Raw genomic sequence first — 144,179 nt, forward strand, 5'->3', positions numbered from 1 at the left:
AAGACTAGTTTCTAAGACTAGGAATAGTGAGTAATACAATTGCTTCAGAAAGATTAATCTGGTGGCAACATTTAAAATGAGAGAGACTCCGGCTGAAAAACTAGCCTCTGTGGAAAGGAAAGTAGCATGAAACACCAGACCAGCAGGACTTGCCAGCTTGTTTCACTTGAGGTAATCAAAATAGGGACAAAATTCCTACTCTAGAATCCTTTTGGCCTACAGATTAGTTTTTTTTTTTTTTTTACTAGCATGAAAAGTGTTATAACACACTTAAGATAATGAAGGAAAAATTAAAACCCAAGTTCAAAACTGTCAATAACTCAGGTTTTCTGCAGGTCCTACAGAGGAAGGGCTGATAAAATGGAGTCTCCATTCATGAGAAACCATCCAACAGGCTATAAAAAAGAATTGGGAATAGCTTACAGAGGGATCTCTAGGATACGTGAATTTTTTAAAAGGGAGGCAGAAGGACATGATAGACTGAGTATTCTTGCCCAAAGAAGTCAAACCCGAGTCTGTCCAGCCTCAGAGGTTTCAAAGTACGGTGGGCGAGAGGCATAAGTGTCACCAAGACATCACGAGCTCAAAACTTTCCTTAATACGTAATACCGAGACAGTAGCTGCCAGTTTCATTCTCATCCTCTCATTCTCTTCAGTGGAGTTTTCCAACAGCTGCCATGAGGTGTGGCATTGCACTGGCTGAAAAGCAGGTATTAGGGGAACCCAAAAGACCCTGGAATTTATTTATAAAACATTGTATATTTACTTTTACATGTTTAAACTTCAGTTTCCTTCAAAGTAGTCTCCATTTGATGCAATACACCTATCCAGGCGTTTTTTCCACTGGTCAGAATGGTTTATGAACACATTGATTTTGATGCTTTTTAGTGCTTCTACCATTTTTTGGTTCACCTCTTCCATAATGGCAAAATGTTTCCTTTTGAGGATTTTTTTCTTCTGGGGAAATAATAAAAGTCACTTGCAATGAGATCAGGTGAATAGGGAGGGTGAGGCACAGAGGAGTCATGTAATTTTTGGTCAAAAACTACTGAATACAGGGTGGGGGTGGGCAGGTGAGCTCGTAAATCACCCATTCATGAAATGGGCACACGCAGTGAGTCTTCAAAAAAAAATTCACTGAAGCCAAATGCAGCCTCTCACAACACCACCAGTTGGTACAGCTCATACAGATGGGTTCCCAGAACACTAACCTAGCTGGGGAAGCCTGTACTATAAGGGGTCTGCCCTCCAGAAGATAATTGTTTTTGGGGGGTCCACCCTCCTATGCAAATCTAGCTATCCTTCAGATATTAAAGAGATTTCCAAAAAATATCAAACAAGGCTATTCTCACTACATTGTTTTGTTTTGGTAAATTATTTTTTAATTTTTTAAGTAACTTTTATTGTTAAATACAGTTGCCTCCATTTTCCCCCTACCACGATAAATTATTTTAAATGTGTATTTTTAAACAAATAGTTTTAAATTATGTTTCAGTTTCTGAAATGGGACATACCAATTTAACACAAAAATGGAAGCTTCTTTGTGCTCATAATTTTTAAGAGTGAAAAGGGGTCCTAAAAATCAAAAAGTGTGTGAACCCCGGTTCTAGAATGGGTCACTAGTAAGCTGCATATTAGAATTCCCCTAATCCAAGCATTAAAATTAAACGCTATTCCCCGGTCTTCTTTGATGGTGCAGTCCCGCCTGAGAAGCACCAGGCTAGATAGAATCACCAATTTCAATAAAAGAAGGGAGAAAGAGGAAAATGTTGAATTACGCTTTTTGGGTGCAATCGGTAAAACCAATGATGATGTGAGTAAATGACCCCTGAGAAAGAAAAGAAGCAGAAACTAAAGTGATTTCTAAGAGAAAAGTTCAGAGTAACCCTGGTAACAAATCTACATTCGGTTAATCCCACGTGGTTGGCTGACTGCTCTAGTTTGTACACTAACGATCCTTATACAAAAGAGCTCTGCCGGCTCCCTTTCTGCATCTTCCCTGCTCAGAACCCACGGGCTCTGCACCCAACCTGCACCAAGGAAAAGCCAGAGCACTGAGCTACACCCACACACCACCAAGCGGGTAGCGGTGTGCAGGGGGATCACGAGCCGGCAGTCACGTGGCCATCGCCAGGTGGCGGGAGGCGGTTGGAAGCGCATGCGCAGTTTCACGGCCCTCACGCGGTGCACTGATTTCCCAGCGTCCTCAGCGCCGCTTTCCCGCCAGGACGACGCTGAAGCGGTTTTGTGCTTCCATTCCTCGTTTCTCCGGGCTCGTTTCAACCTGCGTTTGTTGGTTTTTCACCGCTGACGTGCCACCATGCAGCTGGACCCTCCGAAGAAGAAGTCGGAGAAGAAGGTGGAAAAGCGGCTTTTTGATGCCTCGTCCTTCGGGAAGGACCTGCTGGCCGGCGGGATCGCGGCGGCGGTGTCGAAGACGGCAGTGGCTCCCATCGAGCGCGTGAAGCTGCTGCTGCAAGTGCAGGCATCGTCCAAGCAGATCAGCCCCGAGGCGCAGTACAAAGGCATGGTGGACTGCCTGGTGCGGATTCCCCGTGAGCAGGGTGCGTACGGGTGGCCTCCGCGCAGCCCTCTCCCCGGGGGGGGGGGGCGGGGGGGCGGCTAGCAGGGGCGGCTGCGGGAGCCTTGGCTGTGTCTGCCTGTGGGTGATGCGTTTGTTTCTTCACCTTTGAGAATTCAGTTAGCGGAGCCGGTCCAGGGCAAAGAGGGCCTGCACATGACCAGTCCAGGTGCGGAGGAGGCCACCACCTCCTCTTTGTCTAAATGTCTCCATCACAGCAGGATTTACAGCTCGGCGCCCCTGTGCCTGGCTCAGAAGGCAGTTGGGTGGCTCCCAGGACTAGGGGAGATGCTATTAGGCACTTTGCTGTGTTAACAAATGCTTAAGTTGCTTAAATACTTGTTTAAATAATACGTTTGAGAAATATTCCAAAGATGGGAGTTTGGAGCCCACCAGTACCCTGGTCCGTATTCAGTGAAAAGAGGTTCTCTTTCTTCCTGAGAACTGCGGAAGACCAGGGCCGAGCCTGAAGAGGCACACACCTACGCACAAAGTTGAGGGGGGAGCAAAATAATAAAGACACATAGTATTTTAATGCAGTATTTTTTTTTAATCCAAGGTGAGCAAAATAAAAATTTGAAAAAATATAGGATCGTTATTACTGTTGTTTTGTTCTTTTGTTTTGTTTTGTTTTGTTTGCTCAGACCCTGTCTTTAAAGTTTTAATTTTTTTTGTTTGTTGTGGAGGATTTTTTTCCCCATTACTATTGAAAGATGGCAAGGGATAAATAGTGAAAGTGCTTTGTTAACCACTGAGGGCTGTCCTGTTGCAGAATAGCTCCTAAGTTAGCTCAGTGGATACTGGGATAAATTTATCAGAAGCTTTCTATGATCCACCCATATAATTGGATTCGATTGAAAACTTTATATGAACTAATTGAACAACAATAAAATAATTAAAAAAAACTTTATATGGACTTTGAAAAGGAAATAGGCCTATTTGATTGTGTATTCTGAACAGGAAGGGAAGTTGCTTCCACTCCAGTGCAGTCCTTTCTTCCACTCCTAACTCTAGGGCAGGTTACTCTCCCATAAAAAAAGTGTTCTCTTCTTAGGGATGTGGTGGAAACTCTTCTTGATCTGTCGAGTGCAGTATTCGGGGTCCGAGGTAGACTCTTAAGGCATCATCTACCCTGCGAATTTAAAATGCCTTCCAAGAGCTGAGCCCAGATATTCCATAGTGAGTGGTTCACATCTCTGCACCCCATTTATTTCATCAGAGCAAGCTGCTCATTTCCCCTAACGTTTTCACAGGAAAAGTAGGAGCTTTTTTCTCCTTGGTTTATTGTAAGATCTCTTCAGAGAAGTAGGAGCTGCTTTATTATTAGCTATTCTGCTTTAACTATTTAGTCTGGTAAAATTAAATATTCTGGTCAGATTGTGTTGACCAGTGCTAATTTATTTTATATTTTAAATGTTCTTTTTAATATTTAAATCTAAACATATTCAATATGGCTCTTATTAATTGAGGTCATTCTGAATTGTTATTGCTGTTCCTGCATTCTGTACCTTCAAAGATGAGATGATAACAGCAGAATTTTAAGATGTTTCCTATTCTTACATACAGGGCCTTCTTATGAATACAGTATGACTATGGTATATATTCTATGTTCAGAGGTTAGTAATTCACAACAGGGATTATATTGCCATCTAGGGGCTTTTATGGAAACTTGTGGGAATGTTTTGTTTAGCACGAAGATAGAGGGGTGTAATCTTTCATTGCAATGATTTGAAAGGCAGAAGCCAGGGAGTCTTGCTGCTATATACGGCCAGCCCTGCACAACGCAGACTAAACCTGCAACCTAAAAGACTAAGATCTCCCACTGGGCCTTCAGGCCAAAGTGAAACCTGTGCATGATTATTAAGCCTTGAACCTAACTCTGATTTACTATAAATACAAACTATCTGGGCCTAGTTCTAGTAAACATTGATTCCAGTATGCAGCCACCATGTAAGTAGAGGGAAGATTGTACTTTGTTTTGTTCATGATTTCACTGAGAGTTGTTCTTCATTGTGAAAACTCCTGACAGCAACTCTGCTTGTGATATTGGAGCACCACTTACATCATCTGCATTTGTAGCTGTTGAATTCATGATCATTGTACATATAGATAAACACATTTGTTAAGGCCCTTTTTCAAAATTCAATGTGTACCTTAAATATAATGATTCATTATGAGTAGAAGCAAGCATCATGTCTACAGTGTGATCATCCCTCACCAATTTACTAGTTAAAATACATATTTCATTATAAATGCCTTTATTTTCTCTTTTATATAACACTGAGGGAATTATATTGATTTTTTAAAAATTGGTGAAGAGGCCACTGTCTTTGAATTCTGTTCCTAGATAGTAAAGTATTTATAATAGGTACTTATATGGAGAGGACATGAACCTGGTAGGGTTGAGAATCACCATGCTAGGCCATTTTGGAATTTAGTACACAGTCAAATTCTGAGGTGGTTATTTTCTGGAATTTACCTTTTTTCTCCTGTTTTTTGTTTGCTCTAAAGTTGCTAACTTTTCCTTTCTTTGGGCAACATGGATGAGTCTGAAACTTGAACTCAGAAGGTACAAGTAGATATTCTCTCACTGCTTCCTTACGTGTCCTTTTCTTTCTTTCCAGCCCAGGGATGAATCTCTTTATTCTTGCTCTGAAAATAGCTTTAAACATCTCTCTGGGTGTCTTTGATACTTTTTATAAGCTTTCCTTGGATTATAAAAACTTCTGGATCTATCCTGACTAATGCTGTTTTTTAAAGATTTACTCCGTGCTGTAGTTGTTTTTATGATCTTCCAACTTGTACGTACACTTTTATTTACTACTGCTTAAATCTTTATAACACACATGATGCATGTTTATTATAGAAAATTAGAAAGTATAATAGAGAAGTAAAAAGTAAAAACAAATCACTGCTAAAATTACCACAGTTAACATTTTGGTGTCTATGCTGTGATTTTTCACTGAACAAAATATGCATATGTAAATATATTCTTAATTAAAACAAGTGTTGTATTTAATATATTATAAAGTAGCCTTTTAAAGATCTGAACTATGCAGCCTCATTTTTAAGATCCCACCAGCACTCCTCATTTAGAAGTTCCTGGGCACTATTTTTAATCTGAACTTCTCCAAATTTATTTTTTTGAAAGCTGGAGCAGTGAGGTTTTTATAAAGATCTTGAAGATTATGTTTTGGGGTATGCAAATAAAACATTAGATATTCACTTTATTTAAATAAAACGGGAAAATAAAATTTACTGATATTTATGGTATGTGAATTCACACTGGCACTTATGCTTGGGACAAATGTTAGTTACTTTTCACAGAACACTGAAGCATTCTGAAAAAGAAGTAGGAGTTAGTTACATAGTGTAGAGGGGATGACAGGCACTAATCCTCAATTATTATATAATAAACATAGTTTATGTTTGCTTATTAGATGAATTTATAGAGACAAGAAGACTATTTGAGTAGTCAATAAGACTATTTGAAATATAGATTCATGTACACTATTCTTTTATTTTTTAAGATTTTATTTATTTTTAGAGAGAAGGGAAGGGAGGGGAAAAAGAGATGGAGAGAAATATCATGTGTGGTTGCCTCTCACATGCCCCCAACTGGGCACCCTGCCTGTAACCCAGGCATGTGCCCTGACTGGGAATCAAACCTGGGAACTGGCTCATATGCTTGTATGCAATCCACTGAGCCACACCAGCCAGAGCCATGTACACTATTCTTAAGAATTAATCTCGCCCTTAGGATGCCTTGAGATAATAGCAAAAAATGTTGTGAAAATGTCATGATTAGCAAGATATCTAAAAATACTGCTCAAATAAGTACTCATTTATGCTCTAATATCTTCTAGCTGGAAGTTTTCCCCTAGCCCTTTATCTAAATAGCCCTTTGTCATTCTCCATCTCTAGTTTTGTTCTTAAAACCACCTGACATATTTATATAGTTCTTATGGTCACCTGACATTTATTTGTTCATTGCCTCTTTCCTTGGCCTCTTTCCTAAAATGTAAGGCCCATAAGACCCAGAACTTCGTTCCTGGTGCTATGTAGAGCAAGTCTGCTATGCGCTAGGTACCAAATAAAAGTTTTTTAAATGAAGAATCGTTATCTCACTTTTTAATTTCTATTTTGGGTATATCTTAAAAATGTACAAAATAAGGATTGTAGCAAAGGTATATAACTTTAAAATATATGTATACATATTTATGAGTCATGCTAACTACATACTCATATATTTTTTACTAATAGGCATTCTGTCCAAACATGCTGGGGCCAGGGCCTACTAGTCAAGAATATATGTGCCCAGCACTCCCATTCTTGTCTGTAAGTTGACCAGTAAGTGGCCTGGTAATTTTTTCCTATTTTCTCACCAGTTCTGTTTTAATTTTTTATCAGAATTAGGTTCAGAGTATGTTTTTTCTTGCTCTTAAATTTTGAAGAGGTTACTTTTTTCTTAGCAGTTAAGTCAGTAACTTAGGTATTCAGCTATTATTAAAGATACCACAATTGCTATGTTTTTCTCTAACAATTTTGTGATTATATGTTAGAAAACTGTCCTTTTATTCTGTATGACTAAAGAATCAAAATACTTCTGCATTTGTACCACTCTTGCTTTTCCCTTTTTTTTTGATTCTGACCAAAAAGAAAAAAAGACTACTGTTTTTATTGAGAATGGATTTTTAGAGAGAGGCAGTAGAGATTTAAGAGCTCTAGGTCTGCAGTCAGATCTGGAATCAAGTCCCAGCCTTTCCCTTACCTTGTGACCTTGAACCATCTTTTTTTTTTTTTCTTATTAATTTAGTGACTTGAAAGAGAGGGGAAGACAGAGAGAGAGAGAGAGAGAGAAACTTCGATTTATTGTTCCTTATTCATGCATTCATTGGTTGCTTCTTGTATGTGCCCTGACCAGAGATGCAACCTGCAGCCTTGGTGTATCTGGACAATGCTTTAAGCAACTGAGCTACCAGGCCAGGCCCTGAACTGGTCTTTTTTAATCCTCACCTCAGAATATATTTATTGATTTTAGGTAGAGAGAGGGAGGGAGGGAGGAAGGAAGAAAGAAACACATTGATATGAGAGAGGTAACCAGTTTGGTTACCTCCCATACGTGCCTTGACTGCACCCAAGGTGTATACCCTGACTGGGGATCAAACCTACAACCTTTTTTGGTGAATGTGACATTGCTCCGATCAGCTGAGCTGCCAGGGCTGAATTGGTTTTATTTAACCTCTCTCAGCCTCAATTTCCTCATTTGTATGCTGCATTCCTGATGATACGGTCATTGTGAGGGTTAAACAAGATAATACCTATAAAATATTCAACCATGTGTCTATTGCATAGTTAGTGCTCAATACATTTTCACTCTTTAATCATCATGTGTGTATTCCTAAATTTGCATACATGTATTTCTGATGTTCATTTCTGATGTTCATTGTATATCTGGGATAAACTTGTGTAGGAGAGGAAAAATTTTTTATCTACCTTTCTAGGTTCTTTGGGTATTCTAATAATCAAATTAATAGAAGACAGATTAACCAGAGAAAACCAAATTTGATAGCTTACGTACAGACCACTATAGGAATCTGAGAATCACAGTCAGTCAGACAGTTGAGGATTATGCCCTTCTGAACTGAGAAAGAGGCAAAGGTCTGGGTCTTCTAGGAAGGAAGACAATTGATAGGAAGATGGGAAAAACAAATGTTTTATAAACCAATGTTTGCTGTGCTGTGCTGAGACGATGGGGCACGGAAGGAACTTTGAACAAACAGGTCCTGCCCAGCTCCCCATAGCTTATCATACCTTACCCATCCTCTTTGTAGTTATCTCTGGTGATAGTTCTCTTCCTGGACCAAGCCCTCTCTCTAAATTATCTCTAGTAGTTAAGGGGATGTTTTAAAAAAACCACATACTTCCTGAATTTTGTTTCTTAAAAACAACCCAAATAATCTATACTCCAGAGATGTATTTTGGGGTGGCCAATTTTGCACCTCTGCACTTACTTGCATTACACAGAGAGTAAACTTTTGAGATTTAAGGGAACTTATTTCTTCAGGCTTAAAATGAAGAGACTAATAGTACCTACTTCATGGGTGATTATGAGGATTAAATGAATAAAAAACAGTTCTTCTGGAGTAGAGCTTTGGAATCAAACAGGAGACTTGATTCTAAGTCCTGGCTTGGCTGTTTGGTAATCATGTCCTTCGATAGTTTTCAAATTTTTTAAAGTCCCAGTTTGTGCATGTATAAAATGGGTTCTATAGGAGAACCTATATGATAAGCATAATGTGATGACTAAATGAAATATACATATAAAGCCTTATTCAGTGAGTGGCACATATCAAATGCTTAGTAAATGGTAGCTTTTGCCATTACATGTTAAATGCACTAGTAAAGACTGAATCAGCCGTAAGTACTGAGAAGGATATTTCTTGGCTATTAAATATACTTTTTAATTGTCTTCGTGCAGCTGCTTTATATTCAGCTTAGGATTCACCAAGATTCTGGATTTTTACCCCTACTAAATGTACTTACTTATATTTAGTATGTTTTCTTTTGTAGGTTTCTTCAGTTTTTGGCGTGGCAATTTGGCAAATGTTATTCGGTATTTTCCAACACAAGCTCTAAATTTTGCTTTTAAGGACAAATACAAACAACTTTTCATGTCTGGAGTTAATAAAGAAAAACAGGCAAGTATATTTTAATATCTCTAAAAACTTTTAAGAAATAGTTAGATTTGTTTTTACCTGTGATGTTGGGAGGGTGTGCTCAAGTGGTGGAAAAAATAATAATTTAAACATAGTAACTGTTAACATATAATGTGTGTTAAGTTACAGAAATTATATACGAAAACACAATTATATTTTTACACATTTCTCTAAATCTTTTACATAGTTTTAATAATTAAGGGATATTTTGTCTCAGTCAGTATTTCTCTGAATAAGTATTATTGTAATGTAAATTATATGTCATAATCATTTTACTGCACTAGGAAAATTCAGCATTTTACCTGTTTTTGTTAAGCAAAAAAAAAAAAAAGCAGTCAACAGATATGTATTCCTACCTCTGAGGTAATTTACTGCCTGAAAAGTAAATTGTTTCTTCTTTATGACTAAGGACATAATTAATCTCACCTAATTAGCTGAGATTAGAGTGCAGTGTATAACCTAAAGAGATGACTACCTCATGTGGCCACTTTCACTAATCTGGGCTACCTTCGCTGGAGGTCATTAAAGTATTTGGGAATTTCAGCATGTCGTCATCTAAACCGCACCTCCTAGTCTGCCTGGTAAGAAACAAAGGCTACATGGACACAAAGAGAAGTGTTCTGGGTAGTATGGTATGTGATATTACAGTTGTTTACTGTAGAAAAGCTGTTTGTAAAGCTGGCCTTTTAACCTCAAGAAAAATAAGATTTTACATAGTCAGGTTCTGTAGTTTAATAACCACTTTTTAATTTAATATGTTTATTTAATTCTGTAGTTTAATAACCACTTTTTAATTTAATTTTATTTAATTTAATAGTTCTGGAGGTGGTTTTTGGCAAACCTGGTTTCTGGTGGAGCGGCTGGGGCAACATCCTTATGTGTAGTATATCCGTTAGATTTTGCCCGAACCCGATTAGGTGCTGATATTGGAAAAGGTATGGGATTTTTAGAAAGACTAACTCTTCCTTCTTTGTGTTTTGATCATGTGTTATTTATTGTAGTTATGCTGTAACGACAGTGTTCATTACCATCTAAAAATTTATTCACAACCGAATGGTAGGGTCATGGAGCCTAAAGATGACTACTGATTTCTTTTCCCTTAAAACAGAGAAGGGGAAGGCCAACGCTGTAGTAACAAAAGAGCCCAAAGACTGCTAACTTACTTCCACTTTATTCCTAGAGAGCCACCTCCTAGATCTCTCATACACTTATTTCCTGCCTCAACCATGACTCCTGTCTAGGTTCGATGTACAACTCTCATCCTAGAGGTTTCCTTTCCCTCTGTTCTTACTTATTTTATTTATCATGTCTTCTTATCTTTTTGTTATACCCTTGTTTTGGTAGATTATGTTCTTTGGTGGTTTTCTGAGTTTCATGAGAAGAATACAACAATATAAATTGAGATCTTGCTTGTTTAAAAATGTCTCTCTTTTACCCTCTTATTCTTGGCCGTATAAAAAATTTGGGTTTAAAGTTCATTTCTTTCATAATTTTAAAATACTCTAGATTCTAGTCTCTAACACTGCTTTTAAGAAGTCCCTGTTACTGCTGCTACTTTTGTACATGCCTTTTTTTTCTTTTTAATCACTTTATATCCCTGATGATCTGACATTTCACAAGATGTATTATTGTGTGAGTCTTTTTATCAGTGATAGTGGAAGTAACTCAGTTGGCCCCATTCAATCTGGAGGCTTGTGTTCAGTTCTGAGGATGGCAGAGGAGATAAGTCACTTGGCTGCTCAAGGTGGAGTTGTGCATTTTGAACATTCAGATGCTACTTTGCTTTCACCACAGAAATAGTACTTCCTCTAATTTCCAAGTTTTTTCTGAGGTTAGAGTCCAATGGCTCACTTCTCAACAATATCTCTCTCCGCGATAAAATAAGTTTCAGCCCTGGGTGATGTGGCTCAGTTGGTTGGAGTGTCATCCCATAACCGAAGGGCTATGGGTTCAATTCCCAGTCAGGGCATCTGGGTTGTGGATTTGGTCCCTGGTCCGGACACATGATTCCCAGTGTAGGCATGTTTGGGAGGCAACCAATTGATGATTTTCTCACATCAATGTTTCTCTTTCTCCCTTCCTCTCTCTCTAAAAAGTAATGAAAAATGTCCTCAGGTGAGGATAAAAAGGAAATTTAAAAAATAAAGAAAATAGCCCTGGCTGATGTGGTTCAGTGAATTGAGTGTCAGCCTGCAAACCAAAAGTTCGCCAGCTCGATTTCCAGTCAGAGCACATGCCTGGGTTGCAGGCCATGTTTCCAAGTTGGGGGTGTGCAAGAGGCAGCCTATTGATGTATCTGTCACACACTGATGTTTCTCTCCCTGTCTTTCTCCCTACTTCCCCTCTCTCTAAAAATAAATAATAAAATCTTAAAAAATAAAGAAACTAAGTTTCACCTTTCTCTGCTTAGTGAGGTTCCACTTCACCTTTTGTCTGTCTCGCTAAAATATGTGGATTTTATTCTGTGTCACATACTCTTCTTTACCTATATGGCTTTAAACCTGTTTTATTTCTTTACTTTCATTTAATAGTATGTCTTAAGGGAGCAAAGATTCATTTAATAAATATTTCTTCATTGTACACTGTGGACCAGGCCCTGCCTCAGATACAAGATGTGTGTGTGTCTCACACATACACACACACCTCATATAAAACATGGAGCTCATGGTTTGTGTACCTTATAGTCTAGTAGGGGACACAGGTAATAAAACAATGAATGAACAACAAAAATGTGCTGTCACTTAGCAATAAATGCCATGAAGAAAAATTAGGAGAAGGGAATGACATCAATTTTAATTAAGTGGTCAGAGAAAATACCTTAGAAATGATAGCAGTCTGAGAAAAAATGAAAATAGGGGTTCCATCTTATGTTTAGGTGGTAGTCCAAATTTGTTACTGCTAAGAAAGTGAAAATAACCCATACATCTTGCTTTAAGTTCAGTAGCTTTGTTTTCTCTCAAAATTGGGGGAATTTAGTTTGTATTGAAAGATTATATTCTACATACACTATTTTTAAAATATTGTCAAAGAGCTTAAGTCAAGGGACAATAAAAACAAAACCATAAACACTTGAAAAATATGACACCCCATCTACAATGTTAATGATCCGTAAGTTACTAGTTTATAGCATTTTCTTTTTGCTTTATCTGTCTTTATGCTCTTCAAATGAAACTAGTTGCGGAGTTTTTCATTCCTAATGAAAACTAAAAATTTCTACACCCCTAGTAACTATGTTTCCAGTAAATTCTGGTAATTTTATTGAAATGTTTTTAAGCCAATCATATTGCTTGAATTAGATTGCTTTTATAAGAGGTGAATATTTTAAACAATTTTAAGATACTACTTTCAACCTTAACTACTTTTTACTGAATGGGAGGATTTTGATGTGTGCTTTGTTTTGTTAGAAGTATTTCTAAGTGGCACTTCCAAATACTTTAAATCTGTAAAATGTTTAAATAAAGTATTTATCTGATATATAATGCTGCTAATAAATTTCAAATGGCTTTATTTCAGGTCCTGAAGAGCGACAATTCAAGGGCTTAGGTGACTGTATTATAAAAATAGCAAAATCAGATGGAATTGTTGGTTTGTACCAAGGGTTTGGTGTTTCAGTACAGGGCATCATTGTGTACCGAGCCTCTTATTTTGGAGCTTATGACACAGTTAAGGTAATTTGGGTCTGTAACTAGTATATATTAGACAAATGGTTTGTTTGTTTCTACTGTTCTATTAATAACATGTTCAGCAAATATATATACTTCTAATTATGTAAATCAAAATAAATGATGGAGTAAGAGACATAGAATTCTGTTTAATCACAACCTTGCCATAACCTAATCAATTATAACTCTACTGTGAATCTAACTATAGATATAAAGCATAAACTCAAATGTTAAGTTTTTGTGCTTTTTGCAATGCAAGACTCACTTGTTATATATCATATTGCAAATATGAAAAATTATATTTAGTCAAAATCTTTGATCTGTAGAAAACATCCTGACAGAATTTTCTGATTTTGTGTTTACTTTATTATCACTTTTTTTACATACAAATAATAAATTTACTCTCATCATTCTTTGGAAAGAGGCAAAGCTAATTAATTAGTTAAATGTAATAAATGGTACTATAGCTCAGTTGTCTATTATATATCATTAGATCCTTTGCTGTATTCTCCAGATTGTTTTAACAATTTGCCTTTTCATTTCAGATTTTAATAGCATTTTCAAAAGGTAGGAAAGAGAAAGATTATAATAATGACTGCCATTTTTTGAGCTATGACTTAGTTCTAGGAACTTTGTTAAATCTTTACATCCTCACAGTGTTCTAGGATGGGGGTTTTCTCTTTAGGATTTTATTTATTTATTTTCAGAGATAGGGGAAGGGAGGGAAAAAGAGAGGGAGAGAAACATTGGTATGAGAGATGTGTGAGAGAAACAGCTATCGGCTCCCTCACACACACCCCCAGCAGGGGATTGAGTGATGGCCTCTGAACTGAAAGGTCACTGGTTCGAATCCTTGTCAGAGCACACGCCTGGGTTGTGGGCCAGGCCCCCATTTGGGGGTGTACAAGAGGCAACCGATTGATGTATCTCTCTCACATGATGTTTCTCTCCCTCTCTTTCTCCCTCCCTTACCCGCTCTCTAAAGATAAATAAATAAAATCTTTTAAAAATAAAGATAACTAAACTAGAAGTGGTTAAGTAATTTATTTAAGTGGCAAGCAAAAATTTCATGCTCTTAATCACTATATCATAATGCTTCCAAAGTGAAACAGTGAAATTAATATCAGTATTATTTACTGAATAGGATTAAAAGTTGATGGAAATTTTACAATAGTTTTATAAATCATCTTGATATTCCATCAAATGTAGTTGAATGTCATTTTTATTATGGTCTAGAAATCACTTAGAGTTTGTAGTGTATTTTTTCTTATGTACATTTACTTAATCACTGAAAAATTTATATGTATTCTTTTCTCTCTTACTACATGTAGCAGTTGTGAAATTTAGGAGTATTTCTTCACTAAGTTAGAGCTTTAATGCTATTTATCAAATAAAATATTGTCTGTTGATAATAGCAGGCACTATTTCATTTTTTTCAAATCTGTGAAGAGCCATGGAAGAACTTTTTTGGTCACTGGCTGCTGTCCTCCTAGTTTTCAGTGTCATTAATGATGGACTAATTAAATATAAAATATGGTTTTCTTTTTCATATGTTTTTAAAGTATAGTCATGTATGACATTCTCCTTTCTTACTGATCTGCTAGTATTCTAATTTTTCCACATTAAATCCAACTGTTTTTAATTGCACTTTTAAGTATAATTGAGCCCTCTTTCATGTATTTCTTAGAATAATTCTTTGACTTAAGAATTTAAGATATTTTAGAAATTTAGGTGGTTACTTTATACATTGTTCTTTTGTAGGGCTTATTACCCAAACCAAAGGAAACCCCATTTCTTGTCTCCTTTTTCATTGCTCAAGTTGTGACTACATGCTCTGGAATACTCTCTTATCCCTTTGACACAGTAAGAAGGCGTATGATGATGCAGGTATTTTATATTATTATTTGAAAGTTTGAGTTTTCCACTATGATATTCAGTTATAATTTATTCAAATTTTAGAGAAATTTTGACTGAAAGGCATATGTCATTTTACTATTGTTTATGTTATAAGAGTTGGTCCCGCTTTTTCTCCCTTTTCCCACTTCACCCAATCCCACCCTTTCCTCTCCCTCAGTCAGTCCCCATATCGTTGTCCCTGTTCATGGGTCATGCATAAATGTTCTTTGGTTAGTCCCTTCACTGTTTTTCGCCCACCCACCGCCTCCAGCAGCTATCAGTCTGTTCCATACATCTGTGCTTCTGTTTGTATTTTGTTCATTAGTTTATTGTGTTCATTAGATTTCATATGTGAGTGAGGTCATTTTTCTTTCTTTGACTGGCTTATTTCACTTAGCATAATATTCTCCAGGTCCATCCATACTGTCACAAAAGGTAAGAGTTTTCTTTCTTTTTTACTCTTGTGTAGTATTCCATATGTTCATAGCAGCGCCATTTATAAAAGCCAATATCTGGAAACAGCCTGAGTTCCCATCAGTGGACAAAAAGTTGTGGTACCTTTATTTTTATTATTTATTTTTATAGAGAGGGTAAGGGAGGGAGAAAGAGAGGGAGAGAAACATCAACCGGTTACCTCTTGCACATGCTCCAACCAGGGACCAGTCCCACAAGCCAGGTATGTGCCTTGACTGGGAAGTGAACCAATTAAACTGGCAACCTTTCACTTGGCGAGATTATACTCAACCAACAGAGCCATGCTAGTCAGGGCATTGTGGTACATTTGCACAATGGAGTACTTTAAAATAGATGCATGCTGTGTTATTTTGTATTCTTCCCTATTGCTGAGCACCCACCATCCAGCAAAACTTTTTATTCGGCTACCAGAACAGAAATGCTTTTCCACTCCTGTAGCATAATTGTATGAAGGGTGTTGGGGGATTGTAGGGATTGGATGAGTATGTCTATCTTAACTGAATATCAGATCAAGTAGAATAAGCCCACTCACAAGCCACTGACATATATAGTATCATTTTTATAGTATATTTTAATAAAAGTAAATAATTTTAACTTCAAAGATGAGAATTTATTTATAATAATCTATTTTCAAAGCATAAATCCCCAAACCAAAATTTGATACATTCAGTATACATTGCTGACTTGTTATGTTCATTCAGCAAATATTTGACTACCTGATCTATGCTAAGCTGTGGTGACACAAATAAAATAAGGCAGAACCTAAGCCATAGCATAGTACTGAATGCACATAGTTAACTGTTTAAATAGAAGTGTGCATAGGTTCCGGGAGTGCCCCAGAGGAAGAGTGCCCAATTGCCTAAAGCATTCAGATGTGTCCTCTTAGAGAGAGAAATCTCAATAAATAGGCTTTTTCTCCAGTGAGCGAAGTTTCTAAGCAGAATGAAAAAAAAACCTAATACGTGGAGGACTTGAAAAGTGTGGTTCTGTATACCCAGATGATAGGTTTCATGAGGGCAAGTGAAGATGATGATGCCAGAAAGGTAGTAAAGTGCTGTATTACTTAATGTGACAGATACTGTCCTAAGCACTTTACAGTTTGACTCATTTAATTCTCAAAACAGTGCTATGAGGTGTAGTTACTATCTTTACCCTTATGTCTATGAAATGGTCCTAGAAGAACCCCCTAGGCCACCTGAAAGGGTAAAATATATATAACCTATTATCATCCTTAAAGTTATACCATCTACTTGGACCATCCTTAAAGTTACTCCATTTAAATCTGTGTTTCCTGTTGATATATATCTAGTTCTAGTTTAATACATTGAAAACTTTTTAAAATGGAAAACTAATTTGCATATAGACTTTAGTAAATGATACTGTATCAATATTAAGTTTTCTGATTTTGATAACTGTACTTTGGGTATGTTAGAAAATGTACATTGGAGTGTTTAAGGATAAGGGTCATAATATCTACAGTTTACAGGCAAAATAATTGTACTTTAGTGTATTTAGTGTGTTGCTAGGGCTGCCATAATAATGTACAACAGACTGGGCAGTTTAAACAACAGAAATTTATTCTCTTACAATCAGGGAGCGTCAACGTTCATGTCAAGGTGCCCAGCAGGGTTGGTCTCTTCTGAGGGCCTGTCTCCTTGACTTGTAGATGGCCTTCTTCTCCCTATGTCTTTTATGGTCCTTTCTGTTTCTCTTCTTCCAAGGATTGCTGTATTGGATGATGACTGCCCCTAATGAACTCATTTGACCTTGATTATGTTTATAAAGACCCTATCTCTAAATATAGTCACATTCTGGGGTATACTGGGGATATAGACTTCAATATATGAATTTTGTGGGGATACAATTCAGTAGATTTTTTTTTGCATTTTTATTTTATATCCCACAATTTTCTTAAATGCTGTTACCAACACTAATCTATAGGTATACTCTTTCAAGATTTTTTTTTTTAACACACAGGTTTATGATCTGCAAAAAATACCAGGTTCACCACCCCCTTTTTTTAAAAAATAATACTTAAACCTTTTATTTCCTTTTCTTGCATTTATGCATTAGCTGAGACCTCCGATACAGTGTTGTATTAAAGAAGTAATAACTAGCAATCTTTCTTATTTCTAATCTTATAGAAGTGCCTTCAGTGTTACATAATTTAATGTTAGCTCAGGGTTTTTTTGTAGTTATCCATTGTCAAGCTGTGGCTCTTTCTGTCTGGTTTTGGGTTACAAGTTATTAATTATGAACAGCAGTCATGTTTTTTATATCTATGGAGATGATTATATCATTTTTCTCTTTTAATTTGCTAATATCTATATTTCATTAGTCTATTTTCCAGAGCAAAACCAACCTTATATGCCAGGAATAATCCAGTTTGGTCACGATGCATTATATTTGGTGTCCCTTACTGGGTTGGATTGGCTAATTTCTGTTCAGGATTTTGGCATTCGTGTTTCAGTGATGCTGGCTTGGAATTTTTCCTTCTTGTATTGTCCTTATCTAATTTGGTATCAAGGCTATGTAAGCTTCATAAAATACGCTGGGGACTCTTCTCAATTTTCTCTTCTCTAGAATAATTTATGTAAGATTAAAGTTAAATGTTTATTGGATGACCCTGGCCAGTATGGCTCAGTTGGTTGGGCATCGTTCTGCAAAGCTAAAAGTTGCCAGTTCAGTCCCTGTCGGGGCATGTGCCTGGGTTGCAACTGATCGATGTTTCTCACCCACGTTGATATTCCCTTCTCTTTTTCCCTCCCTTACCTTCTCCCTAAAATTAAATAAATGAAATCTTTTAAAAAATGTTTGTTGGATGTTTGGTAGACCTTATATATAAAGCCATCTGGACAGGTGGTTTTCTTTATGAGAACATTTTCAACAACTTATTGAATTTCTTTAATTCTTTTATTATTCCAATTTTTTCTATTCTGGTGGTAAATAATGCTTTTAAGGAATATATTAATTACTTCTGACCATTCAAAATAATCGCCATGAATCTGTAATATCATCTTGCTTTTATCTCTAGATCATATGCAACAATTTTACCTTTGCCATTTCTAATAATTTTGGGGCCCTTTCTTTTTTAAGTGCCATTTTTGGTGCCATTTCTGATAATTTGGGAACCCTTTATTGTTTTTTTCCTCAAACAGTGTTTCTAGAAATTTGTCAGATTATTTCAAATAACTAACCTTTGGCTTTTTATGCTTTTTTTTTTTTTTCTATTTCCTTTCTTTTTTCTGGTTATTTTTTATCTCTACTTTCTTTAGGTTTATTCATTGTCTCAAAATGTTTAGGTTGCTCATTAATTTTCAGACTTTGCTTTCTCATATTTCAAGGTTATTAATTTCCTTATAAATTATCACTCAGGCAGCATCTTAAAAATTTAGTTAAGGAGTATTGTGGTTATTATTAGGTTTTAAGTATTTAAATATTTTTCTCAATATCCAAACATTTTTCTAGGTATCTTTTTTTACTATTGATTTAGCACTTACTTGCATTGTGATGAGAGGATAAATCATGGTATATGATGCCATCTTTTGAAATTTGTTAACCCTACTATCTAGTCAGTTTTCAAGTGTGTGCGTGTGAAATATGAATGTTCTCCAGTGATTACTAGATGTACAGTGTGATATGTGATCATCAACCCAACATACATACTCAACAGTGTTATTTTTATGTGTCCTTATTTGCTGAATAAAACCTATCTTAACATAAAAGCTATTAAGATAATGAGAAACTATTTGTCTTTCTTTGTATAGAGTGGTGAGGCTGAACGGCAATATAAAGGAACTTTAGACTGCTTTGTGAAGATATACCAACATGAGGGAGTCAATGCATTTTTTCGTGGTGCCTTCTCCAACATCCTTCGTGGTACAGGGGGTGCTTTAGTGTTGGTGTTATATGATAAAATTAAAGAATTCCTTAACATTGGTATTGGAGGTAGTTCATCAGGAGATTAAATTGAGAAATGCATATAGTTAACTTGTTAAACATACAACTTATATAGCTGCCATTTGTATAAATTTTGATAGTTTGTTATCACTGTCAGTATTTGTTAAGTGGTAATTCTGCAATAAAGTATATATATACTTTTTCAAAGATTTAAATACTAAAAATCCCATAAATGTGGGTTTCCTTCCCACTTAGACTCAAACTCACTTTAATGAGACATTTTACTTACAATTAGTATGTATTATTTTTATTAGTTTAAAATCCTCATATTTGTGGTAAAAAATTAAAGTGTATAATATTGAAATATAAGACATGAAAGTTCTTTTAATATTATTGTCTTCCCATCTTTTAAAATCATATAATATGACAAATATTTCTTAAAAGCTGATGAAAGATGTCATCATTGTATCTGTGGGCATAAGTAAGCTTTCTTCAACATCCTTAAGACAGCTCATTTTATTACTAAGTATAGTGTTTCAGGTAAAATAAAGCTTTTAATAAACACAGATTCTAGATCTCATAAAACACTGATAATGACTTTAATGACATTGTAAATCTGTAGTTGGAAATTAAAAGCTGTAAAATGGCATATCTGCTAACTTTTATTTTTAAAATAAACTCTTGCTAATGTGAAAATATCTTGGAACAAAAAAAGTCCCCTTGAAAATTAGTTTGTGTGTCTTTCATTGATAATAAAAGAAGTTTAAAACTTAAATATGAGCTTTTTTTCCTTGATTCTAACTTTATTAATAAGCATAGAGGAACAAATGTTTGTCAGAATTAGGAACTGGCTTAAAGACAGAAAACAGGGTTCCAAGATCTGGTACAGGAGCCTGTTTTGTTTTTTCAGAAATGTTGAAGATAGTACACTTAAAATCCCCAAGATTTTAAAGTTTTGGTAGATAAAGTAATGTTAAGCTAGTGGGGATAAACTACATACCGATTTTGTGGGGTTATGAGTGGACAAAAATGGGGTCAGTAAACTTCTTGGTGCATAGGGGCAAACAAAGTATGTTTCAAAGAAAATAATCAAAACTAAACTTTAATATACAGGGTGGAGCAACCAAATCAATTACTAGGAATAGTCACCCATATAAAGATTAACTAAAAAAATATGAAAGTTTTACATATCTTCAGAGACATGCAAAGAGGAAAGAAGTCTTTGAAATCCTGAATGGCATAGATAGAGAACAAACAGGGATTTAACTACTAAATCACTAGCCAAAAGCCTATTCTGTGAAGCCTGGAAGATACATAGATATGACAAAAAAAATGTTACTTAGTATCCTGGACTAATCCAAAACTATATTATGATTTATGGTGAGCAAAATAATAATGGAGATTACATAAGGAAATAATGTTTAAATGTTAACACAAATGTTTGAAAAATGCATATGTACACATTTAAAGGGATATTTAAATGTGTACATATTTTTTGTGTGATAAATTACTAATGCTGCATCTTCTTGGATAGGATTTTTAATTTCCTATCTAAAACTATATCCCAAATAAAAATTCATTCTTAAAGCTTCATTCTTTTAGTTTATCTTCACTCAATTCATTAAAATATATCCTCTATAAAAAGATAACCTTTTAAATTTATAGTCATTTATACTTACTGAAACTACCTTTATTTTGCTGAATTTCACATTGTTTTTTTCACAGCAGGTTTTGCTAGAGGGAGAGAGTCAAAACAAAACAGAACCAATCATGTACTAGGAGGCCAGAAGCTCCTGAAGACATTGTTACTATTTTATATTTGTACCCTGGATCCATTCTTTACAGCACAGGTGGCAAACACAAGGCCCATGGGCTGAATCCAGCCCTGCACTTTATTCTATTTGGCAGGGCACCTTGTTTCTACCCTGGGGCAGCACCAAGCTCTCGCTTAATTGTTAAGGAGTAGTTACATAATTTCCAGTCCTAAAATTCCATTCGGCCCTTTGAAGGCAACTGAGAGGCTGATGTGGCCCCCAGTGAAAATGAGTTTGACACCCCTGCTTTACAGTAATAGAACTTTGGTATGCTCAAACTCAAACTTTTGAAATAATTCCTTTGTCCATATACAAACATTGTGCTTTGAATAGTTCCTTTTTTTGTATACAAATGTGCTTGAAGTAAAACTTCTGAAATACACCTAGTTCTTTGTTCATATACAAACATTGTGTTAGCATAAGAAATGATACCTGTGTTCTTCTTCAGCTGATTAACCTAACTATAAATTCAAAGGGCTCCTTTTCTTCCACCATTATCTTAAATGTTAGGATTCCACAGGGGCTAGTCATAAGCCCTTTGGTACTTTACATGTGATCCCCAGTTCATTTCCTCGCTATACCTTTAGTTTCAGATAACTATCTATATACCAGTGAAGCTCAGATTTCTCTCTAGCCTGGCCCAGATTCCTCTTAAGAGTTTCCAAATGCAATTCGATAGTCTTTTGCACCCTTTTCTCTGTATGTATAACAGTTCTCTAACCCAGCAATTCTAAAATCTAACTCATTTTTTCAAATCAGACTTGCTTCTCTTTCCATGATCCTTATCTTGATTAACAATACATAGTGATTCTACCCAGTCACCCACAATAGAAATCTGGGAGTCATCTTTGCTTTCCTCCTACCTCAGTTCATATAGCAAATAAATCACCCACTCTTGTAAATTTTACTTACTGAAATTTCTTACAATATTTTCTTTCCATTTTGATTGCTATTGTTTTAATTTAGGACTCACTAATATGTGCTATTTTAATAAGCTCAGTGTGGGTAAAGGTTAAGCTGCTGTAAAGAGACCCAAAATACAGTGGCTTATAGCATGGATAGACATAGAGGGTATTATGCTAAGTGAGATAAGTTAAACAGCGAAAGATAAATACCATGTAATTTCACGTAGGTGTGGAACCTAAAGAACAAAATAAACAAAATAGAAACAGACTCATAGGTACAGAGAACAACTACTGGTAGCCAGAGGGGAAGGAGGTTAGGGGACTGGATGAAAAGGGTAAAGGGATTGAGAAGTACAAATTAGTATTTATAGTCACAGGGATGTAAAGCATAGCATGGGGAATATAGTCAATAATACTGTAATAACTATGTATGATGCCAGGTGGGTACTGGAAATACCAGGGGGAAAAACTGTAAAGAATATGATTATCTAACCACTATGCTGTACACCTGAAACTAATACAAAAAATAATATGAATGTAAACTAATTGAAAAATAATTTTTTAAAGATAAAATACAGTGGTTTAAGTAAGATGTGTCTCTCTTAAATAATAGTTGGGAAGTGAGCAAAGATAGCATGGTATCTCTCCATGAATTCCTTCAGAGACCTACGTACCTTAATCTTTTTGTTCTAATCTCTTAAAGCAGGCCTTCCTAACCATTTTTATGCCATGGACACCTTTCTTATTGTAGTAAAGCCCATGAACCCAGGATAATAGTCTTAAATGTCTAAAATAAAATACATAGGATTATAAAGGAAACTCTTTGAAATATTGTTATTAAAATATTAAATACAAGTTTGTGATATAATAGTAATGTGTACTTTTTAACATTTACAAGATCCAGTGTTCTAATAGCTACTATAATTTTGTATTAATAACCATCAATATGGTTTGAAATAATATGTGTAACAATTACAATGTAGTATGATAATATATGATTTCTGAGAACCTAAGGTTGCTGAGTCAGATGGGCATCTCTTCATGTATCTGAGTGGCAGTGATGCCTTACAGATGAGACCCAGAAGCCAAATGGACCCAAATGTATTTTCTTAAATTGACTCTTTTTTGAGTCAGACAGAGGCTTCCTTATCCTCAGAGACACATACTCAGTCCAGGAAAATCTAATTCCTATCATGGAAGTTTGGATGACTGGTAGAATTTATTATTTGAAAAGATTGTTACCTAAGGAAATGTGACAACTGGCTTAAAACCCAGGTGCATTATGTGTAAACCTCTGGTTGAGAACAGAGGACATAGGGCAAAGAATATATAGGAGGCAGATCAGAAGAATCAACCTTTTTGGGTTTCACACTCTGCCACTGTGAAATGGAGTGACTGGATTAGATTATGCTGAGTTACGAAATGTGTTCAAAGTAATTGAAATAATAGTCAAAATATAGAAATTTGTGAATTAGAATTGTTTCTGAAAAATAAATTAGAACAATATGCATTAAAAAAAGAAAATACATGATTTTTATTGGTGAGAAAAATCACATACTGTTAATACTACTGTGATTTGTGCCTACATTCATAGTTGAAAGAAATTTTAGTTAAAGGATAGTTTAAGATAATCCTTGTTTAAATTTATCTGTGTGATCTGAGGACCCCAGGGAAAGAACCATATACTAGAGATTGTAATATCTGCATAGTTAAAGTTGGGTATCTGGCTAATCTATATTACCATTTGCAAGTAAAGAAAAAAGAATCAGGGCAAGTGGGAGTTGCACATGTCACATATACACGTTGGTAAGACTTTAGTTACATGGCCATTCTGTAAGGTTGGAAATACAGTGTGTAGTTAGAGCAGCCACATGTACAAGGCAAAATAAGAGATTTTGAAAGACAACCAGGAGAGTGCCAGTCTCCTCAGTGGCTCTTGTGTATTCAGTCCCACTCTTACCCATTCTTAATCCTATCAAAATATTATTTAAACTCCAATCTGATTGTGTCAGTTTCTATGTATTTCAATGTCTCTAATACAGTAGTACATCCTGAATTGTAGGTCATCTGAATTGGGGATATTGGGGAGAAGTTTTTGCAACTAATTTACAAATTGATATACCCACTAAAATTGAAAATTGGATTTTAAAATTATATATATATATTATTTTTATTTATGTAAGTACAAACTTTGGGGGTTAACAAAATGCAGGTATATGAAGTGTTCTTGAACTTAATAGTAGTATGTAGATGTTATTTCAGTAAATGAATTTTTTTATTTTAAAAAAAGGGGTCCTCATTCTTGAAAGGTAAACTTCTTGCTTACAGGATAAAGACTTCTTATTCTTATCATGGCATGCATTACCTTTCCTGATCTAGCTCAACTTCGGCTGCACATCATATCTGTCCTAGGCGTTGCAGGCATATCAATAAGTTCTGATTCTTAAGTAACGTAAGGTCCTACTGCTAGTAAGGCGAGCCTGGGTCTACAAACCCAGTCTGTGTGATCCCGAAGCCTGTCATGCTTTTAGCCACTAAGTACACTCATTTCCTCCCAGTAATTGTAAAGAATGTGAGGATGATCCCTTGCTCCTGACCTTGTCTTTTTAATCCGGTATTTTAAGTGTTTTTTAATAGAAAAATCATTCTCACCTTCAAGTTTTACAGATAGAAAGCATGAGTAAATATATGGCCCTAGGAGAGTTTCAGGATATTCTGTCTGGAATAAATCTAGGTGGTGGTGGGCCGAAGAGGCAGACGGCTGGCTGCAGAGGCAACTGAAACCGGAGGGTGGAAGCCACCCACCAGTGCGTGAGGCTGGGGGCGGGGTCTGTGGGGAGCCAGGAGCCAATCCCCTTTGTACTTGCGCACTGCCTGCTGGGAGCCCCTCCACCGAGCGTGAGGGTCCCTCACTGGGGCCTTCGCCCACAGCTAGTGCTCCTCTGCGTAGCTGTGAAATGGAGGAGAGGTGTGATTCTTTAATGTAGAAAGACCAGCGTCAAAGCAATACTGTACATTGCCCTCGAATATGGACTTCATGGCCCTCACAGAAACAGCAGCAGGAGCTATAGTCACACTTGCTGCTGTTGCTGTTGCAGCACTGATAGTTGTAAAAAGCATAAATTGTTTTAAGAAGTGGACAAATAGCGACAATAAGAGTACTAAAATACCTGCTACAAAATTCTATTTCAACACGGCAACAAGTAGGAACCAGGATAAAGAATCAGTTGAGAAGGAACAGAACACATCCAAAGACTTAGTCGATCGGGAACAGAAAACATCCCAAGAACTGGGTGAGAAGGAACAGGGAACACCCCACGAACTGGAGCAGGAGGACCAGGAATCACATGGAGAATTGGGCGAGAAGGAACACGAAAGCTACCAGAAATTGTATGAGAAGGAACAGGAAAGCCGTGACGCACTGAACCAGAAGCAGGACAGGCAAACTCCGTAAGTGTAAAGTATGAGTTGGTTAATTTCAGACAGACAGACAGACATCAGGTGCTGAGCAAGCGAACGCGGCTGCTCCTAGAGCTGGGCCGCTCTAGGCTTCTACCCAGCCGACCACTGGGCAGACGCTGGAGGCATGCCCAGGCTCGTCGGGTGTCATGGTGACAGCGACCCACGTCAGGTCACTTTCCCGTAAAACCGGTTTTCAGAGGTTAGTGGAGGGGACTGCACCTTTAGAAGAGTGTGAAGGAAGTTACGTGAAGGGAAAGCTGTCAGGGTGCTGCTGGTTTCCTCCTGAGAGTTTGGGTTTGGGTACTTCAAAGCCCCGGTAAGGACATAAAACCAAAAACTGTCCAGTCGGCTCTGACCCAAGGGATTGGAACGAGAAGACCGCCTTTCCCCCCACTGGCGGGGCCGCTTGGCCAGGCCCTGCGGCCGAGCTGCACAATGGGCGCCACCTCACAGAGCCCCGCACGGCGGGGGCGGGCGCACGACCGCCGACCCTGAGAGCGCACCTGCTGGCAGCACATGGGCCCCTCGGGGCAGCGAGGCCAGCCGGTGGGCACTGGGGCTGCGGTTGGCCCCGGGGAAGCGGCGGTGGCCTGAGCACCCTACTTGGGGCAGGCCTCGGCTGCACCTTCCCGCAGAGCCAGGCGTTGCCCTGGGTGCCAACGACAACCCAAGGGCGCCCCCGAAGCCGAAGCCGCAGGCCGAGCGCCGGGCGGGTGGCCGCCTCTCCCCGAACGCAGCAGCAATCCTCCCGGCCACCAAGCGAGGGCGAGCGAGCCAGCCCCGTTTTTCCCTCCTCCCTGATCCTCCCCGCTCCGCCTTCCCAGCTCTCCCATCCCGCGGCTGGCTCGGCTGGCTCCGCCGCCTCCGTTTTCCAGATCTTTCTCGAACCCGCAGCTCCCCGGGCAGCCGTTGCCCGAGCGCTGACGGAAGCGACCGAAGCCGAGGCCCAGCGCAGCCTCGGCTGCGGAGGAGCGGCTCGCGCGCCTCCCAGGCGGCCTAGTGCGCAGACGCAGAACACGGTAACTGCCGGTTGGAGGCGGCCGAACCGCAGAGAGACCCCGGCGACGGAGGCTGCGGCGCTGTGGCTTCTACCTCTCCGCTATTGCTCGAGGCTCTGCCCTAGATTCAAAGCGTAGCGACTTCGGGTCTTCTCTCCTTTGCTTCTCGTAGGAGTCGCCTTCCTAAGAACCACAGCCCCAAAGAGAACGCGGTCCCCGCTCAGGCGGCTAAGGCACCAGCACCCCGACCATCCGGCGGCGGGATGTCTGTGGTTGGCATTGATCTCGGCTTTCTCAACTGCTACATCGCTGTAGCGAGGAGTGGCGGCATCGAGACCATCGCCAATGAGTACAGCGACAGGTGTACCCCGTAAGTGCCATTTCCGTTCCTAATCCTGGCCCTAACGTTAGGTCCCGCCGGGGGGCATCTCGAGCTGCGTGCGGATCCCTGGGATGACAGGTGCAGCCCACCCGCTGCCATCTCGAGAGCCCGCTAGTCGGCAGGCCCAGGTGGGCGTCGGATTGCAGTCTCCGCAAGGCTGCTTTTCCTTCGAGGATCAGGATCAGTAACAGTTTGCCCATTCCTCCTTTCTGTCCCCGCACCCCCCCGCCTCGTTCTCCATCGGCCTTGCTATAGTTTCCAACGAGGCGCTGGGGTGGGACCTTCTGGACTTCCCGAACATTGGAGAAAGATCTCCCGTTACTTCTAGCGGGGTTTGCGGGAAATTCTCGGCCACCGGCAGGCATCCCCTGCCAGCGGAGTGGAGAATCCTGCATTCATTCTGCCTTTCTTCCTTTCCCCGACTCTGTCTGCGTGACAGCTTTTTCGGAGAAAAGTCAAAAATGAAAGATCAGATTGCATGCATCAGAAAATGAGTTATAGGCTTACCTGGCCCAGAAAGCTTTTTCTTTTCCTTTTTTTTTTTTTTTTTCCCCCGGAGCGGTTGAGATGTGCAGGGTTTTTTACCCCAGTGTCCTTGAGAATTGGAGGTAATGGGACGGGCTTCCAGGGGCGTGCGTTAATGGTGCGTGATTAGGGAGAGAGAATCCGGGACCGGAGTCCTCGGTCAGTAGTGTGGGTGATAGACGTCCTTCAGTCGGAAGTGGGGGGGCTAGAGCCTGTCCGAAGCGTATTTGTACAGAACGAATTGTTGGAGAGTCGGCAGCGCCTGTCCTGTATAAACATGACTGTGGAGTGATTCTGTTGGGAACACTTGGCGAAAGACTTCAGACGAGTGGCATTATGTCAAGGAAACCTGTTCCCACATGTTCCATTGTTTCTCTGGTCTGAGAAGTTGTTGGCAAGGAATATAATTAAGGCAGGGAGATGAAAAATTGGCTTCTTGTTGTCGACTACTGTTACCTGTAAATTTATGAAGAAACCAAGTTTCCACTTCTTAATTTCTATGGAAAGGTAACTAAATATATTAATTTGACCCTTTGGAATGGTGCAAAGTACAATACTTTAAATATAAGACTAATCTTAACCAACATCAGTGTTAAGCTAAGCCTTTTAAGTGATTAAATTACTATAGTTCTGTGAATAATTTTTAAGTATGTCAAGATGTGGAAGAGTAGCTTACTTTAAGCAGTCTGCTTTGGTTTCTTTGAAGAATATTCTAGAAGGTTTTATATTACCTTTTCCAGAGATATGCATTGTATTTCTATTGAAGTTTTGGATCTTTATATACTGAAATATAAACGCTAATCTACATGGTACTGTTAGAACTCTTTTACATCTTTGGTTTTTATGCATGGTGAGAAGCTGAAGCAGTAATTATGAAATATTTATGACTTCATCTCTAGAAGATTTTTTTATGGTATGAATCTCGTTTATTTAAAAGAGTATTTCTCACCTTTCCCAAATTGAAGAGTGCAAAAGATAAAAGCGGAGCTTGAGTTGTCATTGACCCTGGGAACAGTGTTGCTGTGTGCCCGCACTCTGACGGTGCCTGTGGGCCCTGCTCACACATGCAGAGATGAACCAGGAAATACTGCTCGCCCTTTTTCAGCAGAGTAGAGGGTAATTGGGGGCAGCCTTTGGCTTCAGGGACTTAACCTATGGAGAAAAAATGAGAGGTAAGATTCCCCTAATCCATAAACTTTATCCTAAAAGGTCAGAAACCAGAACGGTAAGACATACTGCCTTTCCGGGCTCAGAAATCTTAGTAGTGAGTCCTGAACTCTTTCAAGATCCTGGCTAGACTTACAAAGAGAGTTCTTTAAAAATTAGGCTGCTCATTTGAGTCTTCTAGAGGTCTCTTTGTTACCGTTCTTAGGCACATTGGCTAATTCTATATGGCTGAGATTTAAGATATTTCTTGTTTGTGGGTAAGAGAGCCACTACTAATGTCTAGATTTAGTGAGCATAACAAGCTAAAAATTTCCAAGGTGGAAGGATTGTATTCTTTTTTTTATAAATCATTATAAATGATTAAATTTTTTAAGGTTTTGTTTATTTTTAGAGAGAGGAGAAGGGAGAGAGACATAGAGGTAGAGAAACACCAATATGTGGTTGCCTCTCAGATGCCCTCAACTGGAGACCTGGCCTGCAACCCAGGCATGTGCCCTGACTGGGAATTGAACCTGCAACCCTTTGGGTCTCAGGCTGGCACTCAATCCACTGAGCCACACCAACCAGGGCGGATCATATTCTTAATTAGCTTGCATCAGCAACTCTGCCTTTCTTCCCCTGGCTGTGTAGTATGATTTACCTCAGGAGTATATCTTTATTGTTAATGAATTAATACTTCCTTGTAGTCCAGTGTTCTTACACTGTATTTTATTTTTGTGGAGCTTAAATTATTGAGTGAAAATATATCCCTTACTGATCTCTGGATAGTTATTTGAATAGCTATCTTGCAAAAAGCAGTATAACTATTGGGACATGTTGCTTTTCTAATACACCACACTGCAAACTAGCTTTTCAAAAAAAATGTTTTCTATATTCCAGTTGCTGACATCAAGGTAATATGACACAGGTATTTCTAAGATGCAAATACATTATGAAAGGATCCTGTGGAAAGAGGATTTTGCTTAGTTTAGTTGGTTTCAGCATCCATACATTTTCACATTTTTTTCACTAACATACTTGATTATGTATACATGGGAGGATACTATGTATAAACCAGGGACAGTTTACTGAAACAAGTAAACAAGTTGCTTTTGCTTGTATGTTTTACTATGAGCTTATATGAACTTTGGTTTAAGGTTGAACTTTGGTTAATGCTGAAAAATTACACAAGTAAATCTCCCAATTTGTCCCTTTTTAACAACCACCTAAACTTAAATGTACATTCCTAGTTTTATGCAAGTATGTGAGTATATGTACATAATGGGATGTTTTTCTATTTTTTTAACAAAGTAGAATTACATTAACATACTTTGCAATTGCTTTTTCAAAATATATTGCTAACATCTCAAACTTGTACATATGGCTCTAATTTACCTCATTCTTTTGAAGGGCAGTACAGTATACCATTGATGGATACACTGCTGTTAGTGGAAAATTTAAAATATTATTTTGCTGCTGAGAAACAAAAATTCATTGAACACTTTTCACTTTTTATTAAATCAAAATTACACTGAGATGGGTGGAAGGGCAGATGTCTCACACTTTAGCATGCCAAAGCTAGGACTATAAAATCTGAATATTATCTACAACAAAGCAAAATGCACAACAAAACAAAATGAATCTACAGTCATTGCCTTGAACTTGTGAGAGAGAAATTCTAAAAGGTTTCTAGAAGGCAGGGAATGATAAGTACAAATTACATAATATCTGAGTTTAAGGTATTGAAAATGCCCTTGGTAGTGTTTTTGGTATTTGGTCACTTCAGTATAAATTCATAAGCATAGCTGTGCTCTGATAAAACTTTATTTATAAAAATAGGTGGCCAATGATAATTGCAAAACACTGATTTAGAATTTTCAATTTATTGGGCACTGCTAATTTTCTTTGAACTGGTGGATTTTAAGTAAGATAAATCAGCTTTTCAAATAATATTTTTAATAGTTAATATATCTAATTATCTAATCAGCTTTTAAATCATTGTGTCTACCTATATAAATATTTGTGATTTCTGTTAATGGTTTCGAGTTATGAACTAATTTATTTATGAATTATACTTACTAAAAGCATAACAATAAGTCCTTTGAAAACATTCTTCCCCCACCTCCTCCTAGAGCAACTTTTTTCCAGAGAGTTAAGTTTGGAAAATGATAACCAGATGTTTATTTTGTTCGTTTTTTGTTTCTGTTTTTTTTACTTCAGAACTTCTCTTAGATCCCTTAATTTACTTAGAGCCATTGAAACACTCCAGGAATGTTTTTCCCAACTTATTTGAATGTCTGAGGAATTATATTCCACAGAACAATATTTGGAAAATGATGCTATAGGTCAGTGGCTCTCAACTGGAAGAGATTTGCCCCTGCCCCTACCCCCAAGGCACATCTGACACTATCTGAAGATATTTTTGGTTGTCACACTGGAGCTGAAGAGGGGGAAAATGCTCCTGGCATCCAGCAGGCAGCGGCCAGGGATGTTTCTAAAATCCTGCACTGCACAGGATAGCCCCACTGTGCCAACAAAGAATTGTCTGGCTCAGAATGGCACTAGTGCCAAGGCTGAGAAACCCTGCTTTGTGGACATCTTGGCAACCATAGCTGAAACCGGCAGTGTAAGGAGCTGACCCCTTAATTTGAACCAATTGATTGATGGCCCTCTTAACTTGCATCATTATTAATTGAGCTATTGTGTTTCTTAGAGTCTACTCAATGATAGCAGAAGGGACTATAAATAATAATTGCGATCCTACAGAAAGTGGCAAGGGAAAGCCAGAATTTTTTAAATAAGTCTATTTTTAATGTGTAAATGGTAAATTCAAGGGGTTTTGTATCCTTAGTGGAGACTGACAAAGAAGCAAACAGACTTAGAGGGCTGACCTCTTCGGTGAGAAGTCTTTAGTCTCCTGGCAGTGTGTTTTCTCTAAACTAATCATGCTTGGCCTTAGAAAAACAGGCTGTACGAGAGAGACAGAAAATTCATCTTAAATGTTAAGGGAAAATATAAATATAACTTTCTTAAAGTAGAAAAAATCATACTGTCATTTGATTTTATGCCCCTCCTCTTCTAAAAATGACACAGAACATTGAGGAGTTTGTTTAGAGCTCTGTGGCATTCTCTCAGAATCTGTGACTGCCACTACAATGGCAACATTAGATTGAATATTTTAGATTTAAGCTGCTTTGTGAACACTCCTTTTTTTTAGGTATAAAATGGAATTTCTGAGTAGTAGTTGAAATAATCCATAAAAGTGTAATATAAATAAATTATGTACATTTGGATAAACAGTTGAATATCCTTTCCTATAAGAATTTTTATATCTGCCTAATATGTGGCATAAAGTGTCTATTTCCCTGGATATTACTAAAGTTAAGTGAAAGTTTTGAGAGAGGATAGGTATTTAACTTACTTTGATTTTTCTGAAAATCCTTGGCAGATATTTATTTAATTTTAAACTAAAAATTGAAGAAAGGAGTTTGAAGACCTTTAGCTGTGTGAGGAGGATGGCTTTCTACATATTGAAATTGGATATTTACAACCTACAAACATTAAATTATTTAAACTTTGTATGTCTACTCCTAACTAAAGAGAAAACCTGATAATGGTAACTACTTACTTTCTCTGTGAAGTGATATATGTGTAAAGCATATTTCAAAGAACCTAGTACTTAATTATAGTACTTAATTAACAAATAAATGATCCAATCTTGTTTGGATCTAGTGTTCAAACAGAAGTTAAACGCTTGAGAAGCAACCTAAGAATGAGATTTTCTGTTCACTCAAGTGATGGTAGACAAGTATTGAAAAAGCATTCAGGGGTGTGTCCAAATAATGGAGTAGATAGAAAGACAGGTTACAAAGTAGGCTAAGAAATGGGAAATTCATATCTTCTCTGATGAGTCAACCAGCCATGTGGATTGCCATATTGGGTATGTAGCACTAATCTGGCAGAGGATATGTTGAATCCTGGATTTATTCACAAGAGATAATGAAGATGTCACCTGAACCACTGATTTCTGCTATGTCCTTATTTTCCTGTTTTCAACAGCTCACAATTAGAGAACAGTGACTTTCATTCCTTCCTACATCTGTCCATTTCTTTCAACATTTTAGTTCTAACTATATGTCTTAGATGTCTCAAAGGTTCCTCAATCTCAACATGTACAAAATAGCACTTGGGACAGACCCTCCTCAAACCTGTCCCTCTTACAGTGTTTTCTGTCTCATTGAATGATACCACTATTTACCCTTTTAGGCAAACTGGAAGCTTGGGTATTATTCTTGACACTCCTCCTCTAATATCTATTCTAGCACTGTTCAATAAAAATATAATGTGAGCCACATACATAATTTTAAATGTTTTACTGGCTACATTAAAAATATAAGAAACAGATGAAATTAATTTTAATATGTCTGATTTAACTCAGTATATCTAAAATCTTATTTCAACATGTAATCAGTATTTTTTAATTAATGAGATATTTTACAATCCTTTTTAAGTGCTAAATCTTCAGCCCTAACCGGTATGGCTCAGTTAGTTCAGCACCGTCTGGAAAGGCAAAAGGTCTCTGGTTCAATTCCTGGCTGGGGCATATGCCTGCGTTGCAAGCCTGGTCTCTGGTTGGGGCGTGTGTGAGAGGCAAGTGATCGATGTTTCTCTCCCTTTCTTTCTCTCTCCTTCCCCTCTCTTTAAAAATAAATAAATAAAATATTTTAAGAAATAAATACTAAATTTTCAAAGTCCAGAGTATGTTTCACACTTAAAAAAAGTACATCTCTATTCAGGCTAGCATATTTCATGTGCTTAATAGCCACACGTGTCTTGTGGCTACTGTTTTTGACATTGAAGATCTAATCTATCACCAAGTCCTTCTAAATATCTTAATCCCTTCTTCTGTCTCAGCTGACACCATCCTGATATAGATCACTGATAAGTGCTAGCCCTCCTCCCATCTGCTCACACCTGTAGTCAAAATGATCTTCACCAAATGCTCCCCTACTTCTCATCATCATTTACTCTTCCTCCAAATGTCACCACTTCCTCCGGTAAGCTTTTCCTGATCCTCCTCCTCTTGATTGATGCCTGCTGTTAACCTATTCTTATAGCACTATTTGTACCCTCTGTTGTAGCAGCACCTAGTTTATTTCATGTGTGTGGCATTGTACAATAAATCCCAAGAAAACCAAAATCATGCTGTTTTTTCCCCCTCTGTTATACCTCTAGTAACTAACAGAGTAGGTAGTCAGTAAATATCTGTTGAATTGACTAAATGAACTTAACTGCTTGACTGCTCTGAAAATCCATTGGTCCCCAATATAACAGTGTTTTGTTCAGCCCTTGAAAAGCACTGTTCTGGGATCTTTCCTCATCAGTTGGTATTATATGAAAGCATGGAGTGTTCTCTCCATTATTCAAGATCCTTTAATGAAAACTCCCATTACCTATTGAAATAAATTTCAAATTTATAATCTGTCATTTGAGACCTTGTATAATTTGGCCCTGATACTATCTATATCTATCAAAATGTTCTGTGAAATTAACCAAGTTATTCTTCCTAGTCTCCAAATAAGTATCAGCCTTAGGAGCCATCTTTCTATTCATTCAGTAACTACCTTTATTATGTAGCAGATAATGTTCTAGGCCAGTTCTATCCAGTAGAACTTTGTATTCTAATGTATTTCTGCTCTGTTCTGTGTGTGGTCTGTTCTCTCTGGCCTAGAAAAAGGTGGCTGTTGAGTGCTTGAAATACAACTAATGTTGAAGAACTGATTTTTTAATTTTAACTAACTTAAATTTTACTAGCCACATATGGCTAGTGGCTACCACATTGGACACTACAGATCAAGGCAGTGGGCATACATTCTTACCATCATGGAGTTCATACCTAGTATGGTGATACAGTCAGTAAATAAATAAATTATATCAGATGGTGACACATTATGGAGAAAAATAAAATTGGTTAAACAGTAGGAAATAATATATGTGTTGGAGAGGAGTAGGAATGCTGTTTATATAAGACAGAAAAGGTGTCCCTGATAAGTTGACATTTGAACAGAGGTGTGAAAGAAGTGAGAGCAGAAGGCCGTATGAATATGTTTAAAAGTGTTGCAGAAAGAGAACAGTAGGTACAAATGCCCTGAGGCAGAAGTGTGCTTTCCCTGTTCTAGAAATAGCAAGGAGACCAGTGTTCCTAGGTTGAAGTTACAGGGTAGAGTAAGAGCTGCTGGGGGACTTAAGTTTTTACTCTGTGAGACAGGATATCATTGGAGGATATTGAGCAGAGAAATTTTATGACCTTAGTCTTTAAGTATTACTCTGGCTGAATATCATATTGAGAATAGACATATACGTACATATCAGAAATATTCTCAACAAAATAATTACATATTAAAATGCTTTCTCTTCTTTCAAGTCTTAATTCTGAAATCACCTCTATTACTTGCTTTTTCTAAACCTTAATATCTAGAAGTGATTAGTCTCTTTGTTTTTTTGCTACTATCATTCATAACCCTATTCTGATTTTTTTCAGTAGACTATAAATTCTCCAGAGAGAGTGATTGTAGTTAGTATATACACAATGCCTATAATTATTTGTTGATTGAATGAATAGTTACCTGCAGTTACAATGGAAATCATGGGAATACTTTCTTGAATCATTACATGAAGTGGTATTTTGATGATAATGTTACTCTATACTTGCTTTTATAAGCAGGGTTACATATAAATGCAGAAATAAAAATGGCACTCGTACTGCCATTTGAAAGCATTTACCTATATTCACTCGTCTAATCCTCACACAACCCTATGGGCAGGTGTTATCATTACTACCTGCCAGATGGGAAACTGAAGAAATCATGGCTAAGTAATTTCCACAAGGTTATTTAGCTGTTACGTGGCAGAGCCATGATTTAAATCCAAGCAGCCTGTCCTTACTGAATACAATTAATTTTATTAGTAGGTCATAGACCAATAGAATTTGAAAAACATTTTGGGGATCAACATAGTGCTGTTCCCTATTAGCAAGTTTTTAAAAATTATAACATTTATTCTAACCAGTATTCCATTACTTATGAAAGTTTATAAATATGTAAAATTCTGATTTTAGGTAACCTCTTTTTAATATAGTGCATGATTACATTAATCCTTTTAATTTATTTTTGTATAAAGTGAAGCAGAATAATAGTACATTGATAAAAACACCATGGGAACAAACTCTGTTTTTCCCCTGTTTAGGGCCTGTATATCTTTGGGATCAAGAACTCGAGCCATTGGAAATGCAGCTAAGAGCCAGGTAAATTGTTAATGTTTTGATTTATAGGAAAAATTAACTGACTCTTGGTAACTAAGCTCCAATTTTATGTAATAAGAGTGAAAAAAGAGAGTGTGGAAAATATGACAGGTCCTGAATCTTTGTATTTTAGATATATTTTGCTTTGGTTTGTAAAATATTTTTCAAATGTTATTTATTAAAAATCCTTAATTGTAAAGTTAGGATATGCTATCGTATGGCATCAGTTCCTTCCTGTATGCTCACTTTCTATCTACAACATGCACTTCCACAACAAGGGAGCGATGTCTTGGTAGAAGAAGGTGGGGAAAAATGGCGGAACTAATTTCCAGAGTAATTAGTGGCTACCAGTACTTTACATGGAATCTGTTTAAGTATTCATATTTTTGGACTTCTGAAATGTTTATGGTAGCACATTTACTTTTAATGTTCTGGGCTGTAGGTTCATTTTCCTTGGACTTTGTTTATTGCTTGAACCAAAAGCCCTTAACAATTAAATTTTAATATATATCTGGGTTTTCTTTTCTTCATTACAGGATAACTTTGTTCAGTGGGGCTTGTATCTTCTTCATGACATTGTAGGAGTAATTGACTCATTTATCCAGGAATTTTGCTTACAGTTTTTTTTATCAAGGTTGTCTTATAATTTGTTTATCTATGAATATACTTATATCTTCTTCTACTTTCATTTGTACATAAACAAATGTTGAGTTGGTGCCAAAATGAGCCCTTCACTAAAGTTTACATCTCATATTCTGGCTGATCTTCTAAACATATCATAAGATGTCAGAGTCTCTGAAGAAAAGCAAACTATAAAGTTATTTCTTCTGAAGAGCTAAAGACCAACATAGTAATTCAGTATTCTTGCAGGTTTCATTTCATAATTGAAGATAAGGTCTGTTTGGCTTTTAAAGGGCACTAAGGGCAACAAATGGATCTTACGAATATTCTGTAGTTATAACTACATGTTCTAGTTGAAGAAAAAATTACTTTGCCAAAATACAAGCTACAATGGAGGGAGTTTTAATTTACTAGTCTAGGAGCAATTCTTAGCAATGGAAGCAACACAGTAGTACATGAGAAATTTCAGAAAGAATTAGGTATTCAGAAAAAAATAAAAATAGGATAATAAAAACAGTTTAAATAAAAACACAAATGAAAGTGGAAAGAAAGAAGAGAAATCAAAGATACTAATTTACTAGAGCAGCAATTTTCAATCTTTTCCATCTAATGGCACCCATAAACTACTAAAATTCTGGAGCACACCACAAAAATAAATGTTTTGCCAATCTGACAAAAACAGGTGTGATTTTGATTGACTTACAAAAAAATAGTAATAGTAATAACCTACCCTTTTTCCTCCAAAGTGACTTTTTAGAAAATCAGGAACCTATACTTGTGTATAAGAATTTGTGGTACCGAGAATTAACCAATCGACTCAACCTTAATATATGATGTGACCAATAAGATGCAACTCTTATTATATGACCTATATATTTACAGTTCAAAACAGAGCACTTACACCAGGCAGTTGTTGGTGGTTTGGCTGTTGTCATTTTTTTTATTTGACAATCTAAGGGAAAACAGGTCAGTGCCCCTGACTAAGTATTCAGGTATTGCATGTTTTAAAAATTCTTGCCACACACTGGTTGAAAATTACTGTAATAGAGCAAAAGTTTGAGGAAAACCAAAGGCACAAGTTGTAGATAGGTTTTTATTTGAAAATTTTTAAGTTTTGTTATTTATTTTTTGAAGGCATTAAATTTGAATCTAATATTCCTAGAAAGGAGAATTGGGGGGCAATAGTTAAGATGTATACATTCTCATTGTATAATTTTACTATTTGTTGGGCACCAGAAAATGAATGCTTGTGTGTAATTCTGAGCTTGGATGTGGAGGATACAGAGATTTGGTTCTCAAGTATTGACATGGTGTTTCTTTTGCATTCATTAAGTAATTGTTTACTGCCAACAGATAGTCACAAATGTAAGAAATACAATTCATGGCTTCAAAAAGCTTCATGGACGATCATTTGATGATCCTATTGTGCAAACTGAAAGAATCAGGCTTCCCTATGAGCTGCAGAAGATGCCTAATGGAAGTGCAGGAGTTAAGGTAAGCTTTACGTTCCCAGAGTGCAAGCATATATTTAAATTAAAAACCAAATATGATAATGTTGCCTGCTTGTAATTTAACTTTTTTCTTCTGGAAGTGGTTCAAATATGGCAAGATACAGGCAGTTTTTTTAGTAAGCTTTAGTAAGTACAAAAAAATTATAATTTAGATAATGATCTTTTTAATCCAAACAATAATTTTCTTTTTTTTTAATAATTTTATTTTCAAGGAAAAAATTATTACTATTGGGTGAACTTTTAAGGGTGAACTGTTTTTAATTGGTGAAGACAGAAGTGGCACATGTGATTTAGAAAATTGGCCCCAAATTATGTTAATTGCCATAATGAGTTTTCGCTCATTTAGAGAATCTTATAACATATTAGAAGTATTAAAGCAAACTCTACTTCCAAGTAAAAGATGAACTCTGGATTTTTTCAATTATGGATTCTGGAAATTTTCTGAAATTTTGAATTTTGAATTTTGAATCTGATATGTAGATTCTACATATAAGAGATGAATTCCAGATGAATTCTGGATTTTAATTATACATCCTGAGATAGTAAATTATATATTCATTAACAAAAACAGGTTTCTGTTGATTTTTTAAAAACTAACAGAACACCTCAAAGCACATAGTTACATGACCCAGCAATTCCACTCTCAAATGCATACACAAGAGATTTGAACCATATGTGCACACAAACCTAGTACACAAATGTTCATAGTAGCATTATGCCAATAATAGCCAAAAAGTAGAAACAACTCAAGTGTCTGTCAGCTGATGAGTAGATGAACAAAATGTCGTAACCCTATACAGTGGACTGTTATTAGGTCATAAAAAGGAATGAAGTACTGATAGACACTACAGCACAGTGAACCTTCACATGCTAAGGGAAAGAAGCCACATACAAAAGACCACATATTATATGATTTCATTTATATGGATATCCATAACCAGGCAAATCAAATAGACACGGAAAGTGGTTGGGTAAAGAGAAAGGAGGAAAGGGGAGTAACTGGGAAAATGGATACAGAACTTTTTTTAGGGTGATGAAAATACACTAGTTAGTGGTAATCAGTGTACAACTTTGTGAATATTCTAAAAACCATTGTACTGTACACTGTAAGTATGAACTTTATGCTATATAAATTACATCTCAAAGCTACTTTAATAACTAATTTTAAACTTAACATATGTGTTTCAAGACTGTGCACATATTTTCATTTTTATAAGAAGGTTCTAAGTACAAAATGGATGATGAATTATATGGTAAGACCTGAGGCTGTTGAAGGGGGAGGGGAATAAGATGGAAAGAAGGGGAAGGGACTGGGCAAGGAACCTGTATGAATGACCCACGGACACGGACTACAGTGTGGGGACTGACTGTGGGAGCAGGGAGTGGGGTGGGGTGGGCGGGGCAGAGGAGAGGGCAGTGGGGGAAAAATTGGGTCAACTGTAATAGAATAACAATAAAATATTCAATAAAAGTTGAAAATAAATAAAAGAAAATAATTTAAAGAAGACACCACGAGAGGTTAAGGACAAAGACAAAATGTGAAGCCAATATTTTAGGTGACATTTGTGAGTCAAGGGATGATGACCAGGAAGTTGGGTGGGTTATGATAGCAACAATTGAGGTAAAGAATAATATTCAGATATTTCTGGTTATTGACCATATGAAGCAGTTTTATTTGAAACAACTTCTTTTGCCTTTTTTCTTTAAAAGGAAAATTAAAAATTGTGCTTTGTAGTTTGAGAAAAACAGAGTAAGACGTTTTTTTAAAAAGGCCAAACCTAATTTTTGAGTGATATAATTTTTATGCCGTCATAGTGACTGCATGTAAGAGGCTTTGAAAACATCAATCAGTCCTGTGCCAAACAGTTTCCTCATCTTTTGAGGATTGCAGATCTTTAGAATTTGAATCCTTAATCATTTTATCCATTTTTTTGACATTTGTTTGGGTATACTTTGGTGTGTATTTCATCCAAGTTTATATTCTTATAAAAAAATACAGTATTATCCTGCCTCCTATAATTTGATTGTCTTCCCTGATATTGATATCTTCCCACATTTAGTAATTTTAATAAATTATACTATATTATTATACTATAATTTAACATATTATACTATATATACTTAGTGTTCAATTTACTTTTAAATTGATTAAATGGATATCAATTTTCGGCCTTTTTCAAAGTTAGTTTTATATCATTATATACACATTTATACACATTTATAAACATATATCATGCTGCTTGCGAGAGAAGTTCTTTAAAGCACCTCGAGATTTTAGTGTCATAGAAAAAAATTTATTCACTCCACTAGAATTACAAAGGTAAAAAGACATTGCCTTTTCATCAGTAAATTAAATGTGTAGTCATTATACGGGTTCTAAGGTAACTTTGTATTGCTTACAAATTTCGTAGTTGTCATTATAAAAGGGTTTGATTACTTGAGTAAGCACAGGTCCTCTGCTGTTCCTTGGCTGAGAAGCACTGTAAAGTTTTATTTTATGGGCTAAAATGCAACCCAGTCTTAAACCTGTGTATAAGGTGAAATAGTTATTTGGTTAAAAATAATTTTTAAATTTAATCTCTACATCTGTAATGTTTAGTACATAATTATCTCCAGAAACTTTGGAGTAATGCATATTTTTAATGGAAATTTTCTTTTCTTTTCCCTTAATGTTCTTACTACCTTTCTCAAAACCATATGACTAAAACTTTCATTTTAAACCCAGGAATAGTTATAATTTTCAAAAGAAAAATTATTTGATCTTTTTTCTTTGTTGTTAGCTAAGGAACTGAATTATAAAAAATTGCCTTTGTGGGAGGTGGAGGTCTGGAGCAGGTAAAGACACTTTTGCAAATAATTTGGTTGTAGCACTGTGTGTTAGACACTGAAACTTCAGAACTAAGACGTTGCAATACTAAAACAGTCTTTTGGGGCTGTAACTTCCTTGAGCAAGGACTTTGCCTTTTTCACTGCTGTTTATCTATCACGTATAGAGTAGATTTTCACAGAATATTTGTTGGATGAATAAATGATTCAATAAAAGTCTTAACTCTTGGCCCTGGCTGGTGTGGCTGGGTGGACTGAGCACTGGCCTACATACAGAAAGGCCACAGGTTTGATTCCCAGGTAGGGCACTTGCTGATCTCACACATCGGTGTTTGTCTCCCTCTCTTTTGCCCTCCCTTCCCCCGTCTCTAAAAATAAATAAGTAAAATCTTTTTTAAAAATCTCAATGTTTGGTTTTAGGTGCGGTACCTAGAAGAAGAGAGACCTTTTGCTATTGAGCAAGTTACTGGAATGCTGTTGGCCAAGCTTAAAGAGACTTCAGAAAATGCTTTGAAGAAACCAGTAGCTGACTGTGTGATTTCAGTAAGTTTTACTTCAGTAATGAATACTCTCGGATCATATTTTTCAGTGCACAGTAGTCCTTTCTTACCTACATGTGTTGAGTTCCAAATCCCCCAGTGGATGCCTGAAACCATGATAGTACTAAACCCTATACTTACACTATGTTTTTTCCTATGTATTCATACCTTTAAGTCTTGAAGGAGGCACTTCACAGCTTCTTTTTGGCATGTTGAAATTGCCAGGCATCACTACTTTTGCACTTTGGGGCCATTATTAAGGAAAGTAAGGGGGACTTGAGTACAAGCACTGTGACACCAACCACAACAGTAGATCTGATAACTGAGGTAGCTTACTAAGTGGTCCACAGATGGGTAGTGCATAGAGTGCAGGTACTCAGAACAAAGGGATGATCCCCCCCCTCACCGAGGCAGGACAGAGCAGGATAATGCTAGATTGCATCACCCTACTCAGAATAGCCTACAGTTTAAAACTTATGAATTGTTTATATGTGGAATTTTTCTATTTACTATTTTTCAGACCTCAGTTGACTATAGGTAACTGAAACTGTGGAAAGCAAAACCGTGGATCAGGGAGGCCTACAAGTATTAATGTTACATTAAAATATTTTTCTTCCCTTCTCTTTACTCATTCTGACCTTATCCAATAAAGATAACCTAAATTAGGGGAGTGGTGGGAGGAAAATGGAGACAACTGTACTTGAACAACAATAAAAACAATGTGAAAAAAATAGAAAAATTTAAGAAAGATAACCTAAATCAATTTTTACTTTTCATGAAAAACAGATTACCTTCTTTGATAAAATTCAGGATAACCACCAAAAGTTGATTGTGATCATCAGAGAATCTTCCAAAAATGTATGTGGTTAGTGACTGCCACTTACCCCTAAGAAACTTTCCAGGTAGCACTGAACTTCCCAGCTCTACTTTTAACATTTTATGGCAAAGTTGAACATTCCCATCTGGGACTTTGAGATTGTGTTTATTACGTATCAGATGGAAAAGATCTTTCTTTTGAAAATGAATTGGATATATTTAACATATCCAGTACTTTCAGAGGGTTTGACATATGCATACACCCATGAAACTATAATTACTATCAATGTAATAAAACATTCATCACCACCCAAAATTCCCTTATGCCTTTTAAAAGTAAAAATTGTATATAAAGTATACAATGTGATGCTTTGATATACATATACATAGTGAAATGATTAGTGTAGTCAAGCTAATTAATATAGCCATCTCCTCATATACTTACCTTTTTATTTATTTACTTATTTGTGATTAGAGCACCTGACACCTACTTTCTTACAGAATTTTCAGGATACAATATTAACTATAAACTCCATGCTGTACCTTAGATTTCTAGAACTTATTCATCTGATATAACTGAAACTTGGTACCCATTGGCCGATATCTTCCCATTTCCTCACCTCCCTGCCCCTGGTAACCACCATTCTACTCTCTGCTTCTATGAATTCAACTTTTGTAGATTCTACATATAAATGATACCACGCAGTATTTTCAGGAAGAAAAGATATTTCTTTAAGGAAACATTTCTTTAACAAAACATTTAATTATTTATCCTATCTCCTGAGATCCCATTATATATTGATAACTAGTTTTTAAGTTATGTGTTGTCACCTAAATGTGAATATATTTCTAATACTATTAAACTTGACTATGTAAATTCAAGAGTTTTATGTCCTCAGAAAAATAGAATCAGATTATGAACTCTTTGGTGAATTTAGTAATTAGATTTTTTTCATAGATATTTGGAATTTTTTAAATTAGAAATACTAAACCTTAATAGTTTGTTTTCTAGACATTTAGTAATAGTACATAAGAGTTTACCATTGGCCAGGCACTATTACAGGCATTTAATATATATTGACCCACTTGATTCTCAGAACCTCACTACAAGGTAAGATATTATTAACTCAAGTTTTATAGATCAAAAGCCTGAGGCACAGAGAAGTTCAATAACTTGTCCAAAATTTACACAGTTGTAAAAACAGAAGTCAAACCCTGATAGTTCTTTCCCAGATGAGCTTACAAGTCTCCCATCATACTGCCGCTAGAAACTATATGTCAGAATGGTAAATTTTAAAATCCTATTTAAATTCAAATCCCAATTTATTTAGTTATACTTGATTTACTTTCATGTCAGAAATTAGTGCTAGCAGAGAGCATTATAAATTTCTTGGCCATTATTAACTTTGTAGTTAGTGCAGTAGACACATTGTGAGCTATACAAGGGTAAGTATTTTTTCTGTTTTATTCATTACTATATTCCTAGTGGCTATAAAAAAGTACCTGATACATAAGTTCTCAATGAGTATTAAACCATATATATAGTTTAGTATTTATTAGAAGGATAATACCAAAATCAGGATAAACAAGCTTATCAAAAATCAAGTTCTTTCTGGTTTATAACATCTGTTAAATGAAATTTCTAAATTCAAAAAGCAATAAATTTTAGAGGAGTATATTTACTTAAAACTGAAAATTGGGAGAGCCTTAAGTCATTTTGTACATAAATATACTTAATTAGCTTTGTAGTAAGCTGTTTGTAGACCAAATCATAGTGCTTCTTATTTTAATAGAACCAAGTGTATGTAAATCTTAATTGTAAGTTTAAGCCTGAATTTTGCTTTTAATAGAAATATATTTAATGTTTTTTGGTGATCTTAAAAGAAACATGTTCATCCTAAGTCCCCTGAAATGTAATTCCCCTCTCCCTTTGAAATACGACATTTGGCATTATATTATTCTGGTAGCGTATACATACACACCAAAAAATTCATGTTATACATGCTTTTTTTCCAAAAGTATTAGAGATACTATTCCATTACAATTCAGATCTACTTGATTCTTTCTGAAAGCTACATATGGTTCCATTAAATAGATATGCCATAATATATTTAATCTCATTTTAACATATCCTTTGGTTTTTACTTTTTCATTATTAAAGATGAACATAAATATATTTTTTCATAGGTCCAACCAGCATAAGAAGGATTTAGACTAATATATTTTGGAAATACTGCAATATTATTCTATTTTTTTAAGTATATTATTGATTATGCTAATACAGTTGTCTGATTTTTTCCTCCCCTTTATCCCCTTCTGCCCTGTATCCCCCTTCCCTCCAGCATTGCCCCCACCTTAGTTCATGTCCATGGGTTGTGCATAGAAGTTCTTTGGCTTCTCCATTTCATATAGTGTTCTTAACCACCCCCTGTCTATTTTGTACTTACCAATTATGCTTCTTGTTCCCTGGAACGTTTCCCCCATTCTGCCCTACACCCTCCCTGCTGTTAACTCTCCATGTGATCTCCATTTCTGTGATTCCTTTCCTGTTGTAGTTTTTGAGTTTTTGGTTTTGTATTTTAGGTTCAGTTGTTCATAGTTGTGAGTTTGTTGTCATTTTACTGTTCATAGTTCCTGATCTTCTATTTCTTAGATAAGTCCCTTTAACGTTTCATATAATAAGGGCTTGGTAATGATCAACTCCTTTAACTTGACCTTATCTGGAAAGCACTTTATTTGCTCTTCCATTCTAAATGATAGCTTTACTGGATAGGGTAATCTTGGATGTAGGTCCTTGCCTTTCATGACTTCGAGTACTTCTTTCCAGCCCCTTCTTGCCGGTAAGGTTTCTTTTTTGAAATCAGCTGATAGTCTAATGGGAACTCCTTTGTAGGTAACTGTCTCCTTTTTTCTTGCTGCTTTTAAATTCTCTCCTTATCTTTAATCTTGCATAATTTAATTATGATGTGTCTTTGTGTGTTTCTTCTTGGATTCAACTTCTTTGGGACTCTCTGAGTGTCCTGGACTTGCATGTCTAGTTCCTTTGCCAGATTGGGGAAGAAATGAAGGAGATTGGGGTTCTCCTTCATTATGTTTTCAAGTAAGTTTTCAAGTTCTTGCTCTTCTTGTTGTCCTTCTGGCATCCCTATGATTCAGATGTTGGAACATTTAAAGTTGTCCCAGAGGTTCCTAAGCCTCTCCTCGTTTTTTGGAATTCTTGTTTCTTCATTCTGTTCTAGTTCAATGTTTATTTCTTCCTTTTGTTCCAAATCATTGATTTGAGTCCCAGTTTCCTTCCCTTCATTGTTGGTTCCCTGTATATTTTTATTTCACTTTGCATAGCCTTCACTTTTTCCTCTATTTTACGGCCATATTCAGTCATTTCTGTGAGCATCCTGATTACCAGTGTTTTGAACTCTGCATCTGATACATTGGCTATCTCTTCATGGCTTAGTTGTATTTTTTCTAGAGCTTTGATCTGTTCTTCCATTTAGGCCATATTTTTTTGTCTTGGTGTGCCTGTTACTTAGTAAGTGGCAGAGCCTTAGATATTTGCCAGGGTGGGGCAACCCAGTTGTGGAGCCGCATGTGGGGGAGGGGTCCAAGAGGGAACAATGCCACTTGCTCAGCTCTCAGCCATCTTTCAGTCACTTCCCCTGATACCCAAACACAAATTAGGCCCTTCTGGCACTTAGTCCCTCGTGCATGGGCTTGTATACATTCTAGGACACTATGGATCCCTCCAAAGGACTCTCCTGTGAGGCTGGGAGTTTCTCTCACTGCCACAACCCCCACAGGTTTTTACAGCCAGAGGTTTTGAGGCTTTATTTCCCCATGCTAGAACCCTGCGTTGCGTGGTTTGTTCCTTCTGGTTTATCCACATCCAAATATGTGACAACTGGGTCCACCAGCCGCCTCCTCATGCCTCGTTGCCCACCCAGGTCCCTTGCCTTGCCCTGTCCTCTCTGCTTGGCTGCCTGTCTCTGCCCCTCCTACCAGTGTAAATGAATGTTTCTTCTTTAACTCCCTGGTTATCAGACTTCCATACAGTTCTATTTTCTGGCTGTTCTGGTTGTTTTTGGTTGTTTTTTGTTTTTAAATTGGTGGTTGTCCTCCTCTGGGTTGGGCTAGGAAGCAAAGCATATGTACCTACACCTCCATCTAGGCCGGAAGTCCTTATTCCATATCATTAATTGCTTTAAATTTGTGTTTTTACTTTACGTCAACTTTTATAATAGGTAAACATTTTATGGTATAGAATTGACAAACTTAAAAAAAAGAGTGTATTTTCTTATTTATTTAATTTAAACACCATTCTTTGCCTTAAGCTGCACACAAGTTTTAGTGTAATTTTTCATTTTTCGGCTGATGAAACATTTAAGGAAAATATATTAAATCAAATTAATAAACTAATTGTTCTTAAATACCAGATTCCAAGCTTTTTCACTGATGCCGAGAGAAGATCTGTCATGGCTGCAGCCCAGGTTGCAGGTTTAAATTGTTTAAGATTAATGAATGAAACTACTGCAGGTGAGCACTTTGCAGTTTGAAATCACTGTTAGAAAAATACTGTTATAGTATTTTTATAATAAATGCAAAACATTTATTTTTTAACTATTATGTACTGGTTCTTATAAGCTTATCATTTTGTAGTACATCATTTTGCAGAAGTTAAACATGTCTTACATTGGCTATAAAAATCACTAATATAGAGTTACAGATAGGTACTGAAAAAATTAAATTAAAAACATTAAGCAGGTTATGAAAAGGTAGATTACTTTGAAATTAATAATTTGTATTCTGTGTATTATTTTTTCTTTTTAATTAAATTTATTGGGATGATACTGATAAATAGGAAAATATAAGTTTTAAGTGTACATTTTTATGATACATGAGCTGTACATGTACACTACTGTGTATTAAAGTGTTCAGTATTAATGTGATTTATCTGTTTTCCACATGATTGCCATGCTGGAATTAACCTAAATTTTTTGTTCTTACACAGTTGCGCTAGCATATGGAATTTATAAACAGGATCTTCCCCCGTTAGATGAGAAACCAAGAAATGTAGCATTTATTGATATGGGACATTCTGCTTACCAAGTCTCAGTTTGTGCTTTTAACAAAGGAAAACTTAAAGTAAGTAAACAAATGATTTGCAGTATTTTACTTTTATGGTTCAGAGCATATAAGGCTATATAGAAGACCATAATGCCTGTGTTTAAATCCTGGCTGTGCTACATAAAAACTGTGACCTTGAACAAGTTACTTAACCTCCCTACACCTTAAGTTTCTCATCTGAGGCTAATGTAAGAAATGATCTCAGAACTTTTGAGGACAAAATGAGTTAACATATATAAAATGCTTAGAATGCCACATAGTAGATACTAAAATATGTGTTAGCTATTTATATTGTTGGTGTTACATCAGCTATCATGGAGTATAAATTCATATATTTATATCTAAATATACTTAGGAAACATTTTATAGAATGATTCTGTTGTTTTTAGAAACATTTGCATCTGGGAGTCCTAATCAAAAAGTTCTACAATGTGATATCATTTACTTCTATGTGCTTATCTTCTTGTAGTTGGTATTTGGTTTTATATTCATTTTTACATTGATTATCTTATCCAGAGGAACACATTCTCTCTCTCCATTGTGCACATGGGTAGAATTTACATAGAAGATGAATTGTTTTGGGTGATCCAACACCTTTTAGAGCCTTTTGTCTTACAGTTTATATTACTATAATGTTCTTGTAATCAGAAAAGTAAACGGAGATGACTCACATGAATGTGGAGTAGTTTTTGGTAAATTGGTTTAATCCTTGGTAGTTAGTCTTGCATTTTAATTTAACGAAAATTAAAAGAACATTTAACATTTAATGTTCTTTTAATTTTCCTTAAATGTTCTTTTAAGTGGGGGAGGTGGAGCTCAGGTGAGCTTGCTGCTGGTTCCTAACTGGTACCTGTCCACAGCCTGGGAGTTGGGGACCCCTGCTTTAGAGTGATCTGTAATTTTTAGATCATAGAAACATTAGAACGTTTGGTAAAAGCTATGGTCCTCTCTCCAAAAGGATGCACATTTGCACTAATTGCATACAAGCACAATTTTGCATTTAATTTTGAATAATACTGGACCTTGTGAGAAGTCTCTGGGAAGACATCCGATCAGATTGTACTCACATACAACCATCATGTTTACCACCATTCCACCACCCATTCTTGTGGGGAAAAAAGCAGACAAAACACACAAACAGTGGGAGTTTTTTAGTAGTCACTTTTTTTTTTTTTTTTTTTTAGTAGTCACTTTTGTAAGTAGTCATTTCTGGCCTGTACCCTGGAGAGAGAGATTAGATGTCTTGGTACTATGATTTCTAGAGCTCTAGTGTTGAAGTTCTGTGACATCTATTCCTGTTGCACCCACTTGCTAGCTAGGGTTTATTGCTCAAAAAGCTTATCATATCTAGTTCTTGTCTCTCTTCTTCACACTTTGCTATTTTTTTCTTTTTGGCCTCTCATGTATTCTTTAGTTTGTTCTGTATTTTTATAAAAATAGCTTAGTTTTTTTTTTTAATAATTGAAGGCCTAATCCCTGGTCTATAAATTGACCAATTATACTATAGTATTTTAGATTTAATCCTTGGATTAGGTTTTTGGGCTGCCTTGTTTTTGGTTACATGCTTAGGACTATTTCTTTGTTCTGTTAAACTTGTTTTTTGGCCTACCTGTTCAGTGCTATTGTAGAATCAGAGGATGTGTAGTGGTAAAGTTTTAAGGTATAACTCAATCATTTTAGAACTAGAATTATTCTTAAATTATATGTTGATCTGTAACCTAAAGCAGAGTAATTCAGAGTGGGTAAATATGTTGGCTAATATAAATTATAATAAATATAAGTGATTTCAAAATTGGCACCCGTGTGATTTTTGAGAAGTTGACTTTATTTTGATTTTAAGAGCTTTGTTTGTTTGAAAGCATCTATTTTTCTGAAAATTCATTTCTGGTTTTTCAATTAAACAGGTCTTGGCTACTACCTTTGATCCATATTTAGGTGGCAGGAACTTTGATGAGGCTTTAGTAGACTACTTCTGTGATGAGTTCAAGACCAAATATAAGATAAATGTGAAAGAAAACTCTCGGGCCTTGTTGCGTTTATATCAGGAATGTGAGAAACTAAAGAAGCTAATGAGTGCCAATGCATCAGACCTTCCACTGAACATTGAGTGTTTCATGAATGACCTTGATGTTTCTAGTAAAATGAACAGGTACCATGTATGTTTTCAGTTGGAAAAGTGTTTGCTCATATTTATAATGTTAGATTCTGTTATTTGAGAAGATGTACTCAATTTTGAGATCTCAAAATGATGAATTTTATTTCATTTTGCCACAGGGCTCAGTTTGAACAATTATGTGCTGCCCTCTTTGCCAGAGTTGAACCACCATTAAAAGCAGTAATGGAACAAGCTAGTAAGTGGAGATTATCAGACTAACTATCAAAACTGTAGCATAGCGTTATTCAAGTGAATGATATAGGACAGTGATTTTTTCTCTTTCATTATTTTTTTGAATTTATTGGGATGATACTGGCTAACAAAACTCTACAGGTGTCAGGTGCACAGTTCCACAACACATCACCTGTACACTGTATTGTGTGTTCCCCATCCCAGGTCAAGTCTCCGTCCATCACCATTATTCCTCCATACCCTCCCCCACCTCCCCCACCTCAGTCACCATGCTGTTGTCCGAGGACAGCGATTTTCAGTCATTGTGCCTCAAGAGTTTTCAACACATGCAATACTGACTATTTTGTCAAAGGCACCTCTTTTCCCTTAGATTGTCGAAGAAAAAATGACAACAGCCAACATAACAATAGCTTTCTGGTATATAATTTTTTTCTTAGACTAGCAAAAAAAAAAAGAAAGGTATTTTTTGGTGTGCCACAGCATTTTAGTAATTTTGTATGTGCCATGAGATGAAAAATGTTGAAAATTGCTGGTGTCGGAAATGGTAAAAGCTATAAAACTTAATGTGTTTTTTTAAGATTTGTATCTCTCATTTTAGAGGAGGGGATTATAACTCATTCTTTATTGTTAAAAGTAGGGTGCTAGAAATCTAGGCTTTTAAGAACTACTGGTTTATTGTTTACATCATAAAACTAATGCTGGTAAAATCTGAGGTATTTAGAAGATTCTAAGAATGAAAATAAAGTAGAAATGGAGACATGATTGCTTTTTGTTAAAGTTTTTGGTAACTAATGAAAAGTAGCTTCTATGGAAAAAAATGTTAAAATTGAAAACTATTTCCAAGGAAAGAAGTGTATTTTGTCCTTTAAAAAAATTATTTTCTGTAGGGATTTTTGAGGTGAAAGTTAAAACATTGAAGGGCTCTGGAGAGTCACTGTAGAGCCTATGAGGTGCTTGTCTTTATTGCCACTCCGTCATCTGGACCAAGTGCAGTGCCCAGCACGTAATTGGTATTTATTAAATTTCACCTTTTATTCTTACTTTGAGCAAATGAAAAAACCCACTTTGTAAAAAAGTACTTTGCAAGTTCAACTTTTCACATTGTTATGAAAGATTACCTTATTTTTCTCAATTGAAAACATTTTGCTTTCCAGACTTAGAACGTGAAGACATAAGTAGTATAGAAATTGTAGGGGGAGCAACGCGAATTCCTGCAGTGAAAGAACAAATTACTAAATTCTTCCTTAAAGACATAAGTACCACATTAAATGCTGATGAAGCTGTTGCAAGAGGATGTGCATTACAGGTATGGTTATTAGTCTTTTTTTAATTGTATATTTTACTGGCAACATGGTGATAGGCCTAAAAGGAGTTTAAGTATTATCTGTTCTAACCATTTGTCAAAAGGCTAAAAGTAAATTGAAATTATTCCTGAAAAGTAAGTCTTAGGTCTTTCCTATTTATATTTTTAAGCTATCATAAGACACTATGTCTCTATAACTCTACTGAAAGAACATTTTTATTTTACCAGTCTGTGTAATTATTCCCCTTTAAAACTCTTTTTTTGATATTTTAAAATACATTAATTTTTGTAAGGTCACAGAAAGAGTACTCTGACACTTTTAAATTTTAACTAGTTACTATTAAACAGTAATTTTTAAAATGTAACAACTTTATTATAGGGACTTTATGAAGCAATTTAATCGAGGGTAACCTAGGGTGTATTTTGTGTTTGTTGATTTTAATATTGTGTACATCTTATTTGCAGTGTGCAATTCTCTCACCAGCATTTAAAGTGCGTGAGTTTTCCATAACGGACATTGTTCCCTATTCAATCACATTAAGATGGAAGACTTCTTTTGAAGATGGAACTGGGTAAGTTACTTTTTAAAGCTTTGGTTAGAGTTTGTCATAAATAACCAATTGAATCTACTTTCGTAAATTAAAGGAATTTACACTTCTTAAAGTTCTCAAACACATTACATGAAATCTAAGAAAAAATATAAAAATGATATATGATTTGTAAATCATGATGGTATATTTTATAAAAGTAAAACATTCTCATTTTCTAATAAAAATCACAGCATAGAAATAAGAAAAATTTAAAAAACTGCATTTGCCACACCCCATCTTTTCCTTAGCCCATTTACAAGGTAACCATTGTTAACAGCTAAGTGTTATCTATCCAGTATTTTTTTAATATCAAAGAATAAAAGCATGCACTTTTTAATGCATACATTGATCATCTGTGTATCTCCAGTGCAACTTGCTTTCTAAAATATGTTCTATTTTACTTTTCCTCACCAACAGACAGTAACTGTTTTTTCAACAACATATGTGCCATAATTAATTTCACCAATACATTTCAAAGCCATATTCTTCCTGTTTTGAGCAGTGCTTTTAGAAACATCCTTGTTTAGTTATATTTGGTATATCTATAAGATAATTGTGTAGGAGTGGAATTGAGCCAGAGTGTGATGTTATCTTAACTAATACTGCCAGATTATTCACTAAAATGGTTTATCAGTTTATATTCCTATTAACAGTGCCTTAGATTACCCGTTTTAGCTTATTTTCTCGTATACTTTTCAGTTTAACATTTAATAGTAAAACTGTAGTACTGTGTCATTATATTTGTATTTCTAACTATTGTAAACTATAATCCTTTTAAACTTTTATTGACATTTCTATTTTCTTCTCCATGAACTACCCAGGATTTAAATAGCTTGCTTCACTATAAAAATAATTTGTTTTAAATACTATATTTTATTTTACTCTTTTTCAGAAATATAGCTTATACAGTAAAGTAGTTTACTTCATTTAGGTTTTGACATTGCATTTACAATTTTGTTCTGTATAATATACTATATACTCATGTATCCACACCCCTAAGAAATAGAAATGTTTGCACAATTTTCAAAAATATGGATTATCAGTTTGATATGAATGTTTTGCAGAACATTTAAATGGCATGTCTTTTATGTCAATATTGAGGCAAGAAATACTTTCTGTAAAGCTAATTTCAGTTAAAGGTATAAGTGATCCAGAAAAAAATAATTACAAGAAGACATAGGGAAGTTAAATTGAAAATTAAATATATTGTAATGACTACAATAAGAAAATAGAAAGTAATGATGGTAGACTCTTGAATACTTGGGCAGAGAAAAAAGGGTCCATGAATATGAAATTTTCAAATCTTGCATAATTAATAGGATGGTGCTATGTATTAAAGAGTGAGTTTCTGGGACACTATAAACAATAGTTACAAACCTGTTACACTATTTAAGGATTAGGAATTGCTTTGTAGGTTTTAAAATTTGTTGTACTGGAAAGAAGAAAATAGTACAAATGATATTATTAATTATATCAACTGAAAAAATTGAAATTTGGATTATAGATTAAAGTATCAGTGTAAATTTATAGAGTTGACAGTTGCACTGTGGTTATATTGGAGAATATCTCTATTAGGAAATACACATTGAAGTATTTAGGGGTGAAGAACCATAAATGTATTTAACACCTTCAGTTCTTTCAGGAAAACAGTGTACACACAGACAGACAGTGTGGGTGCACTCAGATGATAAAAAAAAAGGGGATGCAGTGTTAACAGTAGCAGATCTGGGTCAAAGATATATACAGGTGTTACTTGTCCTGTATTTCTTTTTGTACCTTTCTGTGAATTTGAAATTATTTCCAAATAAAAGTTCCTTTTTAAAGAAGTTAGAATAAAAAGGGTTAGATATGATGCGTATTTTGGAAACCAGTGGATAGGATTTGGCCTCAGATAGAAGCAAAAAATAATCACTGTATGTATAGGCCTTAAGGATATACCTAATCTCAGGTATCAATAATTCTTTACTTTTTTGTAGAATTATTACTGTAACAGACATTCTAAAAACATTGAGCCATAAACCTATCAGGTTTGTAGTACAATCAGTTTCTTTTTCTATACATTTGTACATAGAGGAAGTCTTTATCATTGCTGCTTATGAATTAATAATGAGATGGAGTCTGTAATTATTTTCGTAAGCAACTTTCTCTTTGTTTTGAACTGAGTTTTCCCCACTCTACTTTAGGGAATGTGAAGTATTCTGTAAGAATCATCCTGCCCCATTCTCAAAAGTCATTACTTTCCACAAGAAGGAACCATTTGAACTAGAAGCATTCTATACTAATATACATGAAGTGCCTTATCCTGATCCAAGAATTGGTAAGAGAATTCAAGAAAAAAATTTCATAAATTTTTTATTTTTGTAAATAACATGTTAATATTTGAATCAAGGAAAAAAATAAGTTGATATTTAAGCTAAGCCAGCACTGGATTTTAAAAGAAAGCTATTCATACCTTTTCCTAAACATGTACTTTTTAGCGCTCAGAGTTTATTTCTGGTATAGCAGCAAGTTTGTGTATTTTAAATTCATTTTGACATCTGTATTTAAAATGTTCTGTAACTGACCTGAAAGGTTTGGGTAAGGATTATTTTTTATCAGTAAGTTGAAATCATGCTGCCACACTGATTACATATTCTGATTTTAAACTTAACCTCATTGTCAACAAGTAAAATGAGTATCATTGAATTAATATGAAAGTGAGAATGGGAGACTGTAGTTGAGTAATCCTTTTAGTAGATACAAAACAAGCATGATTTTCTATCATTTAAAAGAGAAAGAATTATTTTTAAGTTGTAAGATTCTCTAGGTACTTCTTTTATTGGCAGGCTAGAAAGTAGACTATAAATATTTCGAGTACATTATTTATTTATTTTAAATTTAATAACACCTTTTTTCTTCTTTAAAAGATTTTATTAATTTACTTTTAGAGAGAGGGGCAGGGAGGGAGAAAGGGAGAGAAACATCCATCATTTGCCTCTCACACATCCCTAACTGAGGAACTGGCCCACAACCCAGGCATATGCCCTGACTGAGAATTGAACCCATGGCCTTTTGGTTTGCAGGCTGGCATTCAGTCTACTGAGCCACACCAGCCAAAGCTCAAGTACATTATTTAAATCAGTAGATACAAATTACTGAAGGAGGCATTAGCTTGTTAGGGTTTCTGTAACAAAGTACACAAACTGAGTGGCTTAAACAATAAAATTTGTCTTACATTCTGGAGGGTGGAAGTCTGAAATCAAGGAGCTGGAAGGATTGCTTCCTTCTGAGGGCTGTGAGGGAAGGATCCATTCGTCTCTCCTTGGCATGTAATAGATGGCCATCTCATGTTCACATGACATTCTCACTGTGTATGTATCTGTCTCCAAGTAAACGTACCAGTCACTGGATTAGAGCCCAGCCTGATAACCTCATTTAACTGGATTGACCTTTGTAGAAGACCCTATCTTTAAATCACCTTCTGAGGTACTGGACAGTAGGACTTCAGTGTATAAATGGGGTGGGGGTGGTGGAGGGTCACAATTCAGTCCACACACAGATCAGCTAGATTGTTTACTACTCAGTTTCTCTGCCTAGTATTCTCTCTCTACTGTGGATATCATTATATATTTGAGATTTTTTAAAAATAAAACATTAGATTTCTTGAAGTGAAAAATTAATATGACCTCCGTAGGTATTAGTGACTGGATAACAGCAATTTTGCTATAGGAAAATTCCAGAAAAGTTTAAAATTGCTTTATTTATGAAATATCAAGATGATTTTTCAAAGCTTGTAGCAAAAAGGAGTAATTTTATATTTGGTTTTCAAACCCAGAAATTGAATTTTGTTATAAAACAATACTACAAAACGTACTTATAAGTTATGTTGCTCTGAGTCAAATTGTTCTGGTTAAAATCCCAACTAGCATTTTTCTTAGCATTGATGATTGATTTGGAGCAGGTTGCTTAACCTTCCTGAGTATTAATACCAAGCTTATTAAGGTATGAAAATGGTGATCTGGGGAAAATGCTTGTCCCACAACAATTAATCTGGATGTGGTAATAATTTGACAGTTATTTGCCAGCATTGGAAAGATGATAGTCAAATTATTGATTTTTAACAAGTTGAATGAGTTAATCTGAGGCCCCTGTACTAATCAAAGCTCTTTTTTCTTTAAGGGAGCTTCACTATTCAGAATGTTTTTCCACAGTCTGATGGTGATAGCTCCAAAGTGAAGGTTAAAGTTCGCATTAACATCCACGGGATCTTCAGTGTGGCTAGTGCGTCAGTAATTGAGAAGCAGAGTATAGAAGGGGATCACAATGATGCTCCTATGGAGACAGAAGCTTCATTTAAGGATGAAAGCAAAGATGATGTGGTATGTAGAAATTCTCTTTCAAGTTCCTCTAATAAAATATGCAGTATTCTAATCATTACTAGTACTTTAATAGTTGAAAACATTAATCACTAAGATTTTGCTCTGAAGTTCTGTTGTGAGAATCAGTATAAACTTGTTAATAAAAGCACTGAAGAATATTTCTATATGAAATGCTGTACTCTTTCACATTGTAACAGACTTCATAGGCTCTGCATCTTTCATAGTGTTAATATGGAGCACATGCATTTGTGTGTTTAGTCATCTTTCTTCACTCCTCCTTCATTTCCATTAAAACCATGTACTGTGGCTCGCTTTTTCAGTTTACAAATAAAACCAATTCAGAGTGATAAGTTTTGAAATGTACATACACGTATTTTTAAATCCAAGATACATGCTTAGTAAAGAATTTTTCAGAGCTCAGGGGGTGTCTGTGGCTGTTGAGCAGAAAAATGTGCTGTACATTCAGTAACACTAAAATACATGTTTTTGACAGTTTATTTCTTTATGAAAAAGTTTGTGATCCTAACACTGTGTTTACTTTTGGTGTACTATAGATGGAGGAATCTCAGGAGAACATGATTATGTTCCATTACACAAAGTTTTTGTCTTTTAATGTGTACTCTTTGTGAGATTTTTTTCCAATCTCAATTGGCGATCCCTGAATTTTTCATGTATTTGTGCATATTAAGAATGGGTTTTTGGTGTTAAATGGGTGCTAGACTCACCAGGGGGATCACTTTGTGAGTTATATCAATGTTTCATCACTATGTTATACACTTGAAAATATAATACTGTATGTCAACTGTAAACAATGTAATGGATTTTTAAAAATAAATTTCAAGACAATTTCATCCTTATAAAGGTTGTCTTTTGTCTGTTTTCATTAATAGTTACTGTATAATCTTCCAGATTAGATCAGATTTCTGCCACGACTCTTTAAAAGCACTGCATTTAAGGACCATGGCATTTTCTTTCATTCTTCCTGTGTTATTTTGCTGTTATGTCCTTCCTTCCTTGAATTGAGAAGGAAGTGCTCTAATGTGTTATGGAGATACAGTTTTTCATAAATTAACATAAGAATAATGGGTAAAAAGTTAATTTTCTTATAGTTCACAATTTTGGGCAGACATGTAAATTTATCCATTAAGATTAATTTTTACCAAAATTGAGAGCACACTGTATACCTTCTAGAATGAGCTCTTTATAACCATTTTACTTCCTTTACTTTTTCTGCTTAGACTTTAGTTTTCTCTGTATAAAGTTAGTGAATTCTGGGCACTAAAAACAAGAATAGTATGGCACCCATTTTGTGCTTCCCTAGCATTTCTGATTCGCTGTTTCTTTTTAATGTACTTGAAATATGGACAGGTCTTGCAAATGATGACAATATATATTACTGATGCTAATGGCAATAATAATGACACTTGTCATCACCTGTACAGGGTGAACTTAGTTGTTACTCCTAATGGCAGGAGTAGACAATTGCAACCCCTTGACATTTTAGTCAAGTGGTGGAGGTACTGACAGTTCAAGGAAGGAATACAAGTTCTGGTTGTTGTGTGAAAGCATCTATGACTCCTGGTAAGGTAAAGAAAACACCATCGTAAAACTTGCAGAATAGCTGTCAGTAGTTCATAAGAAAATTAAATGAGGGACCCATACTGGAGCAATTTTTAAAGCAAATGGTCTTTATGGCACAAAGGACATTATTATATAGAAAAATCAGACATTAACAACTGAACTGACTGATTTAGAAACAATGGATTCTGAATGTGAAGTTTTAGAATTACCTTAACCACTTTATTTGGTTAATTTTCCTTTAGATATATAAATATGCACACAATAGAAAAGCTCTTTGAATAAGTATAAAGTAAAAATGCTAAGTGATGAAGCATTTTGGCCATTTAATTGGCAGCATTTTTTTTCTTAGTATTACATGAAATAAAATTAAAAATGTATTTGTATCTTCCTACATTACTTCAGCTCACTCTTGTCACTTTTTTCTCCTCAGTCACAGGGTTGGAGAAACTGTAGAGTTGGAAGGGGTGAGGGAAGTTAGAATATTGGAAGTAATTGACCTTTTACTATATCTGGCACAAAGAATACTTCCAATGTGTTTTTCTCTTTGGCACAAATAAGCATTTATTCAAGATAGCCTTCTGAGTATTCTACATGTGCTTAACTCTAGACATATTAGAAGGGCTAAATTATGCTGATTCCCAAATTCCAAGCTTTCTTCTCTTTGGGAAGATGGTTGAGGATAAGATTAAGAAAACCCAGAAAAATCTAATACTTAGGGTTGTTTGCTAGATGGAGAGTCCATTTTGGCAGTCTTACCTGGTTGAAAGTTTCTTTTAGACACTGAAACCATTTTTAAGTTTATGTTGTAATAATTCAGAGACAAATACTTTGACAATTTTGATGTATTTCCTTGAGTATTTTTCTTCATTTGTAAGATATAGTTGAATTTATGTGATACATAAAACATGTAGCTTTTTCCCACATTATTCATTAACATTTTCTTTTTTAAATCTTTTGTGCTTTCACATTTTTATTTCTTCTTTAAACATTTTTATTTTTCCATTACCACTTATGCCCCTTATATCCCCTCCCCCCATTGTCCATGCCCATGAGTCCTTTTTCCTTTTTGCTTAATCCTTCCATCCCTTTGCCCCCCACAATAGCTGTCAGCCTGCTCTTTATCTATTTGTCTGTTCTTAGCTTTATTTACTTTCTTCATGTCATGTTTAATGGGGTTTTTTAATTGTAAGTTTGCTTTTGTGAATTTGACTTGAAAATTTTCCATTTATTTTGCAGAGGGGTATTTTGGCCACAGATAAATGAAACAAGATTTTTTTCCACAGCACCAAATAGGTCTTTTCATTTTGATTACCTGTTATTTGTAGTTATTCTCATTGGAAAAATGAGCTCTCTTTTACTGTGTTCACACAGTTCAAAACAAGCTTGAACTCTAAGATGCTGTTTATTAAAATGTAAAGACAATACAGATACTATTATCAATTACATATTTTCTTTTCAGGATAAAATGCAGGTTGACCAAGAAGAAGGTCATCAAAAATGTCATGCGGAACATACCCCAGAAGAGGAAATTGATCATACAGGAACCAAAACAAAGGTTTGTTTTACTGTTTTATGGTTGTATCTTTTTGAGATTGATAATTCCAGTTAATCTATTTACTTTATAATTCATGCTTTTAATACATTTGATATTTTTATTCTTACTACTGTATAACTGTATAGAAAGCACATGCACAAGAATAAATACATTTCAAAGATTTATATTATAGAGGATATTTTAAAGAATGAACTCTGATAATACTATAAGTAAAATTAACTTTCTGGTCAGAAAAAAAATGTGTTTTTTGATAATTTCTTTTCTCATTAAAAATCATACAGTCTTGCCCTGGATGGTGTGGCTCAGTGGATTGAGTGCTGGCTTGGGAACCAAAGGGTCACCAGTTCAATTCCCAGTTGCACATGCCTGGGTTGTGGACCAAGTCTCCAGTAGGCGGCACAGGAGAGGCAACCACACATTGATGTTTCTGTCCCTCTCTTTCTCCCTCTCTTCCCCTCTGTCTAAAAATAAATAAATAACATGTTAAAAAAATCATACAATCTCAGAGAAAACAGAAAATGGAGTAAGCCAAATGAAGAAAACTTAAATTAGCAATAACCCTGCATCTCAAAGTTAACTACTGTAAGCATTTGGCTACATGATATAAGATATTTTTCTTTGTAATTGAATAACAATAAAAATTAAAAGAAAAAAAGATATTTTTCTTTGTGCAAAACCAAATATTTTTGAAAGTAAAAATTTAAAGGATGAATAACTCTAACAAAGGATGTTATTGAGAGTCATTGTTTTACTAAGACATTCTTGCCCTTCTCGTCCTAAGCGACATAAGCAGACAGAAAAAGTAAAAAACCTTATGATTTCACTCATATGTGGGATATAAAACTGAAAGCAACAAATGAATAAATAAGACAAACAAAAACTCACAGACACAGACAATAGAGGGAGGGCTATGGGTAGGAAGAAAAGGATAAAGGGAGTGAAATATATGGTGATGGGAGATGTGACTTTGGGTGGCGGGCACACCATGCAATATACAGATTATGTATCACAGAAATGTGTACTTGAAGCTTATATAATCTAATTAACCAGTGTCATCCCAATAAATTTAATTTAAAAAATGACATCATTGCCAATGAAAGGAGAGAGACCTTACCCCAATCACCTAGATAAATATGGCTACCGCTCTAAACTATCATCTTCAACAAATTTTCCTGAACAGAATTTTTTCTGTGTGGGTTAGCCATATAGATTCTTTTTCCAGAGGTTATAAAGGTTCAGTTATAAATCTTAGGGTCTTAAGTAATTTAAAACCTGAAACTCACTTTTCTAAATTTTTAATTTTACCCACTATTTTTTGCTTTTAACAGCTTTATTAAGATGCAGTTTACATACCATACAATTCACTCATTTGATTCAATTCAGTCATTTTTAATATACTCACACTTTTGTGTCCATCATCACAATCAATTCTACACATTTTTATCACCCCAGAAAGAAGCCCTGTGCCTATTAGCAGTCACTGTTTTCCCCCAGCCGTCTCCCTGCCAGCCTCAGCAGCCACTGATCTTTCTCTCTCTCCAGACTTGCCCATGCTGGACACTTTGTGTAGATACAGTCATACAGTATGTGATTCTTTGTGAACGGCTTCTTTCACTAATGTGTTCAAGGTTCATCCAGGTTGTAGGGTGTATCAGTACTTCATTCCCATTTGTAGCTGAATAATTTTGCATCGTATAGATGCATACCACATTTTATCTATCTGTTCATGAGCTAATGGACATTTATGTTGTTACCACTTTTTGACTATTAGAGTAATTCTATTATGAACAATCATGTACAAGTTTTTGTGTGGATGTATGCTTTCGTTTTTCTTGGGCATGTACCTAGGACTGGAATTGCTGGATTATATGGTACGCCTGTATTTAATAATTTGAGGAACTGTTTCCCAAAATGGCTCAATATTTTACAGTCTTGTCAGCAGTGAATGAGGGTTCTAGTTTCTCCACATCCTCACCAACTCTTGTCATTTTTCATTTTTTACATTATAGCCATCTTAGTGGGTATGAAGTAGCATCTAATTGTGGTTTTTATATGTATTTCCAGCCCAATACTTTTTATGTAGAAAGACTTAGTTGTATACACATAGTACAAACTACCATCAGCATTTAAGTAGTATTTTTAAAGATTTTAACTGTTTTTAGAGAGAAGGGGAGAGAGGGAGAGAAACGTGGGTCAGTTGCTTCTCATACGCCTCCCACCCAGGGACTGCACCGCAGTCCAGGCTTGTGCCCACCAGGAGTCGCACCAGTGACCTCTGCTTTGTGGGATGCCCAGCCAGCTGAGCCACATCGGTCAGGGCTAAAGTAGTACTTTTAAGTAAAGTGTAATAGATGAAAAGCTTTGTTTGTTTTACTTTTTTGCTTTATCTGAAATTAGTTTTGAATCTATTTTTACTTTTCTTTTACTTTTTTATTGTTGTTCAAGTACAGTTGTCTGCATTTTCCCCCCAGCACTCCCTCTAACCCCAGCCATCCCACCTCCCTCCCCTGATCCCACCCCCCTTGGTTTTCTCCATGTTTCCTTTATAGTTGTTCCTCTAGTTTTAGAAATTTACATTATTATTCTCTTGCATTTCTTTTGCAGTCAGCGCCCTCAGACAAACAAGACCGATTAAACCAGACCATTAAAAAAGGAAGAATCAAGAGTATTGATCTCCCTATCCAGAGTAGCCTGTGTAGACAATTGGGCCAAGATCTTCTGAATAGCTACATTGAAAATGAGGTATGTAAATCTGAGTTGATGTTGAAATAGGTGGTAGAATATTCTGAGAGTTTTGTAGAAGTCAGTGATTATCCCTCATATGGGGGAACTAGCCTATATGCCTAAAGAATTAAGTAAATCATTGAACCACTTTGTGTTGGGCATAATATCGCGCTGTATTAATGTCATGTACAATTTAGTTTTCATCTAGTTATATGAAAAACACGATTATCTCCACTATAGAGGAAGACCATTCCAACAGTAACGATTCTTACCCCTTTCTACTGTCTTTAGCAGTGACACCCAGCTGACATCACCCAGGGAAGTATTAGCAGCTCCCCTCTTCTAATGTATTGTCCTAAAAGATGGAGGGTCCACTCAGATGCTTTCTGACTTTCATTTAGTACTTTTTAACATCTGTTGTCATTCTTGAAATTTTCTTTACATCTCTAAATGTTGAATTTTAGACTCTTGAAGAAGAGAGTTTCATTTCTTTACCAGAAGTTAAGAGGTAATTTATTTTTATTTTTAAAATGTACATTTAAGTAATGGTTCCTAGTTTCTACAGGCGTGGCTGGCATTAAAGAAGGTCAGTTTTCTTTGAGGTGCCCTAATATTCTTCTATCTGCTGCACATTATTCTAAGAATTGACATTAGTATTTGCTCTTTTTAGTACCTACCTATATCACAGTGATTCATTAATTATTGAAGGCTGCATTTAATGTGAATAAAGGATTCCTGAAGACCCTGATAAATTCAGAATTTGTATGTTTTGAGATTAATTTTCCCAAAGGAATGATTTTGGGGAAGCACAATTACAGCAAATTTTGAGTATAAAATTATTTCTTAAGTTTTTAAGTATCTCACTATTTTAAATTCACAAATGTAAGTTCACTGAAGTCTTGTGTTTAAAATACTGCTTTTGTTAAAGTAAAAATTTTGTTCTTTAAGCATTACAATTCCCAGACTATTTTTTTGGCTTTTGATTATAACCAGTAATTTTTGCTACATCTTAAACACTTTGATGGCTTATTTAATCCTCAGAACAACCCTATGACGTTTATGTACTGCTAGAGATTTAACTTTACAGATGAGGAAACTGGAATAGGTAGACTGAATCACCCAAGGTCAGAGAGTAGCCTGTCATTTGAATCCAGATAGTCTCTCTCCAAAGCTCAAAATCACAACCACTATATTGTAGTCCCTCCCAGGGCTAACATTTTTTTCAGCACACCTGGACTAAATATTATCCGTGCGCTATGTCAATTTGATTGATATCCCTATGACCTAGTTACAATTATGTTCTCTATTTTAGGATAAGAAAACTGAGGCTGACTATGTGACTTTGCTAAGATTTCATAGCTAATAAATGGGGAGCTGAGGATTTGAGCCTCAGTATGTACAATGACATAACATAGTCTGTGTGGGTTTTTTAATAAACTCTAATCCACTTCCTGTTTCTATGAATTGGCCTATTTTAGATGAATGTAATTATACAATATTTATTATATAATGTCCTTTTGTGTCTGACTTAATGTACTTTGCAAATGTTTTCAAGGTTTATCCATGTTGTAACATTTGTCAGACCTTTTATAATAGAATAATACTCCACTGTGTGTACACACATTTTATGTATCCATTCATTCTGTTATGTGCAATTCATTTGCTTCCACCTCTTGGCTGTTATGCATAATGCTGCAATGAACATTGGCATACACATACCTGCTCCAATTCCTGCTTTCAGTTCTTTTGGATGTATGGCAGTAGTGAAATTGCTGGGTCATACTGTAATTCTTTGTTTAGCTTTTTGAGGAACCTCAAAACTGTTTTCTGTCACAGAAGCCGCATTTTACTTTCTGAACAGCAATGTACAAACATTTCAAATTCTCCACCTTCTCATCAACACTTACATTTTATTTTTTGATTTAGTCATCCTAGTAGGTATACAGTGATATTTCATTGTGGTTTTGGCTTGCATTACCCTAACTCCCTAACATTCTTGATGGCAACTAATTTGAAACTTTTTGAATAGGGGAAAATGATAATGCAAGATAAGTTGGAGAAAGAAAGAAATGATGCTAAGAATGCTGTCGAAGAATATGTATATGATTTTAGAGACAAGCTGGGCACTGTCTATGAAAAATTTATCACTCAAGAAGTAAGTCTAAATTTTACAATTTTAGAACTACTTAAGCATTGCCTTGAGACTGCTAATACAAATTATGTAAATGTATTAAATGCATTATTGGCAGTCTTGTTCAATACATTTAGGAATGCTTCTTAGTTTTTTTTCCAATGTGCAGAAGTATGATAAACATGTTTATGAATAAAAAGTCAAGAAAATATGAAATTTAATTTTTATACTTGAAAACATTGTGTTCTTCACTGATGTCTTTTATTTCTAAGGAGAGGATTTTTCATCAATGTCTCTTAAATATATATCTAGGACTTGAAAAAACTGTCTGCAATGTTGGAAGACACAGAAAATTGGCTTTATGAAGAAGGAGAGGACCAACCTAAACAAATTTACGTAGATAAGCTTCAAGAACTAAAGGTAAATTTTTCCAAGTCTATGTTAATGTTAAATAGAACATTAAGTTTTGCTAAAGATTGGTTTAAGAGCACACTGTATTTTTTTCATAAATATGTAAGAAATTTCTAAGGCAGATATGTGTTAAGAGGAAATATTCTTTCTCATTTTAAAAGCATTTTGAGAGATGAGTAGTGCTACATGTAATTGAAATCAAATAGTGTATAATGATATCTGTCATGATACCCAGATATACGTATTTATAAGATAACCAGAGTGTTAGTATTACTTTAACAAGCCGTATATTTTTTTTCTTTTTTTTTTAAGATTTTATTTATTTATTTAGAGAGAGAGGGGACAGGAGAGAGAAAGAGAGGGAGAGAAATGTCAGTGTGTGGTTGCCTCTTATGTGGCCCCCACTGGGGACCTGGCCCACAACCCAGGCCTGTGCCCTGACGGGGAATTGAATCGGCACCCCTTTGGTTCACAGGCTGGCACTCAGTCTACTGAGCCACACCAGCCAGGGCACAAGCCATATATTTCTGAGATGTCATTAAGAAGTGATTTGTCACTGTGGAGGGATGGGGAGAAGAGGCATACAACTGTAATTGAATAACAATAAGTCACAAGAAGTGATTTTGTCAGCCTTACCCCTTCTTCTTATCAGAGGAGTAACGCTTCCGCAGCCCCTCTCCTCCTTCACTGCTCTGGTTTTGAAGGGTAATACAATGCCTGCCCTTCTTTATTTTCACGTTGCAACTGATAAGGACACCTGGCCAGCAAAATAAGTACAAAAGTAGGACTCCTGCTCTTTAATACTGTAAAGAGATTAGGAGAAGTGGTCACCAGGTTCCCTTTTTTAGGTCAGTGGCATAATTTTCAGAAAAGACCACTTATTAATCCTTACTTCCTGCTTACTACCCAGCCCTCCCCCTACCCTGAAAAAAACAGTTTGACTAAAAGTTCAGACAGGCAGGATGACGGAATTTTAGTTTTTCCTTCGTAGTGTGGACCATAGCAGTGCTTTAATGTGCACATGAATTACCTGGGGCTCTTAGTGAAATGCAGATTATGATTCAGTTGCAGAGGTGGATCCATGATTCTGCAGTTTTAACAAGCTTCTAAGAAATTCTGGCACTGCTGGTCCCTGAGCCATTCTTTGAGTAGCAAGGGAATACATACATGCTAAGTAATGACATTAATCAGGATTTCTAGAGTATGGGAAAAAGCAACCCTTTAGCTGGAGAAGAGAAGGGCTGCAAAGAAGTTTATTAAAAGCAAAGGAGTTAATATCTTACAACAATAACTTTCATGCTAATAAATTACTTCCAAATTAAAAAGTAACTAAAAAAACTAAGCTTATGATAGTAATGCTAGGGTTTATCATATTTTATCTTCATGGTGGTTTTACTCCCCATCTCCCTAAGAGAATGTATGTGTTATGGGCCATAGGAACAACCAGTCAACTAAAGCCAATAGAAATAACTGGAAAAGCCTAGAAGCACCCAAAATGGAAATTTTGTCTCAAATATATAAGTAACCATTAAAAAATGAGTGTTAGAGAATTTTTTATAGGCTCTACTATTGTTTTGAGATGGCTTTTAGAAATTAAGAATGCAGTACTTGCTTTTCATTCAAAAACATTTATAATGAAAAGTATGATGTAAACAGACAAGATGCAGTAGGGTATCCTGGAATGGAAAAGATGAAGTCGGAATAAAGTCTGGAGTTCAGTTAATAGTAAAGCACCAGGGTTGGTTTCTCAGTTTTGACAGACATGCCATACGGGTATAACATGTTAGCGTCAGAGAAAAGCAGTGAGAAGTGCTCGGCCTCTCATACTGTTTCCTTTGTAGCTTTTCTGAAAATCTAAAATAAGCTGATTTTTATTTAAGTGTGTAAAGAATTCGAGAGAAAATAATTATTCATTATTCTATTGCATCCCCCTCCTCAAAGTTATAGAGGTTGTTTTAACATTAGGAAAACTCCCCATTCCAGGGCCCAAAGGTTTATTTTTTAAAGCTCTACATTTATAGTACAGTACACATTTTAATGTAATGAATAAATATAATATACATAATATTCAATGTCTTGTGTTAAAAAGTTTTTATATGTTAGTAACCTTTTCTTTAAAAAAAATCATTATGTTAACAGAAATATGGCCAGCCTATTCAGATGAGATACATGGAACATGAAGAGAGACCAAAAGCTTTAAACGACTTGGGGAAAAAGATCCAACTTGTCATGAAAGTGATAGAAGCATACAGAAACAAGGTATTGAACTCAGAAAGCCACCTGATGATGGTGGCCTTGTGGTACGTGGTGAGCGTGAGGCAAATCTGGAAGTGCTCGGCCACAAAGCTATAGCAGCAGTTGTTACCCGGTTTTAGAGACACTGTGCATCAAACTTCAAACTTGTTTTTCTATTGGATAATTATCCAGTTACAATACTAATACATTTAAAATACAGTGCAGGTATATGGCTTTAATTGTTTTTAATTCCCTAAAACCACATTATAAATTAATCCAGTGACCAAATCCATTATTAATACAGCGAGAGAGGTTTTCTTGGACCTTTTGTATTACAGGCCTCTTTGAGACTGGACTCTGCTAGCTTTTGTTTTGTCCTATGGCCTCTTTTTCTTTTGGTTCATCTTGTCTTCCAGTCCATTAGTTATTTGTAATTCCCTGTAGCCATAGTTCTTTTATATCCATGCCAAATCTATATTACTACCCTTGACCTTTCCACTGATTTTTAAAAATTTTTATTTATTGATTTTAGGGAAAGAAAGGAGAGAGAGAAACACTGATGTGTTGTTACATTGATGTACGCATTCATTGGTTGACTCTCGTGTGTGCCCTGAGGGGGATGGAACCGACAGTTTTGGTGTATCAGGACAGTGCTCTAACCGGGCCAGGGCACACTTTCCACGGATTTTAAGCTTTGAAAATTTAGCTGTGTAAATGATATCTTATCTCCATTTGGATATAAGTAACAGTAAGATTTAACAAAATTAAGCTTATCATTTTATTTCTCTAAACCAGAGGATAGCCAGCTTTTTCTGTAAATGAACAAATATTTTAGGCATTGCAGGCATTATCTCTATACAGCTATTCAGCTCGGCATTGTAGTGCAAAAGAAACCATATATTCATGTAAGTGAATGGTGATGGCAGCGTTCCAAAGTAACTTTGTTAAAAAACAGAGGTGGCAGGTTGAGTTTGGCCTGCAGGACAAGTTTGTTGACTTCTACTTTAAATAGTCGCTGTAATTCTTGATGTCATCGCCATGACATTGAATTTAAATTGCAGTTAAATCCACATCAGTGGGCAGGAGAGGCTAGTTCCAAAAAGAATCAGAGTATTGTAATAATAGCTTATACTGATCAAGCACTTAGTGAATTTGGAGTATTTTTATATGGATTATCTCACTTCATTCTCACAAAAATGTGTAAGAAAACTGCAGTGCTTACGCAACTTGTCAAGGATTACACAGGGTGTGAATGGTGGGGTCAGGATTAAAACCTTAACGGTCTGAAGATAACATACAAACTTTTAACTGTAGCACTTTTCACTGTACAATGTGGAAAGAGGTTACTAATAATATAAAAAGATTTGTAAGACTCATAAAATAAGATTGCTGAAGAAGACTCCAGGTACTGATTGTGAATGTTCCCGCCAATGTCAGCATCCAAATTGTCCTTACAAGTACAAATAGGATATAAAAATGATGGAAAGGTAAGGAGGAATAAGCAGACAAATGAAAACACCAACACTGTTTCAAATGTGGCATTGGAGAGTCCCATACAAGTACTATGGCCCAGTGTTCCCAGGCTTTTAACAGTCTTCTTGAATGTGCAGATTTAAGGTATCATCCAAAGCAAGGGAGACTCCACTTACGTTCAAGGATTTCAAGGTTTTACTATGTGCCAGCCTCCCGTCAAGGTGCTGGAACTACAGCATCAAACAAAACACTGACCCTTACACTTCAGTAGGGAAAGGTAGATAAAGTTGCTGTGGAGTAGTCAGGTGGTGATGAAGGGCTGTGAAAGAAGTAAGGGGCTGCCGGAGGGGAGATTTGTCAGAGGGCAGACTGCTAATACAAGGACATGCACGTGAGGGAAGAACTGATGGAAGTGAGGGCTCAAGCAAGATGCATGATAACTGTAAAAAGTAAGTTCTAGAAAAAGGGAATAGCAGTTGCAAAACCTCAAGGGGAGAACATGTTGAAGGAACATCAAGGAGGCCAATGCAGCTTAGAACAGGTGGGAGCGGGCTTAGCAGTTGCCAGATCATAAAGGGCCTACTAGGGTAGGCCATTAGAAAAGTTTGACTTTTCCTCTGCAAAGAAATCCTTTGCAGGTTTTGAGCATAAAGGTAATATGATTTAACTTAGTTTTTGTAGAATCTGGGAACAGACTAGTGAAGGCATTATTAGAATCATACAGGCCAGAAATGATGGGAGGTTTGAACCCGGATAGTGGAGGGGAAGAAGTGGTTGTATTTTTGCTGCCTATATTTTGAAGGCAGAGTAAATAAGATCTGATGGACTTTATATAAATAGAACGGAAAGAATAGGAGTCCAAAATAACTCAAAGGATTTTGGTCTGGAAGGATGAAGTTACCATTTCCTGAGATGGGGAAAACTAGAAAGAGTAGGTAGGGAGGTAATTAGGTGTTTGAAACATAGATCATCATTTCAAACTTTGCAAATAGAAATTCAAGTTGGAAATTGAATATACAGTTCAAATTTAATGGCAGAGGTTCAAGGCCAAGGATTTTTTTTAAGCATGTTGGAGCATGAATGGTGAGGAACTTAAGAAATGATCCATGAAGTTAGAAGGAATTCAAGAAAATGGGGGCACCCAGAAACTAACTCAAAGATAATGGATGCATAATTTGTAATCATACAAGTGGAAAGACAAGTCAAGTATCCGATGAAGCTTTATGGTTTTAAACATTAGCATCACCATCCTCTCAGTTCTTTGGCTTTGGAGTGTTTTTCTTTCTCTTTCCTTTTATTTTTCATGTCCCATCAATAATCTCTTTTATATGTTGCTTTTCCTTTTTTTTTCCCCTGAATCTGTGGCTAACAATCTAAACCATGACTTATTAAATTGTCTTCTGTGTGTGGCAGCTGCATTTCTCTTTTTCACACAGAATTTCATTATATAATCCCTTTTATCAGCAATTTACTATATTATTTTGTTTATATTTACAATTTTCTGTTTAATTCTGTATGCTTACTTCCCTTATTTCTCTCTAAACTCTAACAAATTCAATTCCATGAGCTTCTTGGCTAATTACCTTTCCTTGAATATTCACCACTAGTCATTCTTTTCCAAATCTGAATCCTTCAGAAAGCCTTTTCTTTTAAGAACCCTCACTGATTTTTTCTCTCTCTCCCAGTCTCTTCAGTTTTATGTAATCTGTATGTGTCTTCTTCACATGGGTACGTGCAAGGTAAAGATTCAGTAAGAGTCTGAATCTTTTAAGTAAAAATTACTAATATAATGTACTTACTAAAAAATTCTTTTCCATTAAGTAAAGTTTTTTTTTTTTAACAGGATGAAAGATACGATCATTTAGATCCTGCTGAAATGGAAAAAGTTGAAAAGTATATCAGTGAAGCAATGATTTGGCTGAACAGTAAGATGAATGCACAGAATAAACTAAGTCTTACTCAAGATCCAGTGGTGAAAGTTTCAGAAATAGTTGCAAAGTCAAAGGTAAGAGACCATACAATTTTCTTTTTAAAGGGGTTCAAGCATGAAAATTTTTTTAATTGGAGACATAAGTTTTTATTTTAGAAAAAAGAAGCTACTGGGTGGGACATCTCTGTTCCTTGACTTCATTAGTCACATGCACACAGCCGGTTTTTAAATGCTAAGTGTAACACAGAATGAAATAAAATAGCTTGACAACTTTTGACTGTCAAATATGTCAGACTTTTCTAGATTGGGTAAGATTTCTAAGTCTCCATTGTAAAACTGGGCAGTACATGTCTAGGTCTGTCTTTGACATAATTCAAAATGTGTTTAATTCTATGGTAAAATCTTATTTCTGATAGTTTCCAGTCTAAAAATATGGCTAATGAAAATGTCAAAGCTTGTCATAGAAAACATGAAAAACATGGGGACAAACTTTTTAATAAACATCAACATAAAAGTAGGAGTATGAATAAAGACATTGGATAAGCAGCTGACAAAAAAAGAAATACATCTTTGATATACATAGAAAATACAAAAGTAGTATTCATCCTCATCACTAAATCTACAAAACGCAATTCTCTTTGCACCCATCTAATGTGTTTACATTTATAATCTTGGCCATAGTTGGCAAGGGTGTGAAGAAATAGATGCTCTTCCTGAGCAACTTGGTTAAATTTGCTACAACTTTTCTGAGATATTGTTTCAGAATATGTATAGAAATTTTAAGTGAGTAGGCCCTTTAACTCAGAAATCACATTTCTAGGAATTCATCCTAAATTGATCATTGCACAGGTATATGCAGATTAAATACCTTTGTTTATAATAGCAAAAAATTGGAAAACACCTAAAATACCTATCAGAAGGCAACTGGAATAAATTGATACATCCACATAACACATTATAGTTATTAAATATTTAAGATATAGAGAAATATCTATTTAGACATAAAAATGTGTATAACATATCAAGTGAAAAACAAAAGATTACAGAATCTAAAGTTATCTCACTATATAAAAAATAGTGTGTTCATAGATTTATATATTTGTGTATGTCTGTATGCCTGGACACACATCTAGAGGGATTCTCACCAAAATGTTAATATCTGTAGGATATGGAGTTTCAAGTGATTTTTAAAATTTAGTTCAATATGTTTTTAGGTGTCTGATTTTTTTAAAAACAGAAACAGGCAGTTTTTAAAAATCAGAGCACTAAAAATAATTTCCTATTGAGAAAGTTTTGCAAAGTAGCTGTAATAATGTACTCTTAATGAAGTGCAAAGTGTGATGAGAGCTATTTGCCATTAAAACATCCCTGTCTTCCCATCCCTGTCCCAGTCTTTGTGACACGGGTCTTGAGAAGACTTTAATGGCCTTTTTTTTCTATGAATGATATAGGAATACATTGTATTTCTTCTAAATTAATAAGTTGCATTTACTTTTATGGCTTTATTCTTCAACAAAAAAGGCTACTCACATATTTTCAAAAAGTAAAGTTGATATGTTTTCTTGTAAATGTTGAGAAATATCAATTTATGAAGTAGATATTATTTGATATAATTCTCATAACAGAGTATTAGGCAAATTTAAAGGAATTAAAAATTATTTCCAACAGTAGTTTGAAAAGATAAATTCTTCTCTATGTTCATAGCAGCATTTTTACAATAGCTAAGCTAGGGAAGCAACATACGTGTCTATTGAGAGATGAATGGATAATGAAGATGTGTGGTTTATATACATAGTGGAATATTACTCAGCCATAAAAAAGAATGAAAATTGCCATTTGCAACAACATGGGTGGACTTGAGGGTTTTATGCTAAGTGAAATAAGTCAGACAGAGAAAGACAAATATCATATGATTTCACTTATATGTGGAATCTAAAAAAAACAAGACAAAATAGAAACAGACTCATGAGTACAGAGAACAAAACTGATGGTTGCCAAAGGGAGGGGGTGCACAGGTGTAAAAAGTGAAGAAGAGGAATGAGAGGTACAGACTTCAGTTACAAAATAAAGAAGTCATGGAGATGTACTATATAGCATAGAGAATGTAATCTGTGAAACCACAATGTATGATGACAGATAATTAATGCATTTATTGTGGTGATCACATTATAAGGTATATAAATGTTGAATCAATGTTGTACACCTGAAATTAACACAATATTGTATGTCAACTATAATAAAAATAAATTTTTAAAAAAATGTTTAAAAATACATACAAATTATTACTGGTGAAGTAAACTGGAATAATTTTTAGGAAAATTAGATATAAAAATCATTGAATAATTTCTTGTCATCACTGACATGCATTAGCCCAAAAGGTAAATCCTTCATTGAGGTGCTTGAAAAACCAGTCGGTTATCGAATTGAGCTAACATAAATTCAAGAATGTGAATATTGAATTACATGAACATTTAGAAAGTCAACATGGAATTTAACAGTAAGATTTTTAATGTAATCAAAATTCTTCATGTCTTTAGGAACTGGATAATTTCTGTAACCCCATCATTTACAAACCCAAACCAAAAGTAGAGGTTGCAGAAGACAACACCAAAGCTAATTGTGAACACAACGGACAAACGGATGGACAGAGTGGGACTGAAACTAAACCAGACACAACAAAAGACAGCTCACAGCATACTAAATCTTCGGGACAGATGGAAGTGGACTAAGTCTTAATTTTACCTTCACGCAATGTAAACAGTGCAAGTAACCACGGGGTCCATTCTTCTTTTACATCTGGTACACACAACAGATGTTCAGTTGTTCTTAACCACTTTTGTCATTTGTTTTTTGGAGTAGTTTTGAAAAGTGTTTTATACTGAGTATACATCTGTTCATTTCTGCTGCTGCTTATGCGAAGCTTTAGCTGAATATAGATTTACAAGTCAGTTTAAGCTTTCCTAATATATTTCATATCACATGCAAGATTGATACGTAGTTGGCAACAATCTACCTTATTTAAAGCTTCTACTTGGATAAACTTCAGCTCCTCATTCAGGAAAGGATACTGTATTGCACTATTGTTGCAGAAGTATAGATATAACTAACAGATCATTATTTTGAAAGAGAAAAACTGAAATTGATGTATGAAGTCACTGAGGCACTGACCTTTTTCTAGTGATTGTATTGTTCTAACTTAAATATTAAAACAAATATGAGGTTCCTCAACAAATTAGTCCATCTCATTGGTGTGCCATGAGAACTCCAAAACTTTGCTGTTAATCACATAAATGAACAACAAATCACATGCTGAAAGGCAAAACGCACTATGTTATGCTAAGGTGACGCCAGCAGTTTCCCTCTTTTATAATGTGGATTGATGTTTTCTTAGAGTAGTTCAGTGTCATTTCTACTTGAAACTTCTGATCTAGTTTTCCAGAAGACCTGCTATGTAATAGTAGCCTAAAGAAAAGAAAGCCTTTTTGGTGAAAAATCTTAAGCAGGAAACACTGTTGACTTACTCAGACATGTATCTATGACGTTGATAGCCTTGTTTCAGTTTCAATAGTTCTTTTAGTTTTATTAATTGATTTTGTTCATATCTTAACATAGGGTAGGGGAAGATGGCACAGCGTATTGTATAAATGTACACTTATCACTGAAGTACTTAATGTTAAGATACAGATAAACACTATTAAATAAGCAGTAATACTTGAAGCACTTACACCCTAAGTCTTAGGAAATAATGCTTGTAATAAACTTAACTGTGTTACATACTAACAGGCAAAATATAGAATGTTACATAGTATAATATCATATGGTGTGATTGAATTATAGTTCCTGCTGTTATATTACCTGTTCAGACCTTGGCTCCAGTTTTGGTGCTTCTTACATAAATGATATGGGACACGGGACTGTAAAATTAAGATATTTTAAGGACTTACTCTGTGTTTCATCACCAGGCTTGGTCACATTGTTCAGTTCTGTCCACAGGCTTGAAACTCACTGGGAGCAGACTGAAAGGATCTTTAAACCCAGAGGACAAAGAAGCATAGACAATGCATGGGCTCCTGTGCTTAATGCCAGTCAGCTAGATTGACCTAGTTTTGAAATTGTGAAATGCACACTTTTTCCCAAAGCTAAATCTTTATATTGCGAAGAATTAATACTGACTTTACTTAAGTAGTAAAAATTGAGAGTTTAATATCTTTAGGGATAGTCATTATTTCTCACAACTAGTTCTCTAAGAGAGATTTCGTTTCTACAATGTAGTCTGCACTGAAAGGGGAGTATGGAGGAGGAATGCATTTACCAGGGATTTTTATTCATCCTTTTTCAGGGAGATGTCCCTTTTTTGCATTAAAAAAATCATATATCTCCAATACATTTTAATGTTTAATAGCCTTTAAATGGTCCTTGTAATACTCTTAAGAAGAAGTATTCGTAATTATATCCATTAGTAATAAGTGATGAAATACATTATGTTAAAAAGCATGTATCAGTTATTTTTCACTTGTATGTTGAATAAATAGGTTCATTATATAGGTTCATGAATATATAGGGAGAAAAAAGGTTTTAAAGGGAATTCATAACAGTACAAGTAAAGTATAAAGAGTTTATAGCTTTTTCTTGAGTTGACAAGAAGACCTATCCACGTTTTTTAGGAGCTGTATCCTCAAAACCTACTTGGGGATAAATGTGGGAACATCCGCCTTTCTTCATCTGAGTTGTCTCACATTTCCTGCCATTTTCCATTTCTCTTCTTAACTCAGTTCATGTAGTTCTGTATTTTGGTTAGACATGTAACATTCCATTTTTTGCAGTTATGTAACACTTAATAAGTTAAATACAAAGGTAATATGTATACTTTTTACCTATTCATTCAACGTAAATGATATTTTCAAAGCTCTTTAACCTTATAATGGAATTCTTTATTGACTACATAATAAAAGAGAATGTTCTCCTTAATATAGTTTCGGTTAGGTGGTATGTTAGTTTAATTTAATGACTGAAAAAAATTTAAGATTTTTTTCAAAATCAGAAACCACTATTGCCTGGACTGGCTGGCTGGCTTAGTTGGTTGGAGCTTGGTCCTGTACACCAGAAGGTTCTGAGTTTAATCCCCAGTCAGGGTATGTACCTCAGTTGTAGGTTCAATCCCTGGTCAGTGTGTATATAGGGGGCAATCAGTCAATTGTTTCATGTCGACGTTTCTCTCTCAGTCTCCCTCACTCTCCCCTGTCCCCTTTGTCTCTCTCTAAAATTGATAAACCATATTCTCGAGTGAGGATTAAAAACAATAAAGCCACTATTTTAGAAGTTATTTTAAAAGATACATAGCAAAATAGACTTTTCCTATAGTAAGCCAATAAAAACTAAGTATGTACAGATATCTGGGATGATTAATAAATATTAGTACACTTCAACTCTACAGAAAAGTGTAAATTATTTGGTTTGAAAAACCAACTCCCAGTAGTTTATTGTACTGTAATTATAAAAACAAAAACTGCTAAAAATATATAACGGATTTTAATTCCTTAGCAGTAGACAGAATTCTTAAGTTTTAAAACAACTAGAAACAGCACACCAAAGGATGAGGCTATTGGAATAACAGATAATCTCAGTTTTAAAAGGGTAATAGACTTTTATTAAGAAGATATAAAAATTTCTTAGACTTTTGGGGGGGGTCAGTTTTAGTATGGTCATGATTATTTCCTTGATACAATTCTTAATTTAAAGTGAATTTGGGAATTACTCGGGTGGCCTAGTGGTTAAAGTGAATTTGGCGACTCAGTAATCAATGTAATAAAATGGTGATGTTAAAGCATTATATCCAAATTAGTAAATTTTTAACTATTTAAAAAAATTATTCATATTTAAAGGCAATAGACATTTGCATATAGTAATCAAATTAGCTGACTTCAGTTTGACCCAAAATAGATCTAACCTATAGATCAGATCAAACCCATCCATTTTCATAAATTTGAGTTGTAATAATAAGCCTAGAAACATTCCCATTAAGATTTTGTTTCACTTTCCACATTAATTTTTTAAAATTTGCTCTTTGTATGTGCTCTGACTGAGGATTGAACCCACAACCCTGGCATATCGGGATGATGCTCTAACCAACTGAGCTACCCAGCCAGGGCAATACTGATTTTTATTTTATTAAGTAATATGCAAACGAACGGTATGAGATTGGTTGAGAGAGAACCTGAAATGACTTTCTTTTTAATAGTTGGTATTTGGTGGTCCACAACAATTAAAGCCTTAGCATTAATTCTATGTATCAGATTTATAAGTGATTCTTCACTGAACAGGAAAATAGAGCTTCCTCTTTCTCACCTTTTCAAATTTCATCACAAAAGAAACTTCAATTCTAAAGTAAATGTTATTTTGTGGTTAAACTTTGGAAGTTTTGAGTTTTAGTGGATTTTGGTTTTGTGATATTTGATCAGAGACATATCTATTTGTATTGCTCTATCAATATTTAAAATCTGGCAGCATTAATTAAATAGCCACTGATGACTTTTCAAATGACATAGGTAGGGATACCTATAAAGTTGGATTTTAATATTTTATTTTCCTCTTAACATGTTTTCTAACCATCAGTGATTCTTAAAACAGTCATTCAATTTCAGAAGATACAGACTTTTTATGAAAAAAAGAAAAACAGGTTTAAAATTACCTTTTGGGTTTTTTTTTTGTCAAGATCTAATTCAAAGTATCATTTAAAAATAATTCCCAGGAAGCACATAATCGTTTCTTTTGATAAAGGTAACAAATTGAATGTAGATCAAAGACTAATACTTTCAATCAAAATGACCAAAAAAGAAACTTCAGCTATTTTACTTTCACATTTACAATTTAAAATACACCAGAATTAATATTCTTCCATGTACTCATATGTTGCCCAAGAAAACAGCTTTGGGTTTACAATATGACCAGAGCTCTAAGTTTTTTTTCTTACTAAATTCAAGGGTAGTTCTTTCATACAATAAATGGGCACCTGGAATTTTTAGAATAACAAACTAAAACTGTTAGAAGAGAAGAAGAAAACCGAAATCTACAGCAGCAGTCAGTACCTATAGGTAGTAATGGCTCTTTCATCTTTCAGATCCCGAAGAATACCTCTAGCATATTGTTAGAGTAAGGATTGAGAGAAAAAGCATGTGAGTTAAAATACATTATTAAATGACCTGGAGCTTTCAAGTCAAAGAAAAAAAATGAAAATCAAATCATGAACATTGTATTCAGTCTGTCAAATAGGCCACCGTCCACAACGACAACAGAATCAATAGTGTGATCTTCGCTTTGGAAATTCTAACTTCCTGTCACATTCTGAGTCACAGGACGATTAGGGTAATGCACTAATACCTGAAGATGACCCATCCTAGAAAGAGATGAGTGAAATTCAGCATGTCTTAGATAGTTTAATTATATTATAGTGTGTAAACTATGAATGAAAATGGTCTTCAGTCTTTTCTGTCTTGTTTCATTTATCCTCACATCATTTCTAGACTTTTAAATGATCATTACATTTTTCTCAAGTCTATTTTGCTTTTTTTTATTTTGGATTATTATTTTATTTCATGGATTTTTTAAATTTTAAATCATTTTTTAAATTTTTCATTTATAGTTAACATACAATATTATATTAGTTTCTTATACATATCCCAGTTATTAGGTATTGTATAACTTACTAAGTGATCATCCTGATAAATCTAGTACCCATCTGACACCATGCATAAGTATTAGAACATTATTGACTGTATTCCCTCCCTATGCTGCACTCCATGTCCCCATGACTATTCCGTAACCAGTTTGTACTTCTCAATCCCTTCACCTTTTTCACCACCCCACCTCCCCTCCCATCTGGCAGCCATTGAAATGTTCTCTATATCTATGAGTATGTTTCTGTTTTCCTTGTTTGTTTATTTTTTGTTAGATTCATTTATTGATAGATACTACTTATTGCCATTTTATTGTTCACATTGTTGATATTTTTTTCTTCTACTTGAAGAAGACCCTTTAACTTTCACATAATACTGGTTTGGTGGTGATGAACTCCTTTAGCTATGGGAAGTTCTTTACATGTCCCTTTGATTCTACATGACAGCTTTGCTGGGTAATCTTCCTTGTGGTCTTGCTTTTCATCACTTTGAATATTTCTTGCCAGGCCCTTCTGGCCTGCAAAGTTTTCATTGAGAAATCAACTGACAATCTTATGGGAGCTTTCTTGTAGGTAGCTGCTTTTCTTTTGCAGCTTTTAAGATTTTCTTTGTCTTTAACCATTTGCATTTTAATTAAGATGTATCTTGGTGTGGGCCTCCTTGGGTTCATCTTGTTTGGGACTCTGCACTTCCTGGACTTGAATGTCTATTTCCTTTACCAGGTTAGGGAAGTTTTTTGTCATTTTTTCAAATAGGTTTCCAATTCCTTGCCGTCATTGCTCCTGTGATGGCACCCCCATGATGCGAGTGTTGGTGTGCTTGAAATTGTCCTAGAACTCCTTACACTGTCTTCATTTTTTTTTTATTTTCTCTTTTTGCTGTTCTAATTGGGCATCTTTTGCTTCTGTATATTCCAAATCGCTGATTTGATTCTCAACTTCATCCACTCTACTGTTGATACCCTATAAATTATTCTCTGTTAGTGTACTCTTCATTTCTGACTGGTTCTTTTTTATGGGTTTCATGTCCCTTTTTTTGCTGTTGAAGTTCTCTCTAAATTCAGCTACTCTTCCCCTAAGTTCATTGAACATCGTTATAACCAGTGTTTTGAACTCTGCATCTAGGAGATTGCTTGTCTCTATTTTGTTTAGTTCTTTTGTCTGGAGTTTTGTTCTTCCCTTTCATTTAGGACATGTTTCTTTGTCTCCTCATTTTGGCAGCCTCCCTGTGTTTGTTTCTTTGCAATGCATTGAGCTGCTGTCTCTCTGGCTGGGTAGAGTGACCTAATATAGTTGGTATTCTGTAGGGTACAGTGGTACAGCCTCCCTGGTCATTCCATTTGGGCACTCCAGGTACACTCCCCCACCCATGTGTGGGCTGCGTACACCCTCCCCGTTGTATGTGATGCTTGATTGCTACTGGCACCTCAATGGGAGGGATTTACCCTCAGGCCAATTGGCTGTAGGAACTGGCCGCAACCACTGAGCACTGTGGAGGATCAGCTGGGCGGGGCCCTCCCCACAGAACAGGACTTAATTCAAAAGGGCTCTGGTGCCCGCTGAGTCTGCCCCTTGAGTGTGTTGCTGTGCAGGTGGTTGGGTGGTGCTTTGATGTGGTCTGAAATTATCCACTGGGTGTGCTGACTCTGGCCTCCTGGGAGCTGCAAGCCCAGCTCAGCTGCTGCTGCCTGTGTTCTGCCTGGGGCCACCTACCCAACTTGAATTACAAAGTAATCTGCAGATGGCTGCAACTTGTGCTGGGCTTGGAGGTGCCCAGGAGGAGGCCAAGCTGCGAACCACAGCTGGCTGCTCCTAGTGCTGGGCCTGGGACCATTAGTGAGAGGTAAAGGGGCACTCTGAGGCAAGATGCTGCTTGTTTGAGGGATTGTAGGAAAGTCTGAAGTGTGAGCCACAATAGGCCACTCATATGGATAAGCCAGTGCAAACAGCTTTGGTGGGCCCACAAGTTTGGTAGGGCATGGTCTCAGGGAAGCCCCAGGGTGGGGTGAACAGTGTGGGCCAGGCTGATGGAGACTCAGATATGGTGCCCCACCTGCAGTCCTTGATGAGGGGGAAGGGGGGGTCATCAAAGGAAGAATAGTCTCTGCCAGCACTTTTGTCTGGGAGAAAGCTGCTGCCCTACCAGATGCCAAACAATTCAGTTTGACCCCGAATGACCCTGCTGCCATCCCCATGCTGGAGCTCAAAGTGAGTTAGAGTAAGTCTGTGTGCAGGCCCTTTAAAAGGAACTGCCTGGGACTCCAGAAGTGCTCCGTCTCCCTCAGCCCTAATCCCCACTTGTTTTTACAGCCAGAATTTACAGGGACTTCTCTTCCCAGCACTGGAACCCTGGGCTACAGGGCCTAGTTTGGGGCTGGGACCCCTCACTCTTCAGGGAGCATCTCCACAGCCAAGATACCTCTCCTGAATTTTATCTACCACATGTGGGTGTGGGGCCAGCCTGTTCTGTGTCTCCACCCCTCCTACCAGTCTCAATATGGCTTCTTGTTTAAATCTCTAGTTGTAGGACTCCCACTCAGCTAGATTTCAGGCAGTTTCTGAATGATGGTGGTTCTGTAGTTTAGTTATAATTTTGATGTGGTTGTGGGGGGATGCCAGTCCCATGTTTACCTACATTTCCATCTTGACTGTAAGTCTCTATTTTATGGATTTTAAAAGTAGTTTCATTGCTGTCATATCATTTTGATAGCTAATTTGATTACCTTTGTCTTTTTATTTTAATACCAAATCTTACTATTAAGAATTTTTATCTTAAATTATTTGAAAAGTCATGTTACAAATTTCCATATATAGTATCTTTAAAATTTAATAATGGCTTGATCAATAGATTTTTCACATTGACCTTAGAATAGTTTTAAGCAGTTCTGGACTAAAAGAAGTCAATTTTGCGAGTATTAAGCAAGCAATGTCCCTCATTTTTAATCCAGATATCAATGTGACAAAATAAGAAGGGTCAGAAATTCAAACTGGTTGTTACAGATCAAAGTCAATTCTTTCCTGCTTTCTGATTACATACATGTGTTGTGCATCTTCCTTGTTTTAAAATTTCCTAAATTTTTGGCTCCCAAGAACTTGAATTAAAATAAAGTGATAGTGAAATCATTATCAACCCACCCAGAATTCTGATGCTAAATATGTAATTAGAGGTGGAAATCTAGGTAATGGAAGCTTTAAAGTATTTTTGCTTTTTCCCCTGAAATAAGCTTTTTTAGCTTTAGTGTCTTGGAAGGAGACTCACATTAAAAGCAGTTACTTTTTATATTTGGTAGGATGAAGACATTGTTACCTAATACCACACACAGTTTATAGAAGCAATATTTAATGACGTTGCCAAATTGGTTAGTACTAACAATATGGCATCGACGTCATTTTTTCTTTTCTCCATTATTAAAATAATTTATGTACATAGTGACTTTGACTGTAGTTATTAATGTAAACTAAATTCAGGCAGTTTAATAGTTACTAGATTATAATAATCTTTAAGAAAACTACATTTGATTTCTCCATTTCCTGATTTGTTTTCAATACAAAGGGTGACTAGTGCAATGCAGAAAGTCATAATCACGTGTGCTGTGTCTATAAAAATGACCGAGTCTTGCGTGTAAAAGGCTCTGGCTTTAATGAGTGGATGTGAGAATGGTTTGTGATGTTACATTGGTAACATCCTAGGAATATATATTTGGCATACAATTTTGGTTCACAAACATATCCATAAAAATGCTTTCATATGGCAGTATCAGAGTAAATGAAACATTTTCTATGTATGTAAATTGGCATCTTAATGCTAGTGAGCAAATGACAATTGATAATAAATGCAATTCATTTTGGATGGTAGTGCACATTGTCAAGAAGCTATGTAATGATAATAAATATATCTCGACTTACTCATTTAACCATAAGTTGCACAGCTGAGGTTTAATTTTTACATACTGAATTTCATTAACCTGATGGTGGTTTGTGGACAGGTCATCAGAGTCATTTATAGAAATTTGCTTGGCAATGATGGTTTTTTTTTTTAAGTAAATTGTCAAAATTTTCAAACCCTCAGATGTTATTGATTCTTAAATTGAAAACACAGTTGACTCTTACACACCACAAGAATTAGGGGCACCAACCCCCTAGCATATCTGAGAATCTACATATGATTTTTGACTTCCCCCAAAACCTAACCACAGTCGTCCCTCAGTATCCACAGGGGATTGTTTCCAGGACCCCCGTGCATACCAACACCCATGGATGCTCCAGTCCCTTATATAAAATGGCATAGAACAAAGTGTACAGTTGGCGCTCTGCATCTGAAGATTCCCAAGCGCAAATGGAAAATTGTTTTTAATCCCCAGTTGGTTGATTCTGAGGATGCAAAACCCAAGGACAGAGGGCCCACTATATATTTACTGAAAAAAAGTCCGTATTTTTCAAGGGTCAACTGTAGTAGTTAGCTAATTTTGGAACTGTTAGAGAATATCTTAGCTTTATATTGGCAGACATATAGGAATAAATGAATTTGAAGACTTGAAATTACAGTAGGCAGGGGAGCTCCTTCCCCAGAGTGTCTCATAACAGCTCTTCTGTTTGAGAATTGCTGTTCCTGACAAAAACGTGTCACATCGCTTAGAATGTGGGGCTAAGAAAATGATTGCGAACTCCTGGTCTAAATTAGAGCATTCGGTGCTTAATCTTCTAGGGGTTGAGCAATGCATGAGAACTTGACAGATAATGGACCGTCAATCCAGAAATAAGTTTATGCCCCATGCACCTGAAACTTTCCAATGAAATGCAATTAAATAGTTATACCTTGGTACTCATCAACTTCATAACTCATCAAACCCTGTACTTGTCTAATTTTGATGAGAAAAAGATGTTTTAGCACTCGATATTTGCTAGGGACTCTTCAGACTTGCTAGAATTTCAGAGTCACAAAACTGCCCCACAAGAGAAAATGCTTCATCTTTCAGTACTTGGTTTTGGCACTCATCTCGAGTTCCAGAACGAATTAACAAGTACCCAGGCACCACTGTATTTCTAAAGTCTAGGAGGCTAAGCGGCAGTTCATTCCTAATCATCTTATCCTGTGTTTGGAAAATTGGAGAGGATTCTACATGTTTTTTTTTTAAACCTGAGTCCTTAATAATTAAACAGCAAAGAGGTAACATTCCAGAGGTGAAGAAGGAATGTTTGTTCAGTGTTACTCCCAGGACTTTCTCAAAAGTCCCCCCTTTTTAAAGGTAGAAAATGGTTCACATAGCCTGCAGATGCCAGAAGGCAAGTTGAACTGTTTGTGTCCAGCAACCTTGCCTGCCTTTTTGCATGATTACATTTGGTCTGTTTAACCTGACTGTTAGAGATAGCAAGGTTCGGGTTAAATTAAAATAGGAAAGAAACAATTTGCATAAAGAAAACCCTGTTGAAGGCAAAGAATAAAGAAATCACACACAAGAGATCCAAATATCAGTTTAAGTAAATCTAAGTATCTTAAACTTGCCAGTTTAAAAACTGTATGTGGTTTCTACAGACACTTCTTGAACATAATGATGTGATAGTTTAAAGTAAATTGATGAGGAAAATATATAAAGAAGATGCCAATGGAAAGAGAATTGTGAAACTTAATCAGATAAAATTGACTTTAAAGTGCAAAAAAGGAAGTATTGGATAAAAAGTGAACTTTAATAATGATAATAGAGCAGTTCACAAGGCAGATAACTGAAACAACAGCCTCTAACTATATAAAGCTATTAACATTTACAAAGAGAAGTTAAGGTGCCCAACAACAGTGATAATTGATAATACACAATAAATATATAAAAGAATTGAATGCAGTTTTAAAGTTAGACCTAATAGACTTACATAAACTGTCAGTCAACGGTTAGGTAAAAAAAAATTTAAGTACACATGGGATATTTACAAAAACTGATATATCGTAGACCACAAAGCAAATGTCAATAAATAACAAAGACTGTCATACATATTGACAAAATTAACTTCCAGAAATGTCAAATCATGTAAAAAATGACCCTAATACCAAAACCATACAAAGACATTATAAGAAAACTACAGACCAATGTTGCTCATGAACATAGATCCAAAAAATCCTCAATAAATTAACCAAACAATATCTAAAAAGCATTATACACCACAGCCAACTTGAGGTTTATTGCAGATATGTAAGTATACTGTGTTCCTGGGCCCAGTTTCCTGGGAGGGGGTAGGAGTGCTTCTTTACACATCCATGCCATAGTCTGATACCACAACTTGACTCCATTCTAACACTCGTCCTGGAGACAGCATCATATTCTGCAGGTTGAGGGCTCAGTCCCACTTCAGATGCCATTTGCAAACCAAGCTCACAACCTGTGCTTCCCACTGACTGGTTATGAAGTGGAGGTTCTAACGACCCCCTCCTTGGACTTTTGTAGAAAGTTCAGGTCTACCTACACTTCTTACCAACTGGCTATAAATTCAGAGGTTCCCACAACTCCCTCTTTTGGCCTAATTAATTTGCTAGAGCAGCTCACAGAACAGCCAGATGGAAGAAATGCATAAGGCAAGACATGAAAGGGGGTGCAGCTGCCATGCCCTGTCCAGGCATACCACTCTCCCCAAATGTCCACGTGTTCACCAACCCAGGAGCTCTCTGAACCCCACCCTTCTGGGTTTTTATGGAGACTTCGTTATATAGGTATGATCGATACAATCATTAGCCACTGTCAACTGATTCAACCTTCATCTCCTGTGTCCTCCCAGGAGCTCTGAGGGTAAGACTAAAAGTTCCAACCCTCTAATTGCATGGTTAGTTCTGGCAGTCAACCCCCATGCTTAGGTGTGGTCCAAAAGTCTCTTATAAACAGACACTTTTAAGCTCCTATCACTGAGAAAATTCCAAGGGTTTTGGGAGCTGTGAGCCAGGAACTGTGGACAAAGACCAAATGTATCTGAGAAATTTGAATATATCTTCGTCATCTGAATGACTCAATATATATTCCTTATAAATCACATCTCCTGATCTTCAAACACAGATTCCCTTACAGCATAACAATCACCTAGGTCAAAAGAACTGGCATACTAGTAGAGTCTCATTCCATCTTTAATAACTAACCAGTCCGTCTTATGGAAATGCCTCCCAGGGTGACACCACTGAGGTTTGAAGGCTTCCATTTGATCTTGTCGGGTTCCAAAAGCAGGAGTGGTCTCAGCAATATATGGCTTCGCCCTTTCAGGCATCTGGTGTAATTGAACTAAGAGACAATATCACCCCTTCCTCCGAGCCTCTTCCCAGGTGTTAATACTGGATTTCCCTCATTATATAACCCATTTACTCATCCTCTTACCCCCAGCTGTTCCGCCTCTCTCCAAACTTTCACCTTTGGAAGGGACGTTAGGTTCAGCCACGGTGGTCTCGATTGCTGGCAGCAATACGAATCTAGCAAGTTCCCCGCCTCGGTCCATTCCTTTTCACATAGGGTAAGGTTACCTAGATGCAGAACTAGTGGGCTGTATAACCATCGGCACAGCTGATACTAATGGAATAAAGGATAAACAATCCCCCACTCCAAATCCCACAGTGGTGGTGAGTTCAGGTATTTCTGAAAAAATAGCAAAAGCAAGTCTAATTGGAAGACTGGACTTTGGAACCCACTGCTCCATCATTATTATAACATAAGCTTTTCGGAATGATTTCAGAAATGAAAGGGAAAAGTTGCCTTTTCTCTGGACAGAGTTTTTGTTTTACAGCTTGTCGGCAGACAATAATAAGTGAACAATGTTTAGAAAGAGAAGATCTAGGTGTGTGTTGTAATTCTCCGTTTGTTATGTAGGGTGAGCATCACACTTTTCCCAAGGCACCAAGCGGCTCAGCCCACCCTCACAGAGGTCCCTCTCCAGCAAAACGGATCGTTACACGTGTGACAGCTCAACTTGTTGCACAAATGACATTATTACACCTAAGAAGAATATACCAAAATAAAAGAACACATTCATTAGTTATGAAAACTGTGGGGTAACAGAGGTGTAAAGGGCGTTTAAGCCAGGGAATGTTTCCCCCACCACCCACAGGCTGTCAACTTTAAACATTTAAAAATTTCAAATCGTTTTAAGCCCCTTACAGAATTGGACGTAGTTTTTCAGACCCTCAGGTGAGTAACGGGTGGAAACATCAGGTTAGCGCTTCCCCGAGTCGCACACGGTCTCCCCGGAGCAAGAGTGTCCACACTCGCCCGTCCACACCCGCCCGCCCCTAAGCTCAGAAACCCGCGGGGAAGCCAAGGAGACCCCACTGCGCATGCGCGCCCGGGCGCAGCCTCTCAGAAGCCACCCGCGTCGTTACGTCACCGCCGGCCTCGCTAAGGCTGCAACCGGCGGGAGTTTTTCAAAATGGGAGCGCGGAGGCGCCGCCCAGGCCTCGGAAGGTGCCCGGGAGACCTTTCGGTGGCTGTGCTGTCGTCGCCAGGAGCGGCGGCCTAGAGAGCCGAACCTGATGGGCGCCAAGAACTGCTGGCTGCTTGGAGCCTTGCCTCGAAGGGACTGCGTGAAGGGAGCTGATCCCGGGAGCCCAGGCCGGGGCCCGGAAACATGGCGACCTGCATCGGGGAGAGGATCGAGGTGAAAAGACTCCGCGGTCCTCAGCCGGGCGGGTGGGAGTCAGAGTGGTGGGACTCCACACAGGCAGGGGCCCCTGCGCAGCTAACGGCTGCGGAGTAGGCGTCGCTGCGGTGCTTTGGGAGGGTCCCAACGGCCTGGGGCTCTGCTGTTTGGGGGCGGAGCGGCCCGCCCCTCTGAGCCAGGGGTTCTCCGTACAGGTGAGTCGCTCACGGCCCCGCCCTTCCGTCTTTCCACTCTGGCTTCGTGTCAGCGATCCCGCCAGAGCTGCCGCGCTGGAGCGGGGCATCTCCAGGGGGATGGCGGTTACCTCTGGCGGGAGCTGCGGCGTGATCCCCGCCAAGCCGCCGGCTCGTAGAGGGTGGCTGGCAGGGGGAGGAGGGTCCTGAGGCTGCATTGAGGTTGAGGAGCCAGATCACTAGAGCATTCGATCTGGAGTCCAGCCTGGAAGCTCAGGGATCCCCGCGAGGTGTCAGCATGTTTTCCACCCCAGACATCTGCTGTATCGAGGTGTAATACCTGCTTAAATTGTGAATGCAAATTCCCTTCTCGACCCATTTCATCTTCTTTTTCAGCCTCTCCCTATCCTTCTTCCTTTTCCATGAGTCATCACACATATTCTTTAACTTTTAAGGATTTTAAGGTTGGAAATCTGCTTGGTAAAGGATCATTTGCTGGTGTCTACAGAGCTGAGTCCATTCACACTGGTTTGGAAGTTGCAATCAAAATGGTAAGAACCTATTTATCAACTCCTCACCTCTCCTAGGGAAGTACACCACTTACGTTGTCAGAAACTCCTTACGCACCAGCCTTTTCTTTGACTACGGTGTAAAGAACCCGTTGCTTAGGCAGAAGAAAATAGTTCCAACTCCAGCAACTGCACTTACGGCTGGATATCTTAGGAGATCGTTGATCATGATTAAATAAGTTTTATCTTCATTAATGTTTGGTAGAACTGGCATCTGTTCTAGTTTTACATACTTGGAGTCATTGGTAGAAATCAAAGAACAAATAATGATTTGTTTTTAATAATATACTTGTGCATAGTTCTGTAGTACACTGTAACAATATTTTAGATTGTTAGACGTCAGTCTAATTGGAGTAATATGAGCAATTAGGAATCACTTATCTAAACCTCTAGGGGAAGGGACAGGAAATTTTGTTTTAAAATTTGGCAACATTTTTGTTATTGTAGACGTAATAGTTGTGCTATTAAATTCTGTAAGTTGGAAAAGTGTACTAGAATTCACTGGACAAACTTTTCTGAGCAACCAATCTGCCACGCAATCTGCTAGGTGTGAGGGGCAAATAGACAACCGTAAATTGATTATAAAGAAGATAAAAAGACTTCAGAATAAAGTGCATGTTCTCTTTTCAAAGTTAGCTTTTGACAACTTCACAGCTGAAAGTTTATCATCAACATTTAAAACCCTCATGTTATTTTTAGATAGATAAGAAAGCCATGTACAAAGCTGGAATGGTGCAGAGAGTCCAAAATGAGGTGAAAATACATTGCCAATTGAAACATCCTTCTATCTTGGAGGTAAAATACAAATTTCATAAAAGTTGCCAGGGATGTTGAATTTGTACATTATAATTTATTCTGTCCTTTTACATTTCAGCTGTATAACTATTTTGAAGATAGCAATTATGTTTACCTAGTATTAGAAATGTGCCATAATGGAGAAATGAACAGGTATCTAAAGAACAGAAGGAAACCATTCTCAGAAAACGAAGGTAGGCTGCTTCTCTTTTTTTTCTTTTTCTTTCTTTTGGGGTTTTTTGTTTTTTGTTTTTTTTTTTGGTAGATATATATTATACTTTTTGTAGTTTTGAAGAATGTGCTATTTTGTAATATTTAATAAAACTTTTAATTATTACTTTGGGCTACAAAAGGAGATGCCCCACATTATAGGTGCCATGAATTCCTAGAAAATATGCAGGCATTATAGGAGTAAAGTTAAAGGAGAAATTTGTTATTTTCCTAAAATTACATTTTAAATTAAATTGGTAACAACTTAGGATGTATCCTTTCAAATCTAGAAGAAGCTCTTAAGAATGCTGTTGATGACTAAAATAGTTTCTGCCCTGGCCTGTGTGGCTTAGTGGATTGAGTGCCGGCCTGCGAACCAAAGGATTGCGGGTTTGATTCCCAGTGAGGGCACAGGCTTGGGTTGTGGGCCAGGTCCCCAGTGGGGGGAGGCGCATGAGAGGCAACCACAGATTCATATTTCTCTCCCTCTCTTTCTCCCTTCCCCTCTATCTAAAAATAAATAAATAAATAAAATCTTTAAAAAATAAAAAAGTCAAGCACAAATAACTATTGAAATGACTTATAATAGAAAATGTCAACCATAAATAGATAAAGTAGTATAATGAGCCCCTATGAAGTTAAACCACTCAGTTTTCAAAACTATCAGTTCATGGTCAAATTGTTTCATTTGTATCCTTATTCCCCCAGCAGAGTATTTTGAAGTTAAATAATAGACTCCTTTTTACATATAGGTATTTTGGCATATATCTTTAAAAGGTAACGGCCTTTAAAAAAATTAACCACAAAGTTATTACCACACCTAATAATTCCTTATTATCAAATACATAATCAGTTCCGACTTCCCCGGTTTCTTATAAATAACTTTTTTTCAGTTCAGTTCAGGCTCAAGTGTAAGGTCCATAGAACATCTCACAAAAGATTGTTTTCAGGTTATCTTGTCCTGGACTTCTAGCTAACCTCGCTACTCTATTTACTTCCAAATGCTGGTAAAATTAAGCTTCACTTAAGTGTATATAGAAAACTCATCAGTTAGAAAGGACAAGGATTAATTAAAAGGAGTGCTTAGTTGTCTTAAAGGGAATTAAAGAATATTGTGAACTTATCAGTGTTAATTTTGGTTGGTCAAACCAAGCTACAAGCCAGTGTTCTAATTTTAATACTGTGGCATGTGTACTAGGTTTCATAATATATTCTAAATACTAGATTTTCCAGATTTTCTGAACTATAGGTTTTATGTTTTGCCTTCTAACAGCTCGGCATTTCTGAACCATAGGTTTTATGTTTTGCCTTCTAACAGCTCGGCACTTCATGCACCAGATCATCACAGGAATGCTGTATCTCCATTCTCATGGTATACTTCACCGGGACCTCACACTTTCTAACCTCTTACTTACACGTAATATGAACATCAAGATTGCCGACTTTGGGCTGGCAACGCAACTGAAAATGCCACATGAAAAGCACTATACGTTATGTGGAACTCCTAATTACATTTCACCAGAAATTGCAACTCGAAGTGCACATGGACTTGAATCTGACATTTGGTCCTTGGGGTGTATGTTTTATACATTACTTATTGGGAGACCACCTTTTGACACTGACACAGTCAAGAACACATTAAATAAAGTAGTGTTGGCAGATTATGAAATGCCAACTTTTTTGTCAAGAGAAGCCAAGGACCTTATTCACCAGTTACTTCGTAGAAATCCGGCAGATCGCTTAAGTCTGTCTTCAGTATTAGACCATCCTTTTATGTCCCGAAATTCTTCAACAAAAAGTAAGGATGTAGGAACTGTAGAAGATTCAATCGATAGTGGACATGCCACAATTTCTACTGCAATGACAGCTTCTTCCAGTACCAGTATAAGTGGTAGTTTGTTTGACAGAAGAAGACTATTGATTGGTCAGCCACTCCCAAATAAAATGACTGTATTTCCAAAGAATAAGAATTCAAGTGATTTTTCTTCTTCAGGAGATGGAAGCGGTTTTTATACCCAGTGGGGAAATGAAGAACAAGAAACCAATAATAGTGGAAAGGGAAGAGTAATCCAAGATGTGGAAGAAAGGCCACATTCTCGATACCTTCGCAGAGCCCATTCCTCTGATAGATCTGCCACTTCTAATAGTCAATCTCGAGCAAACACATATACAATGGAACGATGTCACTCAGCAGAAATGCTGTCAAAATCCAAAAGATCCGGAGTAGATGAAAACGAAGAAAGATACTCACCCATAAACAGCAATGTCAATAATTTTCACTTCTTTAAAGAAAAGACATCCTGTAGTTCTGGGTCTTTGGATAGACCTGATAACGATCAAGCACTGTAAGAATAATTCTATCAAAAGCATTTTACTTTTTCAATAAACATTATTAGTATCAGTAATGAAGCTGCCTCTAACTAAGGGGGTTTACCTTTTTCTAACATTGTCAGATATTCCTGGGGCACTTCTTTACTATGATTTACATTAGTAAGGAGAATCAGAATGATGATTTTGAATTGTGGTTAAGAATCTCTTTTAATATGAGTGTATGTGCCCATGAATGTGTTTGTAGAATGTTTAATACTTGGGAATTTTTAGTTCATTTTTTATATTAAAGCAGGTCTCCAGTGCAAATATCATCTTATTAAACATGTTTGGTCTCTAAAGTACCGTAATAGTAACTATAAACACACAAACATACATACAGAAAGAGGGAAGCTGAGCCTAAGTGATAAGTATTTGCATTATTGACTGCTTCTTACATAAAGACTAGTTTTGTAGTAACTACAGTGTTTTATTTTTTCTTTTTCTGATTTTTGATTTTTACCCTTAAATTCTAAGAGGGCAATAGCCATATAGAAACATTGTCACAATGCCATGTGGATTTTGGAATGGGAGGTAAGCTTCTTAGAGACAATATAGTTAGACAAATATTGGTTTCTACAGTTACTTTAAATTTTCAGATATTCAAATAAGAGATCTCCCTTTTTTTAAATCTTAAAAAGTTAGTACCTGATATTTTATTAGTTTATGTGAATATTTTTATATTTGTTTAGTTCCAGTCATCCTTGTCCAGGAAAAACTCCTTTTCCATTTCCAGACCAGCCGTCTCAGCCTGAAATAGTGCAACAGTGGTTTGGAAATCTCCAAAAAAATGGTGAGTTTTTAATAAACTATTCAATAAAAAATTAGTGACGTGGACACTTAGTAAGCATTGTCCATTTCAATTTGGGTTTTCTTTAAAATGTAATGCGTTTTCAATAAACTGTTGTAATCATAGTTAATAATAACTGTTAACATGTTTTTGAGTATTTACTGTGTCAGCCACTATTCTTAGTGCTCACCATATATTATTAACTTCTTACAAAATACGTAAGGATGGTATGATTATTAGCCCTGTCTTAGGAAGGATGAGGAAATCGTGCACAGGAAATAATTTGCTGAACTACACTGCCCATAGGAGCAGGGCAGAAGGGTAGGAGAAGGGTTCCCACCCAAGCATTCTGGCTGAGACACTTTACTGTTAACCCGTCTGTCCTTGTAGCCTCTCTGCAATAAGCACCTGCTATCAGTGGTTGTAAAATAATCAGCAGATGGTTGGCCGTATTTTGAAGTGGAAGCTGATGACATCATGGTTTACCCATGGGACCTCACATACGCCCAATTACACACCTACTAAAAAACCTAAACAGCTGTCATCCAAGTCATTATTTCACTTAGAGAGCGAGTCTGAAAGTTAAACATTTCTCCTTAATGAACTTGACAGATGCACAGATGATAGGTTGGAAAATAATGATGCAAATAAGAGGATAGAAGTGAAACATATGGAAAGGAGGAAATTATTTTTTACTAAGTATTTTATTACCTCACACAAAGAGTGCACAATATGGCTGTAATTTAAGCAGAGAGTTGTGTTACCTGAAGAGTCTATTTTTTTTTTCTTTATTTTTAAATGTATGGTAGTTTCAAGAGCCCAAGAGAATTAACTTTTTTATGTGTACTTGTTGAAGATAATAATTCAAGTTTATGTTTTTTAAACTATAAAAGTGCAAATACTTAATCTTTCAGTTAACTTCTTATTGCACTTATAGATACTTTAATTTGGTAGCATGGACATATCTGAGATGACCTATCTGAGATTGTTATTATATTTATAATAATCTAGTAGTGCTGCTGCAATTTTAAAGTACAGTATTTGTTATAAAGTATTTCTGTTAATGGGAGTAGAGGGCAAAAGAGCACTAAAAAGTAATTTAAGGGAGAAATTGCCAAATTTTTAGAGCTTAGCATTTGAAAAATTGTCTTACTGAGTTTTATATTGTCCAATCATTTTTAGAGCTTTAAAAAATATTTTTATGTGAATGTTAAAACTATATAGAATATAAATGAGTAAGGTTCAGAAGAACTTTTAAAAAATGGATGCAAATACATTTGTGATATTAAATATTAATTTTAAAGTTATTTTATATATTGTTTTGCTTCTAATAAGGATGGAATAGAGATCTTAGCTTAAAGAGAATACATTTGCATATTATATAGAATGATTACCTGGGAAATCCTCCCATTTCTGTATTTATTGCAGCATTGGCAGGTGCTTGTTTCAGAATTAGTAGGTGATTGATTCTAGAATGACTAGTTTTTACTTTGAAAAATTAATTTCATAGTAATATATTTCCATCTTAGTGTTAAGAATACTAAAGGTATTATTCCTTTGCAGTATGGCTTAAAATATCCTTTAAAGTTGCTATTTCATTATGTCATATCTTAAACTGCTTATTTCTTAGAGAAATTGTGTACTGTTTTTTCTTTTTGCTAGATTTCTTTTGTTCCTCAAAAAAAAAAAATGTACTATAAGCAACAGGACATTGTTTTGTGGAGGCTTGGCTTTTTCATTATCCCATTCATTTTTTCTGCGTATATTACAGCTCATTTAAGGGAAATTACTGAGCACAACAGCATTACCCGAAACAGAAATTTCCAGGGCCGTCCAGATTTGCAGGACACATCAAGAAATGCCTGGACTGGTACAAGAGCCAAAAAGAGCCCTGATGCTTCTGACAATGCGCATTCTGCACAACAGCCAAAGACCATGAAATACATGACTGCGTTTCAAAATAAACCTGAGATAATTCAACAAGAACCTATTTTTGACGTAGAACCTGTTTCCGAACAAAGCAAGACAAGGGTTTTGGAGCCACCATTGGGTTGTCAGAAACGTACCTTACGAAGCATTACGTCTCCTTTGACAGCTTACAGGTTAAAACCAATCAGACAGAAAACCAAAAAGGCTGTGGTATGTCTATTATTTTTCAAAATCACTACGTGATGTTTCCTTGTGTTAATTGGTTACTGGTATCAAATATGATCTTTTATTATTCCCTATAATGTTCCTGTACTTTTGATGAGTAATAAGCTCATTTAAAAGAAAATAGGCTGAGTGTTTATGGAATAATGGCTCTTGTTTCCTTCTGACTACTTTAAAAGAGATGACTTGATACTGATACATTTTGGATTTTAAATTATTGATAAAAAAAAAATATTTGCAAAAAGTACTGGTCAATTACTGTTAAATATTTTTTCACAATTCCAGTCACTAAAAGTGATAATTAATAATTACCTTTTGCTTTTGTTTTTACTGTTTTAACGTATAATCCAGATGCAAAAAGGTAAACTAGAGAAATATACCTTTTTTAAACATCTGAAACTATTGAAAAGGAGTATGCACAAAAATTAAGTTTAGAGTTTAAATAAATGTCATGTGTGATTTGAGAATGGTGATTTTTATTTGTTAATTTTACCCTCATCCTGTTTTCTTGTTTTCCATTTCACCCAGTCTTGCCTTTGTCTGGCATACTATTGTCTTTTCAAAGTCCTTTTTCTCCACCCTGCCTTCTGCTTCCTTTCTGCTCACTGGTTATCATTTCACACTTCATTATGCCTCCTCACCTTCACTCACTCCTCATGTTTCACAGTTGAGCTCAAATACACCTGTGGTCCAGACTGTTGCAGTGAAGCAGCTATTTTATTTTAACTTTGATTTGTATTTCTGCCATGGTTAAGTACTTTTCTCTTAAGTATTATATATGTCAGTGGTATTCTAGTAAATAAGAGAATTCTCATTGATTTTGGATTTGTTTTTAGGTGAGCATACTTGATTCAGAGGAGGTGTGTGTGGAGCTTCTAAAGGAGCATTCATCTCAAGAATATGTGAAAGAAGTTCTTCATATATCGAGTGACGGAAATATGGTAATGTGGATCTGTTACTATCTTGTACCTTTATCACCCAAGCATTTAGCCTTTCAATTCATTCTATAATGATGGCTTAAATATTTTTAAATCAGTTTTTCTGATAGTGGTAGTGTTTTTGGAATTCAAAACCTGAAATAGGATACTACACATATTTAGATAAATTTGTGAGGATTTAAAAATAATTATAACTAGTAACAAATCTAAACTTTAGGCTTAAGGTTAAAAAGAAAAAACCTTACTTTTAGAGCATATTTAGCATTTTCTATAAAATAATATTTAATATTATGTGAACTCTTCATAATTGTAGTAACAAAATATAGTATTCTAATTTAATGGCACATAATTAGAATTCTTAAAAATTTTCTTGACAGATCACTATTTATTATCCATATGATGGAAGAGGTTTTCCTCTTGCCGATAGACCTCCTTCACCTACTGAGGACATCAGTAGGTACAGCTTTGACAATTTACCAGGTATGTAAATTTACCAGGGGACAAATTTAGATAACGGACTTCCTACGTATAAACTCTATATATGTGATTATCATAGGTTGTAAATATCTGGTGAAATGCCGTGTACCTTACTACTCCAGTAGTTATTCCTGTTCTGTGTTGTAATGGTAAAAACTAACTCTGGAATATTTGTCTTCGGTGTTAAAATTCAATATGTAGTATCTAGTTTTTGACTTTTGAAATCATGACTGTGCTATATAAATGATCATTTATATTTGCAAATTTGACTTCCAGTTCAGGTCCTAGGTGTGCACTGGGGAATTAATTACTGAATAGCAAGACTTCACTGAGGTGACAATTAGAAACAAACAGGAAAACCTGTGTCATTTATCACTATTAGGCATCAAAACAGCCCTGGTTCGTGTGGCTCAGTGGATTGAGTACTGGCGTGTGAACCAAAGGGTCATGGGTTTGATTCCCAGTCAGGGCACATGCCTGGGTTGTAGGCCAGGTCCCCAGTGGGGGCCACGTGAGAGGCAACCACACGTTGATGTTTCTCTCCCTCTCTTTTCCCCTCCCTTCCCCTCTCTAAAAAATAAGTAGGTAAAACCTTTTAAAAAAATCAAAACAGGTAGATAAATGACAACAGTTACAAAGAACTGCAAAAATTTACTTGCGTAAGGTAGGACCATAAAACTATGTTTTATTAACATAAAAAGAGCTATATTTGTTTTTCTGAAAGTCATTTGGTTCTGATATCTCAGGTAGAAAAGTCTTTTCATTTCACTTATAAAACTCTCCTGGAATTTTTACCTTAGTTATTATAAGGAGGTGAGTCAAAGAGATTTTTTTAAGTAATCATAATACTACTCATCAGATTTTGTTACATATATTTCTTGGAAATTTTATTATATTATCTTTAGTTTTCATTGAAATAATAGAATTATGTCTCTAAAATTGGTATTTTTCTTGGTCCTTGGATTACACACCTATCAACTTGAATTTTTGAGGCACAATAGAAATATTAAATTTTTATGTAATTTATATGTCAAGTCAGTATTTTATTCTCTTATGATATGTAATTTCTTTTCTAGAAAAGTACTGGCGAAAATATCAATATGCTTCCAGATTTGTACAGCTTGTAAGATCTAAATCTCCGAAAATTACTTACTTTACAAGATATGCTAAATGTGTCTTGATGGAGAATTCCCCTGGTGCTGATTTTGAAGTTTGGTTTTATGATGGTAAGAACCATTTTAAAATGGTAATTTTTTTTCTCTTTAGTTTATAATTTAATAGTTATGGATTTTTAAAATTCAAGGCAGCAAGATTTTAAGAGAGATATACACACATACATATTATATATGTGAGTTGAGAAACTCAAATGGACACATACAAAATTATGAGACTTACAAATGTTTAAAAGGATAGGATTGAACCAGAGAATCTTATTTTTGAAATCTATGTTATAAAAATGACTTACTGTTTAATACGTAAAGCTCCCTCCTTTAAGGGACGCTTGCACATAAACTTACACAATGCACATAATTGTAGCTGTCCTTCAGTCGTGTTTTTGTGTGAGAGTAGTGGTTTTTTTAAAATACTGTGTTTCAGACTTAAGCCAGCTATATGCAGAAAAGAAAAATGGATGACCTATATTTACTGAATACTTTGAGAGCCTCATTTTATTAATGGTCAGTAAATGAATATAAATGATACTGTGATCTAGAAGCCATTATGTACTAGTATAGTAATGAATGTAAACCTAGGAATATTTTTAAAAATGAGAATAGTTTTCTTCTTTTTTAAGGAGCAAAGATACACAAAACAGAAGCTTTGATTCATGTGATAGAAAAGACTGGGAAATCTTACACCTTAAAAGGTGAAAGTGAAATTAATAGCTTGAAAGAGGAAATAAAAATGTATATGGACCATGCTAATGAGGTATGTACCTACTTACAGGGTTTCTTACCAAATAACAGTGATGACAAATGACAGGGGAAGTAATGACAGAAGGCACTCTTCTTTCCAAATAGGGCCATCGTATTTGTTTAGCGCTGGAATCCGTAATTTCAGAAGAGGAAAAGAAAGGTGGAAGTGCTTCCTTTTTCCCAATAATCATAGGAAGGTAAATGAAAATTTTTTAAATATGGCAAAAATATATAGGAAATGTTTTAAAAAACAGTTTGGTGTTTACAATACAATATGAACCTTCTTTACCTTACTGTAAACTAAGCTTTAAGGGAATATGCTTGGACATTTCTTCCTCCTGCAGAAAACCTAGCAGCACCAGCTCGCCTCAGTCCTTGTCACCTCCTCCTCCTCCTAAGGATCCAAACTACCCGACAAGTAGAATGATGGTCAGTGATGCTGCTTCTCCGAAACAGGTACCAGCACTTAATCCTTCTGTAAGTGTTACAAATATATGTCCCTTCTGTCCTACAACCCTTCAGTGGTTGCCTGATGCCCTTGATGTAAAATTGAAACTCCTTTATTATACACCTTGCATACTGTATTATCACCTACCTACGTTTCCAGCCTCATACTGCTCTACTTTACCACACACTTTCTGTGTCTGAGCCTCAGAAGCCTTCTTTTGATTTGATGTGTCAAATTCTCAGGACCTTTTCACATGCTGTTCACGTGACTGGGAACTCTTCTGTGACCCCTCAATGGCTGCTCCTTTATCATCGTTCAGGTCTTACTTTAAATGTTACCTCAAACAGCCTAACCTGTTTTCCCCTTGGGAAAAAGCTAAATATATGAAATTAGATATTATTGTTTTATTTTTACTTGTAAAGTATCATTAACTACCTTTAAATCCATAATAGGATCATGGTTAAATAGATGCTTGTGTGTATATATATATGTGTGTACTCACACACACATGCATATATACATACTGTAGTTGCAGCTGTGAAAAATTATACCTTGAGGAAAAGGAAAAGATTCCTACCAAAATGAAAACAGCAATTGTGTGATTTTTTTCTCTGTATTTATTTTTCTTATCTGTTCTTTTCTGATTTTCCATAATATGGTCACGCTTTAATTTTAAAATGTTGTTGTTTAAAAACCTTATTTAAGCTAATAAAAAAACCGATCATTTGTCCTGGCTGGCGTGGCTCAGTGGATTGAGTGCCAGCCTGTGAACCAAAGGGTCGCTGGTTCAGTTCCCAGTCAGGTCCCCAGTAGCAGGGAGCGGCGCTCCAGAGGCAACCACACATTGATATTTCTTTCCCTCTCTTTCTCCATCTGCTCTCCTCTTTCTAAAAATAAATAAATAAAAAATATATAAAAATTTTAAAAAGTAATCATTTTCTACTTTTATAAGCTAAAGTTGGCTTATAAAAATGCTTTGGTATCATATCTTCCTGTCTTCTACTATTTGTAGATGGTTACAAATGAAGGACTTGGCCTTACTGCTGCAGCTTCTGGAACAAACATCCCTTCTAGTAGTAGTCTAAAAGATTGTCTTCCTAAATCAGCACAACTTTTGAAATCTGTTTTTGTGAAGAATGTTGGTTGGGCGACACAGGTGAGAAATTAATAGGAAAGTGAATTTTCTCATGAATTTCTTTGGTTTCCACAGTGATTAGACAATTACCCAAAAATATAAATTACTTTAAAGATTTCTCTTTGCAAGAAAGTCTTTACACCTTTTTTTTTTTTTTTGTATTGGTTGTATCATTAAAAATTGAAACATTTTTAATTTATAGACAGTTGGAAAACTCTAGATATTATTGATAACAAATTGCCTGCCAGGGCCTGGGTGGCCTGTTTTTGCCTTTGCTTTTTAAAGTACAGGTCATGATAATGGCTAATTGTTAGGACTTTAGAATGATGTTCGGGCATTTTAAATTTTAGAAACATTGTAATCTTTATTACTAGAATAACATTTATTTGGCCAAAAAAGATTTCTGCATTTAAAAGTTAACTCCACCTTGAGTTTCAAACTTAAAGAATTTTAGTCAGGTGTGAAAGTGTATGTGTATACTATCTAAAAGTTTGAAGCTTGGAGACTTTTGAGCATAGTGCATGTAATTTTTACTTACCAGTGAAGTAAATGCAGCCTAGTCCTTCATGGGAATAGGAAATAAAAGGAGGGGAACTCAACATTTGTTGAGTACTTGCAATGTATTGTCTCATTATTCTTCCAAATAAAACCTAACATTGATGTCATACACAGTTAAAGTATGGCTCACAGTGGCTGATTGGCTTGTGCTGTCCTACTTAGGCAGAGTATGGGTTTAAACCCAGGTCTCTCCGGAGTCCGTGTCGCCTTCTCTGTACTCTGTTTGGAGGGCACATCATAAATATCAGTGACTAGAGGAACAGGTTTCAAACCTAAGATAGGAGATCCTCCAGCAGAAGAGAACATCTTGTCACCTAAGAACAAAGAATAGAGGGAAATCCTAATTTAAGAAAGTGTTGCTTTTGTTATTTCCTAAATCTTTTCTTGGTTAGCAATACTATTGGAAAACAACAACAATAAAAAAACTACTCCTATGTCCTAATGGAAACAAATGGGAAACAGGATTCATTTAGAATAATTTTAATATTCTAAAACCCTGACTATTAATAGTCTGAAAAAGACGTGCATTTTTTCAATGCTACTACCAACACAGCTCCTGAGAGAAGCGCTGTTTTCTTTTTTTAAACTATAGGTAAAACCTGTTAAACATGAGTACCTTTTAAGAACCTAAAATCCTCTATAGTGATTTCTGACACTTACTGTTTTTCTAGTTAACTAGTGGAGCTGTGTGGGTTCAGTTTAATGATGGGTCCCAGCTGGTCGTGCAGGCAGGAGTGTCTTCTATCAGTTACACGTCACCGAGTGGTCAAACAACTAGGTAAGTCCTTAAAGCACTGGTTGAGATCCAGTCCTTTGCTCTAAGTTTCTCTATACATTGAAATAATGATTTACTAGACTTACTGTTTTCACTTTGATAATGTTAATGTTGTTTAAACTGCTAATTATTCTTAGGAATATTTTAATAGTCTATTAATGCAGTCTATAACCTACATGAATGCAGAGTAATTGGTATGGAAAATCCATTCCAAGTGGTTAAGATTCCTTGTAGCCTTATTCTACAACCTTATCAGGTTGGTTGGCCCTTTTTAGAAATAAACAGACTTCTAAGTTCAAAGTAATATACCTAAATGATTTATGTCAAAAACCATAGAAGCTAGATTTTTTTTAAAGAGATAACCGGTTTTTTTTCCCTCAAATGAAAGGCTGTATTCTGATCTAATATAATTAATGTTTGAAACATGTTTTTGAATATACATGTTCATTCTGTATGAAAATTTGTGCCAGACATCGTGCAAAAAAATGAGGAGGCAGGCAATAGCAAAATTAAGCCATGATATGGTTTCCACATTTCAAACAGTAACTTCCTAGAAAAGGTAGGGTGATGATGGTGCTATTACAACATGATCCTTTATGAGAAGTGCCTATTGTGAAGGAGTTACTTAAGACAAATATAACTTACAGATATCTACCAATTGCTTTTTTTGTTAAATATACACATGTGCAGTAACATCATTTAAAGAACTACTCATGAAATTGGGGGCTTTCTTTAGTAAGCTCTTTCAGATGCTCCAGAAAGTGGAAGAATGCAGATATAAGAGGGGGGAACCCAAAAAAAATAGAATTATCTTCTACAGGGTGGGCCCCTTGTAGTATAGTCTTACCCTGCTAGGGGAGTGTTCTAGGAACCCATCTGTAGCAGTGTACCAGCTGGTGGTGTTGTGAGAGGCTGCATTCAACTTCAGTGAATTTCTTTTGAAGACTCTTCAACGCTTTTGCCTATTTCATGATGGGTGATTTACCAGCGCATCTGCCCACACCCTGCTGAGTGATCAGCATGACCTCATGCCCCACCCTCCCATTTCACCCTGTCTTGCCCCGAGCGACCTTTTTGTTTCCCCTGATGAAAAAAGTCTTCAAACAAAAACATTTTGCCGATGTGGAAGAGGTGAAACCAAAAACGGCAGGAGCACAAAAAGGCATCAAAATCAGCAAATTCTAAAACCATTTTGAGCAGTGGAAGAAATGTCTTGACAGGGGTACTGCATCAAATGGAGAGTGCTTTGAAGGTGACTGGGGTTTAAACAATAAAGAATAAATACAGAGCTTTGTTTAAGTAAATTCTACGTTTGTGGGGGGTCCCCCCGTGTTCCAAAGATAAAAGTTCAGATTTACTTGATACAGTCATTTGGAAGTTCTTTAAAATTTGAATAGAAATGTATTCATACCTGTTTAGCCTACTATTTTTTTTTAAGACCTGCAATTTAATGAGGAATTCAGATCTTCAAGTTGATTTAGAAATTATAAAGCCAGTTTAAGTTTTTCAATCAATTTTCTTTTTATTATTTAAATACATTTTAGTCTATTTTGAAAGGAAACAAATTGGTTATGCATAACTTGATTTAGGTATGAAATAAATAATTTTGTATGATTTTCTGAGATACCTCTGCCTGTTGAAGAATTTCTGAAAAGTATAATGTGACTTTTGGTACTCTCATATGAACTAAGTAATTAAGTAATGTTTTTGTCTTTTTTTTCTTTTGCTTCACTTAGATATGGAGAAAATGAAATATTACCAGAATACATCAAGCAGAAATTACAGTGTCTTTCTTCCATCCTTTTGATGTTTTCTAATCCAACTTCTAGTTTTCACTGATTAAAGCTCCTTTTAGATATCTGTTTAATAAATTATGTTTTTGTTGGCTTTCAAGGAAAGTGACTTTTTCTTACTTAAAATAACTTCTTCAGAAAGCCTCTCTATATAAGAGAATTTTATCTGTACCATAGTGGATGTATTCCAATAAGAGAACAAAGCAGAATGAAACTTAGGCCACTTCCAAAATGTAGTGGTCATAGATTAAAATAGGACACCTAACTTTCCTCTTAACACATATATCCCCAAACTTACTGTGTTCATATATTTTGTATTGAACAGTCTTTTAAAAGCAAAAATATAAATGGTGTGTGGTATATTTGTGCTTTTGTTGTTTTCCCTACTTCTCAGACATGTTGAATCATGAAGAAAACATGGAATTTTTGAATTTTTGAACATGTAAATAATGTGTATTTATGTTATAAGTAACATATGTAAACATGTATATTTGTTTTATATTTATTTTTGTAGTACCAGTTTCTGGTGAAGCATTTCTGCCAATGCATTTTATAAAAAAGTGATAATAATAAATACTGTGATAAGTTACTTCATCTTTTGATTTATTTAATTACTTATGGTAAAATAAGTTACTAGTAAACTTGTTTTTAAATTTTGTTAACCTGTTTGTTTAGGAGCAGCCAATTAAATTTTAAAAATTAACTTTGCAGATGATAAATACAGTTTTTCTACCCTTATCTGAACATGTGTGTATTTTAACACTGAAGAACTTAATGCAGTTAATTAACAAGGAATGCTTGATAGTGGGACAGTCGTGCCTAAATATGATACAGACTGTTCAATGTTTCCTGCTGGTTTTTATAACCAGGGAAATTGTGGAGGCAATTCCATTAAGTTGATAGGAATACCCAATGACCCATTTATTCAACATTGTTTTGAAGCTTTTGCCTAAGGCAATGAGAAAAATAGTTTGCAACATAAATTGCAAAGTTAACATTAATAAGATAAAGACAAATAGCCCAGCAGAAATCTGGACAAACGATATGAACAGAAGATTCACAAAGGAAATCCATATAGTGACTCCAAAGGGTATATGCTCAACAACATTTACAGTTAAAGAAATGCAAAATTAAAACAAAATTATTTCCTTTTATCGGAGATAGATTAAAAATAATAATTGAGCAGGGCATTCTCATATGTTGATTAGAGTGTAAATGATAATCTAATAGATATTTGGCAGTATCTATTACAATTAACATGTTAATACATTGCTAACCCAATGTTGGTGAAGAAAATTATATAGGCCATTCTCTTAGGGAAAAAAAATAGCAGAAATAAGAGTTTCCCTTTAAAAATGGAAATAATTAAAAGAATTCCAAGCTAAATCTTGGAGGCTAAAAACTCAAATATTTTGCTTTGACAGAATTTAACTAGGTATATATTTTACAATATCTTTTGTCCTTAATGTGCCTTTATGTTTCAGGTATTTCTCTAATACATAACATACAGCTAAATTTTGTTTTTTTAATTCAATCTAATAACCTCGTTTGTTCACATTGTCACTTTTTATTTTACTGTTTGACATTGCATTTCTATTACATTGATATTTACCAACTTATTTTGTGCTTTCTACCTCCGTTTTCTTTTTTTTCTTTCCTGCCTTTAATCCCCTTGATTCTTTTTACTGACTTTCTTCAGGAGAGGGGTATGGTGGTAGTTTATCAACAGGTAGTGTTTACAGGAGTATGACTATGACAATATTCACAACTGAATATATCCGTGTGCTTCATGCTGCATCAACCTGGAGCCACGGGATGCTTACCCAGTTTTAATTCTAAGAATGCTCAGGGGGTTCAGGTGTTATCAGTCTCATCCCTCCTCTAGAAAGTTCCTCACTCATTTTTCACCTAGCTTTGGCATTCATTGATGATTGCTTGCCCAAAGCTGCTATTTCAGTAGGGGTTGCTAAATAGATATTTGCCTAATTCTATTATTCCATTTGTATTTATTAGCTTGGATTATTCTCTAAAAAGTAACTCGTCAATATCTGACTACCCTGAAGTTTAGGTACAGGAAAGGCAGAATAGACGCTTGAGTCTTTATTTTCTAGTTTTCAGAATAAAGAATTAAAGCTCTAGCAACCACCAAAAGTGACCAAGGAGTTTATTTTTAGTATCATTATGAACTCAGATTTTTACACACTTGATGTGTTTAAATAAATGGTACATATTATTGTCAGTGCTTTAATTGCTCTATTTTGGGCCAGTAGCAGTCCCTTTATTTGACTGTCCTTTGGCAAGACTCTAGGCTTTGATAGCGAGCGCCCTTGCTTTCTGGCCCATGATGTCTCATTTCTACAAGGAGCCCAGGATTCTTCTTAAAGACTGTGTTACCTTAAATGCTTTCCCATTTCTCTTAAATAAAGTCCAAAATATTTAACATGGTGTAGTACCCTGCTTCCTGATATGATTTCACAAACGCATTATCCCTTAAGTGGGAAACTGATCCCTTCAGTGCTTGAGTTATTAGTAGGGCCTGTGTTGGCTGAAGAAACTGGGTACAAGCTGCTTCGTCTTGTTTCCCACGATGGTACATGCAATGCTTTCTAAGTTGCAGTGATATGATAACAGCTGAGAGATGTAGGTGTAATGGATAAATAGTGTATTTGTCAGCTCAGCAAACCTTTCTTTGGTGAAACATCCCCTTTTCCTTCTAGTTATAAGTCTGTTTCGTCCGTGTAATTGAGATGGGCCTCATAGGGTTCTTCCCCTTCTCCCTCCCCCACACAGACAATGAATGCATGTTCCAGGCCCGGGTTTGTAGAGGATTCCATCCTCTGCCCATCTGGTCAGTTCCGGGATGGGTATGCAAGCTAACCTTGGCTACTTGGAGCCTCTTCTGATCCTTCTGCCCTAGCCATTTTTCTCTGAAATTGTGAGCTATCCAGACAGATTCCTTTGACTTTCCTGCTCAGGACAGATACCCTGTTATTCACCCTGAAAGCTCCGTACACTGCTCTTTCATCGTCCTTCCTTCAGCAGAATCATCTGTATAACTGTTTGACTGATGTCGGACTGTCTGATGTCGCACCAGGGTCTTGTGTTTTGTTTACTGCTCTACTCCCAACAATGTCATGGTGATTAAATATGTATTGAAAGTGTGAATAAGTAACATTTTAAGGCTTATGGTAGATATATAATAATCTTTTTGTTAGAAAATGTACATTCACAAGGTAAAATACATTAAATTAGAAATAAATCTGCAATAGTCAAAAATACCCAAAATATCCTCTTAAAATAATTTATTCTTGAGCAGATAGTTTAAAAACAAAACAACAAATTACATAAAGATTTATTTTACTTATGCAAGAGAAAAGTTTTATATGATCTGGAGTGTATTTATTGGTTTTTAACTGGAGTTTATTTTAAATGTAGCCAAACTTAGGAAGGTAGCATGAAGAAGTTTTGTGAAATTATAAATCCCTACAAAATATAACAATCACTCTTAACAAGTTTAGGTTTTTAAAACATCTTTTCTTAATTATATAGTACTTTTAGAAGTTTTTCATACCTTTGGGTTTCCTATCATCTTTTTCAGTTTATATTCAACTTGTCCCACTTAATACCTCACCTAGGTGATTTTTTTCCTCAAACTTTACCTTCCTGCTCTCTCGTCAACCCCATGTTACTTCCTTGTCTTTTGTGCCAGGGTATGCACTGGTATTATCCCCCAGAGAAGACAGTGTTCTCAATAAAAACATGGTAGTCATTTTTGTGAGGGTATAATTTAACAGCAATATTATAAATTTTTAGAAGTTGGGAAGCTTTTCTATGTCATATTCTTGCATGGAAACAGGCTAATCATTGAGCTAAGATAAAAGCCTCTCAATGGGCATCAAATTATATTTGTCAAACACTTCTGCTAATCAGAGTCACTGGTACAGGTATCTTAATTTACTCTAGAATTAGCAATTAATTACCTGTTACTGCCAACTGGGCTGTTTTCCTCACTATGAAAAACAGTGGTTAAGAGTGTGGGCTCTGAAGACAGACTGTTACTTAGACAAGTACTTTAGCTTTTCTGTGCCTCTATTCCTTCACCTGTAAAATGGAAATCATAATACCTTTAACCTATAGAACTGAGAATTAAACTGTACATTACACATTACCTGGGATATGAACTCTATAAATCTTCACTGTTACCATTTTTTACCATCATCATTATCATTATTTCTACCATGCACGGCACCTAAACCAAGGGAGGATTACAGCGCCCCAAAAAAGTAAGACAGGAGGAGCTGTGAAACATCAGGGGAAAGGGATCCCAGGACGTGACCAAACAGCCAGAAAACTGGCTAGCATTCCAATAAATCTAGCTGAAACAAGGTCTTGCTACGGGAGGTGGAGAGGAGTGAAAATCTCTAAAACGTAATCATAGGATTTCTGCCAGGTTCAGCCTTCTATTACAGCTGAAGAAGTTGGATTTAAGAGACAGCAAACCTCCATAGCAAAAACAAAACCAATTAGAAAATGGGCAGAGGATCTGAAAAAGCATTTGTCAAAAGGAGACACACAAATGGCCAACAGGTACGTTACAAAGATGCTCCACATCACTAATCCTCGTGGAAATCAAATCAAAACCATGATGAAATATCACCTCACACCTGTTTCTTTGTGTGAATGTGTGTCTGTAAATACACATACATATTAATACATAATGGAACATCATTCCATTAAGAAAGCAGATCCATCTGTGATGACATGGATGGACCCTTGAGGGCATTATGCTAGGTATAATATCACTTGTATGTGGAGTCTAAAAGCTGAACGGTGAGAGGCAGAGAATCATTTGATGGTTGCCGGGGTGTGGGGATGGAGGAAATGTGGAGGTGCTGGTCAAAGAGGACAGGCTTGCTATTATAAAATGACTAAGTTCTGGGGATCTCAGGAACAGCCTGGAGATTACAGCTAATAATACTGTATTATACAACTTAAAAGTTGCTAAGACAGTAGATATTATATGTTCTCACCACAAAAAGGAAATGGTAATTATGTGATGTGATGGAGGTATTAGCTAATGCTATGATAATCATTTTACAGTCTATAAGTGTATCAAATCAACATGTACACCTTAGACTTACACAATGCTGTATGTCAATTGTATCTCAATAAAGCTGGAAACAAACGAACAGAAGACACAGGGAGAATATACCCATCTACAAGCTGAGGAGAGAGGCCTCAGAACCAACCCTGCCGATACTCGATCTTGGACATCCTACCTCCAGAACTGTGAGAAATAAATTTCTGTTTTCCAAGCCAAAAACAAAACAGAACACAACACAGTACCATAAACTTAGTATAAAGTGCAGATCATAGTGTTTACTCTCAGATTTGAATGTATTTATAACTTACAGTAGAAAACATTTATAAAAATACTTAGAAACATCTTTACTTTTTTTTGGTAGTGCTGATTATGCATACACATATTTCTATACTAGTTCCTTTTATCAGCACCCAACTTACGTAGTAATAGAGATGTGCACACACCACCTTGTTCTTAAGCACTCTCAGTAAACCGTAAGATTAAAGCCGTCTTGCCTTGAGTATTTGCTAGCCTGACTGTACTGGGACTGCCATGGGCCGTCCAAGTGTGAAGTTCTGTGGGTCTGAACAGCTGTGCAGACAGAGACGAAAACTGCCATGTCTGCCCTGCCATGGCTAAGCGATGGGAAAAATAAATAAAGTGATTATTTTTCTCCAGAATTCAGGGAGTTGAAAATGCCAATAATTATAATAAACAGTTTGCTGTTCAGTATGTGTATACAATAACATATCTGGCTTATGTTTCTAAAGTGAATTACTTATTAGCACTTGAAAGAAAAAAGTAACCCTACTAAAGGCAGTGAAATCCGTCTTGATCTCTTCATCCTCTTTATTGCTTAAATATTAGATACACTCTTACTCATCTACTAAATTTAGGGGTTACTTAGTGAGATAAGACAAGGTATATTAAAAATAACTTAAAGAAGGTAAGGTAGGATGTCAGTCAAGGTATTTGTTTCATAAGGAAACTTGATAGAATAGAAAATACATTTTTAAATAAAAAGTAGCTATCTTTGAATAAAAGTACCTCTATTTAGGTAAAGAATTTCTATAATTTCATCATGTTATAGGTAATTCTTTCAAAACTCTAGTATGGTTTCACTGCATAGATATTCTCTCATTATTTTAAATGATACCTCTGCAGTTTGAATTAAAAATACAATTTCACATTTGTAGGCCATTGTTCATTCATTCACTCATGAGTTCATGGAACCCCCAAAAAGGTGTTGAATGAAGAATATTTCTTTTTTGAGAAAAAGAAATTATGATCCAGAATGTTTTTTATCTTACTATTCACAATTACTCATAGAGTTCCCTGTGTTATTCAACATATGTTCTTGCTATTCAAAATATACAATACCCTAAGCCAGACTTTTGAAACTGACTCATAGCCTTGTCCAGCAGAGCCTTAGTGAAGGAAGTCCCTCGCAGCAAGCACTTTCCATGCCAGTGTTAGTTAGCTAGGTGACTCTTGAATATTTCCATGCCTTACAGAAAAAGCAACAAGTCTTCTGTAAACCGCTCCCAGGAGTGTGATGGTCAGTACCACTATTCCACAAACAAGGCTGAACGCCCATCGTGGGCCCCAGGAAGTGTACACTTGGCTGATATACACAGGCCCAAGAATCCGCGCTGCACTTCCAGAAGCTGTTAACCAGCCCATGTACACACCCTGCGGAGGTGGGAAGGAGAAGAAGCAGATTGATACTTGGGTTTAGTTATATTAAAAACAAAGGTGATGCTGTGGGAAACTCGCAGGAATCACTTTCTCCATCTTTTATTTGTGAATTGAATATAAAATGCCTTGCTATAAATAGAGCAAATAATGAACAATAAACTTATCTGATAGAGTCAGGTTAGGAGAAATAAAAGTAGTGGAAAGGAACAAACAATATCTGCTGAAGCCCTGGGAACAACAGAATTTATTAATTTGCCTTTTAAGGCATTTATTTTATACTTGCTGTCTTCCAAACACTGTGTGTTAGGTGCTTTACATACGTTGTTTCCAATGTTCACAAATGCCTATGGGCATTACCCCATTTAACAAATGAGGAAGCTGAAGCTCAGAAAATTCAAGTAACTCTGACAAGAGGTTTGAAGCCATGTCTGCGTGACCCCACTGTACCACCTTCCACTACCCCACGTGCTGCTCCTCCAATTACCAAACCCGAAACTGTAACCCACCCAGGCTACCAAGGAGTGTGCACTGCAGCATTACTCTCAATTGTGGTTTCCCAACTGTGGCCTAGTTTAAGAAAGAGTTTCAGAGCTTATGCTGCAGATATTTTTTTCTGTGAAAATGATTTTGAGCTCATAATCTCTGAGTTTAAGAGATCTTTAAGTTCTTAGAGTACTTTTTGTTCAGTTTCAGCATACAAGTCCTATAAGTACTTTTAAAAAGTTGTGGGATTTTTAAAAATTCAAAATGCTAAATATGATTTTAAAAAATTACCCAATCAGTTTGTATGAACACAGAGAATGATAGCACACAATGTGAGTGCTTACAAGCATATTTCACATAACTGCAATGCCAGGGTAACTGACTCACCTGAGGCTGTGGTCCCAGAAGTTTTGAATATAATGTATAGGACATAACATTGCAGGATGGATAGCCTATTCCAATAAGCACAGCTGACGTGAAGAACTGGGCCAAATGAATCATGGGGGTGTAGAGGCACCAGGCTTGTTCAATTGGGCAGCCAGTTGGTTCTTCACTGTGATCTCTTGGAGACTTCCAAAGAGTAATAACAATTTCCCCAAATGTGGTATTAGGGATTGAATTATTATGTAAATCTGTAAAAACAAATTTAGTACAGTGTATTAATTGTTAATTTTAGGTGAATAACAGAGGCCAACATTAAAGAATTATGTATGGCTGTACCTTCCCACTGTATTTTGGGTAACTGATTTCCCCAAGGTAACAAGATGAAGAAGCCAACCCATACAACGATAAGTCCTCCCAGGAGAATGGCACGCTCGCCAATCCTGTTAAAAAACAGAAACTCTAATTTAAAAACGAAACATTACATATTATAACATAGTTCATTACTTTTATCATTTAAAAACTATAAATAAATGATTTTGATACTTTTTGTGATATGCCAATTAATATGAATGCTAAATATAATTTCTTCTCACTAAAAGGAACCAGTACTCTACAAACTGGTCCATTTCAGGTCTGGGACAGAAAATATGTAAAATGAGCCTGGGGCATCAGTGACTACTAGGCCGTGATAAAAGGACTCAGAGCCAGCCCAAAACGTGACAGAGTGAACACCAGAAACGAGAGTAAAGACAATGGGCCGAAACACACAAAAATGTGGTCACCTACGAATTCATGCTTACTAACGTAAAATACATTTGGTCACTTTTAGAGGATGTTAGGGAACCAACACTTTATGTTAAAAGTCAGTTACTAAGATAAAAAGGAAAGAATCACCCTGTCTTTCCTGTAAGACTATACCTCAGGATAACCAAAGATTTGGTGACAGGAATGCTCTGTTTATAGAAAATGTTATGGGAAATAAATAAATAGAATTAAAATTTCAGCATTTTGCAATGACCTATTAATGAATTAATAGGACGTAACAAATGTCATTGGCCACTAACATGATTAAAAGATAAATAAAACATAACATTTCTCCTGATATAAGCATATAATACCACCTATAGAGTATTCCTGCCAAAAAAAAAAAAATTGAACTCAAATCTTATTAAGCTTTTAGATCTAAGTACCAATTTTGGGGAAATATATTAGATTCAGGAAAATGTTTTTTTAAAAAAATATCACAGGGATTCAGTCAGTGAGATCCGCAATGTGGAAAACTACAAACATCCTGGATTCTTCCATTTGCAAAGGAAAAAGAGCTCAGTGGAAAAGAAACAGATGAAAAGGGACTTAAGATACTCAAGAGCCTCAGTCAAGTGAGTAAGCTGGGAAACCAAAAAAAAAAAAAGTTGAAACAGTAGAGAAAATTTGCATACTCGTGGATATTTGATTATATTTAAAGTCACATAATTTTTTACATGTGATACTGTCATCATTAACTTTTAGAGATACACACTGAAATATTTATGGAAGACATGAAATGAAGCTGGAATGGACTTCAAAGGATTCCAGGTGTAGGGGATGGGGAATGTGGAGTAGGTGGAGGTATAGATGAACTGAGATTATCCAAGTGCTTATCATTGTTGAAGCTGGGTAATGGATATTAGAGATTCAGCACATGATGCTCTCTACACCTCTGTAAATGTTAGAAATTCTTCATAATAAAAGTGAAATACACAAACTAGACCAAAGGCTTCTTAAAACAAACCCAACCCTGGCCAGGTGACTCAGTTGGAGCATCATCCCATACACCAAAAAGGTTGTGGGTTCAATCCCCTGTTGGAGCGGATAAAGGAGGCAACCTATCAATGTGTCTTTCTTTCTCTCTGCCACCTCCCCCTTCCCAACCCCTACACAAATCAATGAACCATATACTCAGGTGAGGATTAAGAAAAAAAGAAACCAAACACTTCCCATCATGCTCAGAATACCTCCAAGGCTTCACATCTTTCCAACCTGATCTACTGTATTTCTCTCACTCCACTCTGGCAAAACTGGCCCTCCTGCTTGTCCCTGAAACACACAAAGCTCAGTCTTCTCAGGGAGGAGAGTTCTAGGCCACTGCAAGGCTGCTCTCTGACTTCACCGAGGTCTCCTCAAGCATTCCTGCCTCGAGCGCTCTGTCAAAAGGCCACCTCCCCTCTCTCCTAGCCCTGCCCTGCCACTCTAGTCTCTTCCTCTGTTCTGCTCCTCTGCACAGTACTTAGCACTACCTGACTTCCCCTTTGTACTGGCTTTCCCCCCAATGGAATCCAAGCTCTCTGAAGGTATGGAATTGGACAGTCGGTAAGAATGCCAACCAGCAGGACCACTCTACCTCTGTAGCAAGATGTACGCATCCATTACCTGCAACTCTGAACATGAGTCTGTGTCTGTCTACATCTACCTCTTGGCCCTCCGCTTGGCTCAGTAAGAATCTCCATGGCACCCCCCACAGCACCTAACCCTACACACTACCTCAGCATTCGTTCATGGGTTTTAAAACTATATTAGAGTTCTAAAGTATTAAAGTATTTTAGGGATAATTAAGTTGTTAGAACTGTCTAAATTCATCTACTAATTCTGACCCCAGATTATATGAATGAACTAAATTTTATACAAGTGTTTCCCCCAAAATGTGTTCTTTACAGTTGTACTTTGACAAAATGCTTCTTTAGAAAAAGCGTTCTGTGGTCAAAGTTACAAATAACTTTTAGAAATGCTACATGCCATATTTGTCATGATGGTGATAGAATATGTATATACTGAAGAGTTAGAAGTTTTAGAGTAAAGAAGTTCAGTAATTTTAACCAGAATTTTCCAATTTAACCATTGAATCTTTGTTATATAACATAAGCAGAACAATGTTTTATGAAATAGTTCTAGAATATTTTAAGTAAAATTACAAATGCTACAGAAGACAATCATTCACTTTGTAAATATTTTGCTTTACTAAATATGCCATATGGTATAGATATATGCTCTCTTAATGAACCTTAAATCTGTTTTCAAATGTTCAAGAACTAAAAATAGAAAAGCTTTCAATTATTTTACTAACACATTCATTTACATTGTCAAATGTTTCATGTTTCATTTTTAAAGTACAGATTGGAACAAAACCTAAGATGTATAACTTACTTTTTGGAAAGTAATTTAATCCCCATGAAAATAACTATGGCCTCAACTCCAAGAGCAGCAAGAATTATCCCATCATATAACACAGCTTGTTCTCGAGTCCAGGCATACATATCCATTGTTAATGGAGTAAGGATGCTGAGAAAAACATAAAAGAAGTTATTTCATTTAAATCATAGTCATTGTTACTTAAAGTTGATACAGAAGCTTTAATAATGCTATTGATACATTTAAGAATTTGTATCCCTTTTAACAATAACACCAGATTACATAAACAAAAATTTTTACACATTTTCAGCATTTTTTTTTAAATCCTCACCCGAGGAGATGTTTATTGATTTTAGAGAGAGGGAATGGAGAGTGAGCGAGAGAAACATCCATCAGTTGACTTCCATACGCGCCCTGACCAAGGATCGAACCCACAGCCCTTTGGTGTTCGGATGACACCCTAACCAACTGAGCTGCCCAGACAGGGCTTTTGGCACATTTTGATGTTACATGCACAAGCTACTAATTTTGAGTGTTAGTGTTTTTATTTTTTTAACATTTAATTATAAAGTAATATATCTACATTACAAAAAGTTTGATAAACAAAAAAATAAAACCAACCAAAACTACCACTCTACTGTAACTAAATAATTCTGGTTATATTTTGGTTTAAATTGGTCCCTTTTCAATGAAATTATGTTACTATTATTAGGTTATTAGAATTGTCGGGATTTGTTCTCCTCTGTCTCTTTCATCCCTATCTTTGTATATATTTTTCACCCTACCTCTGAATGTCTCTCTTCCTTGACTGTCTCCTTCCTTGCCAATCTTCTTTTCCTACTTTGTCTCCTTTTGTTAACTAGCTACAAAATGGAATTGAAATGTATTTAAATATCATTCTTTTTTTTTTAAAGAATATTACCATTTTTTAATTTTAAAGTAAGATGAACGATGTGGAACATAGTTTTGCTGTTTCCCAATGAGTTAATCACAAAATTACCATATGATCCAGCAGTTCCACTTCTGGATAAACACCTAAAAGAACTGAGAGAAGGGGCTCAAACAGACACATGTACACCAATGTACATTGCAGCATTATTCGCAATAACCAAAAGGTAGACATAACCCAAATGTCTGTTGACAGAGGAGTGGATAAACAAAACTGGTATGTAATACGATGGAGTATTATTCAGCCATAGAAATTCTGACACAGGCAACAATGTGGACGAACCCTGTAAAGATCGTAATAAGTGAAATAAGCAAGACACTAAAGGACAAGTGTCATACCATTCCACTTACATGAGGTACCTAACACAGGCCAATTCATAGAGAAAAAGTAGAATACAGGTTACCAGGGGCTAGGTGAGGGGGAGTGGAGACTGATTGTTTCATGGGTGCAGAGCTTCTGTTTATAATCCTGAGAAGGTTCTGGAAATGGATAGTGGTGATGGTTGCACAACACTATGAATACACTTAATGCCATTGAACTGTACAATTAAAAATAGTTAAGATGGTAAATTTTGTTATATATTCTACAATTTTTAATGCCCCAAAAGTCAGATGAGCTGAAACTTTCATATATAATTTTGAAAATTAAAAAATATCAAGCAAATCCACATGGACTAGCATAAAAATGTGACAGAGTATTGATAAGGGAATAACCAAGTTGTCAAAAGATAATATCACATATTCTATGTTGGTTTAATATACATTAATACCCCCCAATGTTTATAGAAAAAGTGTTCGGGAAAAAAAAAACATACTGAAGTATTAGCGGTGATTACCTCCAGGGAAAGGAGTAAGGGTTGAAATATAGTTACAATGTTTGGGATATTTACAAGAATGTACTGTATTTTATAATAGAAAGGCATTTTTTTAAAAAAGCCATATGATAACTAAGGGCAAGAAAGCCTACACAAGGCAGAGATTTTGTGATGCACTCATTTTTCCAGGATCAGGGATTAGAGTTAAAATTGCCAGAGTGAAACCCATATCCATATGTAGGAAGTTATGTAGCTTGAAGTTTAATCATGACAAATTAGAGTTTTATAATTGTATTTATCATAAAATTCAGAAGAAAGGGGGAAGGACTAATGAAACATTCCTTTAAAAGGAAGATTACAGACAGAATTAACTACATTTAAATTAAAAAACATAAAACACTTTTTACATCATGACAAGAAAAATATATCTTTATACATAAAGTTCTTGAGAACATCTATGTGCCTGAGTAATATTGCATCAAGAAATACAAGTGTTTACATAATCTGATTTAGATGAAGACAGAATAAAACTTACGTTTCAAAAAGGGCAAAGATAAATAGGACCACGAAAAACAGAACATTGGTAGTCACAACAGCAACTTGGTCAATATTTCCTTGGGGAACCTGAACTTCATCTGTACTTGCTATGGTGAACAGGAGAAAAATTGTATTACCTACGTGTGTTATTTTTATTATGACACAAAGTAGAAATTATATGTAGCAAATTATATGACTAAACATTTCAAATCATTTTTAGGCTTCAAAACAGTTTAAAAGTAACAGAATTTTTATGACAAATAACTTCTAAAGATTTTTATTTATTTACTTTTTAGAGAGAGGGGAATGGAGGGAGAAAACGAGGGAGAGAAACATCAATAATGTGAGAGATACATCAATGGATTCCCTCTCACATGCCCCCAACTGGGGACCTGGCCCACAACTCAGACACATGTCCTCACTGGGAATCAAACCGGTGACCTTTCGGTTTGCAGCCTGGAGCTCAATCCACTGAGCCATACCAGCCAGGGAGAAGTAACTTTTAAATGGTATTTAAAAGTAAAGTAACTTCTCCCAGGAAATACACTTCAATTCCGTTACCTATAGGAGATGCTCTGATTGTCTATTTGATGTCTCTCAATCCCAAAGAGGAATGTATTTAACAGAATTCTATAAAATGATCTCATACTAAATACATTTACTTTAAATTTCTGTTGCATGGTTTTTTCTTTTTTTTAATCTTACCTAAATCTTAAATTTATGAGGATTTCATGAAGACCTGAAATAGTTTATTAAATCAGTTCTCAGTTCTATGATTCACTTCAATGAATATATATTTTATTTTGAATTTCAACGGTATGTGAAATTAGTAAATATCCTTACGTTATTAACACAATTTTTAAAGTCCTTATGTTATTTATATTTTTGCAAAGAAATGTATTTTGCAGAGAACCACCAAGTTAGGATGGTTATTCTAAATTAGGAAGACAAAAATGAGAGTATTGACTTATCTTGAACAATCTGGTTAAGCTACACACTCAGTACAAACTGTTCCTGATATAATTGGAGAAGCATGAAGCCAAACTATTGGAGAGCTCCTTCTCCAATAATAACTAAGAATTGGAAATAGTCTGCTATACTTGGGGGCACATAAGCAAGCACCTTGGACACTCAACTAGGGTTATGACCTCCCCTTCTAATCACACAAAGAAAACTGTAGGAGATTGGCTCTTTGAAAACAAGACAAAGTGATTTTTAACAATGGTTTTAACTGTGCCGATCGTGAACACCTAATAGCTGATATGAGTCTGCCTTTTTTTAAAAAATCATTTTAGGTAACTTTGAACTTCGAAGATCTGTCCTCAATCACTGTATTGTCCTCAGAAGCAAAAGCCAAGTAAATACCAAATAGGATCATTACAAACACTCCAGTAACGTTATAATAATTTAGTCAAACAGGTTAGTAGTACCTTCTTCAAAATTAATATTTTTACACTGTCGTCCTGAGTCATCCACACGATGTTCTCTTAAAAAGAAAAAACAAAAATATTGTATCCATGGTAGTGTGATAGAAAAATGGCTTAAATTTATTATAGGCATCTATTTTTTCATATTCTGACACAGTTTCTTTTACTGGCTTCTAAGTAATGAAATTATTCGCAATGAGATATAATGAATAAAATTTAAAAGATGCAAGTCATGAATCTTGTTATCACATTAAAAAAATTCATCCAAAAGTATATGTGATCTACTTTAATTAGTATGTGAAGCTTTATAGTGATTTTAAACATTAGTTATAAATGTTCTTGGACTCTTGGAAAAAGCACCCCGAATAAATATAAAGTAATCACATTTTTGTAGTTTTATTAAATTTCTTGTAATAGATAAAAGAGATACAGGGGAGGGGTGGGGAGAAAATGCAGACAACTGTAATTGAACAACAATAAAATAATTTAAAAAATAAATAAAGAATATAAAATCTGAAAAAAAAAGGATAGAGATACATTCAAGTCAACTTCTGTGTTTAAGGTTGACACTCATCATTACTTAAAATGTTGCTTTCATGCCATTTCCCTACTTAGAATCCTGTCAGAGTTAGTCAAGAACAAACCTTGACTCTTCAAAGATCTCATACTCTGTTCGCATTTACCAGATTGTCTATTATTTAGTTACGAATATGTGTATTAGCTAATCAAAAACTACGAACACAACTAGACATGAAATACCACAGGAATAATTATCCCCAGGAATAATTATCTGTACAGATGTGCATACAGTACATAAACAATGACAGTGCTTATTTAATTTCACAATCTGCAAAAGCAGTTTTGTCATTTCTATCTACCTACCTTAATATAATGAGGATGAGAATAATATTTAAAACTCCCAGGAAGGCACCAAGTAAAACTGGTGCTGTATACATGTTTATCTGCAGGTGTATAGTCTCCCATGTCACGCCCTTTTCTCCAATGAGTGCAAAACAGGTCTGAAAAACTTATTAAAATAAAATGTACACAGGTTAATTATTATATGGAAGACACAGACTAAAAAAATGGGAAAGATGTTTACCACAGAATTGGAAGTCACATCATGAAATCACTCATCTACATCATGCCTCTCAAAAGAGGGAAGAAAATTGGTTCTGGAAGTGGGGGCAAAAAATTTACTTTTTATTAAAGCACAGATAAGCATACGGTACATAAACAATATACAGTACATCTGTGGTATTAAAATTTTATGGCATAGAGTGATTAAGGAAAAAATATCCCAAAAGGCTCCTTAGGGGGTCAATAATGAAAAAAAGATTGAGAAACATTGATGTATATAAATTCACAAAGGACTGTATCTTGTCAGTAACTTCGGTTTTTTTCCCAATCTCCATAAGGAATATAAATGAAACAATTTCTTCCATAAATCAATTATGAAAGTTTAATCAATTTCATTATAAATATCACATTTTAAGTAAATATTCTGATATATTACTGTGTATATCATTAAAATTACATACATTTAATATTTTAAATCTGGTTTTGCAGTAAAAATCAGGTTGGAAGAGTACTATTTTGCTCTCTTGATTCAGATTCTGTAATCTTGCTCTTCAAAAAATTTAAATGTAATTTTAAGGTGAGGATAAGTAAGATACTGTACCTAAAGCATTTAGAACGGCATCTAGTCATACCCAGTAAATGTTAGTGCTTGCTGATGTGGTTATTTTGGAGAAACTCATCTAATCTTTTCAGGCTTACATTTACTCATGTATAATATAAAACATTTAAATGAAGTAATCTTGAAAATACTTTTTAAGTGGTCAAAATATTTACTGAGAACTAAGTGTATACCAGGTACTGTGCTAGATGCTGAGGGAGAGTAGTAAATTACCAAGGCCCAGACTATGTCTATGGATTTCATATTATGGCAGTAGATCCAATTCTACATTTGTATTTATATTTTACTTCAGAATACTAAAATGAAACATTAGATATTGATGAATGAATTAGATTCAAATCTGTTCAGCTTTTTCTTGGTTAAATAGAAAGTAGTAACGGAAATTGGGGTGATGGTGCCATGTTGTGAAGTAATGAAGTGATGATATTCATAGCTTCAATTTTCTTTTTTTTAAGAATTTTTATTCATTTATTTTTAGACAGAGGGGAAAGGAGAAAGAGAGGGAGAGAAATATCAATGTGTGATTCTCTCGTGCACCCCTTGCTGAGGACCTGGACCACAACCTAGGCATGTGCCCTGACTGGGAATTGAACCTGCAACCCTTTGGTTCGCAGGCCAGCACTCAATCCACTCAGCCATACCAGCCAGGGCATAGCTTCAATTTTCAATGCATGAGCCAATTATATGGTTTCAATGTTATTGTAGGTATAAAAATTACTAATTTTTCAATTCAGCAAAAAATAAAATTGATTGGCCTTGGGGAAGTATTAAATATCATTACTATTTTTTTATACTCAGCTAAAGGATGAAAGCTTTGGAAGAGGAAGAAAATACTAAGTCTTTTAAAAATGCTCTAATTTTCTTCAACCTTAGAAAAGTCTTAAAGGTACAGGCAAAGAGCAAAAGGGTAAAGAATCTCCTATAACCTTCCTTAAATTCTTCAGTCAAAAAAATTTGTGTGTAATAAATGGAAAAAGAGAGCAAGCTCTAGCAGGTAGGTCAAACTAAATGATTATTTCACAGAACGTATATTTTGGAGTCAGATAGTGTTAGATTTGAACCTTAGATTTCCTGTTAATTATCTGGCTGACACTGGAAATTTACTTAGATTGTCTGTGCCTTGGTGCCCTAATTGTGAAAAGGGACTAGTATCACTTAACCTAGAGGACAGGAGTTAACATACACACAAGGTGGGGCAAATGGAGGTTTACAGTTGTTCGTATAGAAAGTAATTAATAAATAATAACACAAGAATAAACCTTTGTGTTTATTCTATGTGAAACTCTCTGTTTCACATACAACGGTAAACCATCTTTGCCCCTCCCTGTAAAGAGCCTGGCTTCACTGCTGGATCCAAAAGTACCAATTTCCCTCCTTTTCTCTTCAGCTGTGAGGTTTTATACTTGGATTTTATTTAACATTTGAACCTCAAAAATGTTCCCAACTCAAATTCGAGTAATGAATTTGAAAAACACCTACCTGGACCTAGAATAAAACCTAACGCTTGGCATGCACTTATGTTTGCCATGGAACTTGTTCTTTCCTGAAGAGAAGTAGCACCAGCAACATATGATCTAATAACTGCTACATTTCCTAAGAAAAGACACAATGAAAGAAAATATCCTTCAGTTGATAAAAGTCAACTTAATTTGCCTTTATACAGAGGAAATATTTATAGTATAGTCATGCTTCCTCTTTATGTTCATACAAGACATGCTTATTAAGGAAGTACATCAATTAATAGAAAATACTATTTGTAGTAATATGAAAACACAGTTAAATATTTAAATGATTAAAAATGGCGTTTTAAGAATGTTAAGCTATTTTTCATCATTAAATACTGAGGGAGCACTGAGTGAATGGCATACTACTGATTGCTACAACTGTTTTGAAAAGATGTCACAAACTGCCTGTTTAGACCTGTAGTATAAGAAACAGAGTAAGAAATCCATTAATAACTCAAAAATGTACTGAGCACTTACTATGTGCAAGAGACTTTGCTAGGGGCCACAGAGTACTATGAATAAGTCAAATTGTCTCGAATTACAAACTTTTACTTTCTGATTGGTGATACAAGATAAAAAATTAAAAAAAAAAAACATAGCAACAGTACAAAACAGCTTATAAGGGGCAGGGTGGCCTAAGAAAGTCCATGGAAGATGTGAAACAAGCTAAATCTTGAAGGATGAAGAATGATGGGAATACAAGAGAGAAATTATATGTAAGGGGAACCTCATGAGCAGAGGCAAAATGACAGGAAGATATCTTCATGTTGACAATCACAGATCTACAGGTGGAACCACGGGCTATGAGACTGAGAAGGGGTGACATCAGGTGAGATTCGGCCATATACGTCAGGATGAATATGAATCTGACACAACCGAACATATACATACATACAAACATATTACCTGCTCCAAACCCCACCAATCCACGAGCAGCCAACATGTAGTATTTATTGTGGGAAGCTGGGGCGTGCACATATGCATAGAGGCAGTTGGCTACCACCGAAATGAAGATGGAGACAATGAGAGGTTCTTTTCTTGGTCTATAATTAGACCACAGACCAAATATAGGTGAAGCTACCATTTGGCCAAGACTAAATGAAGCAATAACCCAGCCCAAAAAACTTGCATTAGCTGTCTGATCAATCTGCAGAAAAAAGTACAGTGCTTTAAGAATTATCATCCAAGGAAAGTCAAGTTTAAAACATTAATACATTTTTCTGACCATGAAATATTTCCTATTTAAAAAAATAAAACAATTCTACAAGTTTTTAACACTGTTGTTTATAGTGATTTAGATTTCTGACATTACAATCAAATATGCTAACAATTCACTATACACAAGGAAAAATGCTTGTAAAGATTTCACCTTTTGGAATGATTATCGAAATACTTGGCTCATAAAAATATTGTTGAAAAAATAAATCACATTAACATTATAAAAATAATATGCCACTCTTAATTCTTATAAATTCTTATAATAGTTTTATCATATGGTTTTCAAGATAAAGTCTAACTTAGAAGTTAGCCACCCTCTCCCTAACTTCTTCCCTCTGCACACTTACCTACCCCCCAACTCTAATTTCTAGCCAAGTAGAACTCTTTAAAGTTCCCAAAACGAGCCAACCTCTTTGTCTCTGGGCCTTTGCACAAGCTCCTCTCCTGCCCTTTCCACCAGCAATACCTTCCACTTCCTGGCCACCACCTTGCCTTCAGGGAACCAATATCTTAGACTTAGCCCAGGTGTAACTGATTTTGGAAAGTCTTCCAGGTTCTCTTTAGTTTGGACTAGCAGTATCCCCCCATCTCCCATGTCTGTCTGTGTCTGTATGCATGTCCATGTCTGTCTCCTCTCTCTCTAGCTCTCACTCCCTCACCCCCACACACATACTTTTAGACCTTTACCCATGTATATTGTATGGTTATCATTTCTAAATCTGTTTAGCACATTTCAGTGCAAGTTGGATCTATATCTCCTCTAAAAAACAAACAAAAAAATGCATGCCCTGGTCAGTGTGGCTTGGTTGGAGCATCATACCCTAACCGAAAGGTTGCAGGTTCAATTCCGGTCAGGGCACGTACCTAGCTTTTGGGTTCAATCCCCAGTGTGGGTGTGTTCAGGAGACAACCAATTAGTGCTTCTCTCTCTCTTCCTCTCTCTAAAAGCAATGAAAAAAATGTCCTAGGGTGAGGATTAAGAAAAAAAATTTTTTTAAAGAGTGTGGTATCACTGTATTTCAAAACATTCTTCTTTAAACAGGTTAGTCAACAAAGTCAAAGTTCTAGAAATCTTAATGCTTTTCTATGGGAGCTGAGATATGAATAGAGTGTTCCAAGCCTCCTCAACTGTTTACTTATAGATTATTGCTTATTCATTCAATTACTGGTCACTGAGGCCTTCACTGTGACAGCAGTGAACAGCTGCTGGCGTCAAGGAGTCCCCAAACCACACTCTACTTATCTGGTTCTGAAAAGCCCTGTATCTGAGTAGCTGGGATTTAAAAAATAGTAGGCTTTACTTTATCTGTCAAAGGAGGATAACTTGGGGGACTTGTTAGTTATTTGAGGCTATACATGTACAGTGCTGAGGGGCCATGGCAGCATATATTGTATTTTTCAAACTATAAGACACACATTTCCCCCCCCCCAAATTTGGGAGGAAAATAGGGGTCCACCTTATAGTCCAAATGTAGCTTACCTGGCTTGTCCGGGGCAGTAGGGCGGGGGGAAGGGGCAGCGGTAGAGCAGGATTTTTTTTCTTCCTATTTTCCTCCTCTAAAACCTAGGCACATCTTATGGTCCGGTGCGTCTTATAGTCCAAAAAATACAGTAATACACCCTAAATGGGTGTTACCTAGACCAAATAAAACCCAGTATTTCTTAGCATATTGTTTCTACTAATATGCCACTTTTATTATGTTTTATTATAACTCATGCATGAATATTCCCACTGTCCCCCTGGGCCTATAATCTATCATTCCAATTCAAAATTTGGGTTTCAGTCCCACCTCTGGATAACAGAGCCTAAAGAATCACTTGCTAATGGCTATCAAATTCCTTTGACAGACAATTTACTCAGTATTGTTTGTTTTCTGCAGGTTTTTGGCCTAGCTTTTTATCCTTCTCAACAGATGGATAGCTAAGCTAAGTAATATGGTAGCATACTATCCTCAAAAAGATAGTAGCCTTAAAATTAAGAATTAAAAATTTTAAAGTAGTAGGTAACATAGTACTGTAGTTAAAAGTCAAATTTTGGTTTCAGATAGGCTTGGCTCTGCCATTTTGTAGCTGTGTGACCTTGGGCAAGCTACCTAACTTCTCTAAATTTCTTCACCTGTCAAACAGGAGTGATAACTACTTCCCAGGGTTATTATGGAGATCAAAAGATAATTTAGGTGAAAAGTTTAGTATTGTACCTGGTACCCAGTGAACTCTCAATATTATTATGAAATAACTTGAGAAAATTGTTTTTTTATTTTTATTTATTGATTGATTTGAGAGAGAGAAACGAGAGCGAGAGCGAGAGCGAGAGAGAGAGAGAGAGAGAGAGAGAGAGGCATCGATTTGTTGTTCCACTTATTTGTGCATTCATTGGTTGATTCTTGCATGAGGCCTGACTGGGGATGGAACCTGCGACCTTGGTGTATCAGGACAATGCTCTCACCAACTGAGCTACCCAACCAGGATGAGAAAATCAATCAAGGTTTTTGGTGAAAATGTTTTTTTGTATTACTAAAGAACTAGTTATAAGTTCATGTACTCACTACATTTACCTTTGAAGAGCTTTCAAGTGTCTGGAGAAAGGAGTGAACCTTTTCAAAATTTACATATTGGACTGAGTTGATCTACTACAAATACCTTCTTTTGAGAAGTCTGAGGTTAATTAGACTAGATACAGGGACCATACAAATCAAGAATTGTGATACATGGGAATATCTTTTCATCAAAGTAGATATTACTCTAGAATTGTCAAATATTGTTTCAATTCCAATAACTGTCAGTATGGAAAGAATTTTTAGTGTCATGAGTAATAATTTTTAAATTAATTTTCAAAATAGCAATGGAAATGTGACACTAAATCTGATTTTGCTTTTTTTCTTTAATTGGGGAAGTGGTATTGATGGGCTGTAAAAGTATCTAATAAGTAGGTGTCCACACATGTGCATTTGCCTGGGACGCTCCAGGCGCAGCCCTGGTTTCCTGGTGCAGCGCTGCTTTCCCTTCGAGAGTGTTCTGGTTCGCAGAATAAAGCATACAGTCACCTTACTTATAAGCCTCTTTTGAGGAATTATTATCTTGAGTTATTCTAGTAAAGATTAAATCATAGAATATCAGAGATTCTAGAAAGCTCTTAACTACATGAGGATAATACTACCAAAGCTACTGAAGAGAAGAATAGATTGAAGTGTACAAACCTTTTGGAGATATGGCCATATTGACATTATCACAATAGAAAATCCTGTAAGAGGCAAACTCTGTTATTCTTTCAATGATTTCATTACTATTTATAGATACAATTTTTTAAACTATAGCATGGATTTCAAAATATAATTCTGAAATTCCAAATTTATGCCCCAAAATGTGTACTTTATCAAAGTTGTTGTATGTTTGAAAAGAATATATAAGCATAGTCCCTAGCCATAATTAATATAAGCCGAGTACCTATTTTTTCTTACTCACAAGCCTTTACTATAAATGGAAATTACTGACAGCTTTAGGTCTTTATAGCAGAATCTGTGTTGTTTGGGAGAAATAATTAACTGTAGGAAAGACTGGGGAGAAATAAACGATTATCTAAAGGGGACAGTGGTTATAAAGAACCAGGACACTTCAAAGATCCTTAAAAAAAAAAATGATTTCTGTTAGTCTTTATTGATTGAGAACTATAATGATAAACTCTAATCCTATTTGTCAATTTTAAGCGTTAGGCACATCCAGTCAAAATTTTAAAAAGTTTCTTTTTAAAAAGAAGCTTTATTAAGGTAAAATTTGCACATACTGTACAATTTCCACATTTAAAGTATACAATTAAGTGATTTTTAGTATAATCACAAATACGTGAAACCATCACCAAAGTTGATTTTAAAACATTTTAGTGACCTCAAAAAGAAACCCTGAGCCCTTTAGCTATTACTCTGCCACCCTCTGGAATAGTCGAATTCAGACACTGAAAGGAGAATGGCAGTTCCCAGGGGCTAGGAGGAGGGGGAAATGAGTTGTTCAATGGGCAGAGTTTCAGTTTTGCAAGACAAAAATACTCTGGATATAGATTACACAAACATAGATACACTTAATACTTCTGATCTTAGATACAGTTAAAGATGGTAAATATTACGTTATGTGGTTTTTACCACAATAAAAATAGTTTTTTTAATTTAAATATTATAATGTATTTAATATGAAATTTTAAAATTATGTATTTTGTAATACTTACCTACACTGCTGAGAAACATAGTAAGATACAGAATTCTAATAGATCTCCATCGGCTCTTATAATGCTCTTCAGTTTCTATAATATCCCATTCTCTAAGTGTAAAGAAGAAAGAAATAGTACAAAGCTATCTCATTATATGCAGATTTTTCTGTGACACATTTTTATCTTCTCTCTCCTAAAGTCAGGAAAAATGGTATGATAGAGGTATAATTTACAAATAATTGGTTTTTGCTATTAGTAATCCTTCTATGAATAAGCTTTATTTCTTTGAATTTCCATGAGTTGTATTTATGCATCATTGTACAAATTATTCAAAAGAATGTTGAAATTTGTTAAACTGACAAAATGAATAAAAGTTTATCAAAATAAACAAACTAGCTTCAACAATTATATCTCCCACAGGTGGGACATGAAACTACTAAGTATTTAAAGATAATCACTGCCATCATAATGACGTGCGCTACTTGACGACAGCAAATTAACTTTGCTGCAGGAGGCTGTTCTGACTGGTAACCATGTAGAATGATACTGGAAGGCCTGATGTGACCTACGACATTCCAAGCCTGTGATTCAGTTAGTGAGACCAGACTCCTCCAGACTGGGCTGATCTTTCACACAGGCCTGTGATCTGGACTGAAGGGCATGCATGTTAACCAGACACCCTGCCTCTGCCAGGTGACATACATGAGTGTGTGTACTCATTACCTTTTCACACATGCACAAACAGTTAGCAAGTTTACCTTAATATGAGAATTATGTTTTCAAATAATTAAGACAAGCAAAACAGACAAAATACGTTCTTATGCTCCAAGATTATTTTCAAAAATAGACTTTAGACTCAAAGTACTCTTCAAAAAAGAAACTTTTTTCCTCAAATGTGTGTGACTAGGAGTGGTAGAGACAGAAGGAAAAACATAACATTTATTAGATCTACTATGTGCCAGGTGTATTAAGTCATTTCCTGATACAATATATCTGTATGAAGTTCTTAACACTATATATGCCATTACATAAAAAAGAAGAGATCTTTAGGCCTTATTCAAAATTCCATGTTCCAACTTCACACAATTCTATTGAACTTATATATGATTTTCAAGCCAGCACCAAAGTAAAAGTCCCCCCCAAAAAAGTTGGCAGAATTTGCTGATAGTAACAAAAACAGGGGCTGCAAACAGATAACAAAAACACGATGATGAGGGACAGTCTGCCAGGAACAGAGTAGGCAAAGAACTAAAATAGCAGACATAAAACTGTAAAAGTACAGCAGTGTATAATAAATATCAAAGCAAATAGTCTAAAATGCCTCAATAGGCCAAGAACATCACTCTTTTACATTACTTTAGGACTGATACCGTAATCTCAAGATAAAATTTCATCACATATATTTTTTAGCAAATCAGGGACCAGAGAAGTACATTTTCCTACGAATTTCAAAGTGGTTAAAATAAGGTTTGCTGCTTAAGAGGGACAAATGAGCGAAAATTAACGTAGATAGCTTAAATTTAACTGTGTACTAGTTCATTGATAAATGTTTCAGATAAAATGATACTTAACTACAATTTCCTAAAGGCAAAAATACATACTTGAACAGTAAGAGACAATTCTGAATTACTGTCCATAAAGGGGCAAAACAATCAGAATTATAAGGATCAAAATATACACTTCATCTCTTAAATGCTAAAAATAAATTGCTCTTCTATTTATGTATTTGGCACAGGACAAAGATGAATCCATTTCAGACAGGTTTACTTGGTACAAAGAATCGGGTAATTAGGTCAATACTAAGGGGCTGCGTATTCAAGTAACAATTAAAACCATCATTTCGGAATTTTTGTGAATGTGAGAAGTGCTTAGCTCTGTAAGGGGCCAAATGCAGAACGGCTTGGCGACTGCACTTGCAGACTCAACGTCCAAGAGACAGACCGAGGGTCTCCAACACCTTCAGCAGTATCCGCGGGCTCACGCACAGCCTTCCGCTCTTTCTCAGCGGTGGGAGATCAACTTCCGGTCTGGCGCCGCCGACCGCCGGCTCCTGCCGCCCAGGCACAGCCTTGTTCTGCCCGGTAGGGAGCCAGTCCCGATAGCTCAAGAAGGTTAGGGTGCTCCCCCCCACATCCGCTCACCTGCTTCCGGGTGTGCGGTCGCCTAAGAGCGGCTCCTGCTCAGACTGGGTCCCCAGGCCCGCCATAGTTGCAGCACCCACAGAAGCTTTGAGACTAACTCTCGCGACATCTACTGCTCCACATCCCGCTCAGCCAAAGCTGTCAAAACAACCCAGCCAAGTGCGCTTGCGCGCCCCGCTGCCCAAAGTGGGCGGAGAGCCCCGTGTCCGAGATGGGATCACGCGGGACTCGGGGTGGGGCTCTGTGTCCTAGTCCTCCTTGGGTCCGCGTGGTCCCGCTCCGGTGACAGTGTCTAGGAGAGCGGGGGCGGGCTTAGGGGCGTGCCCAAACGGGCACCCCGCCCAGGTTCTTGGGTTTCCTTGGGCTCCTATCTCGGACACGAGCTTCTACATTCCTGGAAAGGCTGCTGTGCCCACGGTGGGAGGTCGGACTGAAGGAGGGTTCCGGGAGGCACGGCCGCGGCGGTGCTGGGCAACTCGGCCGGCTGTACCGCAGGCACCCGCCGACCGGCCGGTGAGTAAGTCGCGGGTGCGGGCGGCGCTCCCCGAGCCTCTCGACGCGCCGCGTACGTGCCATTTGTCAGGGACTGGGGTCACACGGCCGCGGGCTGGAGACCCAGGGGGCTGGCGTGCGGGGCTAGGCCGGTGTCCGGGGCGCTGTCTGGCCGGCCCGGGTGAGGTGGGTTGGTGCGCTGTCCTTTAGCCTCCTAGAAGGTGGAAGTGGCTGAGCGCTCTTTTTCTTGGCTAACTACAAAGGCAGCGCACCTGCAGTGCCTAGTTAGGGCCTGGATGGAGCCCTGAAGATGGGGTCCAGCCCCTGTTAATCTCCTGATCCCTAAATCCGTACCCCACCGCCGCCTGCGCGGACTGGGGTCTTCCTCAAAGCCTGCTGCTGTAACCTGGGGTTAGAAAGGCACAGCAAAAAAAAAAAAAAAAAAAGAAAAAGAAAAAGAAAAGGCACAGCAGCAGCTTGGCAATGGCCTGCTCTTTTCATCACAAGAAAAATGACATTTTTAAAAAATATGTTCTGGGCGCCCCCTCACCCCTCGCCCCAGTATATCTTGATGCTGTGTCTTTCCTGGTGTTTACATATTAACACCTTGCCCTTGCAAGTAGGCTTGTGAGCTAATTGGTAGTTGTGGTCATGTGTGTCAATTACTGTGTTGTTAGCACTGTTATAGTACATTCTCATGTGATTTCATTTGATCACAGCTGTCCTATGCCACTTTTCTATTTTACACAGAAGTAAGGTCCAGAGAAGTTAGTAACTTATCCAGAGCCACTCGGTGTGGTAGCGGCAGAGCTGGACCCAAATTCAGTTCTTTTCGATCCATATTTCTGAGCACTTACCTTATGCCGGGCCCTGTGCTAGTAATACGTTGCGTGGTGTGTGCCATCAGTTCTGGTCTTTGTCTTATCTGTGACCTTTGCTTATTCTATCAGACACATTCCGCTGGTGAATAGTGAAACTTGACAAGAACTGACATTTTGTACTTGGATTCAGTCTTGCAAAAATAGCTCACAAAGACAGGTCAGATTCCTGATTGGTTCCAAAAAAGTACATAGGTTAAAAAAATTATGTTTTTGCTGTTATGTTGCTTTACTGTACTGTCAGCTTCTTTTTTAATCCCTGGAGTCTTACAGTGTATGGCGTGTGTGTGTGTGTGTGTGTGTGTGTGTGTTTACAAAGGGATTTTTAACCTGTATTGCACCAAGAGAAATGGTTGTTGCTCATTGAATGAATACTTACAGAGTTGCCTCATTTCATCCCTATAACAATCCTTGGAGTAGGGTTGTCTCAAACACACAAGGAATTTGAAAGCATGGAGATTAAATAATATACTTAGGGTTACACAGCTAATAAGCAGCTAATAAGCAACAGAGGTAGAACCCAAGAAATAGAGGACTTCTGACTGTAAAGCCTGTACTTTTCACCACCAGCCATTCTGCAAAAAGAATGTGAAGAATCTTTTCCATTATCTCTTAAATTATATCAGAACAGGTATAAAATCAATGATATATAAGCGAAATAATTTGCTATTTTGTATCCGGGCGGGTATTATTCCCCTTTTATAGTTTAAGGTGGCTTACTCAAGGTCACATAGCTAGTGGAAGAACCCAGGCCTTCTGACAGTACTATTTTCCATTGCTGCCTCCAAGTGATGACTTTGGATCACAAAACCACGTGGAATGGAGCGCACGTAAACCTGGTGAAATCTAATCTGTGTATTGTACCAATTTTTTTTAAATGCAAGAAGAAATAATTTCCTAGGAACACACATAGCACCCAAACAAGGTAACCACTTTTAGAAACCTTTTTAAAAATGTATTTTTAAAAGCCCATGGAAAAGAGGAGCTAAGTTTGAAAAGAGATTAGATTATTTGCTGAATGTTTCCCATAGGATCTGAGACAACCCACCCAGTGGGTTTCCTTAGATGACTGCCTAAAATAGACATTCACCCCTCTAAACAAATGAACAAATAAACTGCCAATTTTCCTACTCTTCTCCTGTATAAGACTGAAACAATTAAATTTGTTGAGGTAGGCTAGTAGATTTTAATAGTGGATATCTGGGGTACCTAGACTCTTTTTTTGCTACTTAAACTTATATTGAAAATAAATAATTTAAAAGTAAAGATAAGATAAAATTAGGTCTCTATTTTTGTAGAGTAAAATTGTACATGGTGGTCTTTTTCTAAAAACTCATGTATGATTTTGAGATATGTATCAACTATATGAAGATAAAAAGTCCAGAAAAAATTAGGGTTGCATTGTTTAAATGCTTAAGTACCAAAGTGATAGGAGATAAAAGTACTAGATGGTGTAGGAACTGCTGAGTGCCACTAGCAATAGAGCTCATTTTTAGGAAAGACTTTTCATTCTTTGGCACTGTGCAAGAATTTCTATTTTTGTTTCACCTGCTTTTTCCCTGTCTCATTGGCTCTCTAAATGTATAGGCAACAGGTATGTTGGTCTGTCTTAATAATACTTCAAAAGTGGGTCCTGTTTCTGTGGAAGCTCACTAGTGTCAGACTAGCCTGATGCAGGGCCTTTGAGGACCTGGTGTGGCTCCAGATGGTGCCTCCTAAGGTAAATTGGAGTTTTCTTTACCCTGGGCTTGGATTATTATCTCTTCATGGTGGCACTGGATAGCAGCTAGCCCTGCCCAGAAAGATCTACATATTTAGAGCGTCCCAGAAAACCTGGTCTTTATACATTATTCTTAGCACTGAAATGGTATTTAAGAAGATCTGTGGAAGTGAAGTGTGTATTTGATTTGCTTTCTGTTCCTCTTGGTCAGTTGTTTGCTGGCATGTAAATACAGCAAGGGATGTGCTGGCTCGTGATTTGGACCGCTGAGTCTGATGACCTATATTACATGGAACTAAAGTGATTGGGAAAGCCTTTCTAGTATAGGGATGAAAGTTAGAAATGACTAAACAATTTTCTAGTAGTTTACAAAACATTTGAAGAGTTCCTTGTTCTCAGGTTCTTTCCTATTCCCCTTATAACCTCCTACTTTTAAGTTTGTCTTACTTGTTTTTATCCCTTACCAACCTAGATGAATATTGTCTAGAAAAATGGGGTGTATCACCACCAGTTTAGTACTTCTTACTGTAAAATATAAGTGTCGCAATTTGCAGGGTTTTTTTTTTTAACACTAATGTGGAATCTGCTTATTGCCATTGATGCTGTGGATGTTGCAAAGGAAGACATTGGCCCCCTTCCTTTTCCTGACACTGTAGAGAAAATAAGTGGCCTATAGTACTTCCAAAAGACAATGAAGTCCTGTATTCTAATGACATGCCACTGTTCTACTGCAGTTTAGTAAATGTACACAAAATGTATCAGTGATATTTTTTAACAATTCCAGGATGACTCAAGGAGTGAAATAATTAAAAGCTCCATTCATGTTTCAGAATTCTTAACTTATGCTATATAAACCCTCCTGAATAGAGTTACATACCTGAATTTGTTTTTTGAAAAAGGGGGGGTTGGCCCCCTAATTGCAATGTGGAGCACTCATACATAATTTTGGTAGTTGGGTAAAGAGTAAACTGTTCCCTTTTCACCCAGCACGCTTCAGTTCAACTCTGGCACTGACCACTACCAGATCACTCTACAGGAGGTAGTGCAGATCCCACAAGCTAAGGGCTCAGTCCTCCAGGGTCCATTACTTCTGATACCAGCCATGCTCTGACTTGGCTACAAATTTGGGGGTTCCTGTGTCTCCTGTGGATTGATAATTTGCTGGAACACTCAAAGAACTCAGGGAACCACTATGCATATGATTACAGCTTTATTACAAAGGATACAACTTAGGAGTTCACTACACTTTGTTGTAGTTGTTGCTGTTTAAGTAAAAATTTTTAAAAAGTGAAGTATAACTTAAAAGTGTACAAGTCATAAGTATAACTTGGTTCATTTTCACAAAATGAACAACCCGTGTTTTATATGATAAGGATTACAGTTAAAGGTGCTAGCAAGGAGCAGGAAAGGCCACATTTTTAAAAAATGAAAAATTTTACGGTCTTCAGAGATTAATCAGACAGGTAGAAGATATGCAGACACAAAAGGGAGTTGTGAAAAAAATGTAACATGCTGAAATAATGTAGGGGGCTCTGGAGAACTTGCAAGCTACATATGTACCCTGACTGGGAATCAAACCCGCAAGCCTTTGGTGCAGGGGACAGCGCTCCAACCAACCGAGCCACCCTGCCGGGGCAATAGATAAGTATTCTTAAAGCTCACTGATGGAAGTGCAAGTTTCCATTTTTCATTTTTTGATTAGAATAAACCCTGAACCTGAATCAGGTTTTTCCCCCAAATCAAAACTACACCATTCAATTTGAAAAGACAGAGGTAAATATTAAAAAACAAAACAAACAAAAACTTTGAAACTACTTGGGAAAGGTGGATAAGTGGTGCACAGGCAGTAGCACTGATTAATCATCACATTTCCTGCACTGGAGTGTAACAGTGTTTACAGTAGTTAGGTCTCGAGCTGTGTGCCTGGGACCCAGTCTCAGTTCTGCCTCCCAGGTGCTGTATGACCGTAGGTAAATCACCTATCCTCTCTGTGCCTCCGTTTCCTCATCTAAAGGTAAAATTGATCCTTTACAAAGTTGTTGGAGGGTTTAAATGAGAATGTGTGTAGTTTTCTGAATGGTTCCTGGCAAGTAAGACAGTACTGTATAACTGTTAGCCACTACATTTTTGTTTGTTCTTTTTCTTTTTTTTCTTCTAGCCATTACTATTATTATCCAACAAATATTGAGTGTTTCTGTCAGTCACTGTGCTGAGGATGGGAAGGTCCTGCCCTCGAGGAATTCACAGTTTAATGAAGCTGAGGGCTCTATTTCATCTTGTCTCCTTTCATCCCAGTTCTTCTATTCTGTATCTCATGTCTTATTTCCAAAGGAATAAATTCAGGGTTCATAATTCAATCTCAATATTTAATTATTCTTCCCAGCTTCATTGACATATGATTGATATATACCATTGTATTAGTTTAAGGTATGTAAAATGATGATTTCATTCATATATATATATATATATATATATATAGTGAAATGATTACTACAGTAAGTTTAGTTAAACTAAACTTGAAACTTTTCTTTGTGATGAGTACTATTAGGATCTATAAGATAAATAAGTGCTGGGGATGTAATTTGTAACATGGTCACTATAATTAGTGGTACTGTATTATATATTTAAAAGTTGCTAAGAGAGTGGATCAATCTTTAATTTTTACCTGATATTTAAAGAGAAGGTTAGAAAACCGACCTGCATAAAATAAAATATTTTAAAGTAATTTCAATTCTATTTCATAGATGCCTGTTTACTACTGATGGGTGTGAGCAAGTTAGATGTTCTATACCGGAGACTTCTCCTCACAAAACTTTTTATCAGAGGATGGGGAAGGCCAGAGGATCTTAAAAGGTAAGCATTTTTTCTGAATGCTTGTTCTGACTTTGTTTTAGTAAACTTTTAAACTTTTATTTCAGCCGTGGCCGGGTATCTCGGTTAGAGTGTTGTTCCAATACATCAGGGTTGGAGGTTTGATCCCCAGGCAGGGCACATACAAGAATCAATGAATATGCAAACAAGTGGAACAATAAATAAGTGTTTTTCTCTCTTTTTCTTTCCCCTTCCCCCTCTCTCTCTTCCTCTCTGACTTTCCCTTCCTCTCTGTCTCTCTCAAATCAATTTTTAAAAAGAACAAAAATAAATAAAATTTTATTTCACTTTTAAAGTCCTTTGCTTATATATATACAGTGATTGGAAAATTAAACATTTAACTATATAAAAAATGAAATTATTTCTTTTTCTCTCTTTACTTATTTCTCTTATTTTAACCCATATAAATTGAACTATTTAAAAAGTAATTTGGTTGTAAAAAAAATAAAGAGCTCTTAGAAACACAAACTAGAGTTTTAACTTTAAAATTTTTTTAAAATGATTTTATTTATTTATTTTTAGAGAGAGGGGAAGGGAGGGAGAAAGAGGAGAGAAACATCAGTGTGAGGTTGCCTCTTGGGTGCCCCCTACTGGGGACCTGGCCTACTACCCAGGCATGTGTCCTAACTGGGAATGGAACCTACCACCCTTTGGTTCACAGGCTGGCACCCAATCCACTGAGTCACACCAGCCAGGACCTTAACTTTAATAATTTTTAAGTTGATTACAGTTTCCAGGGACTGAGCATTCTTGGGTAATTCGAATTTGTAATGACTAAAAAGCTGGGATATACTGTAGCTCATGGGAATATCTGGACTTAAGAATATAAATTTTTAAATCCTGTGCCTTTAATTTTGAGTCTCTGAATGATGATATTTCTCATATTTTTTTCTGAGATAAAATATCCAGCTTTCAAAAAGTCAAGAGACTAGTATTTTCTTTGATGACTAAAACCAAATTTTAACCTGTTTTATGAACTGGATTTGCTAATTTTTACTCATATTCATTAGTCTCAACATATGGCTGTACTGAATTTTTTCCTTTTTTCCCCTTACCATAACAGACTCTTTGAATTCAGAAAGATAATTGGAAATCGAGAAAAATGTCAGAATCTGGTTTCAAGTGATTACCCAGTATATATCGATAAGGTATGCAAAAAAAATAAATGCAATTATAGAAATTCTGGTTTAACATACATATGTGGCAAGAATAGATTGAATATTAAGAGTGTAATAACAGTAAACATTAAAACATGAGTACGGTATAGATTTTTCATTTAATATTTTTAAAATGCTATATGTGTTCTAACAGGATGCTTATAATAGCTATATTCATTTATATCTGGGAACATATACTTGCCTAAATATAAGAGAGAAAACATTTAGTGCTGGATCTTTTTGAGCCTCATTTTTTATCTTTAAGTTTGTGAGGGTTATAGTAAATTATTCAACATTTCAGAAGAAGTGGAAGTAACACAGGGAAGTACTCTAGTTGGAGAATTACTACATGAGAAATTATTAGTAAAAATAACTTAAATAAAGTCAAGAAATGGCATGGGGTTTAGTTAATTGCTGAGAAAATGGTAGAAAGAAAAATACTATAAAATTAGAGCAGATGAGAAAATATACAGCAGGTCTTTGAATAATGTCATTTTGTAATAATGTTATGAGATTGTAGGAACTTAACTCTTGTTTATATCAATTAGCCTGTGGTAAAAGTGGTTTCCTTATACATTGTTTTGCTTAAAGTCACAGAACCTATCTACGACATTAAGTGAGGGCCTACTGTATTTGAAATGGTTTTGCTTTTAAGCAACCACATGCTTTTCTATAAAATCTTTCTAGGTTTATGTACTTGGATACTACTGGGGAAGTGTCACAAGTGGGCGGGCTTCACATCCCTCACTGCCCTCAGCCAGAGTAGCTCTACTTTCATCTCTTTTATATACTGAATATGTTTAGAAGATTTTAGTTTTTATATCTGGCTTATTTCACTTAGCAAAGTTTCATGATTCATTGAAGCATATACCAATATTTAATTTTTTTTATGGCTGAATCATATGTATATATGACATTTTACTTATCTATTTATCATTTGATGGACATTTGAGATGTTTCTGCTTTGTTGACTATTATGAATAATAATGTATGAATAATCTTGTACAAATGTTTTTCGTGGATATATGCTTTTAATTCTTTGGATATATATTTGGATATATAATTTAGATATATTTTTAGATATATAATTCTTTGGATATATATTGAGGCATGAAGTTGTTGGCTGATATGGTAACTCTGTTGAACCTTTTAATGAATGGCAGCTGTTTTTCCAAAGTGCACCACTTTACATTCTTGCTAGCATTGTTTAGTGGTTCTAATTTCTCCACATTCTCATTAATTTTGTACATCTCCTGGCTGTCCTAATGTGTGTAAAGTGTATTTTTTGGTGTGGTTTTGTTATGTTTTTCCCTACTGACCAGTGCTGAGCATTTTATATGCTTATTGGCCATTGTGTATCTTTTGGGGGGAAATATTTTTGAAATACCAGGCCTGTTTTTAATTGGGTTATTCGTCTTTTTACCAATGAGTTGTAGCTTGCTTACTTTTTAAATCTATATTATGTATGGCTCTAAAATTACTTTGTTTTCTTACCAAGTTCCCAATCATCTCAACACAGTTTGAGATCATTGGGAACTTGGTAAGATCCCAGTTTAAGGAAGACCTTAAAAGTTTCCCTTTACATTAGTTTGTACTGCGTCCTTTAACAAATAATTTGTTTTTCCAGAATACATAAGAAGAAAACTTTAAAGCTATACTTGCAGGCACAATGATGACTAAAATGTAAAGATTTCTTGGATTAAATTTTCATATTACACACATCTTAGATCTTCTTACCATTTTCAAAAAATGCAGTACAATCCCAATTAAAACATTAAATTTAACTTTAGACCTTAGGTCCATAAACACTCCTAAAATAATTTGGGATGAGCCATTACAGTACTATCAGATCAGGAATACCTGGAAAAGAAGAATAATAAGTAAAAACTGGTTCAGTCATATATCAATGGGTATTATAAACCTGCAGCATAATCAACACAGCATGATATTGGTTCAGAAGTAAAGAGCTAGTAAGAGCTCACAAAGGATTGAAAATAATATATCAAAATTTATGAAAAATTAATTCAGAGTAAACTAGCATTTTATGTCACTTGCAAAAAATGTGGATTATTTAATAAATGAAGTTGTCACAAAGGATACATACTAGGCCTTGGAAAAGTTTTTAATTGAATGGAAATTTTTTATAGAAAAACACCTATCTGCCCTGGCTGGTGTGGCTCAGTGGATTGAGTGCTGGCCTATGAACCAAAAGGTCCCGGGTTCAGTTCCCAGTCAGGTTATATGCCTGGGTTGTGGGCCAGGTCCCTCCCTGGTTGAGGGCATGTGAGAGGCAACCGATCAATGTATCTCTCACACGTCAATATTTCTCTCCCTCTCTTTCTCCTTCCCTTCCTCTCTTTAAAAAATAAAATAAAATCTTTTTTTAAAAAAGAAGGAAAAACATGTATCTACTGTAGGCAAAGATATCTGAGTTTACATGTGTACATCTTGGTTTTGCTGTTCTTCCAGATTGAAGAGCAGTCAGACTGTAAGATCCTGGATGGACACTTTGTCTCCCCTATGGCCCACTATGTGCCTGATATCATGCCAATTGAATCTGTCATTGCAAGGTAAGAATTTTTATTCAGAGTTAAAGTACTAATTTGTTTACATCCATTGAAATTATAAAAAATATCAGTGCCATGTTATTTGAAATTACTTAGCATTAATTACAACAATTATTTAGCATTATTCCCATTAAACATGGGGGGGGAGGGAGATTGAAATATAGGGCTTTGGTAAGAAGATTTTTAAAAATAACTTGAGACAAATGAAAATGAAAATAGAACACACCAAAGCTTATGGAATGTAGCAAAAGCAGTTCTAAGACCAAAGGTCATAGGGATAAACACCCAAATTAAGAAAAAAGAAAGATTTCAAGTAAACAACCTAAGTTTACACCCCAAGAAAATAGAAAAAGAACAACAAACTAAGCCCAAAGTTAGTAGAAGAGAGGAAATAGTATAGATCACAGCAGAAATAAATGAAATAAAGACCATAAATGTAATATAGAAGATCAGTGAAACTAAGAGCTGGCTTTTTGAAAAGACAAAGGAGACAAACTTTTAGCCAGACTTGCCAAGAAAAGAAAGAGAAAAAGACAAATACCATATAATCTCATTTATATGTGGAGTCTTAAAAAAAAAATGACCTCAAACTCATAGGTAGAACAGACTGGCAGTTGACAGAGGTGGGGTATGGGGAGGTTGGCCAAATGGGTGAAGGTGGTCAAAATGTACATACTTTCAGGTATAAAATAAGTCTTTGGGGTGTAATATAAACAGCATGGTGGGCTATAGTTAATAATTCTGTATTATATTTTTGAACATTGCTAAGAAAGTAATTGTTAGCCCTGGCTCATGTAGCTCAGTAGATTGAGTGTGGGCTGTGATCCAAAGGATCGCCGGTTCGATTCCCAGTCAGGGCACATGCCTGGGTTATGGGCCTGGGGGCCACGTGAGAAACAACCACACACTGTTGTTTCTCACCCTGTCTTCCTCCCTGCCTTCCCCACTCTCTAAAAATAAATAAAATCTTTTTAAAAAGGTATTTCTTAAAAGTTCTCATTAAGAAAAAAGAGAACAAGAAAAAAATTTTATAACTATGTGTGTTGATAAATGTTAACTAGACTTGTGATCATATTATAATATACACATATATTGAATCATTATGTTGTACTCCTGAAATCAATAATATCTTAAATGTCAATTATGTTTTTAAAAAAAAGATTTTAAAAGCTGGAAATGGGAAGCCAAAGATCTACATACAAAGGGGGACCCACAAAAACCCTGAATTTATTTATTAAAAAATTGTGTATTTATTCTTATATGTTTGAACTTCAGTCACCTTCAAAGTACTCAATACACCTGTCAAGACATTTTTCTCCGCTGCTCAAAACAGTTTTCAAACTTATCAATTTTGATGCCTTTTAGTGCTTGTGCCAGTTTTGGTTTCACCTCTTCCATGTTTGCAAAACATTTCCTTTGAGGACTTTTTTTATCTGGGGAAACAAAAAAAAGTCACTTGGGGTGAGATTGCATGAATGGGTAGGGTGGGGCACAGGTGTCATGCCATTTAGGTCAAAAACTGCCTAACACTCAATGTGGTGTGGGCAGGTATGCTCATAAATCACCCATCATGAAATGGGCAATAGTATTGAAAAGTCTTCAGAAAAATTTACTGAAGCCAAATGCAGCCTCTCACCACAATGCCAGCTGGTTCACTGATACAGATGGGTACCTAGAACACTCACCTAGCAGGGGAAGCCTAGAGTACAAGGGGCGCACCCTCCAGAAGACATTCTGGGGTTTTGGGGGGGGTTCCCCCCGTAGATACTTCCTGGGTGCTTCATTGTGCCTTCTCTCTGCTTTATGACCCCATGCCCATGTCATTTTTCTGTGGTTAGGCTATCTTTCTCTGTTTCTCATGCAGTCAACAAGAAAACAGCTACCACAATGCCACAGAGCTCTAGTTAGTGTCTGTCTTAACTCCAGATTACCAAAAGAACAAATCTTGTCACCCTGATTTGGCCTATACTTGGCCCAGCGATTTGTGGTCAAGGGGCTCGCTCACATGTCCTGTACCTGTCCATCATGTGAATGAGTACAGGCCGTGCAAGAAGACAATGTAATTTGAGCAAAACTTATCAGTGAGCCTGTACTAGATGTGTGGTCAGTTATTACTATAACAAAAAATTCCTGTTAACTTAAGGCTATTCTCTAATAATGAAGTCTCTAAATCCATTGCCATGGGACAAAAGGAAAGTACAAATAACTGCTTTATGTAGAAAACATTTTTTAATGTTTTCGTTTCTCCAAAATCTTCAAAATATCAAGAAGTGGCATAGTGCTAAGAGTGCAAAATGAAGGAGAGTTGTTAATATTGATAGTTTTCACTATGAGATTGAAAATTAAGAGTTTGTTCCCATGAGCACAAAACAGAAATAATTACTGAAACCATCCTAAATGTAATTGTCTACGTTCCAGTCAACAGCTTATTGACAATAGATCACTAGTGATATTGTCCTTTGCCCAAGCAAAGTAAGCTCAGAATGGCAGTTCTTATAGTCTGAGAATGCAGCCACCTAGGAATTATGTTTTCTAAGAATAAGTCATATACACTGATGTCTCTCCCGTAAGGAAATTTCATTATGTATTTAAAAAGTTGTGGTATTGAATAAGGTAAAAAATCATGACAATAAGTTCTGTGTTTATGTTGTCATTGAATACATAAAGCAAATTTATCTTTTTTGCTTTTAGGCAAACGGTTTAATTAGTCAATTACAATTTTAATATAAAAAATCTGAAGATATTTTCTCCCAAATAATTTAATTATGAAATGTTTAAAAATTGAAAGTTTGTATTCAAAGCCTTTTAAATACAATTCACTGATGTGTTTTTATTTTAAATAGGTTCCAATTTATTGTGCCTAAAGAATGGAAGAGCAAATACAGACCCGTGTGCATTCATCTTGCTGGAACAGGGGATCACGTAAGCCTTGCTTATAACATCCAGTCCTATCTTGTCAGCATCCTCTCCTTAGCAGGTGTGGCTGCTAGAGCCTCTAAGTGTGCCATCTTTTCTTTCCTCAGTATTACTGGAGGCGACGGACCCTGATGGCTCGTCCTATGATTAAAGAGGCCGGAATGGCTTCTTTGTTATTAGAAAACCCTTATTATATCCTTTTGCGATACATAGAAGTCTTTTATTTATTTATAGATTTAGTCATCAAAAGGAATGACAGAAAGTAGCCAACTTTTCTCTGTCAATTGAATTTAGTCATCAGTTGAGAAAATACTTAAGTGAAAAATTATTTCATGCTTTTTAAAAACCAAAGTAAAGATGGTGCTTCTATTGTATTATATAATAAAGGTAAATTGTACTTCTGTTTCCTGTGAGACTTACACTGCATTTTAATATTGGTAAGTCAAATGTTTGCTATTAAGAAAACCCTCATGTTTTAAATGCTTTACGGTTAAGTATCAGTGGAGGTTTAGAACAGTTCTTAACTTGATTTTCAAGATGACGTCAGACTGTGCCCAGAAGAAGAAATGAAACTGATGCACAGATAATAAAGAAATGCTCAACATTGCTGGTAATAAGAGAAATGTAAAGCAACAATTAAGAAAGATTTACAAACAAAACAGTAATTACAAGGTTTTTGTGAAATGGGCACTCTCATTACTGATGACTGTGAATATCATCAGCCCAACCCTTTGGGAAAGCATTTTTACCATATTGCATCAAGAGCCTTAAAGAATTTCATTTCCCTTGACAGACTGATTTTCATTCTGGGAAATTTATTCTAAGGATAAAATACTAAGAAAAGAGAAAAATGATAGAAAAATAAAAGATATCTATGTAGCTTTATTTATAATAGTAAAATATTAGAATAGCTTGAATGTCCAATAGTAGCAACATGGTGGAGAAAACTGTTGGGAAATATGTTGAGAAAACATAATATTGGAATACTGTGAGATTGGTTGTATCATGGTTATTGCTCTACTGCCTACTACCTGTATAACCTTGAACTTGTTACTTAACCTTTTAGTACATCATTTTTTTTTGTTGGTAATGGGAATAATCTCTTAGATTTTTTTCTGAGTATTAAATAGTTAATATTGTCTGGAACATTGCCTGGTAAATATTGTGTTCAGTAAATTTTAACAGATAGTTATTAAAAAGTTTACATCAATGTATTTATGTACATGTATACAAAAAGCCTAAAAATAGAAAGTCTATTAAAAAAAAACTGTGCCAAAGAAAAAATACTGGAAGGAAATACACTGAGATGTTAATAGAATTGTCTGTAAATAAAGTAATTTTTTTTTCTAATAAGCCTTTCTGTATTGCCTAGGTTTTCTTTTTTTTTTAATTTTTATGAGTTTATTTGAGCCAAACTAATGACATATGCTGGGCAGCAAGGTCTCAAGTGCTTTCTTCTAGGTTTTCTATCGTAAATATATAAATAAGAAAAATTAACAAACTTAAGTTGAAACTTAAAACTAAATACTAGTTGTGAATATGCTAAAAACATTGAATTGTACATTTCAAATCAGTAAAACGTGTGGTATGTGGTACTGCCTCAGTAAAACTCTAAAAAAGGAGAACAGTTATTGATTTGAGGCACCCGAGAACTTCTAAACAGCAGATTTGAGGTAACTAGAAAATAGTTATTTCAGTATTAACTTCTTTTCAACTTTAATTATTTTAAGTAATGTGTTCTGGTACACAGAGTATATTTAATTATTTTAAAACTTTCTCTTTGACCCACATTCTCAAATGGCTGCAGGAAACCCAAGGACCAAATGTAAGTGTATGTCACCTTCATTTTTGCAGTTTTTATTCTGAATTTTCAGCAGCGTTAAAATTTTTAGTAGTCTTTGGTTAACCATTTCTAAGTTTAATCTCCAAATGTTATTAGGAGGAAGTTCTGTTATAAAACTATAGTAGAAATGTTAACTTAAATTTTTACTTTAAGCTTTTAGTATTTTAAGTGATTGCCGGGTGTGGAGGGTTTGGAGAAGTTTAGGAGGGTACAGAGCGGTAAACGGTGATGGAAGGAGACTTGACTTGTGGCGGTGAACACGCAATACAGTGAACAGATGATGTGTTGTAGGATTGTGCACCTGAAACTGGTATAATTTTGTTCACCAGTGTCACCCCAATACAATCACTAAAAAGGAAAAAGGAAATTAATGTAAAGTACATTAAAATAAAGTACATTTACTTTGTGAAATTCTTTTTATTCTTACAGTGCATAACATAGGTAAATCTGAAGATAAACTTTCTCTTCCTGGTCTTTTAAAATGATGAATATTAAAGGCAGTTGGGTTTTTTTTTGTATTTTTATAATCTATATTATGTTTAGTTTTGAGTCATTCCAGAAATATTTGACCCTAGTCACTGGGAAGGCAGCAAAAAAAAAAATGGTCCTTACTTTAGTAGAAGTTATATTGTAGTATGGGAGATCAAAATACATAAGATAATTTTAGATACTTAGCAATGCCATGAAGAAGATAAAGAGTAATAGAGCGTGGGTGTAGGGCTGAGCAGTATTAGCTGTGAAGATGTGATGTAATGAGAAGAAGCCGTCAGGGCAGAGACCTGGAGGAAGGTCAGCTCAGAGAAGGAAGAGGAGGTGAAAAGCCTGTGTGAGCACAGGCTGGGAGAGCAGAGCAGGATGAGATCAGAAAGGTCGGCTAGGGCTGGACTGGGAACAGCCCCATTAGAGTTTTACTGTAAGTGCAGTGGGGAGCCTTTGGAGTATTTTAACCACTGGAATGATCGTATTTATGTTTTTAAAGGCTTATTTTTGCTTACTGGGACAAGAGTAGCAGCAGAGAAATCAAATAGGAATTTATTACTACAATATGCTGAAAAAAGAAAAAAAGCAACTTTAAGGTGGTAAAAGTGGAGATGCAAAAAAATTCTGATGGATTTGAGATACATAATTTAGAAGTTGAAATGATAAGACTTGTTGATAAACTGGATATTGTAGGTAGCAAATCAGAAGTTCTGACTCGAACATATCTGTGATGTCTGTTGGGCCTGCAAGTGGAGAAGTCACGTAGGGACTTGGAAGGTGGTAGAAAAGTAGGTTTAGAAGTCACACGTCTGTGTAGTCAGAAAAAGGGTCATGAAAGTGGGGCGTGGTAGAGGCAAACCTATATCCTGTGATTAGATTTAGAATGAACTTTATGAAAACTTGTGAAAAATTAAGTCCAGGCTGAATGGTTCAAGAATTCTTACTCTTAAACCAGACTAGGTGTGTCACTTTCACCCTGTCTGTAGGTGTTTAAAAACCGAAAAGAGTTGATTGTGTTGTACTGAAAGGCAGAAAATTGTTTAATAGAAACATTCACCCTGGCTGGTGTGGCTCAGTGGGTTGAGTTGAACGCCAGCCTGCAAACAGAAAGGTTGCTGGTTCGATCTCCAGTCACAGCCCATGCCTGGGTTGCGGGCCAGGTCCCTGGTTCGGGGGCGTGCAAGAGGCAACCGATTGTTTTTCTCCCTATCTTTCTCCATCCCTTCTCTTCTCTCTAAAAATGAATAAATAAAATATATTTTTTTATTTTTAAGAAAAACATTCATGACTTGGGCTTTATATATACATAGGTTGGAATTGTAACTTGCCACTTACTAATTGTATCACCTTGGCGTAAGTATCAGTCACCTCATTTGTAAGGTGGGAAACCATGTAATTTCTCCAATGCAGAATTGTGAGAATTAGGTTTATAAAATATCCTGTCATGTATTATGTACCCAGGAAATACAATAATGCTCCAATGTATTTGATTTTTCTCAAATAATTTGTAAGAAATGGGTTGCAATTTAAATAATAATAAAGTTCTCTTTTTAAATTTCTTAACCCAATTTTCGTCAAAAGTGGTTATATAATTTGAGACTGGGTTTATAGTTATAGATAACCATTGTCCCAGAACCTCACATCAGTATCTTCTGTATAAAAGTGCGAACTGAGGTGGGCCTGAGAAGTAGAAAATTGGAATGAGGATAGGAAACAAAGAAAAGGATAAATGGGTTCTTTTCTGATGAAGCATGAGTTGACTTTTTTGACATAGGATACCATAGTTTCCATAACGAGAAGGCCTGCTTTATGGACAGGACAATGGGCGTAAGCTTCTGGGGGCCAGAATTCTGTTTTTAACAACTTGGCATTCCTGTGTCATGCAGTTCTCTACATATAATTATTCTACCTAAGTATATAATGAATAACTACTGATAAAATGAATTTTTACGCACTTTGACCTAAAATGAAACTTTGTGCACTTTCACCCGCTGGCCAATTATGTGTGTCTTTATATGAATTAAGTTTTTTTTTACTAGTAATCTTGGAGAGAAAGAGATGGGGGTGGAGGTTGGGGGTTGAGACTGAGAGAGAAAAACATCAATTTGTTCCACTTCTTTATCCATTCATTGGTTGCTTCTTGTATGTGCCCTGACCGGGGATAGAACCTGCAACCTTGGTGTATTGGGATGATGCTCTAACTGCACTACTTGGCCAGGGCTATATGAACTGTTTTGAAAAACAGATTCTAACCTGGTCATTTTAGTAATACAATAATATTGTTTTTATCTCCATGTGCAAGTGGTTCTGGAATCTAAAAGTATTTAAGTACTTCTTATAAGGAAATGTATTTTCATATAAACTCAGTTCCTAAGAACAAAAAAATTAAGTTAAATTGGTCTTTTTAAAAATTAATCAAAACATGTATTTTTATAAAAATTTATTTTTCCAGTAATTTATTATAAATTGTGTATTTTGCAGAAACAAGCATCATAAGATTTTGGTAATACATGAAACTAGTATTAGATTAAATTCTTTCACATTGCTTTGTTTTTTAATGTTATACTTCAAGTTCTATTGTAATAAGTTTTTTCTAAGGGGGGACAACTATAAATTTGTTTTTCCTTATATTTATGTCAGTCATGGAAATTAAAGTAAAAATTGGCAGCGTAGAAATACTATTTTCCCATTCAACATTTTACGTTTTTAAGTGCCATTGAATAAATAAACTATTC

At 35.9% G+C, this 144,179-nt stretch overlaps 5 protein-coding genes across 16 annotated transcripts in view; 4 read left to right on the plus strand and 1 right to left on the minus strand.

Annotated features, from left to right (window-relative positions):
- The first annotated feature begins 2,236 nt into the window (after positions 1–2,236).
- Positions 2,237–19,940, plus strand: SLC25A31 (solute carrier family 25 member 31). Its single transcript, XM_053911501.1, has 6 exons — positions 2,237–2,564; positions 9,155–9,282; positions 10,118–10,235; positions 12,814–12,968; positions 14,724–14,849; positions 19,100–19,940. Exons 1-6 carry the CDS (start codon positions 2,321–2,323, stop codon positions 19,298–19,300), a joined length of 972 nt encoding a protein of 323 aa, XP_053767476.1. The 5' UTR covers positions 2,237–2,320; the 3' UTR covers positions 19,301–19,940.
- A 5,687-nt stretch (positions 19,941–25,627) lies between these two features.
- HSPA4L (heat shock protein family A (Hsp70) member 4 like) lies at positions 25,628–73,058 on the plus strand. Its single transcript, XM_045202391.2, has 20 exons — positions 25,628–25,729; positions 26,584–26,781; positions 35,710–35,767; positions 37,739–37,879; positions 41,143–41,265; positions 46,508–46,607; positions 47,083–47,216; positions 49,103–49,347; positions 49,473–49,549; positions 50,700–50,851; positions 51,314–51,420; positions 53,622–53,755; positions 55,597–55,796; positions 58,837–58,932; positions 61,537–61,674; positions 63,686–63,811; positions 64,100–64,207; positions 66,338–66,457; positions 69,750–69,911; positions 72,374–73,058. The coding sequence occupies exons 2-20, from the start codon at positions 26,675–26,677 to the stop codon at positions 72,563–72,565; spliced, it is 2,520 nt and encodes an 839-aa protein (XP_045058326.1). The 5' UTR covers positions 25,628–25,729; positions 26,584–26,674; the 3' UTR covers positions 72,566–73,058.
- A 12,819-nt stretch (positions 73,059–85,877) lies between these two features.
- PLK4 (polo like kinase 4) lies at positions 85,878–101,794 on the plus strand. 4 transcript variants are annotated; one of them, XM_024569087.3, is made up of 16 exons: positions 85,878–86,124; positions 86,756–86,851; positions 87,569–87,664; positions 87,744–87,858; positions 89,193–90,219; positions 90,934–91,034; positions 92,803–93,170; positions 94,019–94,123; positions 94,498–94,600; positions 95,674–95,823; positions 96,390–96,523; positions 96,616–96,707; positions 96,855–96,987; positions 97,971–98,114; positions 99,323–99,429; positions 101,163–101,794. In XM_024569087.3, exons 1-16 carry the CDS (start codon positions 86,095–86,097, stop codon positions 101,263–101,265), a joined length of 2,904 nt encoding a protein of 967 aa, XP_024424855.1. In that variant the 5' UTR covers positions 85,878–86,094; the 3' UTR covers positions 101,266–101,794. The 4 variants fall into 4 exon arrangements, with proteins under 4 accessions (XP_024424855.1, XP_024424857.1, XP_024424856.1 ...); XM_024569088.3 differs by lacking the exon at positions 85,878–86,124 and adding an exon at positions 86,434–86,631; XM_045202439.2 differs by lacking the exon at positions 85,878–86,124 and adding an exon at positions 86,434–86,631 and having other exon boundaries at positions 96,855–96,966.
- A 3,079-nt stretch (positions 101,795–104,873) lies between these two features.
- Positions 104,874–126,783, minus strand: MFSD8 (major facilitator superfamily domain containing 8). 6 transcript variants are annotated; one of them, XM_045202441.3, is made up of 13 exons: positions 124,398–124,483; positions 123,379–123,422; positions 121,662–121,817; positions 121,046–121,122; positions 119,870–120,110; positions 118,938–119,051; positions 116,642–116,786; positions 115,763–115,818; positions 114,331–114,439; positions 112,048–112,182; positions 109,204–109,307; positions 108,871–109,115; positions 104,874–107,994 (listed from the first exon to the last, which is right to left on the minus strand). In XM_045202441.3, exons 5-13 carry the CDS (start codon positions 120,045–120,047, stop codon positions 107,779–107,781), a joined length of 1,302 nt encoding a protein of 433 aa, XP_045058376.2. In that variant the 5' UTR covers positions 120,048–120,110; positions 121,046–121,122; positions 121,662–121,817; positions 123,379–123,422; positions 124,398–124,483; the 3' UTR covers positions 104,874–107,778. The 6 variants fall into 6 exon arrangements, with proteins under 6 accessions (XP_045058376.2, XP_024424747.2, XP_053766334.1 ...); XM_024568979.4 differs by lacking the exons at positions 121,046–121,122; positions 121,662–121,817 and adding an exon at positions 126,521–126,783 and having other exon boundaries at positions 124,398–124,489; XM_053910359.2 differs by lacking the exons at positions 121,046–121,122; positions 121,662–121,817 and adding an exon at positions 126,321–126,470 and having other exon boundaries at positions 124,398–124,489.
- Positions 126,784–126,840: 57 nt separating this feature from the next.
- ABHD18 (abhydrolase domain containing 18) overlaps positions 126,841–144,179 on the plus strand; it is a 32,630-nt gene continuing 15,291 nt past the window's right edge. Inside the window, exons 1-8 of one of the 4 annotated variants that reach the window (XM_053910364.2) lie at positions 126,842–127,033; positions 132,355–132,463; positions 133,545–133,629; positions 136,108–136,208; positions 139,049–139,127; positions 139,229–139,313; positions 140,919–140,946; positions 141,860–141,870. In XM_053910364.2, coding sequence (XP_053766339.1) covers positions 132,372–132,463; positions 133,545–133,629; positions 136,108–136,208; positions 139,049–139,127; positions 139,229–139,313; positions 140,919–140,946; positions 141,860–141,870 — 481 coding nt within the window. In that variant the 5' untranslated portion in view covers positions 126,842–127,033; positions 132,355–132,371. Of the gene's footprint in view, positions 127,034–132,354; positions 132,464–133,544; positions 133,630–136,107; positions 136,209–139,048; positions 139,128–139,228; positions 139,314–139,404; positions 140,947–141,859; positions 141,871–144,179 lie in introns of those variants that run through there. The other 3 variants (XM_053910360.2, XM_045202550.2, XM_053910361.2) reach the window with 3 other exon arrangements.

Source organism: Desmodus rotundus, chromosome 9, assembly GCF_022682495.2.
Source record: "Desmodus rotundus isolate HL8 chromosome 9, HLdesRot8A.1, whole genome shotgun sequence".
NCBI lineage: Eukaryota > Metazoa > Chordata > Mammalia > Chiroptera > Phyllostomidae > Desmodus > Desmodus rotundus.

Bases quoted from the DNA above. Each gene is read 5' to 3' on its own strand.
- SLC25A31 (XM_053911501.1), top strand. From the start codon at position 2,321: ATGCAGCTGGACCCTCCGAAGAAGAAGTCGGAGAAGAAGGTGGAAAAG. The intron at 9,283-10,117 runs GCAAGTATATTT...TTAATTTAATAG, and splicing joins GAGTTAATAAAGAAAAACAG to TTCTGGAGGTGGTTTTTGGC. The intron at 12,969-14,723 runs GTAATTTGGGTC...GTTCTTTTGTAG, and splicing joins GAGCTTATGACACAGTTAAG to GGCTTATTACCCAAACCAAA.
- HSPA4L (XM_045202391.2), top strand. From the start codon at position 26,675: ATGTCTGTGGTTGGCATTGATCTCGGCTTTCTCAACTGCTACATCGCT. The intron at 49,550-50,699 runs GTAAGTGGAGAT...TTTGCTTTCCAG, and splicing joins AGCAGTAATGGAACAAGCTA to ACTTAGAACGTGAAGACATA. The intron at 64,208-66,337 runs GTAAATTTTTCC...TTATGTTAACAG, and splicing joins ATAAGCTTCAAGAACTAAAG to AAATATGGCCAGCCTATTCA.
- PLK4 (XM_024569088.3), top strand. From the start codon at position 86,599: ATGTTTTCCACCCCAGACATCTGCTGTATCGAG. The intron at 86,632-86,755 runs GTGTAATACCTG...TTAACTTTTAAG, and splicing joins CAGACATCTGCTGTATCGAG to GATTTTAAGGTTGGAAATCT. The intron at 98,115-99,322 runs GTGAGAAATTAA...CTGTTTTTCTAG, and splicing joins ATGTTGGTTGGGCGACACAG to TTAACTAGTGGAGCTGTGTG.
- MFSD8 (XM_024568979.4), bottom strand. From the start codon at position 126,585: ATGGCGGGCCTGGGGACCCAGTCTGAGCAGGAGCCGCTCTTAGGCGAC. The intron at 115,819-116,641 runs GTAGGTAGATAG...TTTCTTTTTAAG, and splicing joins CTCATCCTCATTATATTAAG to AGAACATCGTGTGGATGACT. The intron at 109,116-109,203 runs GTACAGCCATAC...TTGTTTTTACAG, and splicing joins ACCCAAAATACAGTGGGAAG to ATTTACATAATAATTCAATC.